Source organism: Perna viridis, chromosome 10 (assembly GCF_037379345.1).
Source record: "Perna viridis isolate PV_CMFRI_1.1 ecotype Kerala chromosome 10, ASM3737934v1, whole genome shotgun sequence".
NCBI classification, from domain to species: Eukaryota; Metazoa; Mollusca; class Bivalvia; order Mytilida; family Mytilidae; genus Perna; species Perna viridis.
In genome coordinates, this window is record NC_142454.1 from 34,947,000 (window position 1) to 35,068,895 (window position 121,896).

The 121,896-nt window shown below is 32.1% G+C and overlaps 3 protein-coding genes across 7 annotated transcripts; 2 read left to right on the forward strand and 1 right to left on the reverse strand.

The window, feature by feature from the left end:
- Positions 1-42,202: 42,202 nt before the first annotated feature.
- LOC148605558 (aminopeptidase N-like) lies at positions 42,203-103,259 on the forward strand. Of its 4 annotated transcripts, XM_088548623.1 has the most exons (22): positions 42,203-42,492; positions 52,059-52,539; positions 57,076-57,240; positions 57,514-57,631; positions 58,619-58,739; positions 60,211-60,365; positions 65,460-65,573; positions 66,702-66,836; positions 68,745-68,810; positions 69,061-69,126; positions 71,757-71,920; positions 73,823-73,923; positions 74,238-74,365; positions 75,292-75,347; positions 76,983-77,130; positions 83,882-83,961; positions 84,749-84,859; positions 89,795-89,959; positions 96,394-96,543; positions 100,690-100,771; positions 101,270-101,467; positions 102,834-103,259. In XM_088548623.1, the coding sequence occupies exons 1-21, from the start codon at positions 42,240-42,242 to the stop codon at positions 101,417-101,419; spliced, it is 3,009 nt and encodes a 1,002-aa protein (XP_088404749.1). In that variant the 5' UTR covers positions 42,203-42,239; the 3' UTR covers positions 101,420-101,467; positions 102,834-103,259. The 4 variants fall into 4 exon arrangements, with proteins under 4 accessions (XP_088404749.1, XP_088404748.1, XP_088404750.1 ...); XM_088548622.1 differs by having other exon boundaries at positions 101,270-103,259; XM_088548624.1 differs by lacking the exon at positions 84,749-84,859 and having other exon boundaries at positions 101,270-103,259.
- Positions 60,403-64,187, reverse strand: LOC148605559 (uncharacterized). Its single transcript, XM_088548626.1, has 5 exons — positions 63,901-64,187; positions 62,751-62,877; positions 61,972-62,032; positions 61,494-61,630; positions 60,403-60,794 (listed from the first exon to the last, which is right to left on the reverse strand). Exons 1-5 carry the CDS (start codon positions 64,112-64,114, stop codon positions 60,626-60,628), a joined length of 708 nt encoding a protein of 235 aa, XP_088404752.1. The 5' UTR covers positions 64,115-64,187; the 3' UTR covers positions 60,403-60,625.
- Positions 103,260-106,922: 3,663 nt separating the features above from the next.
- Positions 106,923-121,048, forward strand: LOC148605560 (protocadherin-9-like). Of its 2 annotated transcripts, none has more exons than XM_088547651.1 (5): positions 106,923-107,648; positions 112,161-114,951; positions 117,909-118,029; positions 119,293-119,786; positions 120,661-121,048. In XM_088547651.1, exons 2-4 carry the CDS (start codon positions 112,324-112,326, stop codon positions 119,589-119,591), a joined length of 3,048 nt encoding a protein of 1,015 aa, XP_088403777.1. In that variant the 5' UTR covers positions 106,923-107,648; positions 112,161-112,323; the 3' UTR covers positions 119,592-119,786; positions 120,661-121,048. The 2 variants fall into 2 exon arrangements, with proteins under 2 accessions (XP_088403777.1, XP_088403778.1); XM_088547652.1 differs by lacking the exon at positions 106,923-107,648 and adding an exon at positions 110,546-110,684.
- Positions 121,049-121,896: the final 848 nt, after the last annotated feature.

Here is a 121,896-nt window from a genome sequence, read left to right on the forward strand (position 1 = left end):
TCAATATGACAGGAAAAGGACTTTTTCTTTAAAACAGATAGCTATGATGCAAGAAAAATAGTTTATTGGTATAAATATTATAATAACAACTGTCTGCTTTAGATACTTTTTGAAAAAATTCAGTTTTTATATGAAAAAACACCTTTATTTTTCTTGCCGCATTAGAATCTGTCCATTTGAACCACTAAAAAAAGTCCACTCAAAAATTGGCTGTTGACTTTTGTGACATTTCTCTGTTTAAATCAACCACACAGTTATATGGCAACTCATTTTAGCTATTTATTTGAAAGAAAGACAAAAAATAAAAAAAATATTCATTTTTTCATATATAAGAGGCAATGTATGGAAAATGACTATTTTCAAGTCCTAACCACATACTTAAAATGTGTTGTAACTTGAAAACTATCCTTTATGCAGGAGTATTACTTGCTTTAGGTTACATGAATATAGATATGCTCATCATAAACAGTCAAGATAATAATTTTATTGAACTGATATTATACAAATTCATGAAAACAAAATGCATTTCCAAATTTGGTAAAGATTAACCATAAATGCAAAAAAAACAGAGCTACCATAAAAAATCAGGTTCAAAAGTTGGCTAATTCATCTTAAAAGTGTTACCTGCATTGGGGTACTACTTTTTCAGCTGGTAAAGACCACTTGCTGGATATCCAACTTTACTTGAAAAACTGGCTTACTAGGTCTCAGTATCGTATTGATTTTCCCATAGACTTCTATAGTGAAGTGCATATTTTTAGGATTTTTTAAAAAATATGTAAATTGATTCAATAAAACTTTCACTTATGTAGCATTTCTAAGGACATGTGAAAAAATAATTTCCCGCAAAGAAAATAGGGTGAGTCCACGAAGATCGGACAGAAAAGTAGTCTCGAACTATAAATAGCCATTTTCCCTACTTTCACTTTCGTTTTGTACTCACCAAACCAACCTTTTCAGTGGAACATTTTTATGATATTATGATAGATTTTCTTTTTAAAAAGTTCTTCATCTTACAGTGTGATGTTTGCTCCATTTTATAAGTCATTGTTCATATCTTTTGACAAAATATTAGTTTGTAGAGAGGCAAAAAGAAAATGCACTATATTTTTATAGCATCCATGTTTTGACGTACACCTGCTCAGGGATATGCAATACGATACTGGTACCTATTACTAATAAACATTTCAATATAATCATAAAAGTTGTTGTTTTTCTGCTAGAGTATTCATTTTCATACTGAAAATTCAGAACATCATTGCCCTGCTATAAACATGAGTTTTCTATTAAAATTTTTATATAGGTACCCTATTCCAGGCATGAGACTAATATCTCAGTGTTAGCCAGAAAATATTACTTTTGATAAAAAGCTGCTGCATTAGTCAAACTAAGCAAATTTGTGGTTTATTCTGACATGGTAGATACATGAGCTGTACTATGAGTTCCAAATCATTATTTAATCCACACTTGTGACTTCCATATATGGAAATATTAATATTCGAACCTCCGTTTTTGTCTTTAACTCAAGGGAGCCTCTTGTTTAAAGTAAAGTATAATGACTGGTACAACCAACTGTTTTAAACTATAGATATGGTCATTTCAATTATAATAAATCCAAAAAAAAATTATACCAATATCATAGTTTTAAAAAAATATAGCTTTTCATATGCAGAAAATACAGATTTTAAGCCATTTTGGTACCCCAGGCAGATACAAAAGGACCTCAATATGACAGGAAAAGGACTTTTTCTTTAAAACAGATAGCTATGATGCAAGAAAAATAGTTTATTGGTATAAATATTATAATAACAACTGTCTGCTTTAGATACTTTTTGAAAAAATTCAGTTTTTATATGAAAAAACACCTTTATTTTTCTTGCCGCATTAGAATCTGTCCATTTGAACCACTAAAAAAAGTCCACTCAAAAATTGGCTGTTGACTTTTGTGACATTTCTCTGTTTAAATCAACCACACAGTTATATGGCAACTCATTTTAGCTATTTATTTGAAAGAAAGACAAAAAATAAAAAAAATATTCATTTTTTCATATATAAGAGGCAATGTATGGAAAATGACTATTTTCAAGTCCTAACCACATACTTAAAATGTGTTGTAACTTGAAAACTATCCTTTATGCAGGAGTATTACTTGCTTTAGGTTACATGAATATAGATATGCTCATCATAAACAGTCAAGATAATAATTTTATTGAACTGATATTATACAAATTCATGAAAACAAAATGCATTTCCAAATTTGGTAAAGATTAACCATAAATGCAAAAAAAACAGAGCTACCATAAAAAATCAGGTTCAAAAGTTGGCTAATTCATCTTAAAAGTGTTACCTGCATTGGGGTACTACTTTTTCAGCTGGTAAAGACCACTTGCTGGATATCCAACTTTACTTGAAAAACTGGCTTACTAGGTCTCAGTATCGTATTGATTTTCCCATAGACTTCTATAGTGAAGTGCATATTTTTAGGATTTTTTAAAAAATATGTAAATTGATTCAATAAAACTTTCACTTATGTAGCATTTCTAAGGACATGTGAAAAAATAATTTCCCGCAAAGAAAATAGGGTGAGTCCACGAAGATCGGACAGAAAAGTAGTCTCGAACTATAAATAGCCATTTTCCCTACTTTCACTTTCGTTTTGTACTCACCAAACCAACCTTTTCAGTGGAACATTTTTATGATATTATGATAGATTTTCTTTTTAAAAAGTTCTTCATCTTACAGTGTGATGTTTGCTCTATTTTATAAGTCATTGTTCATATCTTTTGACAAAATATTAGTTTGTAGAGAGGCAAAAAGAAAATGCACTATATTTTTATAGCATCCATGTTTTGACGTACACCTGCTCAGGGATATGCAATACGATACTGGTACCTATTACTAATAAACATTTCAATATAATCATAAAAGTTGTTGTTTTTCTGCTAGAGTATTCATTTTCATACTGAAAATTCAGAACATCATTGCCCTGCTATAAACATGAGTTTTCTATTAAAATTTTTATATAGGTACCCTATTCCAGGCATGAGACTAATATCTCAGTGTTAGCCAGAAAATATTACTTTTGATAAAAAGCTGCTGCATTAGTCAAACTAAGCAAATTTGTGGTTTATTCTGACATGGTAGATACATGAGCTGTACTATGAGTTCCAAATCATTATTTAATCCCCACTTGTGACTTCCATATATGGAAATATTAATATTCGAACCTCCGTTTTTGTCTTTAACTCAAGGGAGCCTCTTGTTTAAAGTAAAGTATAATGACTGGTACAACCAACTGTTTTAAACTATAGATATGGTCATTTCAATTATAATAAATCCAAAAAAAAATTATACCAATATCATAGTTTTAAAAAAATATAGCTTTTCATATGCAGAAAATACAGATTTTAAGCCATTTTGGTACCCCAGGCAGATACAAAAGGACCTCAATATGACAGGAAAAGGACTTTTTCTTTAAAACAGATAGCTATGATGCAAGAAAAATAGTTTATTGGTATAAATATTATAATAACAACTGTCTGCTTTAGATACTTTTTGAAAAAATTCAGTTTTTATATGAAAAAACACCTTTATTTTTCTTGCCGCATTAGAATCTGTCCATTTGAACCACTAAAAAAAGTCCACTCAAAAATTGGCTGTTGACTTTTGTGACATTTCTGTGTTTAAATCAACCACACAGTTATATGGCAACTCATTTTAGCTATTTATTTGAAAGAAAGACAAAAAATAAAAAAAATATTCATTTTTTCATATATAAGAGGCAATGTATGGAAAATGACTATTTTCAAGTCCTAACCACATACTTAAAATGTGTTGTAACTTGAAAACTATCCTTTATGCAGGAGTATTACTTGCTTTAGGTTACATGAATATAGATATGCTCATCATAAACAGTCAAGATAATAATTTTATTGAACTGATATTATACAAATTCATGAAAACAAAATGCATTTCCAAATTTGGTAAAGATTAACCATAAATGCAAAAAAAACAGAGCTACCATAAAAAATCAGGTTCAAAAGTTGGCTAATTCATCTTAAAAGTGTTACCTGCATTGGGGTACTACTTTTTCAGCTGGTAAAGACCACTTGCTGGATATCCAACTTTACTTGAAAAACTGGCTTACTAGGTCTCAGTATCGTATTGATTTTCCCATAGACTTCTATAGTGAAGTGCATATTTTTAGGATTTTTTAAAAAATATGTAAATTGATTCAATAAAACTTTCACTTATGTAGCATTTCTAAGGACATGTGAAAAAATAATTTCCCGCAAAGAAAATAGGGTGAGTCCACGAAGATCGGACAGAAAAGTAGTCTCGAACTATAAATAGCCATTTTCCCTACTTTCACTTTCGTTTTGTACTCACCAAACCAACCTTTTCAGTGGAACATTTTTATGATATTATGATAGATTTTCTTTTTAAAAAGTTCTTCATCTTACAGTGTGATGTTTGCTCTATTTTATAAGTCATTGTTCATATCTTTTGACAAAATATTAGTTTGTAGAGAGGCAAAAAGAAAATGCACTATATTTTTATAGCATCCATGTTTTGACGTACACCTGCTCAGGGATATGCAATACGATACTGGTACCTATTACTAATAAACATTTCAATATAATCATAAAAGTTGTTGTTTTTCTGCTAGAGTATTCATTTTCATACTGAAAATTCAGAACATCATTGCCCTGCTATAAACATGAGTTTTCTATTAAAATTTTTATATAGGTACCCTATTCCAGGCATGAGACTAATATCTCAGTGTTAGCCAGAAAATATTACTTTTGATAAAAAGCTGCTGCATTAGTCAAACTAAGCAAATTTGTGGTTTATTCTGACATGGTAGATACATGAGCTGTACTATGAGTTCCAAATCATTATTTAATCCCCACTTGTGACTTCCATATATGGAAATATTAATATTCGAACCTCCGTTTTTGTCTTTAACTCAAGGGAGCCTCTTGTTTAAAGTAAAGTATAATGACTGGTACAACCAACTGTTTTAAACTATAGATACGGTCATTTCAATTATAATAAATCCAAAAAAAATTATACCAATATCATAGTTTTAAAAAAATATAGCTTTTCATATGCAGAAAATACAGATTTTAAGCCATTTTGGTACCCCAGGCAGATACAAAAGGACCTCAATATGACAGGAAAAGGACTTTTTCTTTAAAACAGATAGCTATGATGCAAGAAAAATAGTTTATTGTATAAATATTATAATAACAACTGTCTGCTTTAGATACTTTTTGAAAAAATTCAGTTTTTATATGAAAAAACACCTTTATTTTTCTTGCCGCATTAGAATCTGTCCATTTGAACCACTAAAAAAAGTCCACTCAAAAATTGGCTGTTGACTTTTGTGACATTTCTCTGTTTAAATCAACCACACAGTTATATGGCAACTCATTTTAGCTATTTATTTGAAAGAAAGACAAAAAATAAAAAAAATATTCATTTTTTCATATATAAGAGGCAATGTATGGAAAATGACTATTTTCAAGTCCTAACCACATACTTAAAATGTGTTGTAACTTGAAAACTATCCTTTATGCAGGAGTATTACTTGCTTTAGGTTACATGAATATAGATATGCTCATCATAAACAGTCAAGATAATAATTTTATTGAACTGATATTATACAAATTCATGAAAACAAAATGCATTTCCAAATTTGGTAAAGATTAACCATAAATGCAAAAAAAACAGAGCTACCATAAAAAATCAGGTTCAAAAGTTGGCTAATTCATCTTAAAAGTGTTACCTGCATTGGGGTACTACTTTTTCAGCTGGTAAAGACCACTTGCTGAATATCCAACTTTACTTGAAAAACTGGCTTACTACTAATAAACATTTCAATATAATCATAAAAGTTGTTGTTTTTCTGCTAGAGTATTCATTTTCATACTGAAAATTCAGAACATCATTGCCCTGCTATAAACATGAGTTTTCTATTAAAATTTTTATATAGGTACCCTATTCCAGGCATGAGACTAATATCTCAGTGTTAGCCAGAAAATATTACTTTTGATAAAAAGCTGCTGCATTAGTCAAACTAAGCAAATTTGTGGTTTATTCTGACATGGTAGATACATGAGCTGTACTATGAGTTCCAAATCATTATTTAATCCCCACTTGTGACTTCCATATATGGAAATATTAATATTCGAACCTCCGTTTTTGTCTTTAACTCAAGGGAGCCTCTTGTTTAAAGTAAAGTATAATGACTGGTACAACCAACTGTTTTAAACTATATAATAAATCCAAAAAAAATTATACCAATATCATAGTTTTAAAAAAATATAGCTTTTCATATGCAGAAAATACAGATTTTAAGCCATTTTGGTACCCCAGGCAGATAAAAAGGACCTCAATATGACAGGAAAAGGACTTTTTCTTTAAAACAGATAGCTATGATGCAAGAAAAATACTTTATTGGTATAAATATTATAATAACAACTGTCTGCTTTAGATACTTTTTGAAAAAATTCAGTTTTTATATGAAAAAACACCTTTATTTTTCTTGCCGCATTAGAATCTGTCCATTTGAACCACTAAAAAAAGTCCACTCAAAAATTGGCTGTTGACTTTTGTGACATTTCTCTGTTTAAATCAACCACACAGTTATATGGCAACTCATTTTAGCTATTTATTTGAAAGAAAAACAAAAAATAAAAAAAAATATTCATTTTTTCATATATAAGAGGCAATGTATGGAAAATGACTATTTTCAAGTCCTAACCACATACTTAAAATGTGTTGTAACTTGAAAACTATCCTTTATGCAGGAGTATTACTTGCTTTAGGTTACATGAATATAGATATGCTCATCATAAACAGTCAAGATAATAATTTTTTTGAACTGATATTATACAAATTCATGAAAACAAAATGCATTTCCAAATTTGGTAAAGATTAACCATAAATGCAAAAAAACAGAGCTACCATAAAAAATCAGATTCAAAAGTTGGCTAATTCATCTTAAAAGTGTTACCTGCATTGGGGTACTACTTTTTCAGCTGGTAAAGACCACTTGCTGAATATCCAACTTTACTTGAAAAACTGGCTTACTACTAATAAACATTTCAATATAATCATAAAAGTTGTTGTTTTTCTGCTAGAGTATTCATTTTCATACTGAAAATTCAGAACATCATTGCCCTGCTATAAACATGAGTTTTCTATTAAAATTTTTATATAGGTACCCTATTCCAGGCATGAGACTAATATCTCAGTGTTAGCCAGAAAATATTACTTTTGATAAAAAGCTGCTGCATTAGTCAAACTAAGCAAATTTGTGGTTTATTCTGACATGGTAGATACATGAGCTGTACTATGAGTTCCAAATCATTATTTAATCCCCACTTGTGACTTCCATATATGGAAATATTAATATTCGAACCTCCGTTTTTGTCTTTAACTCAAGGGAGCCTCTTGTTTAAAGTAAAGTATAATGACTGGTACAACCAACTGTTTTAAACTATAGATACGGTCATTTCAATTATAATAAATCCAAAAAAAATTATACCAATATCATAGTTTTAAAAAAATATAGCTTTTCATATGCAGAAAATACAGATTTTAAGCCATTTTGGTACCCCAGGCAGATAAAAAGGACCTCAATATGACAGGAAAAGGACTTTTTCTTTAAAACAGATAGCTATGATGCAAGAAAAATAGTTTATTGGTATAAATATTATAATAACAACTGTCTGCTTTAGATACTTTTTGAAAAAATTCAGTTTTTATATGAAAAAACACCTTTATTTTTCTTGCCGCATTAGAATCTGTCCATTTGAACCACTAAAAAAAGTCCACTCAAAAATTGGCTGTTGACTTTTGTGACATTTCTCTGTTTAAATCAACCACACAGTTATATGGCAACTCATTTTAGCTATTTATTTGAAAGAAAAACAAAAAATAAAAAAAAATATTCATTTTTTCATATATAAGAGGCAATGTATGGAAAATGACTATTTTCAAGTCCTAACCACATACTTAAAATGTGTTGTAACTTGAAAACTATCCTTTATGCAGGAGTATTACTTGCTTTAGGTTACATGAATATAGATATGCTCATCATAAACAGTCAAGATAATAATTTTATTGAACTGATATTATACAAATTCATGAAAACAAAATGCATTTCCAAATTTGGTAAAGATTAACCATAAATGCAAAAAAACAGAGCTACCATAAAAAATCAGGTTCAAAAGTTGGCTAATTCATCTTAAAAGTGTTACCTGCATTGGGGTACTACTTTTTCAGCTGGTAAAGACCACTTGCTGAATATCCAACTTTACTTGAAAAACTGGCTTACTACTAATAAACATTTCAATATAATCATAAAAGTTGTTGTTTTTCTGCTAGAGTATTCATTTTCATACTGAAAATTCAGAACATCATTGCCCTGCTATAAACATGAGTTTTCTATTAAAATTTTTATATAGGTACCCTATTCCAGGCATGAGACTAATATCTCAGTGTTAGCCAGAAAATATTACTTTTGATAAAAAGCTGCTGCATTAGTCAAACTAAGCAAATTTGTGGTTTATTCTGACATGGTAGATATATGAGCTGTACTATGAGTTCCAAATCATTATTTAATCCCCACTTGTGACTTCCATATATGGAAATATTAATATTCGAACCTCCGTTTTTGTCTTTAACTCAAGGGAGCCTCTTGTTTAAAGTAAAGTATAATGACTGGTACAACCAACTGTTTTAAACTATAGATATGGTCATTTCAATTATAATAAATCCAAAAAAAAATTATACCAATATCATAGTTTTAAAAAAATATAGCTTTTCATATGCAGAAAATACAGATTTTAAGCCATTTTGGTACCCCAGGCAGATACAAAAGGACCTCAATATGACAGGAAAAGGACTTTTTCTTTAAAACAGATAGCTATGATGCAAGAAAAATAGTTTATTGGTATAAATATTATAATAACAACTGTCTGCTTTAGATACTTTTTGAAAAAATTCAGTTTTTATATGAAAAAACACCTTTATTTTTCTTGCCGCATTAGAATCTGTCCATTTGAACCACTAAAAAAAGTCCACTCAAAAATTGGCTGTTGACTTTTGTGACATTTCTGTGTTTAAATCAACCACACAGTTATATGGCAACTCATTTTAGCTATTTATTTGAAAGAAAAACAAAAAATAAAAAAAATATTCATTTTTTCATATATAAGAGGCAATGTATGGAAAATGACTATTTTCAAGTCCTAACCACATACTTAAAATGTGTTGTAACTTGAAAACTATCCTTTATGCAGGAGTATTACTTGCTTTAGGTTACATGAATATAGATATGCTCATCATAAACAGTCAAGATAATAATTTTATTGAACTGATATTATACAAATTCATGAAAACAAAATGCATTTCCAAATTTGGTAAAGATTAACCATAAATGCAAAAAAAACAGAGCTACCATAAAAAATCAGGTTCAAAAGTTGGCTAATTCATCTTAAAAGTGTTACCTGCATTGGGGTACTACTTTTTCAGCTGGTAAAGACCACTTGCTGGATATCCAACTTTACTTGAAAAACTGGCTTACTACTAATAAACATTTCAATATAATCATAAAAGTTGTTGTTTTTCTGCTAGAGTATTCATTTTCATACTGAAAATTCAGAACATCATTGCCCTGCTATAAACATGAGTTTTCTATTAAAATTTTTATATAGGTACCCTATTCCAGGCATGAGACTAATATCTCAGTGTTAGCCAGAAAATATTACTTTTGATAAAAAGCTGCTGCATTAGTCAAACTAAGCAAATTTGTGGTTTATTCTGACATGGTAGATACATGAGCTGTACTATGAGTTCCAAATCATTATTTAATCCCCACTTGTGACTTCCATATATGGAAATATTAATATTCGAACCTCCGTTTTTGTCTTTAACTCAAGGGAGCCTCTTGTTTAAAGTAAAGTATAATGACTGGTACAACCAACTGTTTTAAACTATAGATATGGTCATTTCAATTATAATAAATCCAAAAAAAAATTATACCAATATCATAGTTTTAAAAAAATATAGCTTTTCATATGCAGAAAATACAGATTTTAAGCCATTTTGGTACCCCAGGCAGATACAAAAGGACCTCAATATGACAGGAAAAGGACTTTTTCTTTAAAACAGATAGCTATGATGCAAGAAAAATAGTTTATTGGTATAAATATTATAATAACAACTGTCTGCTTTAGATACTTTTTGAAAAAATTCAGTTTTTATATGAAAAAACACCTTTATTTTTCTTGCCGCATTAGAATCTGTCCATTTGAACCACTAAAAAAAGTCCACTCAAAAATTGGCTGTTGACTTTTGTGACATTTCTGTGTTTAAATCAACCACACAGTTATATGGCAACTCATTTTAGCTATTTATTTGAAAGAAAGACAAAAAATAAAAAAAATATTCATTTTTTCATATATAAGAGGCAATGTATGGAAAATGACTATTTTCAAGTCCTAACCACATACTTAAAATGTGTTGTAACTTGAAAACTATCCTTTATGCAGGAGTATTACTTGCTTTAGGTTACATGAATATAGATATGCTCATCATAAACAGTCAAGATAATAATTTTATTGAACTGATATTATACAAATTCATGAAAACAAAATGCATTTCCAAATTTGGTAAAGATTAACCATAAATGCAAAAAAAACAGAGCTACCATAAAAAATCAGGTTCAAAAGTTGGCTAATTCATCTTAAAAGTGTTACCTGCATTGGGGTACTACTTTTTCAGCTGGTAAAGACCACTTGCTGGATATCCAACTTTACTTGAAAAACTGGCTTACTAGGTCTCAGTATCGTATTGATTTTCCCATAGACTTCTATAGTGAAGTGCATATTTTTAGGATTTTTTAAAAAATATGTAAATTGATTCAATAAAACTTTCACTTATGTAGCATTTCTAAGGACATGTGAAAAAATAATTTCCCGCAAAGAAAATAGGGTGAGTCCACGAAGATCGGACAGAAAAGTAGTCTCGAACTATAAATAGCCATTTTCCCTACTTTCACTTTCGTTTTGTACTCACCAAACCAACCTTTTCAGTGGAACATTTTTATGATATTATGATAGATTTTCTTTTTAAAAAGTTCTTCATCTTACAGTGTGATGTTTGCTCTATTTTATAAGTCATTGTTCATATCTTTTGACAAAATATTAGTTTGTAGAGAGGCAAAAAGAAAATGCACTATATTTTTATAGCATCCATGTTTTGACGTACACCTGCTCAGGGATATGCAATACGATACTGGTACCTATTACTAATAAACATTTCAATATAATCATAAAAGTTGTTGTTTTTCTGCTAGAGTATTCATTTTCATACTGAAAATTCAGAACATCATTGCCCTGCTATAAACATGAGTTTTCTATTAAAATTTTTATATAGGTACCCTATTCCAGGCATGAGACTAATATCTCAGTGTTAGCCAGAAAATATTACTTTTGATAAAAAGCTGCTGCATTAGTCAAACTAAGCAAATTTGTGGTTTATTCTGACATGGTAGATACATGAGCTGTACTATGAGTTCCAAATCATTATTTAATCCCCACTTGTGACTTCCATATATGGAAATATTAATATTCGAACCTCCGTTTTTGTCTTTAACTCAAGGGAGCCTCTTGTTTAAAGTAAAGTATAATGACTGGTACAACCAACTGTTTTAAACTATATAATAAATCCAAAAAAAATTATACCAATATCATAGTTTTAAAAAAATATAGCTTTTCATATGCAGAAAATACAGATTTTAAGCCATTTTGGTACCCCAGGCAGATAAAAAGGACCTCAATATGACAGGAAAAGGACTTTTTCTTTAAAACAGATAGCTATGATGCAAGAAAAATACTTTATTGGTATAAATATTATAATAACAACTGTCTGCTTTAGATACTTTTTGAAAAAATTCAGTTTTTATATGAAAAAACACCTTTATTTTTCTTGCCGCATTAGAATCTGTCCATTTGAACCACTAAAAAAAGTCCACTCAAAAATTGGCTGTTGACTTTTGTGACATTTCTCTGTTTAAATCAACCACACAGTTATATGGCAACTCATTTTAGCTATTTATTTGAAAGAAAAACAAAAAATAAAAAAAAATATTCATTTTTTCATATATAAGAGGCAATGTATGGAAAATGACTATTTTCAAGTCCTAACCACATACTTAAAATGTGTTGTAACTTGAAAACTATCCTTTATGCAGGAGTATTACTTGCTTTAGGTTACATGAATATAGATATGCTCATCATAAACAGTCAAGATAATAATTTTTTTGAACTGATATTATACAAATTCATGAAAACAAAATGCATTTCCAAATTTGGTAAAGATTAACCATAAATGCAAAAAAACAGAGCTACCATAAAAAATCAGATTCAAAAGTTGGCTAATTCATCTTAAAAGTGTTACCTGCATTGGGGTACTACTTTTTCAGCTGGTAAAGACCACTTGCTGAATATCCAACTTTACTTGAAAAACTGGCTTACTACTAATAAACATTTCAATATAATCATAAAAGTTGTTGTTTTTCTGCTAGAGTATTCATTTTCATACTGAAAATTCAGAACATCATTGCCCTGCTATAAACATGAGTTTTCTATTAAAATTTTTATATAGGTACCCTATTCCAGGCATGAGACTAATATCTCAGTGTTAGCCAGAAAATATTACTTTTGATAAAAAGCTGCTGCATTAGTCAAACTAAGCAAATTTGTGGTTTATTCTGACATGGTAGATACATGAGCTGTACTATGAGTTCCAAATCATTATTTAATCCCCACTTGTGACTTCCATATATGGAAATATTAATATTCGAACCTCCGTTTTTGTCTTTAACTCAAGGGAGCCTCTTGTTTAAAGTAAAGTATAATGACTGGTACAACCAACTGTTTTAAACTATAGATACGGTCATTTCAATTATAATAAATCCAAAAAAAATTATACCAATATCATAGTTTTAAAAAAATATAGCTTTTCATATGCAGAAAATACAGATTTTAAGCCATTTTGGTACCCCAGGCAGATAAAAAGGACCTCAATATGACAGGAAAAGGACTTTTTCTTTAAAACAGATAGCTATGATGCAAGAAAAATAGTTTATTGGTATAAATATTATAATAACAACTGTCTGCTTTAGATACTTTTTGAAAAAATTCAGTTTTTATATGAAAAAACACCTTTATTTTTCTTGCCGCATTAGAATCTGTCCATTTGAACCACTAAAAAAAGTCCACTCAAAAATTGGCTGTTGACTTTTGTGACATTTCTCTGTTTAAATCAACCACACAGTTATATGGCAACTCATTTTAGCTATTTATTTGAAAGAAAGACAAAAAATAAAAAAAATATTCATTTTTTCATATATAAGAGGCAATGTATGGAAAATGACTATTTTCAAGTCCTAACCACATACTTAAAATGTGTTGTAACTTGAAAACTATCCTTTATGCAGGAGTATTACTTGCTTTAGGTTACATGAATATAGATATGCTCATCATAAACAGTCAAGATAATAATTTTATTGAACTGATATTATACAAATTCATGAAAACAAAATGCATTTCCAAATTTGGTAAAGATTAACCATAAATGCAAAAAAAACAGAGCTACCATAAAAAATCAGGTTCAAAAGTTGGCTAATTCATCTTAAAAGTGTTACCTGCATTGGGGTACTACTTTTTCAGCTGGTAAAGACCACTTGCTGGATATCCAACTTTACTTGAAAAACTGGCTTACTAGGTCTCAGTATCGTATTGATTTTCCCATAGACTTCTATAGTGAAGTGCATATTTTTAGGATTTTTTAAAAAATATGTAAATTGATTCAATAAAACTTTCACTTATGTAGCATTTCTAAGGACATGTGAAAAAATAATTTCCCGCAAAGAAAATAGGGTGAGTCCACGAAGATCGGACAGAAAAGTAGTCTCGAACTATAAATAGCCATTTTCCCTACTTTCACTTTCGTTTTGTACTCACCAAACCAACCTTTTCAGTGGAACATTTTTATGATATTATGATAGATTTTCTTTTTAAAAAGTTCTTCATCTTACAGTGTGATGTTTGCTCTATTTTATAAGTCATTGTTCATATCTTTTGACAAAATATTAGTTTGTAGAGAGGCAAAAAGAAAATGCACTATATTTTTATAGCATCCATGTTTTGACGTACACCTGCTCAGGGATATGCAATACGATACTGGTACCTATTACTAATAAACATTTCAATATAATCATAAAAGTTGTTGTTTTTCTGCTAGAGTATTCATTTTCATACTGAAAATTCAGAACATCATTGCCCTGCTATAAACATGAGTTTTCTATTAAAATTTTTATATAGGTACCCTATTCCAGGCATGAGACTAATATCTCAGTGTTAGCCAGAAAATATTACTTTTGATAAAAAGCTGCTGCATTAGTCAAACTAAGCAAATTTGTGGTTTATTCTGACATGGTAGATACATGAGCTGTACTATGAGTTCCAAATCATTATTTAATCCCCACTTGTGACTTCCATATATGGAAATATTAATATTCGAACCTCCGTTTTTGTCTTTAACTCAAGGGAGCCTCTTGTTTAAAGTAAAGTATAATGACTGGTACAACCAACTGTTTTAAACTATAGATACGGTCATTTCAATTATAATAAATCCAAAAAAAATTATACCAATATCATAGTTTTAAAAAAATATAGCTTTTCATATGCAGAAAATACAGATTTTAAGCCATTTTGGTACCCCAGGCAGATACAAAAGGACCTCAATATGACAGGAAAAGGACTTTTTCTTTAAAACAGATAGCTATGATGCAAGAAAAATAGTTTATTGGTATAAATATTATAATAACAACTGTCTGCTTTAGATACTTTTTGAAAAAATTCAGTTTTTATATGAAAAAACACCTTTATTTTTCTTGCCGCATTAGAATCTGTCCATTTGAACCACTAAAAAAAGTCCACTCAAAAATTGGCTGTTGACTTTTGTGACATTTCTCTGTTTAAATCAACCACACAGTTATATGGCAACTCATTTTAGCTATTTATTTGAAAGAAAAACAAAAAATAAAAAAAATATTCATTTTTTCATATATAAGAGGCAATGTATGGAAAATGACTATTTTCAAGTCCTAACCACATACTTAAAATGTGTTGTAACTTGAAAACTATCCTTTATGCAGGAGTATTACTTGCTTTAGGTTACATGAATATAGATATGCTCATCATAAACAGTCAAGATAATAATTTTATTGAACTGATATTATACAAATTCATGAAAACAAAATGCATTTCCAAATTTGGTAAAGATTAACCATAAATGCAAAAAAAACAGAGCTACCATAAAAAATCAGGTTCAAAAGTTGGCTAATTCATCTTAAAAGTGTTACCTGCATTGGGGTACTACTTTTTCAGCTGGTAAAGACCACTTGCTGGATATCCAACTTTACTTGAAAAACTGGCTTACTACTAATAAACATTTCAATATAATCATAAAAGTTGTTGTTTTTCTGCTAGAGTATTCATTTTCATACTGAAAATTCAGAACATCATTGCCCTGCTATAAACATGAGTTTTCTATTAAAATTTTTATATAGGTACCCTATTCCAGGCATGAGACTAATATCTCAGTGTTAGCCAGAAAATATTACTTTTGATAAAAAGCTGCTGCATTAGTCAAACTAAGCAAATTTGTGGTTTATTCTGACATGGTAGATACATGAGCTGTACTATGAGTTCCAAATCATTATTTAATCCCCACTTGTGACTTCCATATATGGAAATATTAATATTCGAACCTCCGTTTTTGTCTTTAACTCAAGGGAGCCTCTTGTTTAAAGTAAAGTATAATGACTGGTACAACCAACTGTTTTAAACTATAGATATGGTCATTTCAATTATAATAAATCCAAAAAAAAATTATACCAATATCATAGTTTTAAAAAAATATAGCTTTTCATATGCAGAAAATACAGATTTTAAGCCATTTTGGTACCCCAGGCAGATACAAAAGGACCTCAATATGACAGGAAAAGGACTTTTTCTTTAAAACAGATAGCTATGATGCAAGAAAAATAGTTTATTGGTATAAATATTATAATAACAACTGTCTGCTTTAGATACTTTTTGAAAAAATTCAGTTTTTATATGAAAAAACACCTTTATTTTTCTTGCCGCATTAGAATCTGTCCATTTGAACCACTAAAAAAAGTCCACTCAAAAATTGGCTGTTGACTTTTGTGACATTTCTGTGTTTAAATCAACCACACAGTTATATGGCAACTCATTTTAGCTATTTATTTGAAAGAAAGACAAAAAATAAAAAAAATATTCATTTTTTCATATATAAGAGGCAATGTATGGAAAATGACTATTTTCAAGTCCTAACCACATACTTAAAATGTGTTGTAACTTGAAAACTATCCTTTATGCAGGAGTATTACTTGCTTTAGGTTACATGAATATAGATATGCTCATCATAAACAGTCAAGATAATAATTTTATTGAACTGATATTATACAAATTCATGAAAACAAAATGCATTTCCAAATTTGGTAAAGATTAACCATAAATGCAAAAAAAACAGAGCTACCATAAAAAATCAGGTTCAAAAGTTGGCTAATTCATCTTAAAAGTGTTACCTGCATTGGGGTACTACTTTTTCAGCTGGTAAAGACCACTTGCTGGATATCCAACTTTACTTGAAAAACTGGCTTACTAGGTCTCAGTATCGTATTGATTTTCCCATAGACTTCTATAGTGAAGTGCATATTTTTAGGATTTTTTAAAAAATATGTAAATTGATTCAATAAAACTTTCACTTATGTAGCATTTCTAAGGACATGTGAAAAAATAATTTCCCGCAAAGAAAATAGGGTGAGTCCACGAAGATCGGACAGAAAAGTAGTCTCGAACTATAAATAGCCATTTTCCCTACTTTCACTTTCGTTTTGTACTCACCAAACCAACCTTTTCAGTGGAACATTTTTATGATATTATGATAGATTTTCTTTTTAAAAAGTTCTTCATCTTACAGTGTGATGTTTGCTCTATTTTATAAGTCATTGTTCATATCTTTTGACAAAATATTAGTTTGTAGAGAGGCAAAAAGAAAATGCACTATATTTTTATAGCATCCATGTTTTGACGTACACCTGCTCAGGGATATGCAATACGATACTGGTACCTATTACTAATAAACATTTCAATATAATCATAAAAGTTGTTGTTTTTCTGCTAGAGTATTCATTTTCATACTGAAAATTCAGAACATCATTGCCCTGCTATAAACATGAGTTTTCTATTAAAATTTTTATATAGGTACCCTATTCCAGGCATGAGACTAATATCTCAGTGTTAGCCAGAAAATATTACTTTTGATAAAAAGCTGCTGCATTAGTCAAACTAAGCAAATTTGTGGTTTATTCTGACATGGTAGATACATGAGCTGTACTATGAGTTCCAAATCATTATTTAATCCCCACTTGTGACTTCCATATATGGAAATATTAATATTCGAACCTCCGTTTTTGTCTTTAACTCAAGGGAGCCTCTTGTTTAAAGTAAAGTATAATGACTGGTACAACCAACTGTTTTAAACTATATAATAAATCCAAAAAAAATTATACCAATATCATAGTTTTAAAAAAATATAGCTTTTCATATGCAGAAAATACAGATTTTAAGCCATTTTGGTACCCCAGGCAGATAAAAAGGACCTCAATATGACAGGAAAAGGACTTTTTCTTTAAAACAGATAGCTATGATGCAAGAAAAATACTTTATTGGTATAAATATTATAATAACAACTGTCTGCTTTAGATACTTTTTGAAAAAATTCAGTTTTTATATGAAAAAACACCTTTATTTTTCTTGCCGCATTAGAATCTGTCCATTTGAACCACTAAAAAAAGTCCACTCAAAAATTGGCTGTTGACTTTTGTGACATTTCTCTGTTTAAATCAACCACACAGTTATATGGCAACTCATTTTAGCTATTTATTTGAAAGAAAAACAAAAAATAAAAAAAAATATTCATTTTTTCATATATAAGAGGCAATGTATGGAAAATGACTATTTTCAAGTCCTAACCACATACTTAAAATGTGTTGTAACTTGAAAACTATCCTTTATGCAGGAGTATTACTTGCTTTAGGTTACATGAATATAGATATGCTCATCATAAACAGTCAAGATAATAATTTTTTTGAACTGATATTATACAAATTCATGAAAACAAAATGCATTTCCAAATTTGGTAAAGATTAACCATAAATGCAAAAAAACAGAGCTACCATAAAAAATCAGATTCAAAAGTTGGCTAATTCATCTTAAAAGTGTTACCTGCATTGGGGTACTACTTTTTCAGCTGGTAAAGACCACTTGCTGAATATCCAACTTTACTTGAAAAACTGGCTTACTACTAATAAACATTTCAATATAATCATAAAAGTTGTTGTTTTTCTGCTAGAGTATTCATTTTCATACTGAAAATTCAGAACATCATTGCCCTGCTATAAACATGAGTTTTCTATTAAAATTTTTATATAGGTACCCTATTCCAGGCATGAGACTAATATCTCAGTGTTAGCCAGAAAATATTACTTTTGATAAAAAGCTGCTGCATTAGTCAAACTAAGCAAATTTGTGGTTTATTCTGACATGGTAGATACATGAGCTGTACTATGAGTTCCAAATCATTATTTAATCCCCACTTGTGACTTCCATATATGGAAATATTAATATTCGAACCTCCGTTTTTGTCTTTAACTCAAGGGAGCCTCTTGTTTAAAGTAAAGTATAATGACTGGTACAACCAACTGTTTTAAACTATAGATACGGTCATTTCAATTATAATAAATCCAAAAAAAATTATACCAATATCATAGTTTTAAAAAAATATAGCTTTTCATATGCAGAAAATACAGATTTTAAGCCATTTTGGTACCCCAGGCAGATAAAAAGGACCTCAATATGACAGGAAAAGGACTTTTTCTTTAAAACAGATAGCTATGATGCAAGAAAAATAGTTTATTGGTATAAATATTATAATAACAACTGTCTGCTTTAGATACTTTTTGAAAAAATTCAGTTTTTATATGAAAAAACACCTTTATTTTTCTTGCCGCATTAGAATCTGTCCATTTGAACCACTAAAAAAAGTCCACTCAAAAATTGGCTGTTGACTTTTGTGACATTTCTCTGTTTAAATCAACCACACAGTTATATGGCAACTCATTTTAGCTATTTATTTGAAAGAAAGACAAAAAATAAAAAAAATATTCATTTTTTCATATATAAGAGGCAATGTATGGAAAATGACTATTTTCAAGTCCTAACCACATACTTAAAATGTGTTGTAACTTGAAAACTATCCTTTATGCAGGAGTATTACTTGCTTTAGGTTACATGAATATAGATATGCTCATCATAAACAGTCAAGATAATAATTTTATTGAACTGATATTATACAAATTCATGAAAACAAAATGCATTTCCAAATTTGGTAAAGATTAACCATAAATGCAAAAAAAACAGAGCTACCATAAAAAATCAGGTTCAAAAGTTGGCTAATTCATCTTAAAAGTGTTACCTGCATTGGGGTACTACTTTTTCAGCTGGTAAAGACCACTTGCTGGATATCCAACTTTACTTGAAAAACTGGCTTACTAGGTCTCAGTATCGTATTGATTTTCCCATAGACTTCTATAGTGAAGTGCATATTTTTAGGATTTTTTAAAAAATATGTAAATTGATTCAATAAAACTTTCACTTATGTAGCATTTCTAAGGACATGTGAAAAAATAATTTCCCGCAAAGAAAATAGGGTGAGTCCACGAAGATCGGACAGAAAAGTAGTCTCGAACTATAAATAGCCATTTTCCCTACTTTCACTTTCGTTTTGTACTCACCAAACCAACCTTTTCAGTGGAACATTTTTATGATATTATGATAGATTTTCTTTTTAAAAAGTTCTTCATCTTACAGTGTGATGTTTGCTCTATTTTATAAGTCATTGTTCATATCTTTTGACAAAATATTAGTTTGTAGAGAGGCAAAAAGAAAATGCACTATATTTTTATAGCATCCATGTTTTGACGTACACCTGCTCAGGGATATGCAATACGATACTGGTACCTATTACTAATAAACATTTCAATATAATCATAAAAGTTGTTGTTTTTCTGCTAGAGTATTCATTTTCATACTGAAAATTCAGAACATCATTGCCCTGCTATAAACATGAGTTTTCTATTAAAATTTTTATATAGGTACCCTATTCCAGGCATGAGACTAATATCTCAGTGTTAGCCAGAAAATATTACTTTTGATAAAAAGCTGCTGCATTAGTCAAACTAAGCAAATTTGTGGTTTATTCTGACATGGTAGATACATGAGCTGTACTATGAGTTCCAAATCATTATTTAATCCCCACTTGTGACTTCCATATATGGAAATATTAATATTCGAACCTCCGTTTTTGTCTTTAACTCAAGGGAGCCTCTTGTTTAAAGTAAAGTATAATGACTGGTACAACCAACTGTTTTAAACTATATAATAAATCCAAAAAAAATTATACCAATATCATAGTTTTAAAAAAATATAGCTTTTCATATGCAGAAAATACAGATTTTAAGCCATTTTGGTACCCCAGGCAGATAAAAAGGACCTCAATATGACAGGAAAAGGACTTTTTCTTTAAAACAGATAGCTATGATGCAAGAAAAATACTTTATTGGTATAAATATTATAATAACAACTGTCTGCTTTAGATACTTTTTGAAAAAATTCAGTTTTTATATGAAAAAACACCTTTATTTTTCTTGCCGCATTAGAATCTGTCCATTTGAACCACTAAAAAAAGTCCACTCAAAAATTGGCTGTTGACTTTTGTGACATTTCTCTGTTTAAATCAACCACACAGTTATATGGCAACTCATTTTAGCTATTTATTTGAAAGAAAAACAAAAAATAAAAAAAAATATTCATTTTTTCATATATAAGAGGCAATGTATGGAAAATGACTATTTTCAAGTCCTAACCACATACTTAAAATGTGTTGTAACTTGAAAACTATCCTTTATGCAGGAGTATTACTTGCTTTAGGTTACATGAATATAGATATGCTCATCATAAACAGTCAAGATAATAATTTTTTTGAACTGATATTATACAAATTCATGAAAACAAAATGCATTTCCAAATTTGGTAAAGATTAACCATAAATGCAAAAAAACAGAGCTACCATAAAAAATCAGATTCAAAAGTTGGCTAATTCATCTTAAAAGTGTTACCTGCATTGGGGTACTACTTTTTCAGCTGGTAAAGACCACTTGCTGAATATCCAACTTTACTTGAAAAACTGGCTTACTACTAATAAACATTTCAATATAATCATAAAAGTTGTTGTTTTTCTGCTAGAGTATTCATTTTCATACTGAAAATTCAGAACATCATTGCCCTGCTATAAACATGAGTTTTCTATTAAAATTTTTATATAGGTACCCTATTCCAGGCATGAGACTAATATCTCAGTGTTAGCCAGAAAATATTACTTTTGATAAAAAGCTGCTGCATTAGTCAAACTAAGCAAATTTGTGGTTTATTCTGACATGGTAGATACATGAGCTGTACTATGAGTTCCAAATCATTATTTAATCCCCACTTGTGACTTCCATATATGGAAATATTAATATTCGAACCTCCGTTTTTGTCTTTAACTCAAGGGAGCCTCTTGTTTAAAGTAAAGTATAATGACTGGTACAACCAACTGTTTTAAACTATAGATACGGTCATTTCAATTATAATAAATCCAAAAAAAATTATACCAATATCATAGTTTTAAAAAAATATAGCTTTTCATATGCAGAAAATACAGATTTTAAGCCATTTTGGTACCCCAGGCAGATAAAAAGGACCTCAATATGACAGGAAAAGGACTTTTTCTTTAAAACAGATAGCTATGATGCAAGAAAAATAGTTTATTGGTATAAATATTATAATAACAACTGTCTGCTTTAGATACTTTTTGAAAAAATTCAGTTTTTATATGAAAAAACACCTTTATTTTTCTTGCCGCATTAGAATCTGTCCATTTGAACCACTAAAAAAAGTCCACTCAAAAATTGGCTGTTGACTTTTGTGACATTTCTCTGTTTAAATCAACCACACAGTTATATGGCAACTCATTTTAGCTATTTATTTGAAAGAAAGACAAAAAATAAAAAAAATATTCATTTTTTCATATATAAGAGGCAATGTATGGAAAATGACTATTTTCAAGTCCTAACCACATACTTAAAATGTGTTGTAACTTGAAAACTATCCTTTATGCAGGAGTATTACTTGCTTTAGGTTACATGAATATAGATATGCTCATCATAAACAGTCAAGATAATAATTTTATTGAACTGATATTATACAAATTCATGAAAACAAAATGCATTTCCAAATTTGGTAAAGATTAACCATAAATGCAAAAAAAACAGAGCTACCATAAAAAATCAGGTTCAAAAGTTGGCTAATTCATCTTAAAAGTGTTACCTGCATTGGGGTACTACTTTTTCAGCTGGTAAAGACCACTTGCTGGATATCCAACTTTACTTGAAAAACTGGCTTACTAGGTCTCAGTATCGTATTGATTTTCCCATAGACTTCTATAGTGAAGTGCATATTTTTAGGATTTTTTAAAAAATATGTAAATTGATTCAATAAAACTTTCACTTATGTAGCATTTCTAAGGACATGTGAAAAAATAATTTCCCGCAAAGAAAATAGGGTGAGTCCACGAAGATCGGACAGAAAAGTAGTCTCGAACTATAAATAGCCATTTTCCCTACTTTCACTTTCGTTTTGTACTCACCAAACCAACCTTTTCAGTGGAACATTTTTATGATATTATGATAGATTTTCTTTTTAAAAAGTTCTTCATCTTACAGTGTGATGTTTGCTCTATTTTATAAGTCATTGTTCATATCTTTTGACAAAATATTAGTTTGTAGAGAGGCAAAAAGAAAATGCACTATATTTTTATAGCATCCATGTTTTGACGTACACCTGCTCAGGGATATGCAATACGATACTGGTACCTATTACTAATAAACATTTCAATATAATCATAAAAGTTGTTGTTTTTCTGCTAGAGTATTCATTTTCATACTGAAAATTCAGAACATCATTGCCCTGCTATAAACATGAGTTTTCTATTAAAATTTTTATATAGGTACCCTATTCCAGGCATGAGACTAATATCTCAGTGTTAGCCAGAAAATATTACTTTTGATAAAAAGCTGCTGCATTAGTCAAACTAAGCAAATTTGTGGTTTATTCTGACATGGTAGATACATGAGCTGTACTATGAGTTCCAAATCATTATTTAATCCCCACTTGTGACTTCCATATATGGAAATATTAATATTCGAACCTCCGTTTTTGTCTTTAACTCAAGGGAGCCTCTTGTTTAAAGTAAAGTATAATGACTGGTACAACCAACTGTTTTAAACTATATAATAAATCCAAAAAAAATTATACCAATATCATAGTTTTAAAAAAATATAGCTTTTCATATGCAGAAAATACAGATTTTAAGCCATTTTGGTACCCCAGGCAGATAAAAAGGACCTCAATATGACAGGAAAAGGACTTTTTCTTTAAAACAGATAGCTATGATGCAAGAAAAATACTTTATTGGTATAAATATTATAATAACAACTGTCTGCTTTAGATACTTTTTGAAAAAATTCAGTTTTTATATGAAAAAACACCTTTATTTTTCTTGCCGCATTAGAATCTGTCCATTTGAACCACTAAAAAAAGTCCACTCAAAAATTGGCTGTTGACTTTTGTGACATTTCTCTGTTTAAATCAACCACACAGTTATATGGCAACTCATTTTAGCTATTTATTTGAAAGAAAAACAAAAAATAAAAAAAAATATTCATTTTTTCATATATAAGAGGCAATGTATGGAAAATGACTATTTTCAAGTCCTAACCACATACTTAAAATGTGTTGTAACTTGAAAACTATCCTTTATGCAGGAGTATTACTTGCTTTAGGTTACATGAATATAGATATGCTCATCATAAACAGTCAAGATAATAATTTTTTTGAACTGATATTATACAAATTCATGAAAACAAAATGCATTTCCAAATTTGGTAAAGATTAACCATAAATGCAAAAAAACAGAGCTACCATAAAAAATCAGATTCAAAAGTTGGCTAATTCATCTTAAAAGTGTTACCTGCATTGGGGTACTACTTTTTCAGCTGGTAAAGACCACTTGCTGAATATCCAACTTTACTTGAAAAACTGGCTTACTACTAATAAACATTTCAATATAATCATAAAAGTTGTTGTTTTTCTGCTAGAGTATTCATTTTCATACTGAAAATTCAGAACATCATTGCCCTGCTATAAACATGAGTTTTCTATTAAAATTTTTATATAGGTACCCTATTCCAGGCATGAGACTAATATCTCAGTGTTAGCCAGAAAATATTACTTTTGATAAAAAGCTGCTGCATTAGTCAAACTAAGCAAATTTGTGGTTTATTCTGACATGGTAGATACATGAGCTGTACTATGAGTTCCAAATCATTATTTAATCCCCACTTGTGACTTCCATATATGGAAATATTAATATTCGAACCTCCGTTTTTGTCTTTAACTCAAGGGAGCCTCTTGTTTAAAGTAAAGTATAATGACTGGTACAACCAACTGTTTTAAACTATAGATACGGTCATTTCAATTATAATAAATCCAAAAAAAATTATACCAATATCATAGTTTTAAAAAAATATAGCTTTTCATATGCAGAAAATACAGATTTTAAGCCATTTTGGTACCCCAGGCAGATAAAAAGGACCTCAATATGACAGGAAAAGGACTTTTTCTTTAAAACAGATAGCTATGATGCAAGAAAAATAGTTTATTGGTATAAATATTATAATAACAACTGTCTGCTTTAGATACTTTTTGAAAAAATTCAGTTTTTATATGAAAAAACACCTTTATTTTTCTTGCCGCATTAGAATCTGTCCATTTGAACCACTAAAAAAAGTCCACTCAAAAATTGGCTGTTGACTTTTGTGACATTTCTCTGTTTAAATCAACCACACAGTTATATGGCAACTCATTTTAGCTATTTATTTGAAAGAAAGACAAAAAATAAAAAAAATATTCATTTTTTCATATATAAGAGGCAATGTATGGAAAATGACTATTTTCAAGTCCTAACCACATACTTAAAATGTGTTGTAACTTGAAAACTATCCTTTATGCAGGAGTATTACTTGCTTTAGGTTACATGAATATAGATATGCTCATCATAAACAGTCAAGATAATAATTTTATTGAACTGATATTATACAAATTCATGAAAACAAAATGCATTTCCAAATTTGGTAAAGATTAACCATAAATGCAAAAAAAACAGAGCTACCATAAAAAATCAGGTTCAAAAGTTGGCTAATTCATCTTAAAAGTGTTACCTGCATTGGGGTACTACTTTTTCAGCTGGTAAAGACCACTTGCTGGATATCCAACTTTACTTGAAAAACTGGCTTACTAGGTCTCAGTATCGTATTGATTTTCCCATAGACTTCTATAGTGAAGTGCATATTTTTAGGATTTTTTAAAAAATATGTAAATTGATTCAATAAAACTTTCACTTATGTAGCATTTCTAAGGACATGTGAAAAAATAATTTCCCGCAAAGAAAATAGGGTGAGTCCACGAAGATCGGACAGAAAAGTAGTCTCGAACTATAAATAGCCATTTTCCCTACTTTCACTTTCGTTTTGTACTCACCAAACCAACCTTTTCAGTGGAACATTTTTATGATATTATGATAGATTTTCTTTTTAAAAAGTTCTTCATCTTACAGTGTGATGTTTGCTCTATTTTATAAGTCATTGTTCATATCTTTTGACAAAATATTAGTTTGTAGAGAGGCAAAAAGAAAATGCACTATATTTTTATAGCATCCATGTTTTGACGTACACCTGCTCAGGGATATGCAATACGATACTGGTACCTATTACTAATAAACATTTCAATATAATCATAAAAGTTGTTGTTTTTCTGCTAGAGTATTCATTTTCATACTGAAAATTCAGAACATCATTGCCCTGCTATAAACATGAGTTTTCTATTAAAATTTTTATATAGGTACCCTATTCCAGGCATGAGACTAATATCTCAGTGTTAGCCAGAAAATATTACTTTTGATAAAAAGCTGCTGCATTAGTCAAACTAAGCAAATTTGTGGTTTATTCTGACATGGTAGATACATGAGCTGTACTATGAGTTCCAAATCATTATTTAATCCCCACTTGTGACTTCCATATATGGAAATATTAATATTCGAACCTCCGTTTTTGTCTTTAACTCAAGGGAGCCTCTTGTTTAAAGTAAAGTATAATGACTGGTACAACCAACTGTTTTAAACTATAGATACGGTCATTTCAATTATAATAAATCCAAAAAAAATTATACCAATATCATAGTTTTAAAAAAATATAGCTTTTCATATGCAGAAAATACAGATTTTAAGCCATTTTGGTACCCCAGGCAGATAAAAAGGACCTCAATATGACAGGAAAAGGACTTTTTCTTTAAAACAGATAGCTATGATGCAAGAAAAATAGTTTATTGGTATAAATATTATAATAACAACTGTCTGCTTTAGATACTTTTTGAAAAAATTCAGTTTTTATATGAAAAAACACCTTTATTTTTCTTGCCGCATTAGAATCTGTCCATTTGAACCACTAAAAAAAGTCCACTCAAAAATTGGCTGTTGACTTTTGTGACATTTCTCTGTTTAAATCAACCACACAGTTATATGGCAACTCATTTTAGCTATTTATTTGAAAGAAAGACAAAAAATAAAAAAAATATTCATTTTTTCATATATAAGAGGCAATGTATGGAAAATGACTATTTTCAAGTCCTAACCACATACTTAAAATGTGTTGTAACTTGAAAACTATCCTTTATGCAGGAGTATTACTTGCTTTAGGTTACATGAATATAGATATGCTCATCATAAACAGTCAAGATAATAATTTTATTGAACTGATATTATACAAATTCATGAAAACAAAATGCATTTCCAAATTTGGTAAAGATTAACCATAAATGCAAAAAAAACAGAGCTACCATAAAAAATCAGGTTCAAAAGTTGGCTAATTCATCTTAAAAGTGTTACCTGCATTGGGGTACTACTTTTTCAGCTGGTAAAGACCACTTGCTGGATATCCAACTTTACTTGAAAAACTGGCTTACTAGGTCTCAGTATCGTATTGATTTTCCCATAGACTTCTATAGTGAAGTGCATATTTTTAGGATTTTTTAAAAAATATGTAAATTGATTCAATAAAACTTTCACTTATGTAGCATTTCTAAGGACATGTGAAAAAATAATTTCCCGCAAAGAAAATAGGGTGAGTCCACGAAGATCGGACAGAAAAGTAGTCTCGAACTATAAATAGCCATTTTCCCTACTTTCACTTTCGTTTTGTACTCACCAAACCAACCTTTTCAGTGGAACATTTTTATGATATTATGATAGATTTTCTTTTTAAAAAGTTCTTCATCTTACAGTGTGATGTTTGCTCTATTTTATAAGTCATTGTTCATATCTTTTGACAAAATATTAGTTTGTAGAGAGGCAAAAAGAAAATGCACTATATTTTTATAGCATCCATGTTTTGACGTACACCTGCTCAGGGATATGCAATACGATACTGGTACCTATTACTAATAAACATTTCAATATAATCATAAAAGTTGTTGTTTTTCTGCTAGAGTATTCATTTTCATACTGAAAATTCAGAACATCATTGCCCTGCTATAAACATGAGTTTTCTATTAAAATTTTTATATAGGTACCCTATTCCAGGCATGAGACTAATATCTCAGTGTTAGCCAGAAAATATTACTTTTGATAAAAAGCTGCTGCATTAGTCAAACTAAGCAAATTTGTGGTTTATTCTGACATGGTAGATACATGAGCTGTACTATGAGTTCCAAATCATTATTTAATCCCCACTTGTGACTTCCATATATGGAAATATTAATATTCGAACCTCCGTTTTTGTCTTTAACTCAAGGGAGCCTCTTGTTTAAAGTAAAGTATAATGACTGGTACAACCAACTGTTTTAAACTATAGATACGGTCATTTCAATTATAATAAATCCAAAAAAAATTATACCAATATCATAGTTTTAAAAAAATATAGCTTTTCATATGCAGAAAATACAGATTTTAAGCCATTTTGGTACCCCAGGCAGATACAAAAGGACCTCAATATGACAGGAAAAGGACTTTTTCTTTAAAACAGATAGCTATGATGCAAGAAAAATAGTTTATTGGTATAAATATTATAATAACAACTGTCTGCTTTAGATACTTTTTGAAAAAATTCAGTTTTTATATGAAAAAACACCTTTATTTTTCTTGCCGCATTAGAATCTGTCCATTTGAACCACTAAAAAAAGTCCACTCAAAAATTGGCTGTTGACTTTTGTGACATTTCTCTGTTTAAATCAACCACACAGTTATATGGCAACTCATTTTAGCTATTTATTTGAAAGAAAAACAAAAAATAAAAAAAATATTCATTTTTTCATATATAAGAGGCAATGTATGGAAAATGACTATTTTCAAGTCCTAACCACATACTTAAAATGTGTTGTAACTTGAAAACTATCCTTTATGCAGGAGTATTACTTGCTTTAGGTTACATGAATATAGATATGCTCATCATAAACAGTCAAGATAATAATTTTATTGAACTGATATTATACAAATTCATGAAAACAAAATGCATTTCCAAATTTGGTAAAGATTAACCATAAATGCAAAAAAAACAGAGCTACCATAAAAAATCAGGTTCAAAAGTTGGCTAATTCATCTTAAAAGTGTTACCTGCATTGGGGTACTACTTTTTCAGCTGGTAAAGACCACTTGCTGGATATCCAACTTTACTTGAAAAACTGGCTTACTACTAATAAACATTTCAATATAATCATAAAAGTTGTTGTTTTTCTGCTAGAGTATTCATTTTCATACTGAAAATTCAGAACATCATTGCCCTGCTATAAACATGAGTTTTCTATTAAAATTTTTATATAGGTACCCTATTCCAGGCATGAGACTAATATCTCAGTGTTAGCCAGAAAATATTACTTTTGATAAAAAGCTGCTGCATTAGTCAAACTAAGCAAATTTGTGGTTTATTCTGACATGGTAGATACATGAGCTGTACTATGAGTTCCAAATCATTATTTAATCCCCACTTGTGACTTCCATATATGGAAATATTAATATTCGAACCTCCGTTTTTGTCTTTAACTCAAGGGAGCCTCTTGTTTAAAGTAAATTATAATGACTGGTACAACCAACTGTTTTAAACTATAGATATGGTCATTTCAATTATAATAAATCCAAAAAAAAATTATACCAATATCATAGTTTTAAAAAAATATAGCTTTTCATATGCAGAAAATACAGATTTTAAGCCATTTTGGTACCCCAGGCAGATACAAAAGGACCTCAATATGACAGGAAAAGGACTTTTTCTTTAAAACAGATAGCTATGATGCAAGAAAAATAGTTTATTGGTATAAATATTATAATAACAACTGTCTGCTTTAGATACTTTTTGAAAAAATTCAGTTTTTATATGAAAAAACACCTTTATTTTTCTTGCCGCATTAGAATCTGTCCATTTGAACCACTAAAAAAAGTCCACTCAAAAATTGGCTGTTGACTTTTGTGACATTTCTGTGTTTAAATCAACCACACAGTTATATGGCAACTCATTTTAGCTATTTATTTGAAAGAAAGACAAAAAATAAAAAAAATATTCATTTTTTCATATATAAGAGGCAATGTATGGAAAATGACTATTTTCAAGTCCTAACCACATACTTAAAATGTGTTGTAACTTGAAAACTATCCTTTATGCAGGAGTATTACTTGCTTTAGGTTACATGAATATAGATATGCTCATCATAAACAGTCAAGATAATAATTTTATTGAACTGATATTATACAAATTCATGAAAACAAAATGCATTTCCAAATTTGGTAAAGATTAACCATAAATGCAAAAAAAACAGAGCTACCATAAAAAATCAGGTTCAAAAGTTGGCTAATTCATCTTAAAAGTGTTACCTGCATTGGGGTACTACTTTTTCAGCTGGTAAAGACCACTTGCTGGATATCCAACTTTACTTGAAAAACTGGCTTACTAGGTCTCAGTATCGTATTGATTTTCCCATAGACTTCTATAGTGAAGTGCATATTTTTAGGATTTTTTAAAAAATATGTAAATTGATTCAATAAAACTTTCACTTATGTAGCATTTCTAAGGACATGTGAAAAAATAATTTCCCGCAAAGAAAATAGGGTGAGTCCACGAAGATCGGACAGAAAAGTAGTCTCGAACTATAAATAGCCATTTTCCCTACTTTCACTTTCGTTTTGTACTCACCAAACCAACCTTTTCAGTGGAACATTTTTATGATATTATGATAGATTTTCTTTTTAAAAAGTTCTTCATCTTACAGTGTGATGTTTGCTCTATTTTATAAGTCATTGTTCATATCTTTTGACAAAATATTAGTTTGTAGAGAGGCAAAAAGAAAATGCACTATATTTTTATAGCATCCATGTTTTGACGTACACCTGCTCAGGGATATGCAATACGATACTGGTACCTATTACTAATAAACATTTCAATATAATCATAAAAGTTGTTGTTTTTCTGCTAGAGTATTCATTTTCATACTGAAAATTCAGAACATCATTGCCCTGCTATAAACATGAGTTTTCTATTAAAATTTTTATATAGGTACCCTATTCCAGGCATGAGACTAATATCTCAGTGTTAGCCAGAAAATATTACTTTTGATAAAAAGCTGCTGCATTAGTCAAACTAAGCAAATTTGTGGTTTATTCTGACATGGTAGATACATGAGCTGTACTATGAGTTCCAAATCATTATTTAATCCCCACTTGTGACTTCCATATATGGAAATATTAATATTCGAACCTCCGTTTTTGTCTTTAACTCAAGGGAGCCTCTTGTTTAAAGTAAAGTATAATGACTGGTACAACCAACTGTTTTAAACTATAGATACGGTCATTTCAATTATAATAAATCCAAAAAAAATTATACCAATATCATAGTTTTAAAAAAATATAGCTTTTCATATGCAGAAAATACAGATTTTAAGCCATTTTGGTACCCCAGGCAGATAAAAAGGACCTCAATATGACAGGAAAAGGACTTTTTCTTTAAAACAGATAGCTATGATGCAAGAAAAATAGTTTATTGGTATAAATATTATAATAACAACTGTCTGCTTTAGATACTTTTTGAAAAAATTCAGTTTTTATATGAAAAAACACCTTTATTTTTCTTGCCGCATTAGAATCTGTCCATTTGAACCACTAAAAAAAGTCCACTCAAAAATTGGCTGTTGACTTTTGTGACATTTCTCTGTTTAAATCAACCACACAGTTATATGGCAACTCATTTTAGCTATTTATTTGAAAGAAAGACAAAAAATAAAAAAAATATTCATTTTTTCATATATAAGAGGCAATGTATGGAAAATGACTATTTTCAAGTCCTAACCACATACTTAAAATGTGTTGTAACTTGAAAACTATCCTTTATGCAGGAGTATTACTTGCTTTAGGTTACATGAATATAGATATGCTCATCATAAACAGTCAAGATAATAATTTTATTGAACTGATATTATACAAATTCATGAAAACAAAATGCATTTCCAAATTTGGTAAAGATTAACCATAAATGCAAAAAAAACAGAGCTACCATAAAAAATCAGGTTCAAAAGTTGGCTAATTCATCTTAAAAGTGTTACCTGCATTGGGGTACTACTTTTTCAGCTGGTAAAGACCACTTGCTGGATATCCAACTTTACTTGAAAAACTGGCTTACTAGGTCTCAGTATCGTATTGATTTTCCCATAGACTTCTATAGTGAAGTGCATATTTTTAGGATTTTTTAAAAAATATGTAAATTGATTCAATAAAACTTTCACTTATGTAGCATTTCTAAGGACATGTGAAAAAATAATTTCCCGCAAAGAAAATAGGGTGAGTCCACGAAGATCGGACAGAAAAGTAGTCTCGAACTATAAATAGCCATTTTCCCTACTTTCACTTTCGTTTTGTACTCACCAAACCAACCTTTTCAGTGGAACATTTTTATGATATTATGATAGATTTTCTTTTTAAAAAGTTCTTCATCTTACAGTGTGATGTTTGCTCTATTTTATAAGTCATTGTTCATATCTTTTGACAAAATATTAGTTTGTAGAGAGGCAAAAAGAAAATGCACTATATTTTTATAGCATCCATGTTTTGACGTACACCTGCTCAGGGATATGCAATACGATACTGGTACCTATTACTAATAAACATTTCAATATAATCATAAAAGTTGTTGTTTTTCTGCTAGAGTATTCATTTTCATACTGAAAATTCAGAACATCATTGCCCTGCTATAAACATGAGTTTTCTATTAAAATTTTTATATAGGTACCCTATTCCAGGCATGAGACTAATATCTCAGTGTTAGCCAGAAAATATTACTTTTGATAAAAAGCTGCTGCATTAGTCAAACTAAGCAAATTTGTGGTTTATTCTGACATGGTAGATACATGAGCTGTACTATGAGTTCCAAATCATTATTTAATCCCCACTTGTGACTTCCATATATGGAAATATTAATATTCGAACCTCCGTTTTTGTCTTTAACTCAAGGGAGCCTCTTGTTTAAAGTAAAGTATAATGACTGGTACAACCAACTGTTTTAAACTATAGATATGGTCATTTCAATTATAATAAATCCAAAAAAAAATTATACCAATATCATAGTTTTAAAAAAATATAGCTTTTCATATGCAGAAAATACAGATTTTAAGCCATTTTGGTACCCCAGGCAGATACAAAAGGACCTCAATATGACAGGAAAAGGACTTTTTCTTTAAAACAGATAGCTATGATGCAAGAAAAATAGTTTATTGGTATAAATATTATAATAACAACTGTCTGCTTTAGATACTTTTTGAAAAAATTCAGTTTTTATATGAAAAAACACCTTTATTTTTCTTGCCGCATTAGAATCTGTCCATTTGAACCACTAAAAAAAGTCCACTCAAAAATTGGCTGTTGACTTTTGTGACATTTCTGTGTTTAAATCAACCACACAGTTATATGGCAACTCATTTTAGCTATTTATTTGAAAGAAAGACAAAAAATAAAAAAAATATTCATTTTTTCATATATAAGAGGCAATGTATGGAAAATGACTATTTTCAAGTCCTAACCACATACTTAAAATGTGTTGTAACTTGAAAACTATCCTTTATGCAGGAGTATTACTTGCTTTAGGTTACATGAATATAGATATGCTCATCATAAACAGTCAAGATAATAATTTTATTGAACTGATATTATACAAATTCATGAAAACAAAATGCATTTCCAAATTTGGTAAAGATTAACCATAAATGCAAAAAAAACAGAGCTACCATAAAAAATCAGGTTCAAAAGTTGGCTAATTCATCTTAAAAGTGTTACCTGCATTGGGGTACTACTTTTTCAGCTGGTAAAGACCACTTGCTGGATATCCAACTTTACTTGAAAAACTGGCTTACTAGGTCTCAGTATCGTATTGATTTTCCCATAGACTTCTATAGTGAAGTGCATATTTTTAGGATTTTTTAAAAAATATGTAAATTGATTCAATAAAACTTTCACTTATGTAGCATTTCTAAGGACATGTGAAAAAATAATTTCCCGCAAAGAAAATAGGGTGAGTCCACGAAGATCGGACAGAAAAGTAGTCTCGAACTATAAATAGCCATTTTCCCTACTTTCACTTTCGTTTTGTACTCACCAAACCAACCTTTTCAGTGGAACATTTTTATGATATTATGATAGATTTTCTTTTTAAAAAGTTCTTCATCTTACAGTGTGATGTTTGCTCTATTTTATAAGTCATTGTTCATATCTTTTGACAAAATATTAGTTTGTAGAGAGGCAAAAAGAAAATGCACTATATTTTTATAGCATCCATGTTTTGACGTACACCTGCTCAGGGATATGCAATACGATACTGGTACCTATTACTAATAAACATTTCAATATAATCATAAAAGTTGTTGTTTTTCTGCTAGAGTATTCATTTTCATACTGAAAATTCAGAACATCATTGCCCTGCTATAAACATGAGTTTTCTATTAAAATTTTTATATAGGTACCCTATTCCAGGCATGAGACTAATATCTCAGTGTTAGCCAGAAAATATTACTTTTGATAAAAAGCTGCTGCATTAGTCAAACTAAGCAAATTTGTGGTTTATTCTGACATGGTAGATACATGAGCTGTACTATGAGTTCCAAATCATTATTTAATCCCCACTTGTGACTTCCATATATGGAAATATTAATATTCGAACCTCCGTTTTTGTCTTTAACTCAAGGGAGCCTCTTGTTTAAAGTAAAGTATAATGACTGGTACAACCAACTGTTTTAAACTATAGATACGGTCATTTCAATTATAATAAATCCAAAAAAAATTATACCAATATCATAGTTTTAAAAAAATATAGCTTTTCATATGCAGAAAATACAGATTTTAAGCCATTTTGGTACCCCAGGCAGATAAAAAGGACCTCAATATGACAGGAAAAGGACTTTTTCTTTAAAACAGATAGCTATGATGCAAGAAAAATAGTTTATTGGTATAAATATTATAATAACAACTGTCTGCTTTAGATACTTTTTGAAAAAATTCAGTTTTTATATGAAAAAACACCTTTATTTTTCTTGCCGCATTAGAATCTGTCCATTTGAACCACTAAAAAAAGTCCACTCAAAAATTGGCTGTTGACTTTTGTGACATTTCTGTGTTTAAATCAACCACACAGTTATATGGCAACTCATTTTAGCTATTTATTTGAAAGAAAGACAAAAAATAAAAAAAATATTCATTTTTTCATATATAAGAGGCAATGTATGGAAAATGACTATTTTCAAGTCCTAACCACATACTTAAAATGTGTTGTAACTTGAAAACTATCCTTTATGCAGGAGTATTACTTGCTTTAGGTTACATGAATATAGATATGCTCATCATAAACAGTCAAGATAATAATTTTATTGAACTGATATTATACAAATTCATGAAAACAAAATGCATTTCCAAATTTGGTAAAGATTAACCATAAATGCAAAAAAAACAGAGCTACCATAAAAAATCAGGTTCAAAAGTTGGCTAATTCATCTTAAAAGTGTTACCTGCATTGGGGTACTACTTTTTCAGCTGGTAAAGACCACTTGCTGGATATCCAACTTTACTTGAAAAACTGGCTTACTAGGTCTCAGTATCGTATTGATTTTCCCATAGACTTCTATAGTGAAGTGCATATTTTTAGGATTTTTTAAAAAATATGTAAATTGATTCAATAAAACTTTCACTTATGTAGCATTTCTAAGGACATGTGAAAAAATAATTTCCCGCAAAGAAAATAGGGTGAGTCCACGAAGATCGGACAGAAAAGTAGTCTCGAACTATAAATAGCCATTTTCCCTACTTTCACTTTCGTTTTGTACTCACCAAACCAACCTTTTCAGTGGAACATTTTTATGATATTATGATAGATTTTCTTTTTAAAAAGTTCTTCATCTTACAGTGTGATGTTTGCTCTATTTTATAAGTCATTGTTCATATCTTTTGACAAAATATTAGTTTGTAGAGAGGCAAAAAGAAAATGCACTATATTTTTATAGCATCCATGTTTTGACGTACACCTGCTCAGGGATATGCAATACGATACTGGTACCTATTACTAATAAACATTTCAATATAATCATAAAAGTTGTTGTTTTTCTGCTAGAGTATTCATTTTCATACTGAAAATTCAGAACATCATTGCCCTGCTATAAACATGAGTTTTCTATTAAAATTTTTATATAGGTACCCTATTCCAGGCATGAGACTAATATCTCAGTGTTAGCCAGAAAATATTACTTTTGATAAAAAGCTGCTGCATTAGTCAAACTAAGCAAATTTGTGGTTTATTCTGACATGGTAGATACATGAGCTGTACTATGAGTTCCAAATCATTATTTAATCCCCACTTGTGACTTCCATATATGGAAATATTAATATTCGAACCTCCGTTTTTGTCTTTAACTCAAGGGAGCCTCTTGTTTAAAGTAAAGTATAATGACTGGTACAACCAACTGTTTTAAACTATAGATACGGTCATTTCAATTATAATAAATCCAAAAAAAATTATACCAATATCATAGTTTTAAAAAAATATAGCTTTTCATATGCAGAAAATACAGATTTTAAGCCATTTTGGTACCCCAGGCAGATAAAAAGGACCTCAATATGACAGGAAAAGGACTTTTTCTTTAAAACAGATAGCTATGATGCAAGAAAAATAGTTTATTGGTATAAATATTATAATAACAACTGTCTGCTTTAGATACTTTTTGAAAAAATTCAGTTTTTATATGAAAAAACACCTTTATTTTTCTTGCCGCATTAGAATCTGTCCATTTGAACCACTAAAAAAAGTCCACTCAAAAATTGGCTGTTGACTTTTGTGACATTTCTCTGTTTAAATCAACCACACAGTTATATGGCAACTCATTTTAGCTATTTATTTGAAAGAAAGACAAAAAATAAAAAAAATATTCATTTTTTCATATATAAGAGGCAATGTATGGAAAATGACTATTTTCAAGTCCTAACCACATACTTAAAATGTGTTGTAACTTGAAAACTATCCTTTATGCAGGAGTATTACTTGCTTTAGGTTACATGAATATAGATATGCTCATCATAAACAGTCAAGATAATAATTTTATTGAACTGATATTATACAAATTCATGAAAACAAAATGCATTTCCAAATTTGGTAAAGATTAACCATAAATGCAAAAAAAACAGAGCTACCATAAAAAATCAGGTTCAAAAGTTGGCTAATTCATCTTAAAAGTGTTACCTGCATTGGGGTACTACTTTTTCAGCTGGTAAAGACCACTTGCTGGATATCCAACTTTACTTGAAAAACTGGCTTACTAGGTCTCAGTATCGTATTGATTTTCCCATAGACTTCTATAGTGAAGTGCATATTTTTAGGATTTTTTAAAAAATATGTAAATTGATTCAATAAAACTTTCACTTATGTAGCATTTCTAAGGACATGTGAAAAAATAATTTCCCGCAAAGAAAATAGGGTGAGTCCACGAAGATCGGACAGAAAAGTAGTCTCGAACTATAAATAGCCATTTTCCCTACTTTCACTTTCGTTTTGTACTCACCAAACCAACCTTTTCAGTGGAACATTTTTATGATATTATGATAGATTTTCTTTTTAAAAAGTTCTTCATCTTACAGTGTGATGTTTGCTCTATTTTATAAGTCATTGTTCATATCTTTTGACAAAATATTAGTTTGTAGAGAGGCAAAAAGAAAATGCACTATATTTTTATAGCATCCATGTTTTGACGTACACCTGCTCAGGGATATGCAATACGATACTGGTACCACGATACTGGTACCAAACAAAGAGGGAACATTATGCAGGGGATGGGAAAATTTAATTTTTTAATTGGCCAAATCGGACCAAAGTAATCTCGTCCCAAATATTGCTTTTATATAACATATTGTTTTCCTATTTGTGTTTAAATGCAATTCAGAGTTTTCTTATTTCAATCTTTTAGGTGACTGCCTTTAATGTATAAATTGTATGAAGATTGGCATATGGCATATATAACATATTAGTCAGAGTTTCCTCTGACCCTGCAACCCTCCTCTTTTTTAATTGAATATTGATATGTCGGGTTGGGTTCAGAGCGATGTGCCATTCAAAAAGTTGGAAATTCAGCGATACCGCGGAGTACCGCCCTTTACATGGTTGAAATGATGATAGATGATGCATACCTAGTTCGATTCGGGATTCATTTTTTCTTGATGCTGATGTAAGTTTTATCGACTTTTTTGTCATCAGTTCTCGGCAAAAAAGAAGTTTGAAAGCCTTAACTCAGGGTCAGCAGCCATTTACTTTCCAACTTTGCGTAACTAACAGTGTTAGCTAAAGACCATCCGAATTTCCTCTGATCCTGTAACTCTCCCTTATTCAATTAGAAAATTAGTTATGAATATGTTTGGGTTGGGATATTCGAATAAGAAAGAGGGTCGCAGGTTCAGAGGATTTGTTCATGGTTAAACAGAAGAAAAAAATCAAAATTATTTTTAACTAAATGACAAATACATATACCATCCTATTCATTTTTGGTTATGCCTTTCTAAATTTCATATGAAAAATCTTATGGTTCCTTAGTTTCTGATAAGATATATGTCACAATATACTAGGATTGCGCTAATGGAATAAAAATTATAAAGACTTCAGCCACCATTTTGACGGTATCGCTTTTTCGAAAAAAAAATTCATGTTGCATAATTTGGATCAATTGTCGGGGATGAAATTGCGGGAACTGAATTACAAAGATAAGAGGACAAGGGATATGAATAATGAAAAATTAAGTGAAACTTATTAAAACTTTTGTTAAAAGTTACATTGAAATATGTGTCCATCAAATTGTCGACGATCTCTTTCGTTTCCATCTCGATTCCAAATCTACTCAGTGTCCCAATTCAGAATTATCGACTCAATGTTGTTCCAATACACACGTTGTTAGATACACAAAGTAGGCGGTGTTTGTTGATCTCACGTGACCATCTGTTTATGACGGAATCGCATACGACCAAATTTCGCTTGCGTCACGCAAAGTGGGAAATCGAAAGTAAATGGCTGCTGACCCTAGGTTAAGGCTTTCAAACTTCGTTTTACCGACATTTGATGACAAAAAGTCCATAAAACTTACATCAGCATAAAGAAAAATGAATCCTGAATCGAACTATAGTCGGCGTCACATAAATAACATACTGTTAAAATTTGAATAAAAATATTTTCTACGACTTTATTGACACCTACCGTCGTTTAAATTGTCTTAAATGACTTGCTCATTCGTTTAGCCAAACGGCTTCTCCCTAAACATTGAATCGTTAAATTCCGGTCAGATTTTAATTCTAGGTGGCAATATTTACATTGTAAAAAGTCGGCCATGTTTACAGTGATCGGGTTGCTAGGAGATGTTGTTTACGTTTAAATGGTTTGTCCAAAAACCGAAGAACCCAGAATGCAATTCGGCGTTATTTCGGATATCTCGGATTTATTTTACGCGAACAACGTATAATACCGAGAAGTTGATCAAGCAGACGATTGTCACCGGAGTTCGACGGGAACTTACGCACTTCGTTTGTAAACAAATCGTCCCGTAAAAACCAACATGGCGGATATTAGTATGGGATTTTCCCGTAAGGATTTGTTACGCATGATTTAAGCTAATAAGCGACTTGTTTTTGAGAAGCTGTTTGGCTAAACGAATGAGCAAGTCATTTAAGACAATTTAAACGACGGTTGGTGTCAATAAAGTCGAAGAAAATATTTTTATTCAAATTTTACCAGTATGTTATTTATGTGACGCCGAGTATAGGTATGCATCATCTACACGATTTCAACCTGAAAGTCGTTAGAAGCGTTAGGGCGGTACTCTGCGGTATCGCTGAATCTCCAACTTTTTGTATCATGTATGGCACATCGTTCTGACCCCAACCCGACATATCAATACCCAAATAAAAAGGGGAGGGTTGCAGGGTCAGAGGAAATTCGGGCTAATAACATATGAAAAAACTGCTCAACAAATTTCAATTTTTTACGAAAATTACCTCTTTTTCAAGTGCATAGACAGTTATGAAAATGTAAAAATCCCAGTTCGACATCTTACAAATAGGTGATTTAAAGCAACACTGATATTTTAAAAGTAATCATTATATTATAGTTAATTTTAAGCGTTACTTCGGCTATGGCATGGTTCCAAGTTAACCATGTCAAAACAGAAGAAAAACCCCAACAATATTCATTTACTTGGCATCGAGCCAATTTTCAAAATAAGCTATAAAACTGAATTCTTAAACTTAAAGGAGTGTTGTTCTTACACTGTTTCATAATTATTATGTATTTAACATTCTAACACTTTAACAGTCCAAATTTAATGATGAAAAATGGCGTAAAATCAAAAAATATATGTAAATACTTAAAAATGACTGCTATAATAAATAGAACAATGTTTGACAAGAATAATTTGCATTTTTAGGAATCTTAACTTACTACCTTCCAACCCCAACAAAAACTTTCAGTCAATGCAAAAATGACTTTTGGACAAAAAATGAGTTTTTGCATGGTTTTCTCAAAGACAGCCTCTTAATACACCTTACATATTTTTGACGCAGATCTCTATGACACTGGATGACACAATGATACAGACGAATCAGTTGATAATTCAGAAACAATTTTTACCCTGTTGTAATTCCATGTCACTGAGTACATCGTTAAGACAGTAAAACAGCACGTGACACTCCCATGTCAGAATTTTGTTTTTAATTCCTAATAGTTTTGCTTTAGTATATAGTCGATTTTTATGACTTCACAAATTCTCCGTTGAGACTGCCTGTACGGGGCGCCGAATGGGAGACTTGGGGTTTTGTATTCAAAATTCAATTTTGTACAGACAAAAGTGAATTTTGTTCCACAAAAATGAGTTCAGATAAAACAAATTTTTTAACAAACTACAAATTTTCAATTTTGTGATACAAAAGTCTATTTTGTATGGAAATTGGTTTACAGAATTATGATGTTGTAGGAAGGTCTCTCATTGGATATAGTAACCACGGATCTTGCAGACGCAGGTTTCCGATTACTTCGAACGTGGACATATCATATGGACGATGAGCTACATGGGCGGATCCAGGATTTTAGATTAGGGGGGAACATAGTTAAAATTTCGCCGACGGAGCGATGCGAAAACGTTTTTGAGGTTAAACTTTTGAAATATTATTCTAGACTGAGTGCAATGTAGATATCTTTTGTGGTCAAATTAACGAGAAATTAAAGTTTCAACCTAAAACCGCCTAAATCTATCCCTGACAACCCATGCTTTGTAAATTTTAGAGGGGACACGCCCGCCACCCTGCGCCCGAATCCGGCCCTAATCTATTCTACCAAAAGTAAGTACTGTAAAATGAAGTATTACCTTTGCAGAATAGCGCATCAGCCATATGATATTCCCTTCCTCGAAATAATCGGAAACCTGCGAGACCCGCGGTTATAATATCCAATGAGAGGCCGTCTTACAAAAATCGTAATGAGAGAGAAATCATTTGCATATCCAAAGGATTCTGTAAACTAACTTGCATACAAAATTGACTTTTGTGACTCAAAACTGAATTTTGTCTCACAAAATTGATTTCTGTGAGACAGAATTGACTTTTGTGACATAGAATTGACTTTTGTGACACAAAATTGAATTTTGTCTAAAAAAAAATGAATTTCCTCATTAAAAAATGAAATGATCATAAAACAAGTCGGTGTAACATAATTATATACGACAAAAATAATTTTGTTATGATGGAATTCAATTTTGTGTACACAAAATTGATTTTGATTACAAAAAGATCATGTCCCATTCGGCGCCCCATAGCCTGACATAACCTGCAGCATCTGTTTATACATGTAACTTGAAAGGTCTAATCTACACCTTTTTTAAAAATATGGGTATAAAAGAAATGTAAAATGAGATGTTACATATTTTCTGTCATTGTGTGATTACAAGACAGGCAAGAAGTGCGGATAGTTTTTTTAACATACATGTATATGATTTTTTTTATGATTTGACATCCAAATTTTGTTGACCTTTGTTGAATGTTCTGAGTATTTCCTTTCAGACGCCATTATTGTCAGGATAAGAAAGTTGTCCTTGAACAAGGTACTTTCTCGTTTTCTGTCCTATATAATAAATTTGAATAACTGAAATTCAAATAATAAAACTTCAAGAGCATGTGTCTAGTATAATTGAGATTTTATAACCTTATCTTGATTGTCTCTTAAAACCCATAATAAAGCAGCCAAACCATAAATTAAATTATCCTGGTACTTCATCTGGTATTTCATACATATAAAATCCGTGAGATGTATATGCACATAATCGAATATGTTTTCATCCACTGAGACTTTTGATATGACCAATAGTGGAAATGCATATGCCCTCGAGGGCAAAAACAATGATAGGTTTACACTGAAATTTTCTACAGCGTTTATTTTGACTTTCCTTGCAGTTGTGACTGCTGTTGGTGTTGGACTACTAGTTCATTTCGCAGAAGGAGATAAAACAATAACATGTCAGTGTTTATGTAGTGCTGCCTCAGATGAACAGGTTGGGTGTCCACCACAAACAACAGACGCATGTAAGTCAACAATTTACACCATTTACACATGTTTTACTTTATTTGGTATATTTGTGAAAACAATGAATGTCGAAGTGACAAGGTTTAACATTTACCCACCCGATATTAATAAAACGAAGCAGGTAACATAAAACTGTCAATCATACTAACTAAACAATGATGCAAAAAATGTCAGTTGTGTTGTGAGATATGTAGCACCGTTTCTAAAACAAACCCTTAGTAATGCTGTTTGGAGGTCCGTTTGTAGCCAGCAAAAATGAAAGTATGCAGTCATCGCAAAATTACTGAAAGCATGGTTCGATCTCGAGAAACAAGACTGGACAAAGAGGGTCTCCGCCATGAACAGAAGGCAAACTTAACCCTCGTGTTAAAATCAATTACGAATAAAATCCAATATTACCTTACTTGACATGTAAAGTATTTTGACTATACATGTAGAAGTGGCAAAGGTTTATTGCCTGGGATAAGGTATGACAATAAAAGTCTTAAAGCGAACTTATTCATAAAATGTTACAACTGATTGGTACAGTTACTACTTGTGTAACATATCAGAAAAATTCAAACGATGTCTTTACTTCATATTATTTCATCACATGTAAGATGTAAAAGCCTGAAAATATTTATTCAAAATCACTTCTAGTAAAATTTAGATAGACCATGTTATAGCACTTGATTTCAAGAAAGCAGAGCCCAAATATTGAAGATTTTCTTACACGATTTTATATGCATTGTAGAATTTTCCTTATTTGGAGATTATTTTTAAAACTAGTCAATAGGATTTCTTTATATGATATCATTTCATACTCATAAATAACACAGCGTGATACAACTACAGAGTTTTGATGCTTTACAATTGGGACAAATATGAACGAGTCATTCAAGTTTTGAAAGAACTTGAAATTCTGATTGACACAGGATAAGAATTTCAACCAGGGCTGATGTGTCATTTCCCCCCATAATTCCTCAAATGGTTCCTGTCGTGACCTCCAAAATCAACCCCTGACTTCAGTAGTGTGTATGGGATGAACAAAGGGTTCTTAGAAGAGATCATTTTTTTCGGATCTGATAATCATTTAGAGGTAAAGTTTTCCACCTACATTTATCAATACAGTTTTACGGGGAAAATATTTCCTTTATACATCCATCAATTTGAAATCTGATACAAGACTTGGTCTTATTATAAATAATTTTCTCATTCACTAAAAATTATAATACACAATTATTTGTTAGTCATGTTAATACACCTGTACTAAGTTTATAACTTGTTCATGGTTGTCTTCCGTCACTTTTTGTATTATAATGCTATTATATTCTGTATTGATTTATAGTTGGATCTGTTAAACTTTGTTTACTCTAACTTCATATTGAGGCTAATAAAAACTTGTCTTTCAGTGCAAGTTAAAGCCAGTGTTCTGAGCTGAACGCTTCCAAATTTACTTCGTACTGACTGCCAGATATTTCTATCAAAGGCTACTACTTTGATACTAAAATTATCAGACAAATTGACTGCGACATAACTGATAAGCAGAAAAAGGCTAGCTTTTAAGGTTCTACAGAATTTTATATCTTGCCATACTGGACTCGCTTTGATATTTTCTGTCTGCATTAAAACTGCTGTAATTTTGTATAGATTTCGTAACTTCTCTGCCCCTCTAAAGCACGGATCATTTCATTTATGTATACAACCTATCAGTACTTACTTGGTTCAGTATTCTTCTCCTATACATTTGTACAACTAACCTCACTCTTCTGTAGAATCTTTTGTATTTATTTTCTATCGAATTTTTTAAATTAGTAATTAGCTAATAATGTAAAACCAATTGCATATCGGGACCTGTGGTCACAAATGTTATATGACATATGTTCATACCTCTGTCTCTGACCTTGTACCTTATCCTTCAGAATTATTACCTATTACAGTAATTCCCTATGTCTTATTACCTCAGACTGTCACAGCACTTTGTTTACTCTGTATCATTCTGAAATGTATCATCACTATGGTTACTATTTTCTTACTTCTTTAATAGCTTGTTTTTCATAGATAACTAAAACACTTGCTAACAATATAAAGATACACCATATATCATACATGTATTTCAAGTCTAGACATCAATATTTATATATGTGTACATGTTATTCTTTTATCTTGTTGAGTTCATATTAAAAGTAGTTATAGTTTTCAGTCATTACTATATGTAGGGTCAACTTGGGAATTTATGTTTCCCTGTCAAAGTTATTAGTTTAAATATATGTTATTTGCTAAAAAAACAAAATGAATTGGACAAAAGTAAATCATACTTATATGTCCTCTCCTATAAACAATATTTACATATACATATAAGATAAGAGAGCACGCTTTAAAATATATTAACTGTACATTACTATAATGAGTGTAACTAAAAGTTAACTAGAGAGACATTCAGTTTGGGGAAGGTGGTGTGACGATCTTTAACACAGAAAAACACAAAAAATATCGGCCTCATTTACAAATCATGCAACAAGAAATCTTTTTGACCCTTTATATACTGAAAAACCTGCTGAAAAATACAAATGTTTTCTCCATATGTTAATTCGGGGATTCCAGATAGTAAAGTGTTTGCGTTAAGTGGATTAGTATCACATATCCACCTTAAATTATGACACAAAGTTTGTCTTTGGGCTATATACACCGGCAAAATTATTTCACATGATTTTCACCTGAATTGAGCTAATAAACTTTATGACAGAGTTCACGTGAAATTCGGGTGAATCGAGCCTTCACATGAAATTCACGTGAATGGTTCACATGAAGTATGAATATAGTGAATTTCTCGTGAAAATCTCGTTAATTTCATGTGAATTTCATGTAAAGCTCGATTAACATGAATTTCACGTGAGAAATATTTACCTGTGTTTAAAGGACAATGAAAGAGGTAGTGGTCAACATCTTCCATGTTAGTACCACATCTACATAGCGGATCTGTGATGATATATACTCGACGCAGGTCATAATTCAAAAAAAGATGCTTAGTTGGCTTAACAGTATATTTAGCTTTTTAGGCCCGTTTGAAAACTGACTTAAATTTGGATATTGAATCAATCTTTCTTATTGTAATGTCGAGGTTGTTCCATTCCTTAATAGTATATGGCAAGCCAAAGTGGACAAAAATGAGCATTTTCTAATATTAAAAAATGATTTTTTAATATTACAAATTCATTTTCTAATAATACAAATTAGATTTCTTATATCACAAAATACTTTTTTGATATTAAAAAATCATTTTTTAATATTAAAAATTCAGGAATTTGTAATATTAGAAAATGAATTTTTAATATTAAAAAATGAATTTATAATATTAGAAAATGAATATGTAATATTAGAAAATAAGTGCTTTCTAACATTAAAAATGATTTTTTAATATTACAAAATCATTTTCTAATATTACAAATTAGATTTCTAATATCACAAAACACTTTTAATATTAAAAATTCAATTGAGTTTCTAATGTTAAAACAAATTTTTAATATAAGACATTGATATTCTGATATTAGAAAATGGATTTGCCGTATTAAGTTGCGATTTTTTAATATTAGAAAATCTTTTTGTAATATTAAAAAATGCGACTGATTTTCTAATATTACTAATTCATTTTCCAATATACAAATTCATTTTCTATTATTACAAAATTCGTTTTCTAATATTACAAATTCAATTTGTTATATTACCAAATTTGTGATATTTTATAATATTACATAATCAGGAATTTGTAATATTACAAAATGAATTTTTAATATTAATTTTTTTTTTCTAATATTAAAAAAAGGATTTTGTAATATTAAAAATTCATTTTCTAATATTAAAAAAAGGATTTTGTAATATTAAAAATTCATTTTCTCATATTACAAAATATTGATTTTTGTCTACTTTGGCTTGCCATAATAGTACCTGGAAGGAAAGATTTCATTGTAACGGACACTCTACAATACGGCATTAAAATGTTATCTCCGTTCGTTTCGCAATGGATAGTTGGAAATAGATTGTACCTTAGGTGCAACAAAATTACACAAATATTCAGGGGCATGCTTTTGTTCGATATTGTAGAGCATTTGTACTTTTCTCTGTTTTCGACGTTCTGCCGATTTACTTCTTTATACATGTATATATTTTCATTTTTTATAAACACCGGTAACCCGGTTACAATTCTTGCCGCTCCGTACGGATTTGCTCTAATTTTCCAGTGAGTGAAGCATTACAGTTGTCCCATACTTCAGGGGGTTTATTTATATAATGGTTGAATATAAAATAAACGTAGTTTTTTTCTAAACTGTTACGATTTAGTTGAATTTTAATTTTCGTGATGATTTTTAGGACTAGCTATTATATTTTCGGTATGCATGGATCATTTTGTATCACTAGTAAATGTAATACCTACATGTAGGTGCTTATTATGATATTTGATTGGAATTTCAACTTATTTAGATAAAAATTGAACATTGGTATTTCGATATTTGAGAAAAAACATAATCTCAGATTTTCCGCATTAAAACTCATTTAACCCACCAGTTTGGAGTGCCTGTACCAAGTCAGGACCATTACGGTACCAGCTGCTTCGGTGGTTTAATATCTATTTTGCCAAATTTATTTTGAACTTCACTTGATTATGAATCGGATAAATGTTCAGTTATTCTGTTGTCACCTTTATAAAATTACGACTAATGACCGTTGTTATGTGTTCACTATCGTGATCAGAACAGTTAAATGATGTGTCATCTGCAGAAAGTCTGCAAAAAGAGCTAAGATTTTCAGCTATATGGTTAATGAAATCAACAAATAAGAGGGTCCAAGTACTGAACCTTGAAGCACACCTGATGATAAATGGCTTTCTGACGATGCTGGTGAATTTTAAACAACCATTTGTTTCCTATCACTCAGATAGCTTTGTAAACATTTCAGAATATCTTCTCGAATTCACCTTGTCCCAGACATTGTGTATATTCTAACATGCCCTGATGACAGTCATAACCACAACCTATGGGCGATATCATCTTGTCCAAGAAGATTTTGTGTATATTCTAACATGCCTTGATTACAGTCGTGACCACAACCGACAGTCGATATCACCTTGTCCAAGATTTAGTGTATATTCTAACATGCCCTGATGACAGTCATAACCACAATCTATAGGCGATATCATCTTGTCCAAGAAGATTTTGTGTATATTCTAACATGCCTTGATTACAGTCATAACCACAACCTATAGGCGATATCACCTTGTCCAAGATTTTGTGTATATTTTACCTTTGTTTATTATAGGAAGATAGAAATGGTAACAATATGTAACAAAACGTATGAGTCAAACAACCAAAACTGTTTAAACGGTTTAGTTATGTTGATATCCGACTATATATTTTTTCTATGTATAAATTATGAAGTACAAATGCAGTCACCTGCTTTGTTCTGTGTCATATTGTCAACGTGTATGTTATGTTATGTACTATAGCACTTATGAGGCGTACCTTAATGTAACATATCGATATATATTGACAATATTCTCTCCATTAAATATCCCAAATTTGGAGAATGGCTTCCATTTATTTATCAACAGAACTAGAAATTATAGAGACAACTTACAAAGGAGTTGCTGCCTAATATACGCAAAAAAAAAAACGCACTTGCGTACACATAAAAATAAAAAGAACGTCTTTTGCAGTAAAAAAGTCTTAGGTGGTACCTTTTGATTTTAAATACTAATTCATAAAGGTTAGGTTGTCCTTTCTTAATGATATTTTTTCTTCTATGCCAATAATTTCCATTCCTGTTATATTCTCATATGTAATGTCATCCAATATTAAAACCGGAATTACACAATTTAATCCGCGTACGTTTTTCCTTTCCTTAAGTTATATATTGCAGAAAGTTCAAAAAGGCAACAAAAAAAAAGAAAAAGGTTTTCCTCCGCTTAGTGCAGGCGGTGTTGCCATAGACGTCACAGCGGTACGAGTTCGAGTCCCGCGGAGGGAACGACCAAAAATTTGTTTCGCAAATGAATGCATGAATGCGATAATCAATAGAAAATAATCCAGGGACAAAGACCAGACATGGAAAACAGACATACACAACAAAGAATATAAAGTAACTAAAATAATACATACTAAGTAACAAAAGCAAATTAGCAACTCGGACCAGGTGCACCGGTAGGGTAAAAAAAGTCCGGGGTAGTCGAAACAGGAAAGGAAAACTATGAATATCAGGAAACGTAGTAAAATCCATACGTGTACAATTACAATAAATCATCTTACATCACTCGAAACCTGAATCCTGCATATCAAAGGGGGAATAAAATTGTATATGTATAAAACATAATGCTTTGTTACAATATAAATGTTTACACAGGCGATGGTCATTACAGTGATTAATGTTAACAACAGACACTTTACTATTCTCCATTTTAAACACAAACATTCATATGAGACAAAAATCAGAGAGTTACTAGAAAATGCTTAACATACATTGACTTTTGTGGTATTTTTTTTATAATTATTTGGTGTTGAAAAAAAATTAGGTATTTCTTTAGGCGTAAAAAATGTGTAATAAATGACTGGTATCAATGTAATAACATGTTTTAAAGAAGAAAACGGAGGAGGATTACATGCAACTTCTTGGATTTATTTAGTGATTGCCATTAAATTTAACAAAGTCCTTACTGCTTGAAATTTCCTCTAACACGATGTTAAACCTGAACGTGATTGATGGTTCATCTGTTTCTGTCGGGATGTGATCTGGTATTTTTATGGGCTATCTTAGACTTTCTTTTTTTGTTTTTGGTGTGTCTTTTGAAAGTGTGGTATAGTTTTTTTTTCTTTTTGGGAGTCATCATGAAAATCAACTTCCAAAAACCTTTTACGTTGACATTTTTTTTTATTTCTAGCACTCATGAACTGAGACACCATATGAATACTTGCCATCGCTTGTCTATACTTTCCTGTTACCATTACATGTTCTAATCCTTGTCTAAACTCTCATGTTACCATTACATGTTCTAACTCCTGTCTAAACTCTCCTGTTACCATTACATGTTCTAACTCCTGTCTAAATTCTCCTGTTACCATTGCATGTTCCAACCCTTGTCTAAACTCTCCTGTTACCATTACATGTTCTAACCCTTATCTAAACTCACCTGTTAACAATAATTTAGTAATGGGAGAGAAAAGACAAGCGTTAGAAAATGTAATAAAAGTTCCTTTCTGTTGCATTCACGTTTGGCCGGAATCAAATTTCTTCTGGTAACCAATGCCGTAGTGGGAAGATAGGAAATTTAGTCGAGGATGTCTAAGATAGTTGATATATTTCATGACACAATTTCCGAAAATTGCAAGTTGACGAAAAACACATCTAGGACATCTTCGAAAGCGCTATCACCATTTTTATATATATTTAATTGTGTGCGTGTGTGTGTGTGTGTGTGTGTGTGTGTGTGTGTGTGGTGTTAAAACCGTTTAAACAGTTTTGGTTGTTTGACTCATACGTTTTGTTACATATTGTTACCATTTCTATCTTCCTATAATAAACAAAGGTAAAATATTAACAAAATCTTGGACAAGGTGATATCGCCTATAGGTTGTGGTTATGACTGTAATCAAGGCATGTTAGAATATACACAAAATCTTCTTGGACAAGATGATATCGCCTATAGATTGTGGTTATGACTGTCATCAGGGCATGTTAGAATATACACTAAATCTTGGACAAGGTGATATCGCCTATAGATTGTGGTTATGACTGTCATCAAGGCATGTTAGAATATACACAAAATCTTCTTGGACAAGATGATATCGCCCATAGGTTGTGGTTATGACTGTCATCAGGGCATGTTAGAATATACACAATGTCTGGGACAAGGTGAAATCGCCTATCGGTTGTGGTTATGACTGTCATCAGGGCATGTTAGAATATACACAATGTCTGGGACAAGGTGAAATCGCCTATCGGTTGTGGTTATGACTGTCATCAGGGCATGTTAGAATATACACAAAATCTGGGTCAAGGTGATATCGCCTATAGGTTGTGGTCATGACTGTAATCAAGGCATGTTAGAATAAACACAAAATCTGGGTCAAGGTGATATCGACTGTCGGTTGTGGTTACGGCTGTCATCAGGACATGTTAGAATAAACACAAAATCTGGGTCAAGGTGATATCGCCTATCGGTTGTGGTTACGGCTGTCATCAGGACATGTTAGAATAAACACAAAATCTGGGTCAAGGTGATATCGACTATTGGTTGTGGTTACGGCTGTCATCAGGACATGTTAGAATAAACACAAAATCTGGGTCAAGGTGATATCGCCTATCGGTGTGGTTACGGCTGTCATCAGGACATGTTAGAATAAACACAAAATCTTGGACAAGGTGATATTCGCCTATCGGTTGTGATTACGGCTGTCATCAGGACATGTTAGAATAAACACAAAATCTTGGACAAGGTGATATCGCCTATCGGTTGTGATTACGGCTGTCATCAAGGGCATGTTAGAATATACAGTGATTATGACTGTCATCATATTTGATATTTTGGCTCTAACGACGACTTCATAATTAAACGAAAGACATTTGAATAAAGTTAGTAATATTGATAATAAAGAATGTCCATTTCTTGATCTTAGTATTCATATCAATAATGGTAAATAATACTAAAATTAACGACAAAAGGGGTATTTTTTTCATTTCCTTTTGTTAACTATCCATTTTCAGATGTCGACGTCCCCTTGTCTCCATCATATGGTGTTTACATATAATAATTGATTCGATTTGCATGTATTTGTAACAATGTTTTGGATTTTAACGAAAACATAACTGAGAAATAACTTCATCAAGGTTTTCGATTTCACAAGCTCGTAGAAACATTCACAAAAAAAATTATTCGATACGAGGAACCCTTTCTCAATACAGATGGACTAGTAAATATGTGCGGGTATATTGTACCGTATATTTTCTAGCAACATTTTTCATAAAGCACCGGACGCTCAAATACACTCAATAAGTTGACTAAATCGTTGAATAGTCTAATTCATGAGGGGTATCGTTATGATATACTAAATGTAGCATTTTTTGGTATTAACACTGATTCGCTCATAGGGTATTTGCATTTAAACTAATACACTATATTTAAAAGCAGTTTTCGGCATGACGTGTTACATGGTGTATGTCCTTATTGTATGACCTATAATGTACCGTGGTTCTCAACCCCTGCATTGGAAGAATTGGAATTGACTTTATATAACTTTTTTGTAGGTTTAAAATTGTCTGCAGCTGGCATGTCAGTTTGTTTCTAGTAGTCATCAGTTTGTGCATTTGTGTAACTTATAATCAGTTTCATTACTTATGTTGATCTTTTGTCTGCTGACTTTTAGTCTATTGTGCTATGTGACTTGTTATCCATTTATTGGTGTTTGGCGTTCACTACTTTGTTTTGTTCACTTCATTTTTTGCTTTGAGCTTCAGTGCCCTATAACTTCTACCGATTTTCATTACACTATCTAAACAATGTCTGTAGTTAAAACGATTATCATGTATTTATCATTTGCAGGTGCTCCCTGCGAAAATGTAACCATGACAACGTCATCAGGTATGATAACCACCGAACCGACACCAACAATGCCACCAATAACAACAGAGGTGTTACTACCCACATCCCTTATTCCGTCTCACTACGATGTTGTGTTGCGTCCTAATTTATACGAAGATAGACCAGAAGACTTTAGTCTTCATGGATCAATGGAAGTCATCCTCTACTGCAATATAAGTACTGACAAAATTACTGTTCATATCCAAAATCTAAATGTTACTAAGGATAACATAGTTGTGAAACATTCGTCCAATAACTCGCAGATCAAGGTTCATAATTGTTCTATTGATGAATCGGAACGCCATTTCCTGACGATAATGCTGGAACAAAGTCTTGAAAAGGGCAGCAATTACACAGTAAAGATGAATTTTTCAGGTACTTTGCAGAATGAAGATTTGTCCGGATTGTATTACAGTACTTACACAGAAGATGGGGAAAAAAGGTGTTTAAGTCAGACATTATTTTGTATATTCTTCAATTTCTTAGGTTTAAAATTCAAATCTTTTTGACCATTCATATGTACTACTATGTATAGACTACAATAACATCTCAGCTCACTTTTAAAGACTTTTAATATTTTGCGTATATAATAACGCATTACTCTCGCAAAATAACGTGTTTTACGGGTTACAACGCGAAATTTTTGTGTAATAACGCGAAATATTTTATATATATTATGAAAACACGCATTATGGAGACCGAGATTTTATTTTTTTTTTCAAATATCTGTCGTTTAGTTGAAATATACATATCAGGAGTTCCCGCGCTGCCATGATGGTCATGAGTGAACTTCTCCTTGAAAGTGAAAACAGTTTGAATCAAAGACAAGCAAGAACCTGTTTAGCGGCTGCAATTTTTTTATATCAAAGACTAATGATGATTGTTATTTAATCATGGGAGGCTAAACAATGCCCCTGATAGTAGCTAGGCTATATAATCATGGGAGTCCTAGACAATGCCGCTGATAGTAGCTAGCACTTATCGGCATAAATTAAACAAATGAAATACTTTTCTGTATGTCTCGTTCTAGTTTCATTTACCTTACCGGCTTTTCCGATGTAGTACGTATTGAAGTCCGTAGACTGATCTGCATCTTATTGCTTTGTTCTGGAATCTCGAAACGGTGTATTAGTACATTGCGAATCTTCTATTTTATGCTTTGATTTAATCATTTTATGTAGAATAGATATTTGTCATTAACTCAACGCTCTGTAAATGATTAAAAACTTGTTAAAAGGTTCTTTTTAATTTTAGGTCAGTTTACTCTTTATGAACCGCAAACCATAAAAATTTTTAAATATTTATAAGGACATAGCTAACTCGTTTAAAGGACACAGTAACTCGTTCAAACGACTTAGTATCTCGTTATAACGACATAGTTAACTCGTTTAAACGACTTAGTTAACTCGTTTAAACGACTTAGTATCTCGTTATTACGACATAGCTTTTTCGTTTAAACCACGTTGTATCTCGTTATGGAAACGCATTTGAGTCACTTTTTAAATTTTCATTGTTTCATCTCTACTTTTTTTAACTTGAGTTATTGTACATTAATATGACAAATCGACTTAAATAATCGCACTTGTTCTATTGCACTATTTTTGTGGACAAATGCACGTCGATTTGGCGTCGCTATTTCTTTCCTTGGAATGTCATTAACATGATTTAAAAATATGTCAATATATATTTTTTTCACTTATTTATAAACTTTATTGGATGACACACGATTAAGCGACTTGAAACGTTGATCATTACATACTGACATATTTAAGGCAACTTTTATGAAATAAGACGTTTATCTGTATGTAGACTTGTCCACTTGTTTGTCATATATCGATTATCGGTATGTATTTTGGTTCAAATCATATGAGGTAGATGATATTCAAAGAATGATTTATTTTAATAAGATGAACAACTCGGTTAGGTAATTTGACAGTCTGTGAGAGGAAATGGCTACTGAATATGGGAAGTTAGTGCCACTTGTCAATGATTCGAGTTTACCTATACGTTTTGTTATAGATATTATTTCACGTATCAATTATCGTAAATTCGATCCGTCCTGTTCATACCCCAATTACTACCATGACCAGGATTGATTCAACAAGGATGATTTAGTAGAACCAGAACCAGCCCATTCTCTACAATTGCGAGAGAGCTTTTTGATTTCGAGTTAATGATGCACACTTGGTCAACCATTTTATTTGCACATTTTTAAACTATTTTATCCAAAAAAGATCAAAAACATTTTTGCCTTTTTTCTTTTGGAAAAACACATGAAATAATTGTAAAATGCACTCAAAATGAATCAAAGAGGGCGTACCTTAAAATGAATCAAAGAGGGCGTACGCCCTCGACGACGACCCACCCGAATTCGCCTAATATGCTCGATACACAACTGAAATAACGCCGCTTGTGGAAGGATGGTTTCATTCCCCTAAAGCATGGTCTTTTTATCCGTGTAGATTACATGGTTATTTAGAGCATTCAATTAATTAACAACGTAACAGGTGCCTGGGACGTTTAATTAACGACGTTGTAACAAAGGAAAAGTGACGCTTGTGACCGCAAACTTTACAGACTTTTCTCTTTGTATCTGAAATAAAATATGACATACGGCAAACTTTTTACAGAATTACAGAATTCTTTAAAATCGCCGCATTTCTGCGAACAGGGAATGTATATATTTTAGCGCGGTAGATATTTGGTTGTATCTTCTGACCGATCTTTTACCAAGTTCATCGTCAGTATAATTGTTTTTTTTACAGATTACCGTGCTAAAAAGACTGAGATATTTCATGTAACTCAAAAATAAACTTGATGTGCGAAAGACAAGTAATGTTGTGACAAACTGATGGAGAACATGTCAGTTTTTCAAGTTATAACAAGTCATCAACATGTAGTTTTATATATAATAATAGCGGAAACTGTTTCTTGAAATGAAAAACGCAATTCTATGTATAATTATAAGTATTTTGCCTGAACCCTGGAAATTCATATCATAAATTATAGTGTTATAATAATCATGTACCTGGGATATAATGTATAAAAGGAAGTTCAGTCAATATTAATGGGATGGGGTGAACGGCTGGTTTTCCTGTTCTTTTCTTCTCACAAGCGTAATTCCCTATCAGTTTCCGGTAAAGACTGCATGTAAACCTCTAAACGACTCATTTTGCTGACTAAACCTCTGTTTTGAAGATAAACTATGTAGCTATTCACTAAAAAGAAAGTGAAACACTTTGAAGCCGAGAAGAAGAATCAGACATTCAAATAGTGTAGATTTTTTATATTTTTTTTATGGATGTAGGTGACTTTTCCGAACAAATAAACGGGCGGACAGGTTATAGACTATGTAAAAAAATAGTACATGTGAACAATTTAATTAAAGACATATTTGATAAAAAGAAAAACTGATGGGAAAAAATTACGTTAACAAATTTTCTAAGAAAGAAATTAAGAATATCAACAAGGGTAAATATGACCAAAGTATTATCCGAATAATAGCTGAACTTCACTTCAATTGGCCAATTCACCATAGTAGGGGTATGTGTCCCCATCACCACCACCCTCCACCCCGCCTACGACTCCCGCTTCTACGCCGATGTTGAAGTTTGCAATCATCTGTATTCCGCTGTTATGACTCGTCATTCTTACGATTTCACGGCCGATTTATGCTTTAGGGGAATGAAACCATCCTTCCACAAGCGGCGTTATTTCAGTTGTGTATCGAGCATATTAGGCGAATTCGGGTGGGTCGTCGTCGAGGGCGTCAGCCCTCTTTGATTGCATTTTGAGTGCATTTTACAATTATTTCATGTGTTTTTCCAAAAGAAAAAAGGCAAAAATGTTTTTGATCTTTTTTGGATAAAAAATGTGCAAATAAAATGGTTAACCAAGTGTGCATCATTAACTCGAAATCAAAAAGCTCTCTCGCAATTGTAGAGAATGGGCTGGTTCTGGTTCTACTAAATCATCCTTGTTTAATCAATCCTGGTCATGGTAGTAATAGGGGTATGAACAAGACGGATCGAATTTACGATAATTGATACGTGAAATAATATCTATAACAAAACGTATAGGTAAACTCGAATCATTGACAAGTGGCACTTCCATTTTCAGCAGCCATTTTCTCTCACAGACTGTCAAATTACTTAACCGAGTTGTTCATCTTATTAAAATAAATCATTATTTGAATATCATCTACTTCATATGATTTGAACCAAAATACATGCCTATAATTGATATGTGACAAACAAATGGACAAGTCTACATTCAGATAAACGTCTTATTTCATAAAAGTTGCCTTAAATATGTCAATATGTAATGATCAACATTTCAAGTCGCTTGATCGTATGTCATCCAATAAAGTTTATAAATAAGTGAAAAAAATATATATTGACATATTTTTTAAATCATGTTAATGACATTCCAAGGAAAGAAATAACGACGCCAAATCGACGTGCATTTGTCCACAAGAATAGTGCAGTAGAACAAGTGCGATTATTTAAGTCGATTTGTCATATTAATGTACAATAACTCAAGTTAAAAAAAGTAGAGATGAAACAATGAAAATTTAAAAAGTGACCCAAATGCGTTTCCATATCTCGTTATAACGACACAACTGGCGTTGTTAGTTATGTCGTTAAAAAGAGATACTAAGTCGTATAAACAAGTTAGCAATGTCATTATAGCGAGATACTAAGTCGTTTGAACAAGTTAGTTATGTTGTTAAAACGAGATACTAAGTCGTTTAAACGAGTTAGCCATGTCGTTTAAACGAGTAAGCTATGTCGTTATAACGACTTGAAAATAAGTGAACACCTGGCACTAAATGACCTTCCGTAGGTATTTATATTGGATCACTTCGGTGAAGACAATTGCCATGTAGCCTACATGGGAACCATTATGAAGCCAATATTAAAGAGACATTGTACATCACTTCAATGTTTTTTTTATCTTCACTTTAAAATTTATGTAGATATATGGCAATCACACAGTTTCAGCCAACAGATGCAAGGAAAGCATTTCCATCGTATGATGAACCCGTGTTAAAAGCAACATTCAACATTACCTTAGAACGGAAGACAGGTCGTCAAAGAATGATAACCTTGTCCAATATGCCAATCAGTCATAATATTACAAGGTAAATTTAGATGACTAATCTCTTTTCATCGTTTTAGGTGCGCTACCTACAGCAAAAGTGTTCAAATACACTTTGTTATACTTGAAATCACAACACAAGTAAAGGTAATGTAAAAAGACGTCACATAAAATTGTTTTGGCTGTACAAACTATGATGAAACACTTCAATTTAGGAAACTAGCATACAAGAAGACTTCCTGTTCTGGATATTTTATAGGTTTCTATTTCTGATCGTACTAGATTTTTCAAACATGCTGTTGTTATCTTATTCCAGGGAAGATGGATACATCGCAGATGTGTTTGAAACAACAGTCGTTATGCCGACATACCTCTTGGCTTTTGCAATATGTGACTTTCCATTTAAAGAAAACGTTACCAAGTATAATCATACAGTAAGATGATTTCTTCATATGGGTGGGATATCGAGTAAACATAATTCAGACAGAAAAAGTAACATGGTTTTAAAATCTGAAAACGATCGCAATATGGCACAAATATATTATAATTGTACATCGGCCGTCCATAATTTGTAGATCGTAGATTTGCACAAGACCAAAAATTAAAGAAATCACAGAAAGTTCTTGTTGATAAATGGCAACATTTAATAAAGAATTTGTGAAGGTTTTATCAAATTTATTCAATTGTGGATTAGACCTAAGGAACGGACGAACGGAGAGCCAGCATGTTTTAACTCCCGCGGAGGTATAATGATAATATGATAATAATATAAGGTATAAGGTGTCCGTACACAATTTTCCTGTGGAACTACACATATATACTTATAAAAAGCACTTGGTATTTTGATTGAAGCATTATAAAGTTTTAACATATCGTTAGATTTGAATTCAGACTTAAGCAACTTCAACTCTCAGTTTTGTTTTTTGTTTTTGTTTTGGTTTTGGTTTTTTTTTTTACAGTTAACAAAGAACTTGAACACTGTGTTATAGAACAAAACACTATCTGGAGCGATCTACAGAGAGTGAAGCGGGAGGAATTTTGTATTTTACATCCATACGAAATTATTAAAAATAATAAGTTCTTCCTATTTTGTATAGTTACTTATTACAGTGTTTGTAAATATTTTTAATTTTATAGTTTTACACAATGTTCAAGATCTTTAATACGTCGCAGGTATTCACCTGATAAGGTAGTGAATTGTGTTCACAGACCATTTACTTTCTTACAAACTCAGTTTATTTAAGGCACCGAAGAAGGTCACTAGTTGACCGAAAATTTGCTCATTATATATTTTATCATTATCTTTATCGGTATCGTTGTGCAATCATTAGACTTATATATATATATATCATAATAATTTAGTGTCTCGTATAATCCATGGTTATATTCACACTAACTGAATTTATTGCTCTTTTACATAGTTCAGAACTTACGCCAGAAAAGACTATATAGAACAGACAAATTATTCCTTGTGGGTTGGAAGTAGACTTTTAGATGAATTTGAAGACTATTTTGAGATCGCTTACCCATTGCCGAAGTTAGGTGGGTTTAATTCAAATTAACATTTTATTTATTTGGACATTTCTTAGGCATGCATACATTCTTGATTTAAATTAAGAACTATTAGTTATATTTCCCAAAATTACTAAGATTCCACTTAAGTAAAAAATTGGGACTTTCTTGAAAAAATGATTTCATTAGCTCCGAAACTTAATTATTTCATTCTAAAATAAGCACATGTCAAGCTTCATGAAAATATTTAACACTACGAAAGAATTTTCAAAAAAATTCCCCGCAGTCAACATCAGCATGAAATTCACACATTCCTAATCCTTACATGCAGGGCAAGCGGGCCTTCAGCAGTCTTACATTTCTTCAAAATAAATCACCAGTTGAAAACTGTTTTCCTTAATTTTATCTAGAATTATGCAAATGGGTATCAGATACAATAGCCACATCAACTTCTGACAAGCTATTACTGTGGGTGCACATTTTTATCTTCATCATTAAAACCAATAACATCAAATATTTAAACATAATGTTGCAGTTGCTGTCAATTTCTTATAACTGAAAAGTAATAAAAACCAGTTCATATAGAAGAAAAGCGGTTGTCCAGAACAGAAAATCTGGGGCTTTAAAAATTTAGATATTAAAGTATCAAAGTCTTCATTGAAGTCTGGCTATATTTTCAATTCATTGGGCGCTTACAGTTTTTTTTCAGTTTTCTAAACAAATGTTTTCGTGGTAAAGCTGTAGGTTCTTAAAAAATAGATTTATGTTAACACTATATTTGTATTGATATGCTTACTTAAAACATGAAGCATTGCTATGTGTAGAATGCCATATCTTAGCAACGTTTCAGGGACATAGTAGAGATTTTGACAAAACATTTGATAAGTTATGTCTAAGGTTATGACTTAAACGTTAAATTATTAACAATAACAATATTTTAATTCAGTATTTGTTTGTTTTCATTTCTTCATATCTTACTTTGATACGTACATGGATGATACCTTTTAAAGTTCATGTATCTGAGGTACATGTATATCAAAAGATGAAAAAAAGCACTTGTTTGAAGCTTGGTATTAAGACTTCAGACCAGGAGAAAATGCTCATATATTTATGGCTGCTATGAAAAATCTCTTAAACAACAATAATTGAAATTAAAAAAGGTTTTGACGACATTGAAATAATGATTCTTTTATGAGGTTTTTTTATTGTATAGAATTAAAATGAGTAGAAAATTTGTATACCCTTTAAAATCTAACGTCTATTTATAAAAAAAAAATAGTTGAAAAGAATAAAAAAAAAACAAACACAAAACAGGCCAAAAATAATCAGGAAAGATTCATCATAACTTAATGGTAAAAGCAATTAAGATTGAAATAAGATTATACTAGGATAGAACAACCAATAACAAGATGGTTACATTGTATATAAATGATTAAAAACAGGACATACTGTGTATTTATTATACACAACAAAAGATGTATAATGATGATTTATTCGTTAGATATGATAGCAATACCTGATTTTTCTGCTGGAGCTATGGAGAACTGGGGATTGGTGACCTACCGAGAACAGTATATGTTCTTTCATCCAAATATTACTACTGCTGACCAACACATGTTCGTAGCAATAATCGTCGCTCATGAATTAGCGCATATGGTGAGTCAATAATATTGAAAAAAACAATAATAAGTAGTGCAGGTTCCAACTTTTAATTTGAATTAATTGCTTAATTTTTAACAATGCGCATTCTTTTATGCTAAACAACCAATTGGGGCATCACATTATTTAAATTAGTAGTACAAATTTTGATAACAAATATAGTTTAAAAACTGAAAAATGACATTTTTATCATTGATATAGCATTTCTAACACGTTTCTTGGGTTCAAACAAACAAAGTTTTTATTTATTTTAGTGTTTATACATTTGATATATCTGTAGTATTCATGGAACACCCTCCTGAGTTTCGACAGAAACAAACAAACGTTATAATCAAAATGACAAAAACGGCACAAAAACAAACTCCTACGAGTATGTTTGTTGCTGAAAAGTCATCCTTTTCACAAGTGCCTTTTCTTAGAATCTCTCTACAAATATAATGTAAAACAGTTTAGTCATCGTAAGAACGTTTTAAAAAGTTAGACATTCGTCAAGTGAAAAAACAAGCTGAGCGTGCAAGAGCAATATCAAATACGCAAGGGTAAAACTTCTTTATCAAAGACTAGTCATGGAAGAGATCATTGAAATTTCACAGTAAGTCCTTGGATTATGTAAACTTTGAAGCAAAAATCTTTATAATGAATAATTTCACATCTTTGATGTGTTACCTATTCTGTTCTCAATCTGGCAGTATTCGTCAACCTTAATTTTGATATTGTAGCCAGTATAGCACTATATGTACTGTAATGTTTTTTTTGCTTTGTTTATGATGATTTTATAAGTACAAAACGTTGAGAGTTTTTTTTTCTCTTTTTTTATGTTTCCTGAAGTATTGTGTACTCGTCATACGTCATTTTGCATTGTTAACTGCCACTACAACATATATGTAGTTTTAAAAATGTGTATGATACACTTAATACATACAAAAAATGTAGTTTGTTCTCAATGTACATGTAGTTGTATCCGAAGTTTGAGTACGAGTATTTAATTTACTTATTTTGACATGATTGCGCTATAAATAATATACAAAGTGTCATTCGGCAGAGTTGCAATATTAACTTCAATAATAAAACTATGCCCTAGACCATTTTTAAAAGAGCGATCTCTCAGTCCTTAAGTGTATATACCTATAGTGAATTAGCATCGTTTTGAGGCCTTTAAGTATATCTCCCTCCACGAAAAATGCTTTGACGTCATCTTTCACTTTTTCAATACAACTTAGCGTTAGATAAGATGAGAACCAACCCCTGGTGTATGTGGAAACCTGGAAGAGACGGTATTCTTTTTTCATGCCACTAAATTGCGAACTAAAAAGTTATTTTTAACGATATTCAAAAATGAAACTTACATCATGCAATTATTTTATGTTATATTATGTAAATATTGTATTATTGTATGAGTAGTATATTGTCTGTAACAATTTTGCTTGTGCTTCATTTCAAATATAAAACTGAAATGCGAAAAAGGAAACAGTTTTCTAGCGTACAAGTTAATGAAACAAGTATAATCATTTGAGGGACTAACAAAAATTACGAAAGGGTATATATAATTATGTTCATACATTCGACACCTGTGTTCGAAATACTTAAACCAGTATCAATTTACCTGTCCATCATTACTGGAAACAGTTATAAAGACGTCATTTCTACAGATCCTCCACTTATTCCTAAAATGATAAATTCCTGTAAATTCCTTGGAATCTGTTTGTACCATGTCCGATCTAGTCAATGATCAGACTAAAAGTACTATTTTAAAACTATTTCGAACATATGGCTAATTAATTAAAATTTTAAAGATGTCGTCTACTTGTAAAATTTAAAATATGTATTTTTGGGGGAATTCAAATCGAAATCTTAACATATGTCTTATATATAACTTGTGATACTATTGAAGTATCTAAACACAATAAACGTTATGGTCTGGTGTTAACTATTGCAAAGTAAAGCCGAGTATTTACTTAAAATCCCATGAAACTGTTAGTTGCTATTACATGTTTAGACAGTTTGGTTCTTTGTCTGAATAACACCAAAATATGTATTAATCATTAATGAATATTAATAAATATTTATGAGGATCCGTTTTGTATTTGTATTAATAATAGAAATGCTTATGCTACAGATCTATGAATGTTTTGTTTTTGAAACTCGGACAACTTTTCATCTCCCTCGAACGGGCATGTGATATTATCTAAGATGTTTCATATAACTTTTTATATTTACTTTAATTAGATGATGATTATACCACTTTTCACAGTTCACAATTTTACATGTTTTTATTTTTTTTATCTTTATATTAAAAATACAAATATTTGATGATTGGAGAAACATGTGTCAAAAATATATCTGGAAAACCTTTCATTTATTTGTAATATAATTAATAGTTACCTTAGTTTGTATTTCAAAGTTGGAATTATAGCAACGGAAATGGAAGCGCTGTCATTTAATGAACATTTATCACAGGAGCACAAACTAAATTTGCTTATTTCCGCTATGATTGCATCAATTTCGTCAGCTTAAAAATCGAGAAAACTAAGATAAATATGGTGGTCAATTCATTCTACTATCATTTATAACAAACTTTCAAACATTTGTTCTGTTTTTTAAGTAAAGTTGATTTCTTATTTTTCATTACTGCATGTCATCGACATCGTTGACACTTACATTGCACGGGATATGCAATTTACACTCTGTGAATATTTGCGACGTGCAATTGTGTATCTAAAAACTGGCTTATTGCTATTTCTGTTAAAGACATAATCAGGGAAAATATTTCCTGAGGTAGTTTGAAGTATTTGCAAAAAGAACTTGATATCCAAGATGCTCAAGTCACTTCAACGTCTGTCTCTTATCTTGACTTTAATCTTGAAATTGACAAAAGAGGAGAGTTTTTTATTGAAATAAAAAAGGAACGAATCAGGAGCCATGTCAACGAGGTTATCTTAGGAATAGGACGTGTCTTAGGAAGGTCTTCAACTCATGTTTTCCTAAATCATGTCAAAAAAAGTCTCCTGACTTGAGACACGTCCTAAAATTTGTCTAGACTATATATTAAAATATAGCTTTCGCTGACCGGGTCATTCCTCCTCGTAGAATTAATCTAGGGCTGTAACTTAGTACACGATGCCGAGCCTAGCTGGCCGAGTGGTCTAGGGCGCTGGACTTTGTGCAGGAGGTGTTGCCATAGATGTCACAGCAGTACGAGTTCGAGTCCCGCGGAGGGAACGACCAAAAATTTGCATCGCAAATTTGACAGTTCTAACATTGTTGGGAATTTTTCAGACCTTTCTATACGTTTATGTATCTTCCCTGTATCAATTTGATCCGATGGAGCAGTGTAGCAAATAGAGTCGTCACATTCTGAGACGTTGTATATATATATATATATATATATATATATATATTCAAAGTGTTTTCCCTAAAATTTTATTTATAGTTTTGCTCATCAAGAGTCATTATTTTTTTCAACATAAAAGACAACTCAGAACCCTTAATGAAGAAAGATTTTTCAAAAATATCATCTGTAAATAAAACTTACCATTTTGGTCACATATGATGCAATTTGGATCACATAACCACAATGGTTTGAAATTCCTCGCTCTATCTACTTTAGTATTAAGGAATTCGTCTTTCTCTCGAAAAGATTTTGGAATCATAGGATTGCCTAACTTATTTGTTAAATCACCGTACACAATGTTAATACTGGCTAACATCACCAGTCTTATAAGAAAACGATTAAACCATATTTCCATAGTTCAATAACATGTTTTCATTACCACGCCAAATAACATGAATGTATAGTGACACTTCACTGACATCGTTTAATAAGCGTTATTTGACTGGCGGTGAAACTTATATGTTAAGTAGGGCATGCTCAAGTGTTCATTATATTAAATAAATAATACATCGAATGACATCCCATTTTCGGTATTGTATGACTTCTATTAAAGTAGAGTTTGTTCACACGTATCCAAGTTTACAGTTTCATGGAACTGAAACTATAATCTAACATTGCAGTTTTGTGAAACTAAAGCAGATATCGTAAGGCCATTGAAAGTTTACTGGTGGACTAACAGTCGTCATGGTTCATGTTGACTGAGACAAAAATTGAGCTCTGCAATGAGCACGTTTAGAGAAAAAAAACGATGTAAAATACGAACAGATTTGAATTGCAATGTTGTGTTGAAAAAACCACAACACTAACTACCAATTTCTTGCCTGGAATTTTAGTTGCAAGTCAGTAACCTGTTAATTTGAACTGGTAAAACAGAAATAATTCAAAAGACATGGCTCATATACGCTTTCGTAAATGTCGTACAGGAGTAACACCGTAATATTGAGTAACTCCGTCGTAATATCGAGTTAGCTTGGTCCTTATAACGAGCCCTTTGTGGTTATAACAAGTGAGCTTGGTCGTTATAATGAAAAACTCTGTCATTATAAAAAGTTGGCTTAATCGTTATAACCAATCTCTATAATAACTATAACGACTTAAATTGTACTGACGTGTACTATTTGCTCATAGTGTCTGGTAGTTTTGCTACCCAATCAGTACTAAAACTTCACTATATAACACCTAAAACGAATGCTTTGCATCCTTTAGTATCTTCCGGTAGTTACTGGATTATTTTTGTTCGCAACATTTTAAAAACACTTCCACTGTTCAATCATTCAGCATAAACATTCCTCCCTGCAATTGACTTCGAAAGGTAGTTCGTTCTAAAAATGAACTTTCTTTTATTTTGTTGCCTTTTTAAAGTCCCCTTAACGAATAAATTCAAGGAAGCGTGCAAATGGATTTTTAAGTTGGGAGCTGGGGAAACAACTTGCTGTGCATAACAGTTATATCTAGTTTCTTTTTGTTTTTATTTTCATCTTAACCTAACTACAATAACAAGAGTCTCCGTTTCACCCACAATGTCTTTATATTTTAGCTTCACTATTTTAAGTGTGAAATAAATGTACGTGAAATTATAATAGTTTAAGGTAAATGTTCACACAGCATTAATTCTCTGCTAGGTTACACATGTACTGATGATTTGAACATACAACAAGAAACAGCGCGATATTAAATTCCTTGAATTGATTATTTTCCAGTGGTTTGGAAACCTTGTATCTCCAGCATGGTGGGACGATTTGTGGTTAAATGAAGGTTTTGCAACATTTTTTGAATATCTAGGAGTAGATTTGGTGGAAACTGATTGGGATATGGTAAGAAAAGAATTTGATATTACTAATAATTCGGTCTGTTTGTCGTATTTTTTTAAATCGATACTTGTTGACGCGTAGATCAATCAAATATATATATCAACTACTTTGCAAATAAGTATGTTGTATGATAAATGTTGTCGTATTAACATAACAATCATGTGCCATCTTTATGTTAGCCTTCTGCTATTAACCATAAAGAAGATTCAAATCATTTCTTATTCCAAAATTTAACCGATCGTGGCAACTGGAACTTTTAATAAGTAGTTCAAACATAAGTCGTCGATAGCGCCTATTGGTCACGGTAACTTTATTTTGGTCACAATAATGCCAATAAGTGGTATGAAACTTTTGCTTAAACCCTTTTGCATAAAGAGCCAACACTTTTTATGGCATTTTTGAGACTTGAATTGGCTTTTACATTGGCCCCATACATGTGTATGTGTACCAAGTTTTGTAAAGCTAACTAATTTATCTGTGTTTTTTTCTGTCAAAAAGGAAAACTGAAAATCAGTTTATTCCCCCCACGTCAACACAAACCATATCGATTTTTTTCATATGATAATTAAACTCCATAAACTCTATCAACATCATAATTTTCATGGTGTCTTAGTTTTCTGATTTATTCACTGTCCATACCATGATCTTTTGCCACGCTCCCAGTTTTTAGTGGAGTCCGAGTTGCTCGTTTGCTTTTGTTACTTTGTATGTATTATTTTAGTTACTTGATGTTTTTTGTTGTGTATGTCTGTTTTCCATGTTTGGTCATCGTCCCTGGATAACTTTTTTTTTATTTCCGCCAGAATCTTGGTTTTCTTGATTACTCTTTGCCCCATCCCTTCTCCATTGGAAACGATAGCCATTTTATATCTAAAAATAGGCGCCTTAACAGGCTATTAACTTACTTGGGCTAATTTCTCTACCTGGATATTATTTGATGCCAGGAACAGATTTGGACAGTTTTTATAATCTACTTTGTATGGAAGATTAACGATTTTGTGACAATTGGCAACAAATCAATTTAACTGAATTTGAGGTCAAAAACATCTGTTGAACGTTAACAAACATGTTTAGGCTACATAAAGCAACAGAAAAACCTAAAATACTACACTATTTTTGCTTGTTTTACAGATGAATTATATGGCATTTGATTGTGTCCAGTACTCCTTTGATACAGACAGTCTAGAATCATCACGTCCTATTTACCAGCAGGTTTGGACCCCAAGTCAAATTAATGATATTTTTGACACAATTACTTACTTTAAGGTTAGTCCTATGTACTGTCTTTTTATAGGTGAAAATACGGCGTTATGACAAAAATCCCTAGTATTTATCGGATATTGATATTTTTTTCTCTTTAAAGGCGTGTATTCTTTTATACTAATTGCCGGTATTTTGCTGAATCTTATCGACAAAAAAGACTTACTGGCATATTTTTGTGCAAAAAATGACTTCACCCGAACAAAAATACATGCATTGATAAATAATGACGTTTCACACTTACATCACAAAGTATAGTTTCTATTTAAATTTCAATACGTTCATACGATATTGGGAGAGTAACGTGTGATTATTCGATATAGACATATTGCCCACACACATCAACAGACTAAATATTTTAACAAAGCCGTTTTGATACTGTATGCTTCTATGGTTATATGGTTAAAAGTGTCAACTAATGTGGTCAAAATCTACTGCAAAGAAAAATGTATTAAAATCAAGTATTTTCAAGTGGCTTATCAAGTTTTGAGCTGGTCTTGACCTTTACGTAAAATATAGAACTAAAAATATTTACGAACTACGAACACTGTGATAAAAAGAAACTATACATATAAAAGAATAACTTAATATTTTTTTTTATTAAATCTGTGGGAATGTAAGATAAGGAGTTCCTTTTTACACCTCTCTCTTCACTCTCTGTGAAACTCAAGATAGTGTTCTGGTCCATATATATAAGGGTCTGAAAAATTCGCAACAATGCTAGAACTGTTTGGTGGTTTCTTCCGTAGGACTCGAACTCGTAAAGCTATGACATGTATGACAACGTGAGATCTATGGTACGTTAGAACGAATAGAGCCGTCACATTCTGAGACGTTTATATATATATATATATATATATATATATATATACGTCTCAGAAGGTAACGACTCTATTCGCTACACTGCTCCATCGGATCAAATTAATACAGGGAAGATAACGTAAACTTATAGAAGGGTCTGAAAAATTCCCAACGATGTTAGAACTGTCAAATTTGCGATGCATATTTTTGGTCGTTCCCACCGCGGGACTCGAACTCGCACCGATGGGACATCTATGGCAACACCGTGTGTACAAAGTCCAGCGCCCTAAACCACTCGGCCAGCTAGGCTATATAAAAATATAGCTTTCGCTGGCCGGGTCATTGCCATAGATGTCACAGCAATGCGATTTCGAGTCCCGCGGAGGGAACGACTAAAAATTTGCATCGCAAATTTGACAGTTCTAACATCTTTTTTAACAATTTTTCAGACCCTTATATGATTTGAATCCCTTCTCTGCACTGGTATCTATGACTACAACGCTCTAGACCACTCGACAAGCTAGAGGATTATGTATATGTATATTATATAAATGAGAAAAAATTAATCTAATAGAATGTACATTTAATATCATATATTTTTTACATATCAAATAAATGATAACCTTCACTACATTACTTGCTAGTTTTGTGAATAACGAGATAGTTTATTAATTTCTTACACAAACAAAAGAAACCTCATAATCGTACTGATTTGTTTGATTTGTACTAAGATGTTGCACGCCGCAACTCAATAATTTCAAACTTAGAATATGGGGACACGATACAAGTTGTCACGCAAAAGCAAATTGCCAAATATCTTAGCATTGAGGATTAATTTTTAAATAGGCTGAGAAATTCACTTATTTACCACCTGATTAATAAGAATATCAGTAAACAGGAAGCAGATGAGCAAGGAATCTGATTATAGGACAAAAAGTACAAGTCATCATGCAAAAGCAATGCACTAAATGTCTAAGCATTCTCTCTAATAGAATTTAACATATCTGCTATAGAACATTGTAACGGCCGGACGGACCCAGTGATAACAGTAAATAGCGTAGGGGTATAACTAAAATACTTTTGTTAAAACTAAAACCTTTGAACTCATTTCAGGGAGCTTCTGTAATCAGAATGATGTGGTTTTTCCTTGGGGAAGAAGTATTTAGATACGGACTAAGTGTAAGTGAAGAGATATACCAGTAATGAACAAACGTTGTTGTTCGAAATTACTTGCAATTATATCGACTGAAAGAATGTCGTCTCAGCATTAAGATACTCGATGTTCACATCTTACTTATTATGTATATCTTTTAGTAACTTTTGACGGCCAATTTTGACGCTACAAATGTACATCCTACAGTATTTAAGATAGTAGTAAAACATGCTATATAATGAACACTTATAAAAGAGACTTTAATTTAATTTTTAGCAATACATTAGAAATCGATCATATGGAAGTGCACAACATGATGATCTATGGGAGGCCTTAACACGGGTAAATTTATATAGTATAGTTATACACTTTAACTCATATTTATATTTCCTAGCTTACTGTTTTAGTCTTGGTTTTCTGAGGAAACACTTTTGTTAGTGTTGTGATGTAGCTATATCAACAAGAGTATTAAAGCAGAAGAACAACTGAGACATCAATATCCATAAAAACACATAGGAAACTCGTGCACTTGCAATATGAACTCCCACAACGACCCACACTGACATCAGGACCTTTGCCCTCATTCGCCAGCAGCATGCATCTACTTGAAAGAGAGTGAATCCGATAGGTGACAAATTCAATAGGTTGTCAATCCGGTTATACATGAAATTTAACTGAATATATATTGTATCATTTATGAGATTAAAAACTTCTTATTGGACATTCCAATTTCGATGACAACCTGATGATATCAAATATGGGTGATCATCCCTGTATTATAATATAATTTGACAGTATCATCGCTCTACTAAAAATGTCTGTGAACAAATCACATGCACGACAGTAATGGATCAACTATGAAATATATACTCAATAGGCTTGAGATCTTGAAACAGGAAATTATTTGGAAAGTCAAAATCATCATATTTGTCATAAAGTTTCGCGATTAAAAAATTCTGTATCATCTATTTATAAGTTAGTGTGTATATAATCATGAATCATAAAAAATGTATCATCTATATAAATAAAACTCAAATTGGAGGAGTTGACTAGTTGCTTATCTCTTCAAAACCAAATAGCTTCATACAAATAAAGAAACGGCAAAGGGTAAACCACAATGTGTTCCCAAATGTATCTAACAGTCTATTTTTTTTTTATGTTGTTTACTAGAAATTCCAATACTGCATAAGTTTTAGACTCAGTCTACTTCAAGTAAGAATCAGGTTGTGTTTTTTTTTTAAATATTGATATGATATTAGGTTAGGCATATGATAGACGGAGCTCAGTGTCGAAAATGTTGAAAGACAAAACAGCACCTCCGCAATTGCGCAATATCTACTTCCGTTTCGAAAAATTTCGTCACTAACGTCAGAACATTTTAGCTATTCATAGTTCTGGTCTTACATTCTACATATAAATGACGTCGCTAACGCTCGGTCCATATTAACCCTTTTTTCTAATTTATACTAGGCCTTCTGCTTTGTATACAAAGATTTGGGAGTAAAATCATGCAGAACTGGCTTAAGTTTGTTGTGTTGAGGTTAGGTGTGAAAGGAAAAAAAATCGAAAGTCATTTATAATGTTACAGAAAGGATATGGCAAGCCAAAGTGAACAATAATCAATATTCTGTAATATTAGAAAATAATTGTTAATATTACAAAATCCCTTTTTTAATATTAAAAAATTTTTTTAATATCATAAATTCATTTTGTAATATTAAAAATTCATTTTCTAATGTTACTAAATCCTGATTTAGTAATTATATTATGAAATATCACACATTTAGGAATATTACAAATTGAATTTGTAATATTAGAAAATGAATTTGTATAATTAAAAGACCACCTTGCAATATTGCAAAATCAATCACATTTTTTGATATTACAAAATGATTTTCTGATATTAAAACATCTTTATTTAATACAACAAATTCATTTTCTAATATTGGAAAATCAATATCTACTATTAAAATCGTTTTTTTAATATTAAAAATTCAATTGAATTTTTAATATTATAAAAGGGTTTTGTGATATTAGAAATCAAATTTGTAAAATTTAAAAAAATGAATTCGTAATATTAAAAAAATCATTTTTTTAATATTAGAAGACACTCATTTTTGTCTACTTTGGCTTGCCATAAAAGGACGTAATAACAGTCAAGCGATATTTAATAATGTTCTACTGAAATGAATTGTCAAGTCCCATTACCTTTATATACGACATTTAACGAAGGGTCTTATTTAATTTGCGGATTTTCCTTCACAAAAACGCAATATTATTGGAGAGCTTTGTCTACTAACATGACGACGAATTTGCCAATTCGATGTGTCAAATCTTCAACATGGGATGTCAATAATTGAGGTGTATGACTTATTTATTATCTAAGGAGCCAAATTTGGATGAGTATTTTTGACTATTATTCATAGCCGTTATCCAGTTAGAGAGTGTCTCGACTTTTTTTTCTCTTTTATCCTTTTTTCTCAACGGCATCATATTTCTTTCCAGCTAATTTTCAACAATACTTACGTCACCAGTGAAATGTTCAGCAAGACATTTTAAAATTGAATGGTAAAGAAAAAAAGTGTTATGTGGTTATGATTTAAATTTATCGAGTTGGAGAAAACACAAATATCGTGCAAATATCGAATTACTGTACGAAAATTGAATTACTTGTAAGAAAAATATAAGTGAAAGTCAATGTCACTAGTGTAGCTGTAAAATATTGTTTTACTTTGCGGAACTAAAAGGTGAAAGCTCTTGATGTAGCTGTAAAATATCGAATTACTCTTTATTGCCCGAGTCTATGCTTGATATGTAGCTATACAGCATTGAACAAGGTATATAAAGTTCAATGTTACTTACCAATTCGATACAGGAGACTTAGATCAATTAAACTAAGACAAACAAAAGTCAAAGTTCTTGCGTATAAAAATAATGCTTTTTGTGTAGATAATTCGTATTAAATTGTTCAGGAGTCAAAGGCAAATGGTACTGATGTAGATGTTAAATATGTGATGGATACATGGGTGGAACAGAAGAATTATCCATTGATAAACGTTACCAGGAGTTCTGATTCTTCTAAAATCGTCCTCACACAGCAGAGATTTCTTTTCCACCCAAGTAATGAAAATACAACGTAAGATATCTTTTATATTAAGTCAAGAGAACTGCAGCATGTTACTTTCAGCACAGCAGACACATAATAATCTGTCCTTTTTCTTGTTAAAAAATAATCAGCATATGTTATATCTGCAATTGTTGAAGTATACAATAAACTAAACGTACGATGAACTAATATCACACAATACATTTATCAAGTTGCATACATGTATAACAAATGTGTCAATCACGGAAATTACATTAATGACCAAATACATCTACTTGCATTCATTTAATATTGAAATGCTTGCCAGAATGTACATCCCCAAGTTTTCTAATTTTACCGTTCATCATATTATTTCGTCATACGTCAATACATCGTGTACACCATTGTGTATGTGGATAATAATGTATTTGTTTGTTTGATATTTATACATGCAATGATTTTGTTGCCTGGACATCTACTGAACACAAACAACAACAATATTATAGATATTTTGGACATTGTCCCCAATAGATTTGCTGTTGCACAACCTTATAGAATGTTCACCCATAAACGCAATAACCTTTTTAGCACAATATAAAAAGCATATTTTATACAGTTTTATGTGCTTGTATACAGACGATGTTGAACTAGTTCAAATACTGGCTTGAAATAGTTCAATATACATCTGTTTCAATTCGTCATTAGTTCGAAAATTCCTATTTATCGACTTTAAAATAATTAGCACAGTATCAATCTGGCAGTTAAAACACAATTTTGGAATTAGCCGCTATGTTATATTGACACTAGTTTACAATGCAATATTATCAGAGTGCATTTAGGATCTTATCGGTACTTTTCCAAAAATGATCGTATATTTTCGTGTGCCTGCAACTTAATCTCGGGTTTTCTATTAAAATAAACCAACAAATGTGTATCACCATTTTCGTATTATAGAAGAATGAGCTAATATCCATGTTGGTAAAATACGGTCATGTCGTACTCATTAAAAAATGTAAAAATGTTAAGAAGGCAATACCACATGATAATGCCCGCATAATGTTCTTGTATGTTGTAAGCGCAACAGTTGCTTACAGAGAGGACGTTATTGGCAAATCGACTGCTCTTGGGAAGAGAAATTGCCTTCAACAATAATCAAAGTTTCAAGCGTTATTCATTGTGCAGCCTTTGGGATATCTGACCGAAGAACTCAGTCAAAGCATTTTCTACTAGCGGCTGGGCTGCCCTGTTGACGTCCTGGTCTACTCCAAGACATATTGTGGGTCCTGGATCGTTTCCTCACTCTGTCAAAGGGGAACGCCAACTTGAGAGGCATTAAATCAGTACAGTTCTGAGATGAAGTTGTTATATCTTTCATGTTTTGTAAAACGTTAATAAAATAGAAGTACTGGAACACTGAAACTAGAAATACTAAAAAGTGAAACTGTTACATCTCTTGAGTTGTTCAGTATAAATCTGTTGACAGTATTCATGACTAGCGCTTCAGATTCCAACTACCTATCCAAAAATGATATCTAAATTAAACACAACGCTTCATACAATGTAATAACACATATTCCATGGAACTCTTAAATCTCTTATGTTTTCTTCAATATTATTGTAAATAGACTCTACCCTAGTTTTTTTGTTACAATTATACAATTAATCTTTAATTACGTTTATTTTATGCTTATTTCCCAAACATGTGTTGCACACTGGATCAAGCGACCCCAAAGTGTTCTTGCATATGGTCATGTTTGTTCTTATTTGTCTGATTATTAACTCTCGTCAATATACTGGTCTGATCGGTCTTCAACCAGTGGATGGCTAGGACAATTTGCGCGAATGACACTGATCGTCCCTATTTTCCTGTCACGATGTTTTCACCAGTTTAATCTTTGCTATTACTCAATAATTTGATAACAATCATGTAAACTGTACTATGTATATTATAAGGTACCTATGGATAGTCCCCATTACCTACACAACGAACAACAGTGCCACATTTGATCGGGGTGTGCATTTCAAAAACATAACTTGGCTAAATGACACTTCAGGTAATTGTATATACCAAAAGGTTATTCAAATTGTTTTATTGGAGAAAAATATAATTATAATATGTGGTGTAACAACTGAAACAATTACAGAAATCAGGATGGCATCTTAATCCACTTCATATTGTACTTGCAATTGCCTAACTTCGCCATACTTTTTTATTGTTCTGTCTGTTATTTTTTTGTCAGGAGTAATTAGAATTGTTTTTAATATTATTCTCAATGTCAGTAGTAAATATTCGTATTCAAGGACTACCATGGAAATAGATTAACTTATCATGTCATTAATAATTGTTATAGAATATGTATATTTTCAGAGATTACTATTGACACGGGTAGATTTGAGTGGATCATTCTAAATATTCAACAATTTGGGTATTATAGAGTAAATTACGAAAAAGAAATTTGGAACAATATCATTAATCAACTCAAGAATAATCATACGGTATGTTTAAATAATAATAATTAATATTTTTTAATCCATCAGCAATGCAACTTTTAAGATTTGTATCAGATACAATCAAATAAATGCGCACTTTAATTGTAACATATGAAATATAATGAGTTTAAGGACGGAGCTATTTTACTTGATAAACGACTTAGTTGATAATATACTGACATGTTCTATTGGTGGTACCTCTAACCACGGGAATATGCGAAGCTTCATAGAAATCCCGCTCTCCCCATGCGTTAAATGTTCAGATAATCGCATCCGAATTACGCACGTCATTTCTGACTAAACTATTTCCGGCTACTCATACATCAGAGCTCCTACATTTATGTAGGACGTCGCTGACCTACAATTCAATTCATTGATTTGTCTAGATAAAATTACGAATAAAATCCTTCAAATATACAACTATAAAGATGACATTTAGATAAAGAGTGGAAAGAAACACATCAACGATACTCTAACATATACAAAAATCGTTTCAAAGTTCTTGTTGATTCCCCTTCTATGATCTATTCGTATCTTGCAATACAACATCTCAGGCTCTTGCTTATAACTTTTGACAAGTCGTGTACAATTTAGTATTGTCGGAAAAATTTTGTACTACTTAAATCATTTTTGGAGTATGCCAAAATTCGCCGTGATAAAAAGAGATTTAGTATCTGTTATTCAAAAAGCATTCCCCCTACCCCCGCCACGTGTTTATCATTTCAATATCTATAACAGTATAAAAAGGTATAAAAATGGAATTTGCAAAATCAAATTAAATTAAGCTTTATTGAAAACGTAAATGCCGAACACAAAAATTTTCAATATAAGCAAGCAAAGAAATGAAATAAAATATGTGGGTTAATTTGATTATTAAAAATGATATATTAAATCAAATTCCCTGGTCCAATATCCTAACACTTATCTTGTAGATCATTCATGTCGTCAATAGAGGTGCAATCATAAATGATGCATGGGCGCTTAATAAGTAAGTAAACAGTTCTTTATCTGTTTTGTCGGCCCTTGGGCATGCAACTCCTATCTGAAACATTGTTCTGACTGCGAGCCAATCAGCCGTCATTCTTCCCGCTTAACTACCGTGTGCTTGGTGGAGAAATGGTGAGTTCCAAATTTAGATAATTTGATGTGACTCAGCTGGGTATTGAATCCATATCACCCGTACTCGAGGCGAGCACGGTACCCCGAGACCACAGAAGCGTATTTGTGTTATGAATGGTTGGATGTCAAACAAAATATGTAGAATTGTATCGGTTTCAAACGATGGGGAATAATCTATGGATTAACTAAAACAAAAAACTTTTAGAACAAAAGAATCAAATGATGATGAATAAGTCACCACACAAAAAAATAACACAAACGAGTAGCATTTACGTTACATTAACTTGGGATAGAAGACAAAATTAGTCTTTGGTCAAATCATGGTCAACTTTTTTTTCTTTTTTAAGCCGTAAAAGTCAGTATGCTTATCGCAAGTTCAAGGAAATCGTACGAGATGTGAGATAAAAACCCCAAAGAATGAACAGCTAGGATGTTACTCAAATACAAATTTTCAGTTGGCAATTTAAAAATGTAATCGTTAGGTTTTTTAAGAAGAATATTTGAATGCCTTTGTCAATTTCGACATAAGGTATTCCCTCCTGTTAGTCTTTCCACTTTTTGTAAATTATGCCTCAAGCTTTAGGAAAAAAATGGAAAAATTGGGATCTCTTCTTATTCCTTATATTTTATTGGTTAAAACAACACAAGAAAAGTTTTGAAGACAACAGTCAGGACCTATACATCATTAAAGTAGAAAGTCACGATACAAATGTTTATCCAGCTCCCAAAAAGAATTAGAGAGTAGTACCTATAATTCATTAACACATATAAAAGCATTTAACTTTCTGATCTTCACTGTTCAATAACACATATAAACGCATAACTTCCTGGTCTTCACTGTTCAATAACACGCATAAAAGCATTTAACTTCCTGGTCTTCACTGTTCAATAACACACATAAAAGCATTTAACTTCCTGGTCTTCACTGTTCAATAACACACATAAAAGCATTTAACTTCCTGGTCTTCACTATTCAATATCACACATAAAAGCATTTAACTTCTTGGTCTTCATTGTTCAATGTGAACACACATAAAAGCATTTAACTTCCTGGTCTTCACTATTCAATATCACACATAAAAGCATTTAACTTCTTAATCTTCATTGTTCAATGTAAACACACATAAAAGCATTTAACTTCCTGGTCTTCACTGTACCATGTAAATAATATTATTGTATTTACGGAATGACATACTTAATATTTTATCACTTAAATTTAGTATTAATTTAGCAATAAAACCTAAGAAATTTGGAAAAGGTCATCACATAAAAATAATATTATTCAATTAATTTATATTTGTTCAACAGCGAAGATCAATTTAATGCTTTTGTGTGTGATTACATTTAAGGTACTATCATTTCATTCTTTTTGTTGGCAGGATGAACATTTTTATCCTTACTTTCTTTTTTAATTTTGAGAATATATAATTTTAGTACAGGTTAAAATACTAAACCCTGCAACGAAATTTCATAATGAAAATACGTTACAATCATTCTATTTCAGGGCTGGTATTTTAGGAATAGATACGGCAATAGAAACATTGACTTATTTGGACAAAGAATTAGAGTATATACCGTGGGCTGCTGCTTTAACCGAGCTTTCTTATGTTGACAGAATGCTGCTATCTAGTCGTGTGTATGGAATGTTCAAGGTATATAAGATACACGCAATCAAATTGTTTTATTTCATAAATTCTCCTTGTGTAATAGTTTCTTTTCTCCCAATCGTAGGCCTCTTTCACACCACAAGAGCGAGTGATTAAAAATCTGTAATTTCCAACCATCTGCCGGGAAATTAAAATGTCACGTGAAGACTACCACGCTTACCACGTTTAACATGTTTACTATGTTTACAGTTGTTATTCATATTGTTAATCAATTAAATACGTGTAGATTTACGAATGTTATTCGCTCGACGTACATTTTAAAAGATTAGTTGGTAGTGTATCAACTAATCATAATGGTGGTGATATCGATTACGCAATGATTTGATGACGTAGTTGATGTTGGGAGAATTTAGGTTGTTGTTTAATTTATTTTTTATGGTTTTATTCATGGGAGAAACGGATTCTCCCTCATTTCTTTCGGGGATTAAAGGATTTCTCCACTCTCGATAGTTAAATATTAGATTTTAACTATCTCGAGTGTAGATGTCCTGTAATCCCCTCGAGACTGAAGGATAATCTAAATTCAACTCATCGTGGCTATAGCTTACAGACCACCAATTCAACCAATGAGCATTTGGAACGTACGCAGAAATTACCCCTGTTCCTCATAGTGCTGTGAAAAAAGTTCTCATCTTATTTAAAAAATTTAAACGGTTTCTGAAAGGAAAAACATTTCTGTACATTTTATAGGTGCATTTTGCTTCTTGTGATGTGAAGCCTAATCTCCATAATGATTTTTAAGTATACCCCTATCTTGTGAAAACACTGGGATTTCCCATGCTATTTATAGACCCTTCACTTCCGGTGACCAGTACTGCACTGCAAGTCTGCTAACCCCACATGCCATTCTGGGGATTGTGAGCTGACATATGTAGAATCATGCTGATATATAGTCCTTTGCAGGTTAAAGTTAAGGTAAAGTCCAGAGAAGCCATTGAATATTGTGAAATTAGCATAGAAGCCTATGGAAAGTGGAATTAGTGGTTTTTTAGCCTATATATAGTGTTGAGAACTTTAATTTGGTACTTGAAACCACCAACCTGTTTCCAGTCAGTCGCCTTTCGTTACAATCGTATTAGTATTTACGTATTTATTCATGGTATTCAATATTTATGCACAATTTAAATTAGTGGATTACAAGTACATATACAATATAGGTACATTGTCGAAAATTATTGAAGATATGTGATGAGGCGACGGAACGGGTAGGAAATGCGAGGCTCCGCCGAGCTATTTCCTCCGTTCCAAGCCGAATACACATATCTTCAATAATTTTCGACAATGTACGTATATTGTTTTTATCCTGTTATATTAATAGATTTGTGTGTGTGTGTGTGTACATTTTTAAAATACAATTTTAAAATGCATATCCCCTGAGGAGCCCCGATCGTTAAAACGGTAGAAAAAAAATTAATACGCATGGCGCATGACTCAGTAAACATTGAAATTCAATACGCACTATATAATCCGTCAAAGCTGTTTGAAGAAAATAAGCAATGTATCAAAATTTATTTAATTCCAAGAGACAAATAAGTAAAATGAACAATAAATACAAATATTTTGAATGTTGTAAAGTCGATTTTAAGAACATTGAAGTTTTGAATTTCGCGAGGAAGGTGGAAGCTGACTTGTTTCTGTTTGGTATATGGCAGTAGATTTCAGGGATGAAATTTGTGCACTAGTTTCTATGGGATTTGAAATATTTGTTTGAGATTTTTGAAGAAGAGGAGGCAGTTATATCGGCAGATCTATAATTTAGTGTTCCTCTGATTCATTATCTTGGGGTTTAGGCAGTAATAAATCCAATACCATAACAGTTTCCTGGTCATTTGTCTCTTCAAGAGTTTTATCATATTGCTTCAATTTCTTTAAGTGGGGACCAGTTTATGTTAAATTGTGACGGACACTCTGGCTCCAAGTCGGACATGACTGAAATGACAGGGGAAGTCGTCTGTAAACTGATAATGAATCAAATCTGAACGAGATTTGGGATTTGCCATATATATGACGGTGGAAAAAATACAAAAAATATCATTATTTGGTTTACATAAAATCTTTTATTTCATTCAGCTAAAAAAGTGAAAACGAAACAAAACAGCGAAAAAAAGATTAACCGGTTACGCAATCGCATTTTGTTTATATCGTATCTATGGTGGCGGTCATGATTAATTTATGCATACCAGAAAAAAAGTTGTACCGCCGATCACGTGAGTGGGAGGAGCCAGAAAGTGGATAACCTGCTAATGTACGGATACAGCAAAAAAAACAACCGTATACCTTAATTCGTTTAACAAGTAACCTCATTGCAGGATAAATATGCTTTACTCAAAATACAATCAGTATAGAAATGAATTTTAAAAAAATATTTCTTTTCTCTGTATCATTTCAGATTATTTATTGTCTGTTTTGTATGCCTTGTGTTGTTCTTTGGACTGCATTAAAGGGCAATTTAATGTATAATTTAATACAAGTTAATAATTTTTACAATGTCCATTAATTGCATTAAAAACGTTTCCGATCGTTTATATCGAGAATATATCTACATATCGGAACACGCATTGTTTGTAAAAAACATCGTTCAACGCCATGAATTCTTTACATCGTTAATATTGCCGTCACTGTGACGTTAATGTCATATAACAATTAACTACACCACTGGTCCACATCAGCCGTTAATGAAACTATTTAAAGTATAGCGTCATACATCATATCATTGTGTATACCTTGTTAACAGTATATTTGTTTTGTCAACTTTGGGGTGTGAACCGAGTGTATCAACACAGAGCATAAAATGCATAACTTAAGTGTTCCTTTTTTAGGCAGTTGATTAAACAGAAGAGCGAATATTTTTAAACGCAACAAATGCACCAGCGTATAACTAAAATACTTTCAGAGATCACCAGAAGGTCTTCAATAAGAGTATGAGCTCTAGAAGGCCCCAGCAACAACATTAATTAAAATTCACGGTAACTGAACGATGACAATTCTTCAAAATTAAAAATAATCAAACGACACAAAGACAAATTAATGATCAACATCTCCTGATTGGACAGGCGCATGAAAGCTGCTGTGGGGTTAAACTAGTTTAATAAGGCCTTAACCATTCCTCTTTAATGTAAGGTCTGTAAGTCCAAGAATGAACTGAAACAACCAACAAACACACCTTGAAATATCTGATTTTCTCCATGGAATACCTTGACATACACGATATAAACAAAATAACTGAAAGATGTGTATCTAGTGTTTCTAATCCAGTATCGATATTGGGTATGTATGGCTGCTCTTTAGGTATCATTTGTCACATCTTTCACTCTTTTACGTCAGATTGGCGATTTTTTATCATCGTCTTAGTCTTAAATTTTATACAGTAGACCTTGTCGATCGACATAAGGTATTGATTATACTGCATCAATTTCTTTAATAGTTTACCTTTTTAACAAAGATGCCTTGAGTAATTAGATTTGAGTAAGTGTAACTATGTCAATATCATATATGGAATAACCTCATTGAATATTGTTTAGGTGAAAGTTGTCGATATCAAAATGTTTAAGACTACAGGCACTATCTATCATTACATTGTTACAAAATAGGATTTAGGTCAGTAGGTCTATAATTAAGATATATTTTTGAGTGCCACTCAGGTTCCTTTTTCTTGTTTGTTCGTGTCCGTCTGAGTTAACTCATGCGTGATATGGACAATTTAAACAGTTATCTTATTGGATTTGTATTATTCTATTGGGATTATTGACGGAATGTTTTCTAAGGGTCAAGACAGAGTTCGTTCTCATTGTTGTATCCCTTGCGTCCAGTCAGTCCCAGGCTGTCGACCAGTCCCCAGCTTTATTTCGTCTGTTTATTCATATTTCTCACCTGTCATTAATATTCATATATTCTGTTAAGGGATATGATTGTTATGGGCTTATTTCCCCGAATTATAAGCTACAGTAAGTCCCGTCTTCCTTCTTTTCCATTCCGTTATTATATTTTTCCCCTTGATGTCCACCATGTTTGTAGTTTGCAGACCGGAAGTAATTAGGAGAATATAGACTTCTGGGGGAATGAAAAGATTTCTTAACCAATCAAATCGTTTGGAGGCCCACAAGGATAAACCAATGATATTAGCCGAATCCCCGCATTCCTGAAAGTGGGCCTAAGATTTCAACAAATGGGGCAGTTATATATAAACTGTGGGCCGGCGTCCTAAAATGAATCCTGGTAGAATTCTTTTCGAGAGCAGTTAGAACAGTTGAGCTCGATTTTGACCACTGAGCGCCACCAGCTCGTGAGGAGAACAACACCCGTGGTATGCCCCTGTGTTTTTTGTCGTAAATATTTTTACTACGACCTGACCTTGACATAACCTATAGAACCTAGCAGCCCCAGATTGTAATTTGCTCAAATCTTTATGGTTGATGGTAGCTATCTTGCCTCTGAGGGATATTGTGCAGAGACTTGATGATGGTCTTCATCTCCGTGTAGCAGACAGGATTTTCATCTAGCTATCGTTGAGCGCCTTCCTTTGCTAGTTTATCTGCTTTTTCATTTCCATTGATTCCACAATGTGAAGGTATCCACTGTATGGCAGATTTAAGGCTCTTGATGGAATAAATAGCTCTTTCAAGTTATGGTAGTTTGTTGTTGGTCAGTGTTTGTATTACGGAGAGGGCATCTGTTAGGAATACTACTTGCATATTTTCTGCACTTTCCTTGATGTAATTTGCCGCATGGATGAGTGCTTCTTCTTCAGCCTTGTAGTTGAAGCAATGTAGTCCTGCTGGTATTGCCATTGACTGTTGTACTCCATTTGGGTATTCTATGTACATACCGGCCCCTCCTTTTGTTGTCGCATTTGTGGCTGAACCGTCTGTGTAAACTCTTGCCCACAATTCTGATGATACTCTTCTTCCAGCATGCTCATTTTTACGGTTTTTCTGACGATGTTTGGTTGTTCATCTTTGGCACTGAGTAACGAAACTGTTGTCTGAATGGTTACATTGTCCGTCCTCCTTCTCTCTCTTCAAAATATAGTTTGTCATTCATTTTAAAATCTGTAGGTTTGACATGGTTAAGTAGATGTTCTTGGTGTTTTCTTTGCAATGCTCTTGTTTCTAGAGTGAAGCTGGATCTTTTGAGTCTGCCTGAGGGTATTGTGATATGGATGTCATCCATGGTCAGTTTGACAGATTGGATTTTAGGTGATAGTGTAAAGAAGGTTGTTGTTGTTTTCTCTCTATTGATTGTAACACACCACTAATTGGCCCATTTGACTACCATATCTAATGCTGTTTGTATCCTGTACCTTGCTGTAGTTGCATGTTCTTCAGAGCACCAGAGGACAAGATCATCTGCGTAGAGTGCTGATTGTACACCATTTGGTAGCTCTGGAACTAGGTCATTCATATATAGTATGAAGAGAGTAGGTGGCAATACTCCTCCTAGTAGTACACCCTGTTTTAGAAGTATTTTTCGGCCATGCTTCACATCTACGAGTACTCTTGCCCTTCTATTGTACAGATATGAGTTGGTCCATTTGTACATTCTTCCACTTACTCCAAATCTAAGAAGTTTCCCAAGAAGGCCATCTTTCCAAACTTTGTCAAATGCTCTCTGGAGATCTAGTAAGACAGCTAGCGTTACTTTCTTTGAATGAAATGCATCCTCGACTACTTGAGATAGATGTGTTGTCTGATCTTCTGTGCTCTTGTACTGTCTAAAACCAGTTGGTATGAATTAATAGTCAGTGATTTTTTGTCATTCATTTCCCTTCATAATTTGCCAAACCATTATTTTCCTTCACCTCGAATTTGACAACAGTAGTCATAATGTATTTAGGACATTTTTGCAATAACTGGAGTTTTAAAAGTTCGATGAAATCCATAAAACGTGACTTCGTCGATATAATTTATGTCGCAATGTTAAAAAAAAGTGAATATAATATTGATATGAATTTTATCGATTTACATCAAATGTAACATTAAACATTTTCTACTACGAAGAACCATAATGATACTTATGGCCAGAAAAACAACTTCCCTCGTTATATAAATTTCCTTAAAAATATAGTGGTGTCCAGTGGACTCTGCCATTAACAAACAGTTCTTTTTTTAGATTAAGATCTGTATTTTTAGAAAATCATGCATTCATCTCCCAATAAAATCAACCAGAACAAACCAAGTCAATAACGATAACGCTTGCAAAGTTCTAATTACATGTACATCTATTTTTTCCTCAAAAGCGCCACAACCAAATGCTAAATGAAAAAATAAGACTGAGTATGCGGTCATTGACTTATTCTGAACAAGAAATAAAATTGAGTTTATGGGGTTTATTACATGGATGAATCACCTATTGTCTGATTTTTACAGACTGCTACTTTGATACTAAAAAACTCCAATTCACCTGTACGTGGTAAAATAGAACTTCTATAATGATATATATTTAATACCAAATTCGCTAAAAACAGTAGTGACGTCAAAATTTAAACGCCGGCTAATAGGTTAAATTTTAAGTATCTATACGTATCTAAGTTTATTCGTCAATGACATTGCATAAAACGTAATAAGGGCTTATATAAATTAATACTATGAAGACATAGCCGCTTCCTCGTAACTGGTAAACACAACATGGTGATAAATCATATCAATTTTTAGGGTTTTTCCATTGCATTATTTATATTGCAAGGTTCAAGCAATTGACCATACCCAGACATAAGTTATCAACATAGAATTCTTTTCAGCGTTTCATGGTGGGAAAGGTGAACGCTTCTTTTCTTCAAAATCGACTTAGCATCTCAACGGACCAGCCAATACAACAAATGTATGTAACATATGGTTAAGTAGCGTCAAATTAAAACATTTAGTTCAGGATTTTTGGGGAATGACATTTTTATTTTTTTTTTCAGTCTATTTGCATTAATCTCAATGACCATGGTGGCATTCACGTGGTGCTCACCAAAAGTTATTTTCAGGTGTGCACCACAGAGAACAAGTCGCCATTCCAAAGTTTTGAAGTAAAGGTTGATGACGTCACAGTCACATAACAAAATTGGGTTTATGAGACTATTTTTATCAATAATCCAATCAGAAAGCGTGTTACTTCTGAGTGAAATTATTAAACTTTGTTTATACCATTTTGAACTCTGTTTTACATATGAATTCCAAATAAGCTTCAGTAATTTTTTTTAGGTAGAAATGCTTATATGTTCGCAATATATATATATTGCATTATTGACATGAGCATAAACAGTACCAAGCTGATAAATGTTAACAGTCAATGAAATCTCACCTCGATGATTTCTAGGCTATTAGCATATTTAAATTCGTTGAAAATGACAATGCTTATATTTTTTTTTTCGAATGACTTCAACGATCGAAGTAGCTGCATATGTTTTCATCCCAGTTCAATTAATAAAATCAGAATTTTTATTATCATTATTTTAATCAGTCGATTTAAAATAAAGACGCACATATATACTAAAATTGTTATTATTTGTAGAGCTCTTTACATTCATGAAACTCTCCCTATGTTGTTTAGATGTATAGTTGTGCTAAAAAATCATTAAAAATTATCTCGCTGTCATGCTGTAGTGCTTGACCTCTTTCAGTCTGTTTCAAAGCCGAATTGGTAGCCGTGCCTGTAAATATGGAATAACAGAATGCTTAAGTGAGGCAGTTAAAATTTTTAATGAATGGAAGGAGAATCCTAATTCTTATGTGTAAGTTTTTGGGTGTTTCCAGCGTGAGAGGGGGTTAATATTTTTATCGTAAATGGAACAAAGTTCATGTTTGGTTAACATGATATAGATATATAATAATGGTAAGTTGAGAAAATTCACAGACATGGAAAAAGCAGGAACACAAAAAAAAACACAATTGAATATCCCTGCACAAGGAAAACAAAAAATACACAGATACGTCTTTTTTGTACAAAATGTAAACACGGTATTACATATAGAATGAACGACTACGTGGACTGAGATAACCCCCGTGCACCCCAACTGCTCATCAACTCCAATATGATTTTCAGGTACCTTAATACCTCCCCATTTCAGAATCAGTTGATCGCCAAAAAATAAACTGAAGCATTAATGTATTTTTGGCCTCTTTTTATACCTCTTTGAAGGCAGAAAACCCCACTTTTTTTATTCTTCAACCTTTCGTCTTTTAGCAAAAAGAAATAAATTGACATTATAGGCATCACCAGACAGCCCAGTGTCTAATGATGCCAAGACATTACGGCAACACTTACGGCTGTTGAGTTGCATGCAAAAATGTACCTATACCCCAACGACAGTTGCTTAAATTAATTTATGTTTCTCAATTTAGATCGAAGATCGGAATTGATATAGCAGTCGTCAGAGCCTTTAGATTTGTAAAACCTGATAGCATCTGTAATTATCGTACTCTACCGCAGAAAATAGTCCCATTGCCATATCCCACTAAGGTTCAAATGCAGATAGTTAGGTCCACTTTATAGGTATTTCTAATATATAAAATTTGATTATATATTTTATGCCAATAATCAAACCCAATAATCTAACTATACTCTTATCGGTACCTGTTTATTTCTATGCATTTACCTGAATAAACCAGTTGTTCAGTGTCGATATATTCAAGTTGCCTATTCATTTTTAGAAGCTTCAAAAAAAACATCTGATGCTTAGCTAGAAATGAAAACCCTGTGAGATTATAAATAGTCATCAATCATATATTGAAATATAAAAAGGAATGCTGAGTTGAGTACCAACTGGAAGAGCTGTCTTCGGATATTTCATGCAGGCCCTGGCGGATAAAAGGGGCAGTGGTTACGACCAAGAAATTTGTATAAGGAAAGAGGTTTCAGGATATTATTTGCCACTTATCTTTTGTCCATTTTTTTTTTAAGGGAGCATGAATTCTATTCATAATGGCACTTGTTTATAATGGCACTTGGTCAAAAATGGCACCTGTGAAGTTAAAATGGCACTTGGTCAAACGGCACCTGTATATAGTTAAATTGGCACCCATCATAAATGTATGGTTAATCATTTAATGATGTAAAAACAAATCCTCTAATATAATTAGTAGTCTTCCTGGTATTTTTTTGGAGGTTTTTTATTTTGGATAGATATAAAATTAAAGTCTTTTTGCAAGACATATCATGCATTAATTGTGATGAAAAATGTTTTATAATTTCACCTGAATAATTTTTTTTTCATTTACAATATAAATATGTTCACACACTTTATATATCATTTTCACTGAATTAATTATAAAAATGGGAAAATATATAACGCAATAAATATACTTTGTGAAATTAAATGAAATACCCCCCCCCCCCAAAAAAAAAAAATAAGGCGTGAATTATATCACAAATAAAAACTAGATTAAAATACAGAAGTTAATATCACATTTATTACTTTGTAAATAATCTTATAAAACTTATAAACTTTACAAAAGTAATGTGGATATCAGGACATATCAAGATGGTAATTGAAGTAGTGAAATAATCTAATAAGTAATTATAATACCTGTATCACCTATTAAATATGCATAGCCATAAATTATAGGTAATTAGCAAAGCCATAAACCATAATCCAATTCCCAAACTAATTTATAATTACTTAATGAATTTGCAATCAAAATTTGAAAAATATTTCATTTTCTTAATGAAATTAGCTCTTCAAAATAAATAATAAATAAAATAAATAATATTTTATTGGTAATATTTATGACTAAATATGTGTGTGTGAATCCATATTGGTATGTATAATGAAAATAAACATTTATTCTGTCATTGGTCTTTTTTTTTCAGCTACACTTCAGTTGATTGTGTTCATTCCTTGTTCTGTTTATTCTATACATTATTTAATAAGATGGGCAATGTCATGATCAGTCAATTTTTTTTTTTCATTCACAAAATAAACGAAATAAGTGCTATTTTGACTATATTAGGTGCCATTTTAACCAAGTGTCATTTTAAGTAGGTACCATTTTAACTATTTACATAGGTGCCATTTTGACCAAGTGCCATTTTAACTAGCACTCGGTAGCATGACCCCCCAAACCATCCAGACGTATTTTTATTACGATTACCGCCTCGTGACAGCAGAAGCCCTGATCTGACAAATAAAAATGAAACTTTGCATAGACGATGCCATAGAAATTTTGATTGTGCATTTCTCTTGATTTTTTTTTGTCTGGTGTTATTGGTTTTTGCAAATTTTTAATCATTCTATCTGGCTATTTTGGTCATGTTTATGTTATTATAATAGAGATGTAGGTGCTCCATGGCCCTAAAATTGCATGCAAATGTTTCTTGCACCAGCCAAGATTGGTTAAGAGATATTCAAAGACTTTATCGTTAATGTTAATGTATGAGTTTCTAAAAGTAGGTGCCCAGAAACTTAGTGCATTTACACATAGGCGTCCATGGACTAACTTTTAGAACTTGAGTATAAAGCTTATCATTAACCGAGAAATGTAGCTAGTTTAGAAGAACATGTATCTAAGGATATCATTTATTTCAATGTTGGTGGCTTAATTTTGAATGACTTAAAAGACAGTTTCGACCTGGAGGTCAATAAATTGAATATTTTTCGACCTGAAAATTTAAAAACTGGGAATGGCCAACTAGTAGTTTGTAGTTCAAAAATGTACTATGTCGGAGAGTTTTGAGTTCATTCATCTAGGTGCTCCATTGAAACTGATATAGAAGTTGAATGTTACGCGAACTGGCGCACTGCTACGATGCATCATGAATTTTGGTGTGTGTGTGTGTGTGTGTGTGTGTGTGTGTGTGTGTGTGTGTGTGTGTGGTTTTTAAATGTCATTTGCAAAGAATGGTGAAATTAAAAATAAAAGCAAAGAGTTCAATATTAACCATTTATAACAATAAGCTTGTGTTAAGAAACGTTTGAATTCGATCCCCGTACTTCCCAGTTATCCCATATTTTGCAATTTGACAATTATTTGAGGCGTAAAAATTCAAACGATCGATATAAGTTAATTCAGTACATGAGTACTTTGGCCAGCACTCCACAGTATTGTAGAACTGCCTAATTTTGGTCTTGTAATCTGATACTTTTGTAACATTTATCACTTTAAAAAAATGTCAAGCATCTGTAAATCTATATATTTAGAAATAGCTCTAGCCAGGGCCTTCAGGATGCAGTAAAAATTTTCTGGAAAAAAAATTACCCACAGCATATAGGATTACCATAGAAACCATGCAAAAATATGCGAAAATTTGCAAAAAAGTTCATAAAATCAGGTTTAAAAATATCAAATTTCCCGCAAAATATCTGCAATTTTTATTTCATCCCCTGAAACTGTTCAAACTTTTTTCTTCGAAAACCCCTTCCTCATATGGGCATCGCCGGTTAGATTTTGAGCTATTTCACTTTGTAATCCACTTATTAAATTTAGCATGGTGAAAAATTGACTTACTTTCACTTTCACAATGAAGTCAAATTGTCATTGAAAAAAAGCCCCTTCAACATTGAAAATATATAAAACATTGCAAAATACTTTTAAAAGTCCCCTTTTTTCAGAAAATGTTTTATCAACAATAGATTCTTCATTTTTAATCACTATAGCAAACACCGGTTTCCATTTATGTCATTTTTCATCCCTAGCCAAAAGTGGGAAACTAAACTAAACTGTGGAGTGCTGGCTTGATTCAATGTTAAATGTTATAATATTAGTGCTTCGATAATAACGATTTATTTGGTATTTTCTGTTTAGAACTATAACTATTAATACTTCTGGGGTCCTTTTGATTACTTGTGGCGATTTTCATAGTCAGAATTTATCAAAAATAGGATTTTGTAATATTCCATAAGAAATCTTGCAAGACAAAAACGTTTCAAAATTTGAATCATTCGATAGATAATTCAAATGTCTATATCACTACATCACCACGAAAAGCTTATTTTTGTTGGAACAATGTAAAAATATTACCGTTACCTCTAGATTTTTCTATATAAAAAGTTCTATATTTGGGTGTGCTATAGAACTACCCCAGTGAACAGGAGAGACGACACACCTGTTTTGTCTATTTTTGTTTTAACAATGCTTGTCGTCAATCCGGAATATTGGTTACATATGACCGTCATGCATATTAATTCTTTTCATAAGGTCATGAAAAATCGGCTGCAAACTTCTGCATTATAATATGACGCTGTAGTCCGTGTCGTCGTCGTCGTCTAATTACACTTGCGATAACGTGAATAAAAGTAGGTGGTTCTTCATATAGCAAGGGTCATATCACAAAGGACAATGATTACTTTCAAGGGTTATGACTCCATCTGTGCCAAAAAGGGGCCAAAAACTAGTATTTCATTACATTTAACAATATCAATAAAGTATAAGTACCTAATTCCACAATGTACTACACCAAAAAGGTCTAAATGAGATTTATATCATTTGGGAGTTAATGGCTGAAAAAAACCAAAACGATTTTTTTTTTTGGTTACTAAGCTACAACATTAGTAACTAATTTCTATGAAATTGTACCTACCGGTTCAATGCCTACATAAATATTTTATTGATTTATGGGGTTTTAACCCTAATTATCAGTTAAAAGATATTAGGTTTGTGTAATTTTATTATCGTTATTATTACTTTATTTATTTTCCACACTAAATTTTAATTTATGTCAATTTGTTCAGCATACAACCAGACATAAAATACACAGTATTATGTACAGCATTGAAAGAAGGGACTGACGAAGACTGGGATTTCCTGTATAGTAGATACGCAAACAGTTCTTCTGCTGATCAAAGAGTTTTTATTGATTCACTGAGCTGTACAAAAGAAACTTGGGTATTGCAAAGGTAAGTACAGAATAACGAAAAATCGTCAGCAACGTTCTATATAGAAAGGAGGGATTCTGAAACGAATGACTGAAAGGCGTATTTATAGAAATGTATGTTTTTTCGGAAGTGATATTTTTTCATCTTTAAAACAAGCGCAGAGCAGATTCTTTGGTTTTTTTTTCTTCAAATATAGTTTGAGGAAAACAAAAAACAAACTAGGATACGAAATTACACTTTACAATTATGAATAATCACAAATCTTTTAAAAAGCCACAAGTCACACTGAGTTTTACAACTGTTTAATATAATATGTTTTGACCAAATGACTCTCGCAGTTCACTTTGGTTTCAGTGAGCACTGATTGACTTCTGGAAATTGAGACAGACCTACGTGTAGCTATACGAAGTTGAACATATACGTATTTTCAAAAATCGATATTTTCCCCGTCTTTTCGCTTTTTTAGACATTTTGACGCTTCTTGTCACATCTTGGGATTTCTTGACACCTCTTGTCGCTAATTAGTGAGACCGGTATTACTAGTGCATGTACTTAGCGTTCGTACTTAGTTTTGGCTAAAGTCAGAAAGGCCTATTTTTGTGGCATATCATCAACAAAAAAGTATCTTAGTTTAATTTCTTTTTAACACCTTATAATTAAAGTATTTTAGTAAAAATATGAAACTGTCTAGCTCTGCATGAAAAGTTGCGCACGACGTAACTTCCTGTCAGACTGAAACCAAGCTCTCAGTGTTTCCAAGGCTTCCACTGTGTTGGCATGCGGACTATTAATACACTTGAAGCTATCATATTTAATTTGCGGCCATTTTGTCACCCCTTTTTTTACCATTATATGGTAGGGTATCACTTAATGTTCCATTTATGCCCTATTTTTCACGATTTGCAAGCAAGAGAAATCTTTAACTTGCAACAAGATAAATAAAGGACTAATAATATATAACCCGAATAATTCAGTCGTTATATTCCACTCACTATCGATCGCAACATTTACGCCTGTGAGTCGGAGAGAATCGATGATGGTGAGGGTTTGAATTATTCGAGTTAAATAATATAGGACTTTATTACGGTTCAGATCAGGTGAGCCCGCTACGGGGAGCCCTGATAATAAACGTGATGAAGTCACTATCTAAAACAAAATGTCATTTATCTTTTTATCGGTAATTTGCTATTTATAAAAGAAAATGATGTATATTCTCTGAAATATGCATTAAAGATATTACCCAAAAGCATTAATTACGTGTGGACTATTTTATTAGATGACCACTGATCGTCACGATTTGTGATGCGGTCCAGGCAAAATTTAGTACGCGCGTTAGTTGATGAAGTGATGTAACGGGAAGGTTTGCATTCTTCAAAATAAATTTGTTGTGAGGATTATCAGAATTATTTTAAGGATTGAATAAATTCTACAATGGTAATCAGTGACGATTTTGCCAGTTCTCTCGGAAATAAAGTAACTTCTTGTAGTAAGCTCGAAGTCCAAAGGACGATGAACATGGTCAGTTATCTGGTTACCTTCAATGTGCTATGTTTATTTTAAAATAGTACTTTATAGTAACTACTTTACAAGACACGTACGTAACTCGTAAGAGCGTCATGGTTTTTCCGCATAGTCTTTCTTCAACCGTGAGTAGACGATATTTAAATGTGCATATAAGAATGCAATAAATCTTCATTGTAGGTTAAAAAAGTATACCGTATTAATTTATTATACCGTGTCAGGATAGATATTAAAGGTTACAGACCACCAATTCAACCAATGAGCATTTGGAACGTACGCAAAAATAGTCCTACGCAGAAATTACCCCTGTTCCCGATAGTGCTGTGAAAAAAGTACTCATCTTATTTAAAAAAATTAAACAGTTTCTGAAAGGAAAAACATTTCTGTACATTTTATAGGTGCATTTTGCTTCTTGTGATGTGAAGCCTAATCTCCATAATGATTTTTAAATAAACCCCTATCTTGTGAAAACACTGGGATTTCCCATGCTATTTATAGACCCTTCACTTCCGGTGACCAGTACTGCACTGCAAGTCTGCTAACCCCACATGCCATTCTGACGATTGTGAGCTGACATATGTAGAATCATGCTGATATATAGTCCTCTGCAGGTTAAAGTTAAGGTAAAGTCCAGAGAAGCCATTGAATATTGGAAATTAGCATAGAAGCCTATGGGAAGTGGAATTAGTGGTTTCTAGCCTTAAAGATATTTGTGATATTTTCGTAACTGTACCGTATTTTCTTTTGTATTTGTATGACATATATTAAATATTATTTACAGTAACGGTTGCAAGTACAAATTTGCCGGTCGTTGCATCGTCATATTAAAACGAAATTTCATTTGCCTCCCCAAAAAAGGTATTTCAATGCCGGTTGTTGGCGCATGTTTATTAAAAACTGACACCATAATTTCTTGTATCAAGTGCCGATACAAGCATTATTAGCAAATACACGTCAAAGGAATTTTGCTTAAATTAACGATATATCTTTGAAAGTTTAAGGGGAAGTGAAAAGTGAGTCATGATTGACTGGTTTTGAAATGATAGATTTAGGAAATGGCTAGTAATCATAGTGTGTTCACGTTTCTCTAACATTTATGTATTAGACTACCTCAACAATCAAGGTTATAGGGATTATGGTGTCCTCAAAAGGGTTTGATAGCTTAAATTTACCTGTATTTTACTTTTTCCAATAAAAAATGTTGGATGATATTTCGAATGATTTCATTGACTAGAGACACAATAATATACTTTAGTTTTACAACAATTTTATTTGTTAACTCTACAAAAGGGATAGGACACAAGTTTACCAACTTATGAAGTCTTCTCCCATCAATGATATACAATGCATATATAAGAACATATACGTGGGCCGTAATTAAAATATTGGGGATTGTCTAGTTTTGCTTCGGATTGCACATTTGAATCTTGACATTGAATTCACATTTCGCACGTCTTCACTTAAATTGTTCTATTCTGTTATAGCAGATGGTATGAATGATTCACTAGTTAATGATACAGAAGGGTAATATAATATCAGATCCATTTTGTAGCGAATAGACTGTTGTACTCTGAACAGGAGGGGGATAAGTTCGCGGAGATAGCCTGGAGCATTGCCATTTTGTATATTGTAAAACATTCTTATTGTTCATATACGTTTGAAATTGAACTGAAATAATTATTCAATAGTCTGCATTTATCATTATCATCATATGCTATTTCATTTATACCAGAATCGTTTATAATGTTACGAAGAGGTGGAATACAGCTGTTTGCTTTACTGGACCTCAATAGACTTTTCATGATTTTCCAATAGGTTTTAGAGTTAAGAGATTTTCTAGAAGCATATGACCTAAATTACTTTCAATTTTTTTCCTTTGTAATCTTCTTCATATTATTAACCTTTTTTTCCTCAATCGATCACGAATTCTAATTTCTTTTTTGATAGTGCAGTTAAACCAAGGTTTATCTTTATCACGTATGAGAATTGTTTTTGTTGGTATAAATTCCCTGGCCAAATTACTAAATGTATTCGTAAATTCAACACACATGGCATCGATATCAGGTAAATTATTAAGTTTAGTTTCCCGTCTATAGCTCCAAGTTTCTCGTCAAATTTTTCAGTGATTTTCATCGGGAATTTTAAAATATTCTTCAAAACTAAGTGCTTATTGATTGCAGTTTTCGCACCAATTGTGATACTTTCGTGCCAAAATTGTACTGATCAGTAAGACATAATTTACCTTGCATTTTATCTATTCAATGTTCAAAACATTTCGCGTTAACCAAGTATTTGATAGACCACACTCATCAAAAGTTTTTTAATACTCTGTAACCACTTAAAATTTACATTTTTCCTCATATGCATATTCAGCATCAGTTTATTAGTGATACATGAGATTGTCTTGTCCCTCTATCCAATGTTCGGTTACATCGTCTATATAAAATAAAAACAATACTGTGATCAAACAAACAAAAAATCGATAAAGTATTTTACTTAGTTAAAAAAAGTAAAATACAGGTAGATTTAAACATTCAAACCCTTTTGAGGACCCCATAATCCCTAACATTAATTGATGTTGTTATAGTCTAATAATTAAATGTTGGAGAAACGTGAATAAACCGGTGACATCAGTTAGGCCATAAAATAATTTGTTTCAGGATATATATTTTTTTTCTTTCTTATTAAGTAATAACTGGCTTAGCATCTCCCACAAAAAGCAGCTCAACTTTATTCTGAGGAATAATCTGGCTTCAAACTTCAGACGGCATCAAAAACTGTCAATAAATTTAATGAATGCTTACAAATAATTTTAAATTATTTTCAAAATTTGAAAAAAAATCAAAACTTTACTTTGATTTCCAAGTTGTCGTCTATCCTTGCCTTTGATGCTACATTCCAGCATTCTTATATAGGTACCAGTATCGTATTGCATATCCCTGAGCGGGTGTACATCAAAACATGGATGCTATAAAAATATAGTGCATTTTCTTTTTGCCTCTCTACAAACTAATGTTTTGTCAAAAGATATGAACAATGACTTATAAAATAGAGCAAACATCACACTGTAAGATGAAGAACTTTTTTAAAAGAAAATCTAACATAATATCATAAAAATGTTCCACTGAAAAGGTTGGTTTGGTGAGTGCAAAACGAAAGTGAAAGTAGGGAAAATGGCTATTTATAGTTCAAGACTACTTTTCTGTCCGATCTTCGTGGACTCACCCTATTTTCTTTGCGGGAAATTATTTTCACATGTCCTTAGAAATGCTACATAAGTGAAAGTTTTCTTGAATCAATTTTCATATTTTTAAAAAAAATCCTAAAAATATGCACTTCACTATAGAAGTCTATGGGAAAATTACTACGATGCTGAGACCTATATGGTGTCAATTACGGCTGGTGTGTTGCAAGAAGTAGGTAATGCTCATCATCAAGGAGTTAACTCAATATAATAACAGGGTTCGTTCACTCTCGTTTGCACTGCATTACAGCGCTTTAATGGTATAAATTTCCCATTTACACCACAATTTTACAACCCCTCAATCTCCATCATTTTAACTAACATTCTAACTTACATAGTCTATAACAAACCAGTGAGTAAATTTTCAAGTTTCCTTAATAAAATTTTAAAAAAATATTTGATCGAACGTCCTATGAAAATGATTTTATGTCGATCATCACTTTCGGCACTAACATAACTTTTATTTTCATCTTTTAAATTTCCTTCCACTTCTTTCATCATATGATCAGCAATCAAAGAGAAGTTTATTTCATGAATATCGAGTCTCTCTGAATAACGAGTACTGCTTGGTCTGGTAGTTTCAACTCTGCCATCTTCGAATGTAATGTTTATACGTGTTATCGACAGATTCGCTTGCAGTTAGTTCTGGTTTACAAAAAATGATGATGATAAAAGGTATAATCCCATATGTTACCACAGACCATTACTTCCAGTTACAACAAGCAATGTTGATAAAAGGTATAATTTCATGTGCTACCACTGGTTATTACTCCCAGTTACGACAAGCGATACTGCTAAAAACAAAAATCTCATATGCTATCGCTACCACAGGCCATTACTTCCAGTTACGACAAGCAATGCTGCTTAAAAATATAATCCCATTTGCTACAACAGGCCATTACTTCCAGTGATGGCAAGTAATGCTGCTAAAAGGTGATCAGTTCCCAGTAAAAGTCACATAAAAATGTCCAAAGACCAAAACATCCTTAATAGTCTCATTTAACATATGTACCCTTTTGTACCTCTCAACGACTAAAATGGGTCTCTCTCAACAACCAATTTGAGTCTCCCCCAACTCAATAAAGCAATCACTTTATATACTATTCTCCTCCATCATTCCTCCATTCTTCCTACATCGGTCCTCCATCGACCTACATTTATCTCCAAATTTTCACCAACTATGCTCCATCACATCATAATTCCAAAACAAATTATGAATTACAAAATGACTTTTCTAAGTACTTTATAGAGAACTATGACCTACACTGTGTTTTATCTATAAACTCAGATTAGGAAATCACTAAACTAATTACTATAACAAAACACGAAATAAAATATACTCTTTATATCAAATTATAAAAATATAAACATTGCTTTTTTAATTTGTTTCCCATGATGTCTTTCACACAAAAAATATTGTCATCTTCAAGTCATATGTTTGATGTCCTGTGGATTGTTTAGAAGGTCGTTGACTGTAGGGAAAGAAGATTGTGGTGACAATCAAATGTCTCTAACTTCAAAAACACTAATACAGGTAATTTTCTGTCAACAAATTTTTATTATACCTTAATCAAATGAATACCATTGCTTCTGGGTTTTTTTTTACTATTGAGGACATGGTTAATGCGATATTTGTGCTTATCACCCACTTCTTATTATTCTTGTAATAAGCTCATTATTTATATTTCAGATTTTTAGACGACAGCATTGGACGAGGAAATATCACGAATATTCGTTCGCAGGATGCTCGATTCGTAATTTTAGGTGTAGCAGCAAATCCTTTTGGGTTACCCTTGGCATGGAAATTTGTTCGTGCAAACTGGAAGTATCTAGTTAAAAGGTAAATACAAATCAGATTCTTTGTATAAAAATACAAAGGGAGTGCTACAGAAGTAAGGACCATTGAACGGTTACCTATTATCTGTTTTCTATATCTGAAGTTGTGTTAGGGTTTAATATTTACTTTTTATTTGCGTTGTTTTCTTTTTTAAATCCTACTTCATAGATTAATGTTGCTTTTGTCGAGAGCATCAACTCGCGCCAATTTAGACAAATAGTGATATTACACTTGCACCAGAAGAATACATTTAATTCGCGCAACAAATAAATATTTCTTTTGCACCATTCAACATGTAAATTGTATTACATCATCAAAAGCAAAACAAATTACTTAATATTAAATATAAGCCTCGTATTGAATATCCCCATTGGTAGTTTAATATGTAAACCGGTATTTATTTGCCCACGGGTATCAACGTTTTGGGTATTCTAGACTTGATCGCGGGTTAATGTGTGAGGAATCCGCATGCTAGTAAAGTATAACTTTAAGTTTATTCAATATAAGGAGCATCAAAAGCCTCTAAGGGCTGGTTGGTAAAAAACATATATATATATATATATAACGTCTCAGAATGTGACGGCTCTATTCGCTACACTGCTCCATCGGATTAAATTGATACAGGGAAGATATTTAAACGTATAGAAAGGTCTGAAAAATTCCCAACGATTTGAGGACTGTCAAATTTGCGATGTAAATTTTTGGTCGTTCCCTCCGCGGGAATCGAACTCGTACCGCTGTGACATCTATGGCAACACCGCATGCACGAAGTCCAGCGCCCTAGACCACTCGGCAAGCTAGGCTATAAAAATATAGCTTTCGCTGGCCGGGTCATTCCTCCTCGTAGGATTAATCTAGGGCTGTAACTTAGTACACGATGTATGGTAGTATGGGACACTTCATTTAAATGTTATTATGTAAGATAATAATACGGAATGCCAGGACCGGGGCCCCCGGAAAGAACTTGGAGAGCTTGGGATGTTTTTGAATGTCTTTCCAATTTGAATGCAGTAACTGCGAGAGTTTCCCAAAGGCTGGATGGTATGTAAGCACAAAAGGGACCCTTTTGTTCTTTTTCTTAGGTTTGAACTCGAGGAGATAAGTATTGGTGACTATCAGTTGGTTTGCTGTGAAGATCCATGGACATTCCCCCGTCTTTTACAAACGTAGTAGTATCAAAAAATGTGATTTTAGTGTCAGAAATTTCATGGGTGAATTTGATTGATGGATGAACATTGTTGGCATGTGTGATAAAATTGTCTAAATTTGGTTTCGACTCAGTCCATTTCATGTCAACATCATCAATGAATCGGAACCAAGAGAGGGCTTTCGATAAAGATGTTGAGATTATTTGATTTTCTAATTTACCCACGAAGATGTTAGCATACGAAGGAGCCATTTTCGTTCCCACATCTGTACCATTGATTTGGAGGTAGTGTTCGTCGTTGAAAGTGAAGTTGTTACACTTCAAAACTAAAGTGAGTAAATTAACTAGGCAGTCGGTAGGGGGGTCCAAAATATCTCGTGATTCCCAAGCTTCTCTGCAGGCTTCTATACCGTCATCGTGTGGGATATTAGTATAGAGTGAAGTGACATCAAGGGAGACCAGAAGTGTTTCGGGAGGTAAAGGATTCATTGATTCCATTTTCCTCAGATAGTCCGTGGTGTCTTTTAAATATGACGGGAGCTTTTGAACAAGGGGTCGGAGATGGTAATCCACAAATTCAGAAATTTTTTCGGTTGGGTGACTATTAGCAGAAACTATGGGTCGTCCAGGGATATCTTTTTTGTGAATTTTAGGTAGAAGGTAAAAACGTCCGGGTCTTGGATCCTCTGGTTTTAAATATTCGAACTGTTCTTCTGTAATGCTGCCGTCCTTGAACATTTTGTTCAGTTCTGAAGTGATTTTCTCACTGAAAGATTTAGTAGGGTCACTGGGTAGCTTTTTTATAAAATCTTTCATCCGAAAGTTGACGCATAGCTTCTGAGATGTAGTTATTTTATCCATAACTACTATGGCGCTGCCTTTGTCTGCTGGTTTTATAACTATATCGTCACGGTTTTTCAACGATTGTATTGCTTTTTTCTCATCGGGCGTAATGTTGAAGAAAGATGGAATGTAGTTGTTGGATAAGTGTTTGATATCTGATTTTATTTTGTCAATGACATTTTCTAGCGTGCCACATTTATTTGATTTTTCTTTTTGAAATTTCGAGTGTATATATCACTTTCTTCATGGTCGGAGTCAGAACTGTCAGGGTCCATATCTTGGTCTTCATGTTTGTTAGCAAAATGTTCTTTGAGCCTGAGGGATCTAGCAAATTTATCCAGGTCATCTTCAAGTTGAACTTCATCTATATTGTTAGGGGTGGGACAGAAATTCAAACCTTTAGATAAAATACTGGTTTCAGTTCAGAGAGAGTAAAAGATGAAGGGTTGACAATTGTCGTGGTGGAAATTCGTTTCAAGTTAGATTTTCTCTTAAATCTGCGTTTACGAGACTTTTTAGACGTAGTTTTGTCCTGTGACAAAATATTATGTGCTTCTATATTGTTAAAGATGTTTACGCCGTCTCGTGTGAATTTGTGAAGTTGTTTACTTCTTAATTTCTTGGATTGAATAGCTCGGATTTCGACTAATCGTCTCTGAATATTACAAAGTTCAAAATCAGATAGAAAAGAACGAGCATTTTTAAGTAAATTTTGACGAGATATGTTGAAATTAGCTAGTTGATGCTTTGATTTCTGATATAATAAATCCATCAGACTCAAAGAACCATTAAAAAGAATGTTATTCCATCTGTGATGAAATCTATTGGATTTTTCTCCAGTGGTAAGGGGGGAAGCCTTAAGTACTGCATACCACATCGACGTAACTTGCAAAACCGAAAATACCATATACCTTCTCCAGTGCCGATGTGGTATGCAGTACGTTGGCGAAACAGAACAACCTTTCAACAGGCGTATGAATGGTCATCGCAGTGACTACAAATGCAAACCAGACCTCCCTCTAAGTCGCCATCTTAGATCTGCCGAACACACCCAGGAGGATCTCCACAACATTGTTGTGACGATCATAGAACATAATAAAAACTGGTCAAAATGTAAAAGAGTATCTCGGGAAAGCTTTTGGATGAAGAAATTGCAAACAACTTCTCCAGATGGAATTAACGAGAAAAAATAATTCATTTTTAGGTCTTGGATCTAAGGCTGGTACAGCACTACTTGCTATACATCAATACGCCGTACCACTATATTTGGACTTTTTATTTTTTTTTTAATTGTTTTCCACAGTTAATTGTAACTTTGATAAAAAGACCCTCTTTGTTATTTTCATTCAGGCTCCTCATCAGTTGCTTATATGAGCCTTTGATAAAGGTACAATCACCCACAGCGTACGCGATTCAGCTTCTGAATCTGTTTTGATCTTGAACTTTGTGAGTTTTATGCTCATATAGTTTTATGCTGAGGAAGGATATCTATTATCAGAATTTAAATTTTACCATCTTCTGGTGATGTTAAACATATTTAGACGTTTATTTAAATTATTGTTATGTTTCGCATCGTTTTTAACGATCCATCACCCCGTAAGAGTGATTGTTGACTATCATTTAGACGATTAATATATATATATATATTCATTTTTAAATTATCGGAACAAAGCAATATTTCATTAAGATGTATTTAGAATTCATACACTTATTCTTAGTTTTTAAGTACTTCTCCGTCTAAAAATCGGGCAAAATGTGTTTAAGGTGTGGTACATGAAGGAAAAAAACACAGAGATTTTATTACATTAACCAAATATTTATACCCGATAACCTCCAGAAATAACCATCATTTTTTTGTAAAGTTTGCCTTTTTAAGATAGTGATAGGTCAAATTAGTTGAAATTTTACTATGGAAAAAATGGCGGGAGTTTTTTCCGCTCTTTCTTTTATATAAGCAATCAAACAATATCTACGTCACAGATGCTTCAGGAAAAATTTAGATATCTTTTGAGTTGTTTTCAAGATGTATTGAATATATACGAGGCAAAAAAGACCAAACTGAGAATTATGATGTGCCACCCATTGCCCGATTCTTAAACAGAATGGTACTTAAATATTGCTTGATATTTTCTACGTTAACATTTTTTTTTTCGTTACAGTTCTGGTATAAGCAGTTATGCTCTAAACCAAATTGTTATAGGAATGTGTAGGTGGTTCCATACAGAATATGACCTATCGATGGTATAAAGTATTTCAAGTTTTTCAAGACAAAGAATAAAAAATTATAAATTAGGAAATACAAATCAAAATATTTTTATCAGCATATTTCATAATTTTTAAACTTGATTACTCAGCATTGAACATTTTTGTTTTCATGTTATCGTGTTTCCTACAAGCATTCGCCAAGATACAAGAAAATCATTTTACATCTGGTACATAAGAGGAAAATTTAGATTCTGTCGACACAAAAAGTGAATAGGTCTTTCAAATCTTATAGTTTATCGACGCATTAGACTAGTCATACATGTAGTAATAATTATAAACTGATGACTGCATTATCTTCATCGTTATGGCTAAACCCCAACCTGTCTGATTTGTATAACGTAACTGACAGGAATATTTTGAAGAGTTTGAAGACTGTGTCAATTATAGTGTACCTGTCATTTTTTATTATGAAAAAACAACACCTTAGAAATAGTTGAAAATTGGTTAATATTAGATTATGTAATTAATATCCAGGTAAAAAGTTGGATGGAGGAGCACAATGATATTTCAGATCCATGGAGTGGATTCAGACAAGGAATCGAAACAATAGAAAACAATAAAGCGTGGCATGACAAGAATTACGATCAACTAAAAGAATGGCTACAACAAAATTATGCAATATGATAAAGACTACTGATTTATCCTGTGTATGGTTTACTTTATAGCATTATTGTAAGATGTAGTTATCGTTTAAACAGATGTTATGATATATTATTCATAATTTGTGCATGTAAGTTTTTTTATCAACAAAGTCACCTTCAATATTATAGATTTCAGTACTGAATGTAACGCGTTTTGTGAATTCGATAAACTTTTCTGCAATAAGTCTTTTGTGTACAGTTAGAATTAACCGCATGTACCCACCAAACTGATATCCATATTAAAATATTGAATGTGTTTGTATGCAGAAAATACTGAAAAAAGATACGAAATTAAAACGAATCAGATTAGTTAAGGAATGACTGTTACATTTTTTCTGTCTATCAGGAAATAATCTCAGTCACGTGGTGCACAATAAATAACCTGCTAGGCATGTTATTTTGGGCATTTGGGCTATTTCAAATAGACCCAAAAAATATAACAGTCATTTCATATGATTTAATGTTACTATCAACATTTAAGGAGTAAATCACCAAGTAGGTTGATGAAGTCACAGTCACATAACAAATATTGGTCTATGAGATGATGGACACAATTGTTTATCCAATCAAAAAGCGTGTTACATCAGAAATTAAATTCTGTTGGGGATACTTTCACTTTACACTTTTACTTTATTTCTTTCTATATCGTTGGAATATCTACAGTTTGAAAGTTTGAATTAATTGAATATTTATGGTTTACTTTAGTCCATAACAGTATCGCAAGAATAAAGTAAACTGACGGCAGTGCCACCCTGGAATCGACATTTTGGCTTTTCAGGTGACACAAAGTGTTCACTATAACAATTAAGCGGTAAAAATGTCAAGCTGAAATAAACATTTTCCAAGCGAATAAAAACCTGTGTCAATATAGGAAGTATAATATAAAAGTCTAAATACTAATAGTATGTTCAAAAGTGTCTAATTTGTTTTGCAAATTATTGCCGGTTGTTCCCAGTGCAAGACTCGGAACTCGTACCACTGTGACATCTATGGCAACATCGCCTGCACTAAGTCCAGCCTCTATACCATTCGGCCTGCTTGGCTATATGAAAACATGGCTTTCGCTTGCCGGATAAATCCTATATTTATCCTACGAGGAGGAATGACCTGGCCAGTGGCAGGTATTTTTTCATGTAGCCTAGATGGACGAATGGTCTACTTGGGCGTTGGACTTCGTGAAAACGTCATAGACGTCCCAGTGGTATGAGTTCGAGTCCAGCGGACGGAACAGCCAATAAAATTGAGTTGATTTTTTTCCTTGAAATTTGATTTTCCTAATTGGATTAAAGGTGTTATGGAAGGCTTCCTTAGTTCACCACATTCTTTATAAATTGATTTAATACTAAACTAATATTTAATTTACTAAAGTGTAACTCTAGAATCAACACCCTTCACAGGACTTCAACTGAGCAGAGTACAGGTACATAAATGTATATTATTTAATTAAATGGACATAATAGCCAGTCGAACAAAGGGGAGAGAAGGATGAAGCTTCCAGTTCAGCTATTGAGTTATCTCCCATTTACCATACGAATAGTGAGCGTCATTTATTTCCTAAACTCCACAAGAATCCATACCAACAACGTTACATAGCTGGGTCTGAAAATGTACCACCAAACCTCTTCCAAAACTTTTAACTTCTATACTCACAGCTGTCAAAGAGGGTCTGCAGTCCTACCACAACACTTGTTACTCCCGTAGTGGTATTAATTCAATGTGGATCCTGATCAATGGAAAATTCGAAAGATCTTTTGGAGACAATCAGTTAAAGGCTATCACATGTATCAGAATATAATAGCATTAAAACCTATAATTTTTCAAAACCGTATGCTTCTATTCCCCATACTTAGTTACAATTCCGACTTAAAAACATTATACATCATTGTTTAAAAAAAAGATGGTACACCTAGATGCAAATATAAAGTTCTTGGTAGAGATTCCTCATACTTTGTGAGAAATAATACCAAATTATCTTCCAAATATACAGAAGAAGATGTTTACAAAATGCTGGAATTCTTAATCGACAGCATATTTGTCCAGTGTGGTGGACGCGTTTTTCAACAAACGATCGGCATTCCAAAGGGAAACAAATTGTGCTCCTCTACATGCTGACCTATTACTTCACTCTGATGAGGCTGACTTTATAGCTGATCTGATCCGAAAGAGAGAATATCGTTTAGCTAGATCCTTTAATCTCAGTTTCCGCTATATAGATGATGTACAATATTATCTTTAACCAATCCTGATTTTGGGGATTTGATACATCGCATCTACTCCAAAGAACTTGAGATAAAGGATACTACAGACACTTTGAAGTCAGCCTCATATCTTGACCTACACTTAGAAATCGATGATAAAGGAAAAATATTGACCAAACTTTACGACAAACGTGATGACTTTTCATTCAGAATTGTCCATTTCCCATTCATCTGTGGCAACATCCCTTCAGCACCTGCATATGGACTTCATATCACAACTCATACATTATGCCAGAGCTTGCCGAAACTACGCAGACTTTTTGTATCGCGCTAGAATAATGACAAATAGGCTTCTGGAACAGGGTTATGTTGCTACAAGATTGAAGTTATCACTGCAGAAGTTTCATGGTCGTCTTCATGAACTCGTGGATCGTTACGGTATATTCATCTGCGCCATGAAAACTGATATGTTCAACGTGTCATAGTTTTTCATTCCTCTACTACGGAACTCGACGGGTGTTTCTAGAAAAGTAGAGGACGCTTACCCTAACGGTGCCCCTGGTCCATGCTCCCAGTTTTTAATGGGGTCCGAGTTATTCATTTGCTTTTGTTGCTTCGTGTGTATGATTTTAGTTACTTTGTGCTTTTTGTTGTGTATGTCTGCACATGTTTTCAATGTCTGGTCTTTGTCCCTGGATTGCATTCTTTTGATTACCGCTATAGCCTTGGTTCCCTTGATTACTCTTTTACAATAGGGCAATTATGTCTCGTAGGTTTTCAGCCAGATCTTTACACCAACATGAAGCCCAAGAGAAAATACAGAAATGTTTACGATTGGTGGATAATAAAAAAAATATTTTCAGAATAAAATGTGCGAACAGTAAGGAACCAAAAGTATCTAATTTGAAAGCTAGCAGTCCATATATATGTATATTTTATTGGTCACTTAAGGCTTAGATTGGATACTGAAAAATTGATGTTTGAAAAATTATCCCTCTTTTTGAGCCTTAATTTACAGACAGAAAGTTCGCATGGTATGATGGGTTTGATTATAAAAATTTAAAAGCTATATACGTGTTTTTAGCAACATTGCGTTAGATAATGGAACTTTCACCCGCATCTATTTTTAGATTTTAGTGAAAGCTAGTGAGGACCCCGCCCCTCCCCCTACAAAAATAGCATTGTGAATACATGTAATTGCGTTCTTGTATCCGACGCATTCCAAGCAATAAAACAAATTGGGTTATTCTAGAAATCATATCCATGAAAGAAAGGAAAAATTCGAATAATAAAAAAGAAATGGAAATAATCAATCGAGCTGCAAATAAAGTGGCACAATTTAAAGTGCATAGTTAATGGTGTACTTTAAATTATGATGGTTATTTGTAGTAGAAATAAGCATGTCTTCTAAAAGATTCCGGGTAGGTTCAAATCTCAGGAGGCACAAGATCCAGAGGGGTTCAAGGGGTTGGCACCCCTTTTTATAGAAAAGTTTGTCATTTTCATGTGTAAAATTGACAAAAAAATGGGACATAATGTCCTAGCACCCCTTTCGGCGGAACCTCGTATGGCACATCTTCATCAAAGCGTCTGGATCCGCCCCTGAAGATATTTTGTCGACCCTACAAGAAAGTTATCTTGTTCCCTCTATGTATTATGTTGTTCCCTTAAGATACTTTATGTCGTTCCCTCAAGATACTAGTTCCCTTATGATACTATATGTTGTTCCCTCAAGTTAATACGTCGTTCCACCAAGATAGTCATATAGTCAGGTAATATCTTGCCGGAATGTCAGCTTTGTCCTACATACGACCTCCAGTTATATATATTTGTATTGCACATGTATTTCATTTCAATTTACTAGAATAACAAGATTACTTACAAATCATGTAAATAACTCTATAATAAACTACATTAAAGTTTCTTTATAAGGAATCCACGTGTGGTCTATAATTTTTTTTTTCTTTTATTGCCTCTCAGAACTAAAATAATAATATTAAGAGAAATTGATTTCACCCGTTTCCGTCCAAAACGTTCGCTAATCTTTAAACCTGTCAAGTACAATCCGACTATTGATGATATCTGTCAATCTATAATCCCTTTTGACAGGATTTTAAGATCCCACAGCTGTTAAGCCGAAAATGTTTTGGTGCTAACAGCATGTGTTACGGTCCTTCCTTATTTATAGAAACTTGGATAATCTCGTTTATATAAAGCTTACTACCGCGCATGAAGTACATGTATAAAACATATGATAAAAATAAAGACATAATATACACTTTTTAAAGAGTAATCAAGGGAACCAAGATTCTAGTGGAAATAAAAAAATGTAATCCAAGGACAAAGACTAGACAACAGACAACACAATAAAGAGTATAAAGTAACTAAAATAATATATATACAAAGTAAATTGTCGGCTTGGGTTATTTTTCCGCTACTTGTCTAATTGGAACTTCCTTTTTTTGTTTGTTTGCGTTTTCTCTGTGCAATTTTTTTCGTATATACAAAACCTGTGTGTAATAAAACTTTTAAGAATATTTAACACAAGTATAAAAATGTGGACTACCTGGAGGAAGAGTTGGTTATCTGGGGTGGATTTCTCGAAGCTTTCTGGGATAAGGCATATCCTAAGACTACCTTAGGATTCGTCTCTGTCCCAAGTCGTGTTCTCGAAACCATCATAATTTAAGAAGTCATCCTAACTTTGGGACGACTAAATAGGTGTCTTACGATCGGATCATTTCATCGAAAAATTATCACAGAATGACCGGCACGCATCGGTTCAAACATATTTTTAAGGAATGTGCATGATTTTAAACTTTTAACCCCCGATAATCAAAAGATTTTTGCCTTATCATATATGCATTTTTGTTTATTTGATATTTTAAATTACCGTATTTAATATTTTTTAATAAAACATGAATAATAATTTAAACATTTCACAAATTGTACTTAAGATGCCTTTATGACGTCTTAACTTGAGACATGTCTGAGATAGTTTCGAGACACAACCTAACATTGTCATAAGATGATCCTAACTCCATCCTAAAGTTGGTGTTAGGACGTGACTTAGGACATATCTTAGGATAGCTTCGAGAACCACACCCCTGGTCGTCAGTTCCTACTATATGTATATTTATTAATTGGTCATTATCTTGAGTACAAGCTACTAATTCGAAATACATGTATATGCGATACTTTTTTTCAGTAAAATACTTTTTTACAACTATTCAGATATGAACATGTACGCAAATAAAACATTATTAATACGCTACATGTATAGACATTATCTCTTTTCGGACGAAACATTATTTTCCCCGGGTTAATCAAATATGATATCATTTCATTCTGATAGAAAGACTATCTTCCCAAAATTTTAAAAATACTTGCCAAAACAATGACATGACATGTAGGTTTTGAAAATGAATAATCCACAGTTTCTGCAGTGGCGGTGCAGGGGGTTGGCACTCACCCCCTTTTATAGGAAAATTTGTCATTTTTTATGCGTAAAATTTACAAGAAATGGCAAATAATGTCATAGCACCCCTCTTTTTCTGAGAAACACCGGCTGACATTCCTCCTTTTCAAAATGTATGGATCTGCCCCTGTTCTGTGAGGCTAAGCGTTTTTTTGGTCTTAATCATCGAATTATTAGAATTAATGTTTTCGCGACATGTTTACAATTATTCTTGCACTTGCATTGGTTTTGTATTTTCATGAAAGTCAATTCAGTTACACATTGATGGATTGTCATGTCGAAATTGCCAATCAGTAGCCGTCGGTGAAGAGAAAGATTCAGTCAACCGTAGCGCCGCAGACTTGCTAGGATAACCTCTCGCTTAATGCTTCTTTCAGAATTTCAGTTGAATTGACAACTTGATCGATAAAGTGCAGATTGTTTTAGTCACGTGTTTTGACTGAAAATTATATACTTTGTAAAGTAATGAGATGTTTCTGTTCGGATATTAATGTTTTTTTTGTGATTTCATTCGTAAAATGGACTAAAATAAACAGGTAAACATTTTTTTCATTATTTTTGTAATTAAGAGAAGTAAAATGAGGGTTAACAACACAGTCTTAAGTTTTGGTAAAATATGCAATAGTATTTTGGGCTAGTTATCTTAAAACTTCTAACAATCATTTTCGATACGTATGGGGAAAATATGCGCAAAATATGATCAACTGTGGGTCAAATAAGTATGTTAAAAGTGAAATAGCAAGAACTGTTAGACTGTAGAGAAGTTCATTAAATTACTGATGGCCTGGACAATGGTCAGTAAGCCCGGGGTAGAGATTGGATCATCAGATATGTCATACCGCAGTAGATGGCTTCATTTTGGACTGATAAATATGGTCAGGGACAAGTTTTGTAATCATTACTCGTCATATTTATGATTTTTGTACTCGGATCCAGATTTATGTGTGTTATTGGACATATTTATGCACGTTTTCTTATTACTTACCCTGTAGCGAAGTTCATGTGACAGTTATTGAAATATACAAACATGTTATTGGATAACTAGACAAATCAGGTAATGCTGGCTCATTTTTGCGAAATATTAGATGGAAGATATTCAGATCATACATGTTTTAAGCAAATTTATGATTTCGAACTCAAAATTTCTTTTTTCAACTTGATAATTGCTATGTACAGGGGGTGTACATCTTTCAAAAGAATAGCATATTAAGATTTTACTACATTTTACATGTGTCAGAATTATTTATCGTTGAATGAATACTGATATCAGACAAGTAGATTGTTGATTATCTACAAACAAAGCACATATCGTCTATTTATGTTTTTTTTTTAGAGTTTTGTCCAGGTTCTTCTATTCGGATAAGTGAGTAATAGGATTGTTGTTTACACGTTGGAACATATTTTGTCCACCGATATTAGATAAATATTTGTACTGATAAGTCGCTGAAACATTGAGACTGTTTCAATACTACATTGTGGGAGTTCTTATTCCTGTGTTAATCTTGTTCCGTGTATATTTACTTACCACTTAATTGACCAATTGGTTCTCTCCATCATTGATTGCATGTGTATTTCAAAGAGTACAAATGATTTAATAAAATTTTACAATGATCGATGAATTCGGGATTTTTTCGGCAAAACTTTGTTTATCATGGCTTATGTTTGGTAAATTTCACCACGTGGTTGATTTTTATGATAACTGTCACAACAAACGATGCATATACGTTTTGTATTCTAAGAAAGTAAATATCCTCTACATATATAAGGAAACTTACCGCCAAATTGAATTTTCTGTGAATCAATCAATCTTAATCAAATACTGTCTAGGGTTTCAGAGGAAGAAAGATTTCCTACCTATTCATGCAAATAATAAAATGATATTAAATTAGGGGTTATCAATTATTTAAGTAAATTTTGATACGCAGAAAGATTTATCAGAAATGATACCGGCGATTTAATGGGATTCGTGCACTGTAGATAGATACTTAATTTTCGAGTTGCCCAAGAAATTATCTTATTTTTTTTTTTCATTATATTCATATTATATTTAAAGTGAACACAAGTTATTAGTGTAAACATTTCCTCCAATGGAATAGGGTCCATAACATAAAAGTTTTACTTTTGAATTTTTCATTGAAATTCCAATAGATTCTATTGTATTTGAGTGTCAAAGATAAAAATATATAGGCTTTTTACCCATAAATCACATTTTGCATGATTCTTAGCTGGAGTGCTACTTAATTCTTAATTTCTTCTTTAAAAAAATCTAACATTAGAATTTTAAAGACTGCGGAAACCGTATAATGTATCTGGGCCATGCTGTCGGAAAACATGAGTAATCTTATACCTTCTGTACTGATCGGTTCGTTAGAAATGTTATTACAACGTGTTGCAATGTTTGATAATTTCACTTTTATGATCTGTTTTGCTCGTAATGACATTTATCATTAGGTAATGTACAATATAGAACCAACAGACGGCTAACCCGGAACGGAAATGCTATATTAATATACATGGGGTCAAAAAAGTTGTGAAGGCTATAAGGCATGAGTATTTAGAAATTGTTCAAGCTCAGACAGACTAAGCTGTTCTAATAAAAGAGACGACATGAAATTTACAGATGGTGCCTGTTTACCGCTTTGTAGTATCCTTATGATTTACATCTGATCCTTTGTTTAATATGGGATGCATCTGAAACACTTTGAAGACGTCTATACACCATTGTATCTAATTATATTGTCATGCAAAGAAAACGATTTCTTTTCATTAGTAGCAATAGTATTTCCAATTATAATGGAAGAAATAGTTAAAACGACATAAATACCAGAGACAACATTCTAATATCTTGCTTTTAAACTTACAGTTAGCAACTTTTAACACAAAACAAGGATTTACTTGAAACAAGGCTCTGGATCGGTTGCTTATTGAATTTGATACAGAAATACAACTTAAATATCAGTACTCTAAGACTAAAACTTCTATTTACTTTGTAAGAATTCAAACCAAAAAAAAATTCAGGAGTCTGAAGTCAAAGTAAATGAAAAAGTGAAGTCTTGTCGTCCTTGGTAGGCTTTGTTCAAGTACCAACTTGATATCAACATACTAATTTGAAGAAATAATACATATAAATATGAGTTGTGTGTCCAACGACAGTTCAAAACAGAAGATCCACCGCTGAAATTCTAATCATTATCATCCGATCAAACATCTTGAATCGTCGACACAGCACTTATTTCTTCCTAATCGGATGAAAGTTTAATTTGACGATTTTATCTGAGGAGCTTAATTCAACACACTATAGAGTTCTTGATATGAGCATTTGGAACAAAAAGGACACCCCATGGTTAATTTAAATCTTTTTTGGTCGGAAATGTTTAGAATTGTTCAACAACCGATTAAAGTTTGATGATAAAGTCTCTGTCAATATAAAACTTCGCCTTTAGTGAAAACAAACAATTAAATATCAGTTCTGTAATTTTTACTGTTACGAGATAATGGAGTTGTTTGTGCGATTTGTAGATTTTTTGACAGAAAATTTGTGAAAATGAATTTGTAGATAAACTTAAGTAACGGTAAGTATCAGTTTTAATTTTAGCTTTACCTTATGACTTGTAAAAAAGTAATTTTATGCTTAAAAATTCCATTGGAAATTAAAATAACTCAGAAAACACGATTGAATTCATTGAAGAAACTTAATAACAAAAATGTCTGAAATGTTGAGACCAGAGTAAAACTAGAGTTGGGCTAACGACCCAGCTACGTTCAGATTGTTAAAACTTTCAATCACGATGCATGCCTTTTGTATGAAATTTTAATCAGTATATATTTATTCTATTTGAAATTAAATAAGATAGTAATTGAAAGCAAATTGGAATTGTTTTGTGAAATAATCATAAGTTATCTGTTTAAATATTTGCGAAGCTCTTTAAACATCCGTCTAACATTAAGCGGAATTTGTGAGACATGAATGCTACTTTGATTTAGCATTTAGTAACAACACCTCTAAATATACACCATTGGATTTTTAATGTGGGATTAATGGAATCCATTACATTTTCTCGTAAGTGACACAATTAATCAGATCCTAGACACTTGGACTTCTCTGTCAATGTTAAAACAAGGCCAAAAACGCGTTTGTAGTTTTTGTTGATTTGCGCTTGCAAAAATTTAAGTATTTTTTTTTGGTCCCAATTTCAATTGTATTCATACAATTTAAACATTTAAGGCATTATAAAGTCGATTTAGATATTCTGACAGTTCTTTTGATAACAAAATTAATTTAATTTGTTTTAATACACAAGATTCTAAGAATATACAAGCTTCAAATTATTAAATAATTTATCAATGGAATGAGAAAATTTCACTAGGTGCTTGATCTTCCATATATAGTATTTATAACTGATAACTATATTACAAATGGATATAACCCATTAGATGTTATGTAACATAGCGTTTACCATAATGTGCCCTAAGGTATTATACAGCGGTTTACTGATGAATGACAAGGTAGTACCTACATGTACACAGTCCACTGCTTTAGGCCTTATTTGCCCGACAAGGATGTTTGGATATAAAACTTAAAAAAAACAAACATCGCATAAAACAAACAGATACAAAGAGATTTGAAAATTTTGAAAACTAGGAGTTGGGGGGGTATAACGTTTTAGATTGGTTCAGTATATAGCCAAAAGTAAGATATTTTAGCAATACAAACCCATCGAACAAACTACTGATCGACGGGGCATCGTTACTTGTTCTGCCATGCTTGTTGAAGTTACACAGTGTATCACATTTCTGCTTTAGCAGAGTTCATTTCGCACACCTGTCATTTAATGGGAAAACTATTACGAGAAAGCGTTTCGGTAAGCATTAAACGCTACAGGCAGAAAAATAATAGGTTTAATGCTTTTAATCAATTCTCCGTTCTGATAAATTTCTTTCCCTTGGTAGACAGTTTTGACTTAACGTTGGTTGACTTCAAATTACAATCGTTTAATAAATGATTATAATTGTTTCATGTAAATATTGATACAATATTACATTTGCAGGAATATGTCAAAATATGTACATGGTTTGACCAACAACCGAAATAAGTAAATACCGCCGGGATCCCAAGGAGAGTTGGAGTTAAAATTACTTAGAGGTTTCACTTTATGCAGGGTTTTAAGACAAATTACCCACGCCTTATTATGAATTACTGATACGTTAATCATGATACATTACTGGACAGTGTTGATATTTTTATTTCTCCAGTCTTCGTCAAGTGTAGTTTATCATATTCCAGAAGAACAAGGACCGGGAATTTTTATAGGAAATATTGCGTTCGATTCAAACTTAAACATGAATATGAGTGATGATGATTTTCGAACTCTGCGCTACAGTTTCCTGACTGGGGACAGACAAATACGTTCAATATTCACCCTTAATCAATCTTCAGGTAACTTGTTCACGGTAGACACCATAGACCGGGAAACAGTTTGTCCATATTTAAAATCCTGTATGTTTTCATTTCAAACAGCGGCTCAATCAACAATCAAAAGTTTCTTTACGAAAATATCAGTAATTATTTACATTGACGACATTAACGATCATTCCCCAAAATTTTATTCTTCTCGGATAAATTTAGAAATCAGTGAATCGGTTCTTGTTGGAGCAGGGTTCAATATAAACGGTGCTAGAGATTTGGATACGAGTAGTAACTACTCAATCAAAAGATATACAATAGAACCAGATACTTTACCTTTTGGGATTAATGCTACAAAAAACCTAGATGGAACTTCTGTTATTCGACTTATTGTCACTAAACCTCTTGATAGAGAAATAAGAGATTCTTATGAATTTAAAATTATCGCCGCGGATGGTGGACTTCCGGTGCTCAAGGCAGAACTTTCTGTGGCAGTTACCATACTTGACGAAAATGATAATGCGCCTATGCTCAGCAATTCTTTCTTTAACGTGACCGCGAAAGAAGGAGTGGCACCAGGTTATGTCATTTTTAAGTTACATGCATTCGACCTTGACATAGGACAAAATGCAGAAATAAGATATGGTATGAGTCCCATTCAATCAGATATTATTAAAAAGCTTTTTTCTGTGAACGAAACAACTGGGGAACTTTTTGTATTGAGTCCCCTTTCTCATGGAACGTATAAGATAATAGTTGAGGTCAGTGATATGGGGGAACAACCATTAACTACTCAAACTCATGTTTTTGTTACAATTGAAGATACTGAAAATAACCCCCCTAAAATTCATGTCAATTTACTTAACGCTGGAAATAAAGCTACTATTTCGGAAGGGGCAACGATGGGTCAAGCTGTTGCTCATGTCATGGTTGAAGACCGAGATGCTGGAAATAATGGCATTGTAACATGTTCCCTAAACTCTGAATTGTTTGATCTGCAAGGTCTTGACATCAATGAATTCAAGGTCATAGTTGCGAAACCTCTTGACCGTGAAACTTCACCTTCACATATGATAACAATAACATGTCATGATGCTGGATTTCCTCCATTAAGTTTCAGTAGGGCGTTCTTGGTTGAAATACTTGATATTAATGATTGTCCTCCAAAATTTAGTACGAACTTCTACACTGCGTCAATATCAGAAAACAATATGATCGGAGATGCAGTTATTCAGGTGTTGGCTAAAGACGATGACATAGGCAGAAATGCTCAAGTCAAATACATGCTGCCTCAAGTTAATAGTTCCATTCTTAGTATTAACTCATTAACAGGATTAGTTCGCACAAATGTAGTTTTTGACAGAGAAAAAACACCAGGCTTCATGTTCCACGTCATAGCATTTGATGACGGAAGTCCTGCGTTGTATGCAACGTCAACTGTATCTGTTAAAATTAATGATGTAAATGATAATACACCAGAATTTGTAGAAAAATTGTTCATTTTTATTGTCGAGGAAAATACAAAAATGGGATCAAGTATAGGAAGCCTTTTAGCGTTTGATCGTGACGAAGGAGACAATGGCAAAGTTGTTTTTTCCGGCGAAACCATGTCTTCTCCTTTCGTACTGTACTCCGATGGAAAAATAAAAGCGACAAAACAAATAGACAGAGAAGAAAGAAAATCATACAATTTAACAGTAACTGCTTCAGACTTGGGAAGTCCGTCGAGAAGCTGTACAGCTCATGTTAATATTTTCATCGCCGATCAAAATGACAACGCCCCAATCATTAAATATCCGACACCAACCAACAGGACCGTACACATCTCTAAGAATGCAATCCCGGGTACAGTAGTGGCAAGAATATTGGCCGAAGATCCCGATGAAGGCATGAACTCGTCTTTAGAGTTTCTTATTGACAGCAAAAATGACTCTGGTTTATTTCAAATATATCCTCAACTCGGCGACATAGTTCTCCAAAAAGAAGTTAATAATTTATCGGGGAAGAAGTTCATACTTAGCTTAATAGTGTCGGATAGAGGTAGTCCTAAAATGTTTAATTATACAACTTTAGAAATTGTGATAGGAAAGGAAGATATATCTGGGATTCACTCAAATATAATGATTGTCGTTGCCTTTGTTGGGGCTACAGTTATAATGTCGGTTTGTATCATTGTTGCCATTTGTATAATTCGTAAACTTGACTTTATTAGACGAAATTCTAAAAACAAACAAATAGCACAAGTTAGTTATTCTACAAATTCTAATAATGTGCTGATGGAAACAGAAATTGGGAGTATTGACGAACAAATCTTAGATCATGAAAGGAAGAAAAAAGAAGTAACATTTGCGTTTCATGTGTTAGATAATCCACATATTAACCAAATGAGATTTGAAACCAGAACAAACAGTAATGGCCGGATTGGAAACTATGGGGTGAGTTTGATGCAACTTTTCTTGGTTTCTCTATACTAGATAATTTTTACTAAAAATCACTTCTGTTAACTTGTGCCGTTGATACATGATTTCTGTTAACATCATTTTGATGTTTGACACGTTTGTAATACTTGTGTTGAGAATCAATTTTCCAGATTGCACCTTCAAGCTGTCTATTTTTCCAGACGTTTTTCACGCGTCGATCAATGACCATAACTAAGTACCAGCCAATTTAACAAGTGGAATCGCATTTTCTCAGCGGGACTTCCAATCACTTGAAATCTTTCACCACAAGAAATTAATTGAATAAATGAGCGAAAAATGTTTTCATTTCTGGCCGTCTTCTTTTACATTAGGTATTTGTTGTATCATCTTCGCTTTCGAAAGTGGCTCCACTTTTCCATTGATTAATCAACTTAAGGAATTCTCTGTATAAACAATTTGAATTCACGTATGATTAACATCTCGATCTGCCAAATCAAAATCCACTGTTATCAGCAATTCTGTATGTTACAACTTTTGAAGTTAATCAGATTTGATAGATTCGTGCGTTTTTTACAACTTTCGACCAACATATTTATAATAAAAGGCAGGTTTTTGTAGTCAAACGTTGCCCAAATGAATTGTGTAAAAGCATTGCTTTATCTATACAGATAACAGGTAATCAAGTTTGATATTTGGTAAACGTGCATCTCTCCCAGGTATGCGATGATCATCTTATTTTAATCTAGAATTATCTGCGTTTAACTTGAATTGGATTTCTGGTTTATGATCTGTACATTTGCACGGCTATTCAATGAGTTAGGATTCTAAGTTAGCGTGACTTCTTAAAATATGTCAACACATTTGTCCTTGAAGGGTTACAATACTATGCATTAGGCAAAGCAAAAAATATGCCTGTTTAAGGTTACCCTACCTACCTTATTTTTAAAGCCTACCCGAGCACATTCTTGAGAAATCCTTCCATAAATGTCTATAAAAACATTTACCTACCTACCTTCCCTTTTTCCCTCCAATGTAACCTTAATTAGACATTTTTTATCTAGGCCTTGTCATGTAAATTATTAAAATCATCCCAATCGTTATATTGACTCATATCTCTACGTATATTCTTGTTCTGTCTCGCTTGTTCTATATTTGACGCTATGATAGTTTTATTTATTTAATTCAAACGCACATCCTGACTTGGCCTTGATTTTGACCGCTTGATTTCGACATAACTTGCCATATTAATAGATGATTTGATAGCATGGCATAAAAAATTCTTCATATTTTTTATCATTATAAGTGAACTACAGTAGAGTTTTATAATCTTATTTATCTTATATTTATGAAGATAGTTTCAGATTTTCTTGTTCTGTATGATTTGTGAAACCTTTTAAAAGTAACCCCCCTACAAATGTGTACACTGGTATTTGGAACATTGATTTTACGCACATCTTTCATAGCTTGTATTTCTTCCACCCTCGAAACCTATCAATTTTACTTAAAACGAAAAGAACTGAAACATTCTATCATTTGGTATGCTGATCCGATATTGATATGCGAATTAATATGGCCGATAGGTCATTAAAAGTTAAACGGAGAGAAGACACCTACTTAACATTTTAATATATACAACTGATAAATCTTATAATGTCGGTAAAATACAAATAAATTACACAATCTGTAGGTTACCAACGATTGTTGCCTGGGGACATTACATTAATGAATGGAACCGTTCAAAAGTTCACGATTGAGCGGACCTCAAGTCGCTTTTTTATATATCTTTAAATGTGCGCGCGCGTGTGTGTGTTTTGCTGTCTTTAATTTATAGAAAATGTAAACATACAAGATGAAAGACGGCTGTAATATAATGTTCACCATAAAAAATGAAATAGTAATATAATAAGATGATGCTTCGCATTCTCGTGTATATTTTTTTCTATAATATCTTTTTTTGCGATTTCAATTAAATATTGTAGTTTGGTAATGAGAAGACATGTTCCGGGTAATAAATCATTTTAAAGCATTATCCTGACATTAACATAGGCCCTGAGGGGCTCAGTCCTTAGAAAGGTGTTCTTTTTATCCAAAAATCGGTTACTTTGATTTACTCTGGAAATATGGTCATACTTTGCCTAGAGCTTCGTTGTGACCATTCTTCTTAGATTTAGACAAGATATGACATGAACTCACACTCCTATTTCCTTTAGTTGACAAGATACGAAGGCAAAACAGGGATGAAAAGAGCACAAAACAAAAAGTTTATTTGCCATGCATTTTATTCGGCGTTGCATCATAGCGATTTATTATTATAAGTCGTTATAAATCGTTGGTGTTTTATTTGTACTAAAGTATTACAAGGTACTAGTTTTTATACTTTAAAAAAGGTAAATTTTCATGAGTTTGAAAAACTACTTGTACTGCTTAACATTTAAAGGGCGACTAAATAAAATATATGAGTAAATATTTTATATTTCTAAATCCAAGAGTTTTGTTCCTGATAATTTAACTTGTTGTGACGACAGCTGCATTGACCCTATCCCTCCTTTTTCTAAAATTGTTAACTTCAGTGGCGTATCCAGATATTCCGACAAAGGGTCCAACTGAAAGGCCTAAGGCAGGTCCGGTCAAGTGATTTTCAGTTTTTTTTTTATTTTTTAGCACTAGGGGACCCGCCCTCACTTGAATATACCTATGCACTGTATTCATGTACATATGAATTGAAGATAGTAAACTTATTGATCTAAATTTTTATATGTAGAATGTCATTTATCTATCGATACAATGGTACACAGGAAAAAATACGACATAGGATTTCATATGTTTACAAACATGTTTTCCAGCTGTTTTTTCATATTTTCATTTTCATATATCACAATTTTTTCTGAGTAATAGCATGATGTATCATTATTTTCCGTAATAATGCAACATGGAGAACAAAATCAACTGAAACATTAAATATTCTTTTCCAGGATAGTTTGCATCAAAAGATGTTTCGTCCACAGGAGGACAGCAACAGCGAAACCTCTGGGGAAACCAACACAAGTGATAGTGGACGGGGACTAAGCGACGACGAAAATCACCCCACAAAAGGTACTACGAATTTATATTTATGCTTTTAAAAACAAACGTACTTACTTCAAAGATATGTTTCTAGTATGTAAAACGTTCAATCAAGCTTACAGTGGCGGATCCAGGGGTCCCGGGGGCCGGGCTTCCCCCATAGAAAAAAATTTGAAAAATTGTGTGCGTTAAATCATGAAAAACACACACTTCGTGATCCTCACCGGTGATCCTGTCGAGATTTTTTTGGGGGGGAGAGGGGGGGCCTTACCTAAAACTCACCACTGGCTTATCTGGTATGAACTAGGTGTACAAATTGTATACATGTAAAACGTTCAAGCTTATCTGGTATGAACTAGGTGTACACATTGTATACATGTAAAACGTTCGTCAAGCTTATCTGGTATGAACTAGGTGTAAATATTGTATACATGTAAAACGTTCAAGCTTATCAGGTATGAAGTGGGTGTACACATAGTATGCATGTAAAACGTTCGTCAAGCTTATCTGGTATGATCTAGGTGTACACATTGTCTACACGTAAAACGTTCGTCAAGCTTATCTGGTATGAACTAGGTGCACAAATTGTATACATGTAAAACGTTCAAGCTTATCTGGTATGAACTAGGTGTACACATTGTATACATGTAAAACGTTCGTCAAGCTTATCTGGTATGATCTAGGTGTACACATTGTATACATGTAAAACGTTCGTCAAGCTTATCTGGTATGATCTCGGTGTACAAATTGTATATATTTAAAACGTTCTTTACTGAAACAAACATGAAAGCCAAGCGTGTTCGACTTTCTTTTGATCGGTGTTGAACGTGCATCATGCAAGCATTTCCGAATTTTTCATTGCTCCGTTTCGTCTGATGCGGCACGGAATACGTTTATGTGTATCATTGACACGATATAGAACATTTGTTTTATTCATTTGTTCATGATTATTTTGAATATTTTCTCCTGTCGTCATTAGACTCGACAAAATCATGGCGCATACCTTTTTTCAGCAGTAGCCGGAGATTTTATTGCAAAATCTATAGATATTGTGAAGAAGTGAGAAAATACTCAATTATACTTTTTTCAAAGTAATCCCAGTCGATCCCCGCCCCCACCCCTAATCCCCCAGTATAAAAATGGTTACTGTACTTGAATGTTTATGTGCTTTGAATGTTACTAGTTACGAAAGACTACGCATTTGTGTAATTGTTTTTATATATCATGTATATAAATTGATTGTTATGAAAGTTCAAATCATATTTACTTTTGTTTTTAACCCCTGTTATTTAGGAAAAGAAAGACGACAACAGAAGATTACTTTCAACATGCTGGCGAACCACAAACTACCTCATCCTTTCTTCCATGATGGAAGGACACCCATGTCACCAATAGACCATCCAAAAAATATGGAATTTTCATTTAATCAAAACCAAACCCCTAGTCCTAATCGGGAAATGGAAATCATAAGCAATACGTTTTATTATCATCCAAAATCGCCATCGTTTGAAGAAGACAGTGGATCAACTTCCGGTATTCATACGATTGATGAAGAAGTTCAAAGTGTTCAGTTTGAGAACAACGTAGTATAGAAATTGTGTGAATATGTATAATTATACTCATTGTGTCTTTATCATTATTCGACTCTTCAGTTGAGAACTAGGCTTATGATTCAACTACAAAAGAGCGAATGGATTGTGATGAAGACAGAACCATGAACCAGAATTTGCCGTTCGACAGTAAATGTCATCGTACTCTTGTATATGTATACAATGAGGCATTGTCATGTAAGTTTCAAGTCCCTAAAATTTAACTAAATTCGTGAGCCAATATATAAGAATTTATAAACTAGTAATAATATGTGGAAACAGCTTGACATCCGAGTTAATTTTATGCTACTTGTGTAAAATGTGATTTTGTTTTCAATCGAGAGTTCTGAAATATGAGTTAATTAATAAAATTTCTACATACTCTTAAACTATAATGAAAAAGAAAAATATCGATCGATCTGGTTTTAGGGACCACACTTTTTTTTGAGAAAAAGAATATATATATTTTGAAAACGTAAATTAAAAGGCAGGTAGTGATCTATGGGCGGCGATAATATATACGTAAACAAGCCTCATATTGTATTATGTATATTAAGTATTAATTTTGTTTCCAGATTCATTCATTAGTTCCGTTTTACGTACGATTTTTAGGTACCTTTTTAGAAAAATACGATAATGTAATATCAAACTACACGAATCGTTAAAATTAGGGGGCGACCATTTGATTCTGAGGGGGGTCTACCAGTTCTGGTCGGTACAGATTATTTATTTGCATTACATGTATAGTAGAAGCTAAAAGGCTAGAATTTTTTTCTTATTTTCTAGGTAGCGGAGACAAGAATAATTACTTCCACTGTTTATGCCAAAATATTGATTTACAAAAACTGCCAGACCTCCCCTTAAGAATCAAATTGTTATCCTCTTATTGTAATATTAGAAACCTTAAATATGGCATCATCGATGAATGTCCTTACTATCTCTACCATAAAAAAAACTAGGTTTCATACTTTTAGATTCAAAAATAGATTACGCTTATTCTACTGAATCTCTTGACTAGGATGGTATCAGAACTATATTATCAGAAAATATTGAATTGTTGATTTTTTTTCAGAGCATCCAACTTTCCGTCAGTAGTATACGACAACAGAATGGATATACAGACAATTTTTTAATATTATAAAGTGAACTAAATGTTGTAACTACATGTGATAATAATTCCTCGTCTACCTCTAACTACAGAGATAAAGTCATGCTCTTTAGCAAGAATTCTCTTTAGCAATTGTTGGTTGTATTTGAAATGTAAAGTGATACATGTAGTTACAGTGAATATTTTTTTTCTTTTCTGTCTTTAGAAATCCAATGTTATAAATTCCGTCCTGTGTGTTTGTTAATAGTATGTTCTGTTGAAGTAATATTGACGCCATTGTATTGTATGAAATAATAACTACCTAATTAAGCCATTTTCCAACTAAAATTAAGTTAATAAAATATTGATAACACTTATTCTCATTCGAACTTTTACAATATACTATACAACCAACTACCTAAATTAAGTTTAACCATATTTATACTTATGCACAAGTTGTGCTGTTAATTTAACCCCTAACCATAACTTGCAGAGCTTTTATAGATTCTCAACTCAGTGTGCTAAGACATCTCGTAAAAACAAAAATTTGCTATATTAGTCATGTGTGGCTAAGTTTCATCAATCTCCTCTATCAATACCATTATCAAGCAGAACAGTTTAGATTCAATTATCGCGTATCCATCCATTGATTTACAGTCACTATTTATCATGACCTTGAATGCCTATTATTAATGAAACCACACTGGTTGATGATTTCTTGGAATATTGTGAAATCAAGGGCGAAACACAAAAAAGAGAATAAAAATACAGGAACAACGAACGAAATAGAGAGACAACAAATGACAAACGGGACAACGAATGACATACAGAAACAACGAATGATACGCAGAGACAACGAATGACATCCATAGACAACGCATGGCATACAGAGACCACAAATAGCATCAGGAAACAACTTAAGGGAACGTTATCAATAGACCACGAATCACAGACAGAGTCAACGCACGACTATAGAGACGAGGAACAATATCAATAGATAACGAATCACATACAGAGTCAACGTTCGACATACAGAGACAAGGAACGTTATCAACAGACAACGAATCACATACAGTCAAGGCATGACATACAGAGACAAGGAACAATATCAATAGACAACGAATTACATACAGAGTCCACGAATAACATACATAAACAAACGACATACTTGAACAACGTATAAAATTTAATATAATTGCCTGTCTAACAGGAGTTTTTAGT

Coding starts and splice junctions, on each gene's coding strand:
- LOC148605558 (XM_088548622.1), top strand. CDS start 42,240: ATGTTTTCATCCACTGAGACTTTTGATATGACCAATAGTGGAAATGCA. Junction 66,837..68,744: donor ACACAATTACTTACTTTAAG/GTTAGTCCTATG, acceptor AACTCATTTCAG/GGAGCTTCTGTAATCAGAAT. Junction 77,131..83,881: donor GTGTGTATGGAATGTTCAAG/GTATATAAGATA, acceptor AATTCTTTTCAG/CGTTTCATGGTGGGAAAGGT.
- LOC148605559 (XM_088548626.1), bottom strand. CDS start 64,114: ATGGAAATATGGTTTAATCGTTTTCTTATAAGACTGGTGATGTTAGCC. Junction 62,878..63,900: donor CATCATATGTGACCAAAATG/GTAAGTTTTATT, acceptor TCGATTTTTAAG/CTGACGAAATTGATGCAATC. Junction 60,795..61,493: donor ACGATGCTAATTCACTATAG/GTATATACACTT, acceptor TTATATTTGTAG/AGAGATTCTAAGAAAAGGCA.
- LOC148605560 (XM_088547651.1), top strand. CDS start 112,324: ATGATACATTACTGGACAGTGTTGATATTTTTATTTCTCCAGTCTTCG. Junction 114,952..117,908: donor GCCGGATTGGAAACTATGGG/GTGAGTTTGATG, acceptor ATTCTTTTCCAG/GATAGTTTGCATCAAAAGAT. Junction 118,030..119,292: donor CGAAAATCACCCCACAAAAG/GTACTACGAATT, acceptor CCTGTTATTTAG/GAAAAGAAAGACGACAACAG.